This window comes from Oncorhynchus nerka, linkage group LG20 (genome assembly GCF_034236695.1).
Source record: "Oncorhynchus nerka isolate Pitt River linkage group LG20, Oner_Uvic_2.0, whole genome shotgun sequence".
Classification (NCBI taxonomy): domain Eukaryota; kingdom Metazoa; phylum Chordata; class Actinopteri; order Salmoniformes; family Salmonidae; genus Oncorhynchus; species Oncorhynchus nerka.
Window position 1 is genome coordinate 82,423,548 of NC_088415.1, and position 120,497 is coordinate 82,544,044.

At 43.1% G+C, this 120,497-nt stretch overlaps 3 protein-coding genes across 5 annotated transcripts in view; 2 read left to right on the top strand and 1 right to left on the bottom strand.

The window, feature by feature from the left end:
- LOC115103259 (small conductance calcium-activated potassium channel protein 2-like) overlaps positions 1-29,975 on the top strand; it is a 53,001-nt gene extending 23,026 nt beyond the window's left edge. For both annotated transcript variants that reach the window (XM_029624083.2, XM_065005873.1), the window contains exons 2-9: positions 1,590-2,039; positions 6,257-6,352; positions 6,938-7,356; positions 19,165-19,306; positions 19,568-19,678; positions 20,246-20,373; positions 23,391-23,460; positions 26,302-29,975. In XM_029624083.2, the coding sequence (XP_029479943.2) occupies positions 1,590-2,039; positions 6,257-6,352; positions 6,938-7,356; positions 19,165-19,306; positions 19,568-19,678; positions 20,246-20,373; positions 23,391-23,460; positions 26,302-26,607 (1,722 nt within the window). In that variant the 3' untranslated portion in view covers positions 26,608-29,975. The remainder of the gene's footprint in view (positions 1-1,589; positions 2,040-6,256; positions 6,353-6,937; positions 7,357-19,164; positions 19,307-19,567; positions 19,679-20,245; positions 20,374-23,390; positions 23,461-26,301) is intronic.
- Positions 29,976-33,213: 3,238 nt separating this feature from the next.
- On the top strand, positions 33,214-79,553 carry LOC115103260 (uncharacterized). The gene is made up of 13 exons (XM_029624085.2): positions 33,214-33,431; positions 36,345-37,544; positions 40,311-40,519; positions 40,703-40,874; positions 41,163-41,213; positions 41,536-41,649; positions 44,885-45,637; positions 46,021-46,182; positions 59,054-59,208; positions 62,918-63,148; positions 63,408-63,579; positions 77,693-77,734; positions 77,975-79,553. The coding sequence occupies exons 2-13, from the start codon at positions 36,423-36,425 to the stop codon at positions 78,095-78,097; spliced, it is 3,306 nt and encodes a 1,101-aa protein (XP_029479945.2). The 5' UTR covers positions 33,214-33,431; positions 36,345-36,422; the 3' UTR covers positions 78,098-79,553.
- Positions 78,936-102,198, bottom strand: LOC115103262 (nuclear receptor subfamily 2 group F member 6-like). 2 transcript variants are annotated; one of them, XM_029624091.2, is made up of 5 exons: positions 101,365-102,198; positions 100,285-101,066; positions 98,799-98,893; positions 89,708-90,283; positions 78,936-81,552 (listed from the first exon to the last, which is right to left on the bottom strand). In XM_029624091.2, the coding sequence occupies exons 2-5, from the start codon at positions 100,551-100,553 to the stop codon at positions 81,278-81,280; spliced, it is 1,215 nt and encodes a 404-aa protein (XP_029479951.1). In that variant the 5' UTR covers positions 100,554-101,066; positions 101,365-102,198; the 3' UTR covers positions 78,936-81,277. The 2 variants fall into 2 exon arrangements, with proteins under 2 accessions (XP_029479951.1, XP_029479949.1); XM_029624089.2 differs by having other exon boundaries at positions 89,708-90,286.
- Between the last annotated feature and the right edge of the window lie 18,299 nt (positions 102,199-120,497).

Below are 120,497 nucleotides of genomic sequence, written 5' to 3' on the forward strand. Positions count from 1 at the left end.
TGTCATTGTGTTTTATTTTCATGAAATAAAACACATGAATGGTAATTTTATCGGGGGAATTAATGATGACAAATAGCCATCGCTAGGGAACTGTGATCGTCCCACCTTTGTAAGCGAAAGGAGAGGTGCTAATATCAAATGAAGTTTAAGATCTTTCAAGCAACCTTTATTGGTGCTGCGTTTATAGTAGGAATGCGCCACTATCTGAGATGTGTTTCACAGAGAGGGTCTTAATGGCTCCGATCATGAAGCTAGGGGATTAGAACGCTGTGGTTCCCTCTAATCCTTAACCTTTAGTCTGGTCTGGTCCGGTCCGGTCCGGTCTGGTCCGGTCTGGTCCGGTCTGGTCCATGTCCGGTCTGGTCTGGTCTGGTCCGGTCTGGTCTGGCCCGGTCTGGTCCGGTCCGGTCTGGTCTGCGTCAGCAGATAGTGTCAGTGGGGCCGGACTTACTGTACTACATTTTCATTATGGGGAATCAGAGTTTATTTCCGAACACATTTAGAGGCATTAGGGAGCTCACTCAAGCCAAATGAAAGGCAGTGTTGTCAAACACCCCCCGTTATTTCAGAAAATGCACTGTTCCATGTGAAGTTTAACAAGCCATTATGATAATCTAAGTGAAGTCCCAGAAGAGCTGTGGAGATGCCACTGGAATGCACACTCAACTACCATTGTACATGCCTCTACACTTCCAAGGTCCGTGGAACTCCTCAGTTCCTCTGCTTTCCCACCAAATTAAATGTTCACCTCTCCTTGAACCTGCGCTGCAATACAATCACACTCTGGATCAAGGATTTACATTTGAGTCATTTAGCAGATGCTCTTATCCAGAGTGATTTACAGTAGTGTGAGTGCATATATTTTCATACTTTCTGTTATAGGTCCCCCATGGGAATCAAACCCACAATTCTGGAGTGGCAAATGTCATGCTTTACCAACTGAGCCACACGGGACGGCACAGAAAGGGCTGAGCAGGATCCCTCTTCAATTTAGATGCAGTTTTTGATACACAGAGAGGAGACGAAGACACATCTTTGAGTAAAGAATGTTCTTGTTTTCCCCTTGCAGAAACTCTTGATTCAGTTTTTCCTGCTTCTCTGATTATAGAAGCATCACTCACTCAGTCACTCCTTCTTTTTGGACACCCCATCTCTGGGCTCTGCAGGAAAGAGTGTTTCTTTAACAGGAAACAAGGTCACGCAACACATTAATCTTTCATGACTAAATTTGTGCTGCGCAAAGAGGACATTTTCTGCACTTTGTAGGGTCCACTATTAGTTATATGGCTTTATTTATACATTCATCTCCATTCATTATTCATGTGCTTTTGCCCTGCAGATGTGGATGCGCTTTTCTTGAGGGACAGCTGATATGAGTGCAATGTACAACAGAACACACAACACAGAGATTGCACTGATTTAGTGCAGGGCAGTGTTTCTGGTTCGTGCTTCTGGTTTGTGGACCGGCTCCGGTCCATGGGACATTAAGTCAAATTGAAGTTATAAAGGAAAGGTGCTCCTCCCATTCTCTGACACCAGAGTGATTGGTGTTTTGTTTCTCTAACAACCTCTTGTGTTTTTGTTGCCAGGCAACCACTGAGCAGAAGAAGCTGAGCCATGCTGGATCCAAGCCCTGCCTCTCCGAGAGCAGCGGCCGACTCCCTCAGATAGCCATGAACACCTGCAAGTACAATGGTGGCGTAGTGAGACCACTGGGCAGCCTGGCGTCGTCGCGGCGCAACCTAGCAGAGCTCGACTCGGAGACGCAGCCCCTCCAGACGTTGCACAGCTCCGGCCTGGAGGTGGTGGTATCAAAGGGCAACGGCGAGGACCCCAGCAAGGCGTCCAATGAGAGCCTGGTCAGGGATGGAAACGGTGCTCCTGTGAAGAAGAACAAGGACATTGGCTATAGGCTCGGCCACCGGAGGGCGCTCTTTGAGAAACGGAAGAGACTCAGTGACTACGCCCTCATCTTTGGAATGTTCGGGATCGTCGTCATGGTGACTGAGACTGAACTGTCCTGGGGAGTTTACGGCAAGGTAATTAGTGTGGGTGGTCTTTTTGTTTGTTGAATAACTCCAATGCTGAAATTCTCTGAGTCGCTATACACAATTTCCCCACTGTGGGGGAAAACACGAGGGAGTTCTCATAGACCAACAGCAAAAAAAGCCTCATGTTGCTTATGAATGCATTTCACACTACTTTTAAATTCTAATTGGATTGTAAGGCTCGTATGAATGTCCTGCTTAATATATTGTTTGTGTCATCCTCACAAATCAACTGCATTACACTTAAACACTTCAAATTCAACCAGTAAAATGTCAATGAACATTAGCATTCTAGCCAACTGCTGCATCCAAAAATAGGATCTTTGCAACAATCACAACCAAATGTAATCTTAGCAACTGTTCAAGCAATAATCAAAACAACATTGTAATGCTATGAGAGCTCCCCCAAAAATTATTTAGTTTTGAAGTTATTACTACGTAAATCTAGACTATGTTTAATGGCTGCAGATGGCAAACGGCAATTGTTTTCCCCCATACTTGTTTATGACGTGAATAACGACTCTGAGTATGCTATGTTTAGATAGGAAGTCATGTTAAACATGGTGAACACATGGTGAACTTCAGAGATATTTGTGTAAGTAGAATGACAATGTTTGCGATTAAAAAAATGTCAGAGCTTGGCCAAAGGACTGTTTTCACTAGGCTGCTGCTGGTATTTTGAGAGTCACTTTGAAGCCTGCCCTGCAGCCAAACACAACGCTGTCCAATCATTGAGCTGCTTCAAAGTGTCGGACATTATCTCCGACCAGCACGTGGGAGTGTCAGGACAACCCAACATGGCGGCAAGCTGTTGTCATTTCAGGGTCGCCACGACCTGGTCACGACTCCCTGACCGATCATTAGCTCCATCAACCAATCAATTTGGATTTGGGCAGTGCTTTCTGTACCAAACATTTGTCACAGTGCACTTAGGGAAAGGTTTGGCCCCAATGTTTACAAGACTGCACTGTTGGCTAGCGTCACCACATAGTCAATGCAACGAGCCAGCATTGATTGGCCTAAGTAATAGCTGGAACGGCTACTGAATTTTTTACAACTGCATGAGGTCAAGTAAGATTGAGCAGCAATGTTTTGGTTATGTCCAACCAATTCTACACATTTATTTGAATTGTTAAATTCAATATTGCATATACAGTGGGGCAAAAAAGTATTTAGTCAGCCACCAATTGTGCAAGTTCTCCCACTTAAAAAGATGAGAGAGGCCTGTAATTTTCATCATAGGTACAGATAAAATTAGAAAAAAAATCCAGAAAATCACATTGTAGGATTTTTAATGAATTTATTTGCAAATTATGGTGGAAAATAAGTATTTGGTCACCTACAAACAAGCAAGATTTCTGGCTCTCACAGACCTGTAACTTCTTCTTTAAGAGGCTCCTCTGTCCTCCACTCGTTACCTGTATTAATGGCACCTGTTTGAATTTGTTATCAGTATAAAAGACACATGTCCACAACCTCAAACAGTCACACTCCAAACTCCACTATGGCCAAGACCAAAGAGCTGTCAAAGGACACCAGAAACAAAATTGTAGACCTGCACCAGGCTGGGAAGACTGACTCTGCAATAGATAAGCAGCTTGGTTTGAAGAACTCAACTGTGGGAGCAATTATTAGGAAATGGAAGAGTTACAAGACCACTGATAATCTCCCTCGATCTGGGGCTCCACACAAGATCTCACCCCGTGGGGTCAAAATTATCACAAGAACGGTGAGCAAAAATCCCAGAACCACACGGGGGGACCTAGTGAATGACCTGCAGAGAGCTGGGACCAAAGTAACAAAGCCTACCATCAGTAACACACTACGCCGCCAGGGACTCAAATCCTGCAGTGCCAGACGTGTCCCCCTGCTTAAGCCAGTACATGTCCAGGCCCGTCTGAAGTTTGCTAGAGAGCATTTGGATGATCCAGAAGAAGATTGGGAGAATGTCATATGGTCAGATGAAACCAAAATATAACTTTTTGGTAAAAACTCAACTCGTCGTGTTTGGAGGACAAAGAATGCTGAGTTGCATCCAAAGAACACCATACCTACTGTGAAGCATGGGGGTGGAAACATCATGCTTTGGGGCTGTTTTTCTTTAAAGGGACCAGGACGACTGATCCGTGTAAAGGAAAGAATGAATGGGGCCATGTATCGTGAGATTTTGAGTGAAAACCTCCTTCCATCAGCAAGGGCATTGAAGATGAAATGTGGCTGGGTCTATCAGCATGACAATGATCCCAAACACACCGCCCGGGCAACGAAGGAGTGGCTTCGTAAGAAGCATTTCAAGGTCCTGGAGTGGCCTAGCCAGGCTCCAGATCTCAACCCCATAGAACATCTTTGGAGGGAGTTGAAAGTCCGTGTTGCCCAGCAACAGCCCCAAAACATCCCTGCTCTAGAGGATATCTGCATGGAGGAATGGGCCAAAATACCAGTGACAGTGTGTGAAAACCTTGTGAAGACTTACAGAATTGCCAACAAAGGGTATATAACAAAGTATTGAGATAAACTTTTGTTATTGACCAAATACTTATTTTCCACCATATTTTGCAAATAAATTCATTAAAAATCCTACAATGTGATTTTCTGGATTTTTTTTTTCTTCTCATTTTGTCTGTCATAGTTGAAGTGTACCTATGATGAAAATTACAGGCCTCTCTCATCTTTTTAAGTGGGAGAACTTGCACAATTGGTGGCTGACTAAATACTTTTTTGCCCCACTGTAGGTGTCTATAAGGTTTCTATTAACCAATTTTTGTAGTAAATGTAGATTAATTGTCGTGTTGGTCTGAGTTTAAATTGAACTGATCCCTGAGTGACACAGCAGTCCTACCATATAGAATGCGCTACAATAAGGACGAGTCATTTTTCATCTTGCATGTCACATCACATGGACATGTGAGTCAGTCAAGATTTTTCCCAACCCTTAAAGAGGTGTGGTGGGGGGTTGGTGTGTTAAAGGAAGTCAGCTTTTGGGGACTGAAAAAACCTTATACATCTGTCAGGTGGATTAATTGGTTTTACTCAATGTTATTTCACAGGGGACTTCTCAAAACAATTTCAGACATTATAGGGTCTTGAGTGGTGCCAGAGACCTGAGGGGCAAAGCAATCTAGTCGATTGCTAAAAATACATTCGCTAATTTTCTCCCCGCCTGTTACTATATATTGTGGCTGCATGATCAGTGTAATGGCTCATATTGTAATGCATGCTTACTTGACCCCACCCCAAGAGAGCATATCAATATCCATTTACAACGACTTGGTCGTCCGCAGGCCTTGACAACATAGCAATGGGCAGCTTTTACAATCGCCCCTGACGATTATTTACAATGATTCCTATTGTTGTTTTTGTCGCTGTTGTCAGGATTGTGATTACAACCCCCCCATCATTGTATAACATGTTTTACTCCCCACCATTATTACAGCTGATTCATCAAATCACTTTTTACCCACAGAGGGAAGTCTAGTAGTCCTTATTCCAAAGATCTATGACCCCTTTATAGGCGTTGCAGCTCTAGCGTCCAAACGATCAATTCATCACTTGCACCTCTCACGGTGGGTTGCTTCCTGCTAACGCTACTGTAGAAGATGCACAACATAACTGCTCGGTTTCTGCATCTAGGCTACTATTAGATTGAAAATACCTAGTGGTGGGTTTGATGTATAAATAGCTTGTGTACTGTTTAGAGCCAATGTTTGACCTTTACTTCCTGCTACTGTCATGATTTGAGACAACACTTTGTGGTGCTGTTGTTTTTAGTTCAAACCCCTTTCCTCAGCTCTCTCGTTTTAAGCTGATAATATGTGGTGTTTTCATTGTCAGTGTTCCTCTCCCTCCTACTAGCTACGTTCACTGCAGAGGGAAACCTTTTTGGAAGATAGATGGATTAATTTTGGTCTTGTTCGCTCCATCCATCAATATTTCTAAAATCCACATGTTTTACCCACCATGAAGACTGCCTAAATTATTTCACACAACAACAACGAAAATCTAAGTTGAAGATTTCTTCTATTAATGCTTTTACATGTACAGTTCTGAGGTGAAGCCCAGGTATGACCACTCCTCTGAAAGTCAACATAGGTTGCACATGCTATGTAATCGTCAATAAATATTCTTAATTTATTTTATATATTTATATTTCTCCTCAATATCACTGTATCTCTAAACTATATTTATTGTGTGTCTGTCTCTCACTACAGGAATCTTCGTACTCATTTGCACTGAAATGCCTTATCAGCCTTTCCACTGTTATATTGCTTGGTCTTATAATAATGTACCATGCCCGGGAAATCCAGGTGAGTCGAAATAATGCAACAATTTAGCAGGAAATAACATTTCATTGTTATAATTTATGGGCTGGTGTGGTGATTGCCTGAATTGCTTAAAAATTGAGTTTGATTATTGAGTGTGATGATGCCCGTTATTGATGATTTTTTTAAAAGTATTCAACATTTAAACAGGTCAACTCAATTGGGTATGTTAGATACTTTACAGTCCTAATTCAGCTGATTTATATTATGATATTTACAGAAAATGACTGAAATAACTGTTACTTTTTTTAAGGCTCTTTAAAATGTGAAGAGTGGCATCTATTAAAGCTGTAATCCACAGTAGTGAAACTGCCATGTCTGTTTGCAATATTAAAACAAAGAGGTTACTTCAAACAACCAACACTGTTTTTTTCTCTCTGACATCTTGAACATCATTACACACGAGATAGAACAGCAGAGTATGTACTACGGACTGTAAAATAAAGTATATAACTACAGTAAAATAAAGTATATAAAGACTGAAAGAGAAAGTTTATAACTACTGTAAAATAAAGTAGGTCAAGTCTGTAAAATAACGCATAACTAAGCTACTTTTTGCTTTTCCCGCAGCTGTTTATGGTGGACAATGGGGCAGACGACTGGAGGATAGCCATGACGTACGAGCGCATCTTCTTCATCGTGCTGGAGCTGCTGGTGTGCGCCATCCACCCCATCCCGGGCCATTACCGCTTCACGTGGACGGCGCGGATCGCCTTCACCTACACTCCGTCGACGGCCAACGCCGACGTGGACATCATCCTCTCCATCCCCATGTTCCTCAGGCTCTACCTGATCGGCCGCGTCATGCTGCTGCACAGCAAGCTCTTCACAGACGCCTCGTCACGCAGCATCGGCGCCCTCAACAAGATCAACTTCAACACGCGCTTCGTCATGAAGACGCTCATGACCATCTGCCCCGGCACCGTGCTGCTGGTCTTCAGCATCTCCTCCTGGATCATCGCCGCCTGGACGGTGCGAGTCTGCGAGAGGTAAACGGCTAGGGAGTTCCCTAAAGAGGGAAAAACCCAGCCAATCGCCACAGAAACGCACGCCCCCATCGTTGTGCACTGTGTGTGTCGGCACTCCCCCCTTCTCTCTCTCTCCCCCTTCCCCCCTTCTCCTTCTCTCCCTCCTTCCCCCTTCCTCCCTCCTTCTCTCTCTCCCTCCTTCCCCCTTCTCTCTCTCTCCCTTCTTCCCTCCCTCCTCTCTCTCTCCCTCCTTCCCCCTTCCCCCTTCTCTCTCTCTCCTTCTTCCCTCCCTCCTTCTCTCTCTCCCTCCTTCCCCCTTCTCTCTCTCCCTTCTTCCCTCCCTCCCTCCTTCTCTCTCTCTCTCCCTCCTTCCCCCTTCTCTCTCTCTCCCTTCTTCCCTCCCTCCTTCTCTCTCTCTCCCTCCTTCCCCCTTCTCTCTCTCTCCCTCCTTCCCTCCTTCTCTCTCTCTCCCTTCCCCCTTCTTCCCCCCTCCTCCTCTCCCCCCCTCTCTCTCTCTCACCTCTCTCACACTTTCTCTCTCCCTCCCCCACTTCTCTCTCTTTCCCCCTCCGTACCCCGTCTCTCTCCCTCCTTCTCTTCTCTCTCTTTCCCCCCATACCCCCTATCTCTCTCTCTCTCTCTCTCTCCCTCACTTCTCTCTCTCTCCCCCTCCGTACCCCCTTTCTCTCGCTCCCTCCCTCCCCACTTCTGTCTCTCTCCTTCCCCTTCTCTCTCTCTCTTTCATTCCCCCTTCTCTCTCTCATTCCTTCTCGCTTTTTGTTATCTGTGTCCAGTTGTGTTGTCGTGTTCTGTTCATGCTCACCAGCCCAAAGTAATGTCTTGATGTGTCGTACCCCCACACACACCACTGCCTGGGTAAAAAAAAAGGGGTTTCATTAGCTCAGCGATCACTCCACGAGTCCCTATTCCTTGTTTTAATGCTATTTTAGCAGCTTTTCCATAATTCATGAGTGTCTAATTGTTTGTTTGCTGAATGGTTTGTTTTGGTAATGCTGAGCAGCCCCAAGGATCCCCGTTCACATCAGGCTTTTTCTCAAGGGGGCGGTGGGGATTCTCACAGATCTCAGAGTAAAGGGAGGAGGCAGGGAAGAGTATGCTTTTTCAGACCAATTACAAGTTTATCATTACTTTGATGTTAAGTTGTCTTCTTTGGTGTGTAGGGGCTGAGGGAGGTGGGATGGGTTGACGTCAGCTCCTGTAATACTTCGTTATGACAAAAGGGCTGTAAAGTCAAAAAGTCAAACAGTCAAATCAGTCAACAGGAACGCTCGCTGCCAATCTTTCAGTCAGTCAGACGGTGAGTTGCTCTCTTACGTTTTGCTTGCTTTTTATTTCCTCCCTTTCCATCTCATACTTCCTTGCTCTCTTAACCCCTCACTAACCACTTCCCCCTGCACCCTGGAGCCACGTAAGGACCAGCAGAGAAAACAGTGTTTGACCTTTGGCTCCACCTCCACATGAAATGGAAAAGAAGTAGCGTGAGGTGCAACTCGAATCCAACTTCACCAAATAGTTTGTTGGCACACATTCAAAAGAACACTCTGTTCATCAAGCCTACAGGAATGAATAGTGTATTTCTGAAGGTACTTGCATAAAAACTTAAAGTGATACCGTCACAAGGATGGACACTGTTTTTTTTCCTGTCTTAGATTTAACCATGAAAGATACAGGTGTTGCCAAATACTGTGAAAAGCATGAATAGAACGTATGGATGATATTGTTGGTGTTGTGTCTGTCTGGTAATCTTTCAACATTACAAAGGAAGACCATAGAACCACAGGGAAATGTAACCAAGCTCTACAGTCGGATGTCCATGGTACTTGGACGCAACATGCGGCTGGAGTCAACACCATGAAATATCTAGAGTGGCTAATGGGGTCAGGATAGATGATATGCCCACCACACGCTCCGTGCCAAACTAGTCCGCAGCAGTGCATGCAATATAAGGCAGTCCAGTTATGGTTTCAATTTGAAAATAACATGTTTCCGTGTGTTTGGGTAAGTGTTTGTGTGTCGTGTGAGTGTGTGTGTGTGTGAGTGTCTATAATGTTATGTTGTACTTTCTATTTCCCCACTATGCTGCTCCATAGGGATACCATGTGAGTCCTCGCTCTCTAGCCGTGGAAAACCTATCATTTTGCACCGAGCTGGCGCCACTGCTGCCCTGAGTGGGTGAGGGATGGGGGTGGGATTGGGCGAGGGGCAGCCCCCCCCAAAAAAACTGCTATACTTTCCAAACAGAGTAAGGCAAAGGGGGACTAGGTATTCGCCCCTTAGTCGGCATGAATGTGGCACCCATCCTCAAAACCCCAAAAATATGTCAACAAAGAAAAATACATTCAGTGGCTAGGAGGCGAAACCTATGATTTGAGCAGCACTTTGAACCAAGCGTCTCTTTCTAAATTGTTTTGTGGTAGCAAAAAGGAGGAGGAGGAGGAGGAGGAAGGAGTTAAAATGTGTGCTAAAATGGAGCAGCTCCTTCAAGTCACCTTCACCAGCAAGCCTGAGGGCAATTGTCTTTTTTCATTCCTCTTCCTTATGTAATTGTTATAGATCCATAATGTGCCCACTCTTTTCAGCATCTACTTCCAAGATTTGCTGAGGAACAAAAGCTTTTTAGTCCTTTGTGTTCTCGCACATTACCATTCCATTATGAGTCTCCCCTCGAATAATTGATTGAATGATGTCGTAATCGTTAGGTATTCTACAGGCTTTTGTCACTTCTGCCAGCTGATTCAGTTTGCTCAAGACGTGGCAAAGGAATTTAATCTAAGATACATATTCATACAAAACATCCGTGCTTATTTGAGGAGAAAACAAATATCAAGTCATTTGTCTGGTACAAAGTCGTTAATGTGGATTTAAGCTCGATTTAGATTTTTTTTAACCAAATTTCTAACATTTAACCATATTATAATAACCCCATTAACCCGGAAGTGTTTCACGAAAGGCTCTTCAGCTAGGATGATGAATAGTGAGGGTGTTGCTATCCGTTCTAGCACAGTTTCCAAAATTGAGTCATGAGGAGTTTGTTTCTTCAAGGCAAATGCAGTGTCTCCAGTTTGAAGTTTCATAACATGGATTGAGTTCTCACCTGTGGTAAACAATGAAACAGCATGGTAGTCTTCATGTTTACTGCTCTCGATCCCATCACTCCAACACACTCACACTCAAAAAAAGAGGCGCTTGTTTTCCAAAGTGCTGTGCTTGAGTTTGGAAATGAATCTGCTGATGCACTGTTACATTGACCACGCTCCTGAGCCAAAGGGCAGAACGGTGTGAGATTGGACGAGCACGGAGTCTGTCTGGAATAGACGGGCGAATGAAAGACACATGGTCGGTGGAGGGGACAGGAGGGGTGGTTGGCTGAGTGGCGGAGTTGGCAGGAACCCTGATGGTACAGTAGAGGGAAGCAATGCTGGTCACTGCCCCCTTGATACAGCTCCAGAGCTCCTCTACTTTATTGAAGATCCTCAGTCTTTTGCCGTTCTTATCAAACACCTCCTCTTTTGCGTCATGATGCTTTGCAGATTTCCTACTACTGTACCCATCTAGCGTGGCATGCTTGCAGTTTTTCCTCATCCCCTCCCCCACTTATTTATCTTTCCTTATTCATAACCAGCAGGCCTAATCCAGTCAGAACTCAGATACACTTGCATGCCTTGCCTGTCCCCCCTCCGGTCCTATCTCCTCTCTCTAACTCTCTCTCTCGCTCTGAAACGAAACACTTTTTTTTTCGAGGTTACATGAGACAGTCGTTTCTCACCCTGGTCTTCCTGGGGAACTCTGGCCATGTAACAAGCTTTGGAAAGTTAAGAGACTTTCCCTCATCACAGATTAACAGGGTCGAGTTACTGGCCGGTTACTGACCGATATCATGTGTGTGTTGTTGTCACTTGACCGGAAGACACAGTGCACAGCTTCATGTAGAGCGGAATCCTAACCAGAGATACTTGTGCGCTTGAACTTTCACCACAACTAAAAGTTGTGTGTAAATCCCACATTAGTGTCTGTGTGAAAGGTCATGTGGACCTTCAAGCAGAGTTTGAGTTGTATCTTGTGTACCATTGGAGTATACCTCCACACTGTATTCTTCATGCCTGTTGATATTCCATACAGTAGTTATTACTGACAATGGACAAGCATGACCTAACAAAGTTCCGGAACACGATGATGTTGACGTTCATCAAAGAAAGCTTTTGAGGCTATAAGGCTAAACAAAAGAGTTTTAGCTTTGCTCTTAAGTCCACAATGGCTGTTTGAAGGTGATATCCTGTAGGGAAGTTCTGTGTTATGTCTTCTACCACCTGATACTTTTACTTGTGCTATTTTTGGTTGTGTTGGCTGTGCTACGGCTTGTATCGCTCGCGTCATATTGTGAGACTTTGTTTCAAATACACGTTATTACCATTTTGTTCAGTAAATGATAATGAAAAGATAGACTTTTATCTTGACTCGACATGTTTGCTAGAATCCATTTGGAGTGCTTGCTTTGCATTTTGGCTGGATGATGCGAGCACAATTAGGTCTGCAGTTTTTTTAATTAGGTCATCCCTAGTTGAGTTTAATACTATCTGTATGTTTACCGCCTCTGACACCCCCCCCCCCCTCTTACATTTCAACAAATTTGTCCCAAAATAATCTCTACCATTGCTCAAATTCTCATTTAAATCAAGGAGACTTGTTAAAATTCCTTTAATGTGCTACGATGAGTTTGCTTGATATGATGAGTTCCTGTAGAAAAGACTGTTGTTAGTACATGGACAAGCTAAGGCATATAAAAGTCCCCTTTTAATGTTCTTTCCACTGCAGTGGCTTATATTAGGAGCAGATGAGGCTGTCCAACAATTTGCCTGCTCAGGGTAATACTAATAAAAATACTGCTTGCTGCTCAATATACAGTATTGCGTTCTCAATAACTGGTTAAACCAGTTTTTCTAAATTGCAGGTTTAATCAGACTTGCATGCAGCATGCCATTCAAGGAACAAATAATCATTTATTTGGCAGTATTGTCTACTCCTATATACTGTTGTCTTTATAGGTAACAGTTATTGATATCTCTAACAATTCTTTCCAACCAATGTTTTTGGCAAATGTTTCTATGTTACTTTTTAGTACCACAACTGACAACAGGGTTTGGGAAGATTCAGAATACTCATGTCATTTTGATTTCATTCCTCAAATAGCTCAGGTCAGGATTTCCCAAATTCGGTCCTTCCCAAAATCTAAAGCTTAAGCTTCAACCTATAATATACAGCATAGACCAGGGTATTCAAATCTGTGTAGTGCTAGGGCAAAAAAACAAAACATGTACCCAGGGGGGCCCCAGGACCGAGTTTGGGAAGCCCTGGCTTAGAAGACACATTGTCAGGCATTGCCACTGTATGTCCCTGGGACAAACCATCTGTTTCTTGCATGAGCTCATCCACATACGGTGAGAGACGGAGATAAAGAATTCTAGGGGAGATGGCCAGGGTTAAAGACCAGATGACATGAAGAGATGGCCAGGGTTAAAGACCAGATGACATGAAGAGATGGCCAGGGTTAAAGACCAGATGACATGAAGAGATGGCCAGGGTTAAAGACCAGATGACATGAAGAGATGGCCAGGGTTAAAAGACCAGATGACATGAAGAGATGGCCAGGGTTAAAGACCAGATGACATGAAGAGATGGCCAGGGTTAAAGACCAGATGACATGAAGAGATGGCCAGGGTTAAAATACCAGATGACATGAAGAGATGGCCAGGGTTAAAGACCAGATGACATTAAGGGATGGCCAGGGTTAAAGACCAGATGACATTAAGGGATGGCCAGGGTTAAAGACCAGATGACATTAAGGGATGGCCAGGGTTAAAGACCAGATGACATGAAGGGATGGCCAGGGTTAAAGACCAGATGACATTAAGGGATGGCCAGGGTTAAAGACCAGATGACATTAAGGGATGGCCAGGGTTAAAGACCAGATGACATTAAGGGATGGCCAGGGTTAAAGACCAGATGACATTAAGGGATGGCCAGGGTTAAAGACCAGATGACATTAAGGGATGGCCAGGGTTAAAGACCAGATGACATGAAGAGATGGCCAGGGTTAAAGACCAGATGACATGAAGGGATGGCCAGGGTTAAAAGACCAGATGACATGAAGGGATGGCCAGGGTTAAAGACCAGATGACATTAAGGGATGGCCAGGGTTAAAGACCAGATGACATTAAGGGATGGCCAGGGTTAAAGACCAGATGACATTAAGGGATGGCCAGGGTTAAAGACCAGATGACATGAAGAGATGGCCAGGGTTAAAGACCAGATGACATTAAGGGATGGCCAGGGTTAAAGACCAGATGACATGAAGAGATGGCCAGGGTTAAAGACCAGATGACATTAAGGGATGGCCAGGGTTAAAGACCAGATGACATGAAGAGATGGCCAGGGTTAAAGACCAGATGACATGAAGAGATGGCCAGGGTTAAAGACCAGATGACATTAAGGGATGGCCAGGGTTAAAGACCAGATGACATTAAGGGATGGCCAGGGTTAAAAGACCAGATGACATGAAGGGATGGCCAGGGTTAAAGACCAGATGACATTAAGGGATGGCCAGGGTTAAAGACCAGATGACATGAAGAGATGGCCAGGGTTAAAGACCAGATGACATTAAGGGATGGCCAGGGTTAAAGACCAGATGACATGAAGAGATGGCCAGGGTTAAAGACCAGATGACATTAAGGGATGGCCAGGGTTAAAGACCAGATGACATTAAGGGATGGCCAGGGTTAAAGACCAGATGACATGAAGAGATGGCCAGGGTTAAAGACCAGATGACATTAAGGGATGGCCAGGGTTAAAGACCAGATGACATGAAGAGATGGCCAGGGTTAAAGACCAGATGACATGAAGAGATGGCCAGGGTTAAAGACCAGATGACATGAAGAGATGGCCAGGGTTAAAGACCAGATGACATGAAGAGATGGCCAGGGTTAAAGACCAGATGACATTAAGGGATGGCCAGGGTTAAAGACCAGATGACATGAAGAGATGGCCAGGGTTAAAGACCAGATGACATTAAGGGATGGCCAGGGTTAAAGACCAGATGACATTAAGGGATGGCCAGGGTTAAAGACCAGATGACATTAAGGGATGGCCAGGGTTAAAGACCAGATGACATTAAGGGATGGCCAGGGTTAAAGACCAGATGACATTAAGGGATGGCCAGGGTTAAAGACCAGATGACATTAAGGGATGGCCAGGGTTAAAGACCAGATGACATTAAGGGATGGCCAGGGTTAAAGACCAGATGACATTAAGGGATGGCCAGGGTTAAAGACCAGATGACATTAAGGGATGGCCAGGGTTAAAGACCAGATGACATTAAGAGATGGCCAGGGTTAAAGACCAGATGACATTAAGGGATGGCCAGGGTTAAAGACCAGATGACATTAAGGGATGGCCAGGGTTAAAGACCAGATGACATTAAGGGATGGCCAGGGTTAAAGACCAGATGACATTAAGGGATGGCCAGGGTTAAAGACCAGATGACATTAAGGGATGGCCAGGGTTAAAGACCAGATGACATTAAGGGATGGCCAGGGTTAAAGACCAGATGACATTAAGGGACTGCCAGGGTTTAATGAAGAGGAAAAAAGCATCACTGCATCCATTTTAACCAATTCCCATGACATTTTAGTCATTTAGCAAATGCTTTTATCCAGAGTGACTTACAGTAGTGAGTGCATATATTTCCATACTTTTTTTGTGCTGGTCCTCCATGGGAATCAAACCCACAACCTTGGCTTTGCAAGCGACATGCTCTATCAACTGAGTCACACAGGACGCACAGGGGTGAGTTGTGTACTTCAATACCACCCAGAATAGTGACTTGTTTATGATGTTGACATTCTTCAATGGTCTCTCTTGTGTTGGCTGATGCGGTAGATAGTTTGCAATGTGTCACCGGTTAGGTTGTTTTCAACACTGTGAATCAAGTGGTATTCCTGTAGTCTAACACACATTAAAGCCCTTTCTGGAAGGAGTCATTTAGGTCTAGAGCTCTCATCTGTGCATACTTGCAAATAGAGTTGCTGACAAAGTAAGGGAACACAGAGTTTTTTGAGGGAGTGATCTTACAAACAATGACATGTCTACAACACAAAGCCTACTTCTATGGGATGTTTTGCAAGGGTGGGAGACATTTTATTTCAGACAATTCCTCTGGTCTCACACTAGGTCGAAAGTGGTGCCAGCTCTTGTCCATGCTATGCCAACACTCTACACAGTATATTGAGAGCTTCAAAATGCCATCGACTGGCTCTGCATCCGTAGCTTCTAGTGCCCATATCACTGTAGTCTATGGACATTTGTCTGAGTCCTCTTCAAGATTCAAGAATTTGGGGGAAAACCTATCTACAGTTTTGTACGCATCTAAAAACAAAAATTCCACACCAAACCATTTCCAGTCATAAATGTAGAGTCACAATAAGAGTATTCTTAAAGCAAATACATGGTGATACAGGGAAACCATACACTGCAATGTTACACCATTGTGGAAATGGAAAACAAACCTCTAGCATTGTCGTGCTCTAATCGCTTTCACCAGCCTAGAATCATTTGGACACTACGGCACTTAAAGTACTCCTCCTACAAAGGCGTAATTGGTGCCGTCAAGAGCAACCATGCAATTTGAGATAGTTCCAGTGTGTAAACCAGATTTTTCCCCAACCCCCGATGAAGCCAGTGATTGAGTGGAACTCATCATGATACAATAAGCAATTAACACAACTGTAGAAGCAACTAACTTTCAGGACATATTTCACCTCTTTCTTTACAACTTAAGTTCACATGAATCACATGAATCAGAGGATAAAATAAGAAGCAGTGTAATATGTTGACAGAAACGACTTCCACCAGGTTCTGTCACAGAGTTAGTGATCTGGAATGACTCATGTATTTGCCTGGTTTAGTCACAGATTGTCTAAAATTAGCAAATGAGTCACTATAGTGTTGTCCCCCTTGCTCTAAGCCTTGTCAGAGAGGATGCTATTGAAGGCTAACAGTGCTGGATTCAGTGCGTATCGCAGAAGTATCACGTTATAGCTCGATTGAAATTTAAAGGCAATGTTCCCTCCCTCGTGGAGACTGCATTCATGGTAAACGCTGCATATGTCTGGCTTTACATTTACATTTTAACACACATTTTCCGCCATACTTCCACGATACGGATTGAATCCAGCCCTAACAATCCAGGTGAAAGAGAAGGGAAGTCAAAAACATTGAGCTTCTTAATGCGTTTTTACTGGTCTCCAGCGTACAGATAAGAGACTGGCTGTATAAATATTCAACCCCCATCCACTTGACAATATTGTGATATTTGTCAAGGATGGTTTTCACTTTGTCGTCGCTCTCTTTGCTCTCAATATACTGGCTTTTCAGCATGCAGGATGCAAACATCTTTTTAATGCCTGCATGGTATTGTATCGACGTGCTTTTTTGCATGCCATAGAGTCGCTTGAACCCACACTATTGACTCTGAGGAAAAAAGGATCATGTTTTTCCTGACATTGAGCATGAAAGCAGAGTTGACATAAAGGAAAAATACACTCAAAAACCATATTTCGGTATGTCTTTAATTAGTCCACTGTTGATACAGTCCCCAAATGTTTTGGATGTCAGCAGTCAAGTTTTAAGATATTGGACTTTCAAGAAGCAAAGTGTCACTGGTCACATCATATAATGTATTTTGGATCACCATGATTGGGGCGGCAGGGAGCCTAGTGATTAGAGCGTTGGACTTGTAACCCAAAGGTTGCAAGATCGAAGCCCCGAGCTGACAAGGTAAAACTCTGTCTTTCTGAACAAGGCAGTTAACCCACTGTTCCTAGGCTGTCATTGAAAATAAGAATTTGTTCTTAACTGACTTGCCTAGTTAAATAAAGGTTAAAAAAATAATTACGATATGGCTGGTGACACACTGTATATTGAGCTTCTTGAAAGTCTAGCATCTTGAAAACTTGACTGTTGCTATGCAAAACATTTTGCGACTGTATCATCAGTGGACTAAAGATAGAAATACCAAAAGATCGTTTTTGAATGGAGTTTTCTTTTAAGGACATCAGAGTTCAGCAACAACTGCTGAATGCACGGTTTGTTCCTTAATGAAAGTGATCTGTCTAGGAGGAGATTTTCAAGAATGTTCAAGAGTTCCAAACTTGGTTCATCTACCCCAGGTGTTACAAACTGTATTTCTGCATTGATTAGATGAAATTGTTCCGGCCATTTTTATTCCACATGCTGGGTCACTGCTGGATAATCAAGTCATTAGCATATTCCTAATTGTTTTAACAAGGATCCCTTTCGAAGAAAATCTCTGGGAGCAGAAATGTCATCCTCTTTATCCTTAATAGTCATCCTGTGTACTTTTGAGAGCTATTAGTAATCCTGCTGAACAATGCGCCTCAGTATTATGACTCCTCCTAGACAGCACCTTAGCCAATCAGGGATGTAGTATGTAAAGAAAGGTAGGGTTGGGCTGGATGGGTTAATTTTGGGACTTTATCCCACAATGCAAAGGGGACGGTAATGTCATCATCAATGTTGACATTTGAGGTGGTGTTTTTTTTATCTATCTGCTGTGGTTTTAGGGTTAGTGCTATCATGGATCCTTGGGATGTCCCTACCCTAAACACTAACCTTAACCATAACCCTTACTTAACCCTAACCTTAACCCTTACCTTAACCCCTTTAAATGTCAACTTCAATGGGGTGAAGTCAGTTGGGACGTCGCAAGGGTCCCGTTTAGACGTTGTGTTTTAAGGGGCATTGGCTATCGCATGGTTTTCTGCCATTTTCAGCAAACAGAATGATCAAATGAAGTGATACATTTTGAAGGGATGATGTTCATAACCAAACCTTTGTTGGGGTAGTTCAAACTCTTCACATTACAGATCCAAAGTAGTTTTTCCCCCATTGTGCTGTAAGAAATGAGAATTGACACTCTCCTTTCTTTAAACAAAATGATGTTGATGGTCAAATATATTTTCCTCTCTTGTAAGAGCAAATGCAAATGATTTGGGTGCATTGATTCAGAATCTGTTGGGGATGAGTGCTGATCAAAGTGGTTATAGTATTTTAGATTTCCAGTGATTAGTTTGGATTCAAATCCTGTAAGACTCAAACTTAAAAGATCAATTGCCTGCGGTTCTCATAACGCTTAAATGCATAGCTGCATAACTTAATGTATGTCACTTTCTTTATTCCAATCATCTTTCATAATATTTTAATTGCTATGCTAATGAGTAGGAGATGTATGTCTGGATTCATGTCTATTTTTAAACGCTTCTCAATTGATATCATCCATCGTCTCAAGTTGTTTAATAGACACTGATACATACAGTAAATGTTCAGTGTTTTGCTGTGGAGAATTCTCAAACCGCCATCAGCATTTAATTAGATTCTTTAAAAGGATTATTGAAATCAATTGTGTTTTCCCTTCCATATCATTTTAATTTGGCTACTCATTGAATGATTGAATGTGTATTTTAATTTACCACAGAGCATTGACTGAACAGCTACAGTATATTGGAATGTGACGACACAACTTCATAATGTTTCACCATGTTGTTTCCAACATGGATTGGGTGCTTTTTAGATGTGTAGTGCAGGCATGACAGAAGGTGAAACACTATGCACATGTCATTTCTTTCTTCTTCAACCACCTCTGTTAGTTCACGACCTCTCCAGCATGCTCAGGTTTCCTTTACAGTATCGGGTGTCACTGATGTGTATCTTCCTCTGTTTCTCTCTTCCTTACTTTAGGTATCATGACACACAGGAAGTGACCAGTAACTTCCTGGGAGCCATGTGGCTCATCTCTATTACCTTCCTCTCCATTGGCTACGGAGACATGGTACCTAATACGTACTGTGGGAAAGGCGTATGTCTGCTTACAGGGATCATGGTATGTTACTTGTCATTGGAAATTCCTTTTTTGTGTGTGTTTCATGCAGTATTGCATGACTAATAGACATATTATTCCCATGAAACAGCCATGTTTTAAATCTGGTATCTATTTCTTCAACTTGTTGCTTTATTTCAGAGCAGCTCAACATCTTGAAATGTTTCCCTCCAAGCAGTCACCTCACTATTAATACAATAATTCAACTCAAGTCACCCTTCACATTATTTCATTTCTGGGCCTGACTATGTTTCTGACCAATAGGGAGCTGGCTGTACTGCACTGGTGGTCGCCGTGGTAGCCAGGAAGTTGGAGTTGACCAAGGCTGAGAAGCATGTCCACAACTTCATGATGGACACACAACTCTGCAAACGAGTGAGTTACTCAAGCTCTCATTCTAGTGGCATCTTTGATCTTCCACCACTGAGCACTACTGTAAATGTCACATCCCTTACTGTACGGGAGGTTATATTACAATAATACAATAACTGTCATTTATGGTTCCTGATGGAACAGGGTAAAACAAATTCATGTCCCTGGTAAGAAGTTTTTTTCATCGGTTTACCTTTTTCAATTCAGTTTACCTTTCCCAATTCAGTTGACCTTTTTCAATTCAGTTGACCTTTTTCAATTCAGTTTACCTTTCTCAATTCAGTTTACCTTTCCCAATTCAGTTTACCTTTTTCAATTCAGTTTACCTTTTTCAATTCAGTTTACCTTTTTCAATTCAGTTTACCTTTTTCAATTCAGTTTACCTTTCTCAATTCAGTTTACCTTTCTCAATTCAGTTGACCTTTTTCAATTCAGTTTACCTTTCCCAATTCAGTTTACCTTTCTCAATTCCCTAAAAGTAAATCAACATAGAGTATTATGTTATGAATGTTGTTCGGGACGCCCTGCCTTTGCACGAGGGTTCACATGCGTTTCCTCATTGGTCGACAGGTAAAGAACACAGCTGCCAATGTACTCAGGGAAACATGGCTCATCTACAAACACACTAAGTTGGTCAAGAAGATCGATCACGCCAAGGTGCGGAAACACCAGCGCAAGTTTCTACAGGCCATCCATCAGTAAGTGTTGTTTCCCAAAGATCATGACTCCATCGTTAGCATGTCTGAAGCCTACGTGGACACATACAGTTGTTTTTACCACCTGTTGTTAAGTTGTTAAATACATGTTATTGTCTTTATTGCTCTTTGTTGTAGAGCTAGTAACAGTAGTAGTGGTTTTAGTTGTACTGCTAAAAGTATTTTTGTGTAGATGTGCATCAGTGGAGGCTGCTGGGGGGAGGACGGCTCATAATAATGGCTGGAATGGAGTCAATGGAATGGTATCAACCGCATGGAAACCACGTGATTGGATGTGTTTGATACCATTCCATTGACTCTATTCCAAACATTATTATGAGCCGTTCTCCCCTCAGCAGCCTCCACTCTTGTGTTTTCTTAACAGCACTCTCAGTCAGCGGCGTCACTGGTGGTCTTTGTTATAATGTCCTTCCTTTCCTACTCTCAGCCATTTCCTGTGACAATATTCTGTGTGTTTGGGTTAGTTAGATGTGTTATTTAGTTGTGTACTAAAACACTAACACGCACACACACTGGATACCGCACCTAACAAATGCTATGTACACACACACACACCCTGTAATGTAATGGTCCTCCTCCCCCTGCCCTTCCCCTCCTCAACCCTTACCCTGTGCTTACAGTGAGAAGTGTAATGGTTCACTTGTTTCGTGGATGTTGTGGGGTTTAAAACTTTGTACTGTGTTCTGTTTTTGTTTTGCTCTATCACTGCAGAGCTCAGAAGTAAGTTGAGTCTTCTATGTTCCTCCTGTTTCCTCGACATTCTCTCTCTCCATGTCTTCGTTTTGACATGCATGAAACTTCAAATGCTGGATGCCGGTTGTTTTGGTTTTCTTTCAATGTTCCATTTACCCCCATCCTCTGAATGGAATGACAAAAAGCATCAACATTACCACTGATGATGACATGGTAGTGGGGTGTCTGAAGAAAGTCAGAGGCATCTGGCAGTATGAGCTTGTTGGGGCTTGTTGGCTAGGCCGGAGTCCATTCATCAATGAAGTCACCATCTATGATGTTACCATGATTAATATAGAAACAATATGTAGGCTATATTAACCTGCATTGGCAGACCCATCCTTGCTCCTGATTTTGTGGTTAACACTTATCTCAAGGGTTTGAAAAGTCTGTTTTTGTTTTGAGGTATTTTCTTATTTTGTATTGCCATCAACACTCAGACATATCAGACACTCACAATAAAGAACACAACTGCAGTGGCCTAGTATCTTAACTCACCCTAGCAGGAAGTACCCTGGAAACCAGCTTTAGAGTCATTTTTGTACCCAACTCTGATGCCTTTCCTTCACAGACACTATATAGGAAAGAACGGGCCTTGCTGGTAGCCTCTAGTTAGATGAAGCTGAAAACAGAGCCTTTGCTGTGATGTCCTCATTTGCACATCAATGAATGTCCTTGCCTCAGAATTAGCACTTTGGGGAACTTTCTGCCTGCCTCAAGTCACCAGGATGTCGATCCATTTTTATTTATTTGTTATTTCACCTTTATTTAACCAGGTAGGCTAGTTGAGAACAAGTTCTCATTTACAAGATAAAGCAAAGCAGTTCGACACATAAAACAACACAGAGTTACACATGGAATAAACAAACATACAGTCAATAATACAGTAGGAAAAAAAGTATATAGACAGTGTGTGCAAATGAGGTAAGATAGGGGAGGTAAGGCAATAAAATAGGCCATAGTGGTGAGGTAATTATGATATAGCAATTAAACACTGGAGTGATAGATGTGATAGATGTGCAGAAGATGAATGTGCAAGTAGAGATACTGGGGTGCAAAGGAGCAAAATAAATAAATACAGTATGGGGATGAGGTAGTTGGATGGGCTATTTACAGATGGCCTATGTACAGGTGCAATGATCTGTGAGCTGTGATGTCATCACTGACGTCATTACTTTAAACCAATGCACAAATATCCTCCCAAGGTATTTAAATATTCATTGAAAGTGATAAAAACATTTTTTAACCTTTATTTACCTAATCCGATATAAGTAATCACTTTTCCAAGGGCGACCAGATCAAGAATGCAGATGCGGTGTTTAGGAAGTGTAGTACAGTACATAAATATCATAAATCAGTCATTTAAAGTACACTTTTTTCAGTGTTTTATCAACCAATGTCATAGAAAAGTGCCACTGGTATGGATACTGTAAGCCACATTCACAGGGTATGGCCCTTCCCTCACATACACCCTCCACACCATAAGTGCACATCACTCTCAAGTCACTGCAAGCTCACCCTATGACTGACGTTTCTCTGACGGCCTGCCACTGAGCTAGCTGTAAGGGTGTGACAGCTGGGAGCACACATAAAGGAATGTCACCTTTATGAAAGGCTATATTTTTGATAATATTTACATTTATTGTATTTTTTATTGGGGGGGGTATTTTGTTTGGACTTTTATTTGACTCATAGATTTTTTTTGCGTTTTTGCATGTATTGGTTTGGCGATGATCAGGATTGGGAATGCTTGTATATGCATGCAGGCTGCTCTCTCTCCTCAACGTCCTACCAGAGAGAGTTCTTCTGACAAACATGTGTTGCTCTTCCCCCCTCCACCTTGATGACCCACCCACACCCCACTACCACCCCCCTGCCTCTGCCTCCTATCCCCACTCTCTACCCTCTCCACCTCCCCTGCCTCCTATCCCCACTCTCTACACCCCCCTGCCTCCTATCCCCACTCTCTACTCTCTACCCCCCCGCCTCTGCCTCCTATCCCAACTCTCTACCCTCTTCACCCCCCTGCCTCTGCCTCCTATCCCCACTCTTTAACTTCTCCACCTCCCCTGCCTCCCCACTCTCTATCCCCACTCCACCCCTCCGCCTCTGCCTCCTACCCCCTCTCTACCCTCTTCACCCCCTGCCTGCCTCCTATCCCCACTTTCTACCCCCCCGCCTCTGCCTCCTATCCCCACTTTCTACCCCCCTGCCTCTGCCTCCTATCCCCACTCTCTACCCTCTTCACCCCCCCTGCCTCTGCCCAGACTGCGCAGTGTGAAGATGGAGCAGAGGAAACTCAATGATCAGGCCAACACGCTAGTAGACCTGGCTAAGGTAAGAAGACCCAGATATACAGGCCCCGATCCAGGCCACTGCCCTGGCTTATAAAGGCCATGCGGCAGGATTTTTCAAAGGTTTGCAGCTGGACGCCGGCCGCAGCATTGATGTGTGTGGCATTTGCACTCCAGGTTTCTATTTTAAAATGTTCAGAAGCTGGTGCTTTAATGTGTGTTTGCACTGCCAGACCCCCACCGGTCTCTCTTCACCTGCTGTTAAAGCAGTCTGTCTTGGCTAAGGGAATAGAGCATTGGATAGCCATGTAAATAACACCTAAACTCTTTGATGTTCGTTATTCACCTTCTCTGTAGTAGTCATTAGTAGCCTGTTCAGTTGAACAGACAGCAGGGCTTTGTTGGTCCGTGAAGTCGTTTGTAGATTATCCCCTAAGTTTGACTTGGCTAATGACAGATATATGATGATGAAAAATGACCAATTAGCTCAGAGAAATGCATTCTCTTGTTAACTTAATTGAGGGGCTAGAGCCCTGTGGTATTAGTCAGCATCCTGACAAGACATCCTTGATCCTGAATTGTCCTGCTATTATGACCGGTGGAATATAAGGAGGTAGAACACTTCCAAAACACAAACTGTATTATTGTGCAAACTGTTGGCCTTGGCACTTACATGCAATCACAGCACAAACGGCAGGGTAGCCTAGTGGTTAGAGCGTTGGACTAGTAACCGAAAGGTTGCAAGTTCAAATCCCGAGCTGACAAGGTATAAATCTGTCGTTCTGCCCCTGAACAGGCAGTTAACCCACTGTTCCTAGGCCGTCATTGAAAATAAGAATTTGTTCTAGTTAAATAAAGGTAAAATAAATCAAATAAAAACAAATAAGCACAATTTAGATAGCTGCCATTGCCAGTTAGCTAGCCAACTACCAATAGCCAGTAATGTTCGCTAGCTAGCTACAAGCCAACAAGGCTGTAACTTGAACTGTATGGACAGTTAGCGATGCACCGGCACAACAATATCTCCCACATTCTTCCACAAAGCACAGTTCATAGTCAACACTAAACTTTGGGAAACTGCCATGCTGCTAATGTATAATACATGCAATGAGTATTGCTAATCTAATGTTAACGTTAGCTAACGTAACTCCACACACTAGTCAACCTGGATTGCTTAGCTAGCTAACGTTACATCCCTTACCTTATGCCTTTATTCAGTACACTCCCTCCTCTGTCAATACAATTTTCATAATGTCATTATAATCTAAATTTGCACTGACTGACTAACACAGTGTCAAGTTTACTTTTCAATGTAGCTAGGGGGTGGGAGTGCACCCAAGTCAAACAACACCAACATACTGTAATTGCTTGCTTGCATGACCTTTGGGCAATCAAAAGAAAATGCCATGCTTGTTAACTTGGTTAGCTATGTGACTGTTTTCAACACATCAACTGTTTTAGACTTGTTTTCTTCTTTTTTTGTAACCAAGCAAGACAAATATACATTCAATCAGTACTGAGTGAATGAACAACAACAAAAAGCTTCCTGTCATCACCAGACTGTCCATTTAAATAGTGTCAAGATAATGCGCCATGACAGGGTTCGTAGAGTACGCGTTAACGTCACCGCCGTGGGATCTGAAGGTCCCGGCCCACGCACAGTGTTAGGTGGCTCTTATTAAAAGAGCATCGTATAACTGCGCACGTCTTGACAATAGTGTGTGAATACGGCCCGTAATTCAGGGCGTTGTGAGCATCTGCAGGAACATCTCCCCCTTGTGACACTTTTGATATTCTGGATTTCCCTTGATTGTCTATGCGATTTAAAATGTGGGTCAAAAGAAAAGGGAAACAAAACTATTATCTGAGTTTCTCGGGGGCGAAGCACACTGTCTACCGGTGTCCTAACTAGCTAGCTAGCTACCGGTGTTGCCCCCACCTCCCACCTGCTGTGGAATAGAGTCCTCCTAGCTAACTAGCTAGCACACAGTGGGGCAACAGGCTGGGGTGAAGTACACTGTCTACCGGTGTGTTAGCTAGCTACCCATCCCGCCTGCTGACTACCGGAGTCCTAGTTGGCTAGCTAACTAGCACCCAGTGTCCTTCTCTAATGTTTGCCAGAACACCTGCCTTCACTGTCATTAACAGAACTGCGGAAACAGTGTCGACAGTCGGGGGTGAAGGACACTGTCTACCGTTGTCCCTAAGTAGCTACCGGCATTGTCACCCCATCCTCTTCTGTGGAGTTTATCGGCGGTTAGCATCCAACATCATTTTTTATATTATCCATATTGACTTAAATGGGTTTCTGCTTTTTCGCTTCCCTCTGGAAAATCTGCTGCTAATATTAAATAAATAATCATAACTACATGATTTCTGTTGCCGTTTGTCATTATTGTGTATTTTTACTTTACTTCTATTGCTGTGTTATGCTGTATAATAATGTTGTATAATCACCTTCCATCACCTTAATTTATTTTGTGTTCAAAAGCTGTGGTGATATTGATAAGAAAAGATCCCTACCAATTCGTTTTTTCCCTAGTTGCTACCCCTTCTAAACCAGATAGTTATCTTTCCTGTCAACTCTCATATTGACATCAATAGATTCAGATTCCAGTTAGTTGTTTACTCTAGCATGATTTATTTATTCATTTGTTCATTATTATTACCTCTTAAGGGGTCATTTGCAACTGATATGAGTTCAAAGCTACCAGTCTAATATTCACCATATAGTGATAATGATACCATACAGAATTTACATGCATATGCTTTGAGAGCAATTTATGGCAAGTGTCAAACGACTACATTTCATATACACAATAAATACACTTAGCATATAACATAATAGATCCATCACCTCGTCTCTCTCCTCCTCCTCCTGCAGACCCAGAACGTGATGTATGACCTGGTATCGGAGCTGCAGGAGCGTAGCGAGGAACTGGACAAGCGGATCGGCATGCTAGAGGAAAAGCTGGACTCGGTGACGGGCAGCCTACAGGCTCTGCCCTGTCTCATCTCCCAAGCCATAAACCAGCAGCAGCAGGAATTCCTGGACGGCTTCCTACACCGCTTCCGGCCCACCTCACTGGGCTCAGAGCGCTCCGAACGTTCCGAACGTTCCTGGACCTCCACCGCCCGCCGGCGTCGCTCTCCCTCAACGGCGCCGCACACCTCCTCTGACAGCGGCTAACCCCCCCCCCTCAGAACCGCCCAAAACGACCCTAAACCGCACTACCCCCCGATGACAACCCATAACATTCCCCTAACCCCCTAAGCCACATCCAAAACCAACACCTCTATGACTGAACTTCCAGCGTGGGACTGAACTAGAAACTGCTCCAATGCAAACCATTAAAAACTTTGACACATCCACTAAACAACAACCTAAATGACTTAAACCGAGGCAAGTAGAGATATGGTTTATGTTTTAGCCATTGTATGGCTGTTCAAGTTAGCTTTTTTTTGTAAAAGCCCTTGTATAGTTAAACTGACTGAGTTTAGGGTTGCTGGGGTGAGAGCTGGCTATCACACCGGAGCGTCCTTAACCCAGTGAGGAGTGGGGGTGGGGGGGGATAGGGGTTGTGCGTCCGTCGAGGGTCTGCCTGGACTTGCCTGGCCTGGTCAGATCAGTCTACGGGGTCCGAGGAGGATAGATGACACCTTTGTCCACACGGAGGGACACATCAAACTGGTGGACTTCCCTTTTACAAGACAAGTGTCATGGTTTTTCCCCGTAAGCCAAGGTGACTGTTTAAGAGGGCCTCTGAAAGCTCTGACGTCAGTTCATTGTTGAATTTCACTTAAGGTGAGGGGGGGGGGGGTCACACAAAAGGAGAGCAAGGGGAATGCACATGACATTACTACTGAGTAGGAAAATGTACACGAATGCCAATTTCAAAGTTTGCGTTTCCTTGTTCTTACTAAGGGAAAGTTGAGAGCGACTATCTTTTTTAGTTACATATTGACATGTGATTTTTCAGTGCCTGAATGTACAAATAGTAGAGGGTTATTTAATTACTAATTTCAGAGCCAGTTTTTTACGATGTTAACACTGAATACAAGCATTGCATTCCTTTTTCAGATACATTCCTCTTCAAAAACTCATAGAAATTGTCTTAATGTAATGCATAACATTGCCTCCATTACACAATATCTCTTAATGTTTTGAAAATGTTTTTTTTTTTTTACTTATGCTAACCACTAAAAACGGAATAGGTCAGAAAGAGAGAGAGTGAGAGAGAGAAAGAAAGAGAGAATGTGTTTGAGGGAGAGAGTTCACAAAACTATGAAATGTAGTCTACCTTTTCCATATACTCTTACAAAAAAGGGTTTCAAAAGGGTTCTACAGCTGTCCCCATTGGATAACCCTTTTTGCTCCCAGGTAGAACCCTTTCCACAGAGGCTTCTACATGGAACCCAAAAGGGTTCTACCTGGGAGCAAAAAGGGTTTATCAAAGGGTTCTTCTATGGGGACAGCCAAAGAACCCTTTTAGGTTCTAGATAGCACTTTTTTTTCTAAGAGTGTACAAATCAGAGCTTCCAAAGGTATTCAGATAATGGCATGGCTTGAAGTCTGCTGTGAAACGGTGACCGGCACACAATACCGACTGAACTGAGAAACCAACCCTGTCCCTTGCATGGTTCTGTGCAAAAATGACGATGGAGCAAAACCTTTTGGATGGCTTGACATTTGGCATTTAGATTTATGTTACTTTTGTTGTTGTTACTTCGATTTCTTTCTTTGGCGGGGGACCTAGGATTTCTAGAGTTGAAAAGCTAGAGAGTTGCAGTAATGTGTTACAGTATAACAAATGCATTCCCTGTCTGAAATTGGCGTGAAGAAAAATCTCTCAAAAAAAAAAAATCCTGAAAGAATACAAATAAAGTACTTAGCTACTTGGATGGCTAGAGACAGTAAATTAGTTCACAGTACCACAAGGTGTCCAAATTACGTATTACCTTGACCTCCTCAAAAGGGTAATGGATCTCTCATTTAAGAAATTATAAGTGAACGTTATCAATCAAGAAAACAGCATTACGATATGACTTACGTAAGGAGAACAAACCTTATCAGAAAGTCAGTTAGACATGTTGTAGTCTGTCGTCCACCAAACAGTCGACCAAGTCTGTACCTGTAAGCATCCACTAGCGGTCAGGCTGTCCAGAGAGAGAGCTCTTGGTTTAATAACATGTTCAGCTTGCTGTGAAAGGGACTTAATCAAGCATGACTCTTCACTGCCCCTCTACACACTAACCATCCACTCCAACTGAGGGGTATCACTCCATTACGGTATAGTCAGGGGTGGACTGGGACCAGAAATTGTCTCTGCTATTTCTAACGCAACGGCCCTTGAGGCCCCCATTATAAGCCAGATAATTGTCATTTTGCACAAAAAACGAAGTTGGACAGGCCCACTGTGCTAAAAAATGGACCAGTCCACCTGGCAAGTCCGCCACTGCTTATAGTCTCTCTTTCAAATCAGCTTTTACACCTTTGAGTTGATTGGAGGGTTACTCGATTGTGCTCTCACCTGTTCCAGGCATACCAGCGTTAACCTCTTCATATGTTTCAGATTTAACTCCTTCATCTGTCATCACCAGAAAAAAAGCTCCATACCTAATTATATGTTTTACTATATTTTTGTTCCAACAAATATTTTGATGGAAAGAAAATTTGATCGAAAAATGGGTGTCCCTCTTCAGATTGCATTTAGTGCATGATACTTAGTATAGCACCAGTAAACAGACATCACAGGTGCTTGAATGTCCTCTCCAGAGAGTGGAGGTACTTCAGCTGGCAGAGAGGAAGCAAAGAAAGAGAGAGAGAGAGAGAGATTAGAGCCATACCTCATTTACTGACAGATGTCCGTTTTGCCCCATGGGGTTTAGAAGCAGCAAGAGTGGGTGTCCCGCGAATATGACCTCATTGTGGATGTCACAGAACAAATGGGACAAATGTAATAACGAAGGGGCAGATGCAGCGGGGCGCAACTTTCAGGACATTACAGAAATATAAATAGAAAAGTAATGTATAGAGAGGGTATTGCTCTCTGTATTTCACATTATGATAGAGAATGTCAGTTCTAGACATCATATTTCTTTATGACATGCCCCAGGGTTTTTCTAAACGTTAACTGCCCAAACATCATTCCAATAGCTGTTACAGCAAAATAGAGTCCTCGTTTTATGAAAATAGTCCTTGCCAAAAATGCCACAATTTTTCACAGAGAGAGAGGGAAATTCATATCAATATGCTGATAATATCTGGTGAGGAAAATAATCTGAATACAATCATTCTTACTTCTATCTAAAAGAACAGGTAAAGCTGGCATCTGATTGTGTTTAGACTAGATAAAACAGGATGAAAACTAAGTAATGTATACCATTGTTATGTGTACACTGCCACAGAATGCATTTGTAGTAGCGGAATAAACCAATTTTAATGGCTGGCATTCGGTGATGGTATGTTCTCTGTACGTGTTGTTATTTATTTTGCAGGTGACAGTTGTACCAAAAAGAGGAGAACGTCTGGTCATTAAATACTATCTTCAGCTATGATTTCGCTCTCCATTTTTTGTCATCAAGGGGATAGCTAATATTTTGACTTTAAGTACTGTAAATACATGTAGGTTAAACAAGTAGGTGCAACTGATCACCCTCACTTCCTCTGCAACCACACCTACAGCAGGGCCTACATACAGTACCTCAGATTCATTTTTGACTGTATAGATAGAATAAGGTATCATAACACAATTTCATGCGGTAAATGTAACTGGGTGTGATTTTGGCATCAGTTCTGAGTAATAATGGCATGTCTTGAAGTTTGCTGGGAGACGGTGACCGGCACACGATACCGACCGAATTGAGAAACCAACCCTGTCCCTTGCATGGTTCTGTGCAAAAATGACGATGGAGCAAAACCTTTTGGATGGCTTGACGATTTCAATTTAGATTTATATCACTTTAGTTTTTTGTTTTTTTTACTTCGATTTCTTTTTTATTAGGAACCTCCGTAAATCCTACTACAGTATTTTACAGTTTCCCCAACTTTTCATGAGCAATTTTGTTTTTGAGGGGAGCCTCCAGAAGCAGAGAAACTGGAACATACTGTTGCCAAGTGCTGACAGAGAGCCAGAATGGTCCCGTGTCGCGCCGCAGACAACTTGCGCTACTCCCGTGAATAAACACTGTGGAAGGGAACGTCCTGAAACATGATCACAAAGTCCTTATTGATAGAAACATAAACAAAGTGTTCTGGGGGACATCCGACATCTTAGGCCCAGCTCCAAGGTAAACTATGAGCTGTCGTCACAAATGCAAGGCTACGGGGCCACACCCATTAATGTACGGGCCCGGCTTAACGAGGCTATTTATGTCCACATGTATAAAATGATCCTTTCGACGCTAATTATACAGAGTGGCCAATGGGAGAAATTATGACACACCTCTTTTCCAATAAGTGTCACCCCTCTGTATGATGTAACCCTCACCGAGAACTTGGAGTGTGAAAAGGTCCCTATGGGATGTCAGCGCTGGCAGAGGGAGACATTTATTCAATTATGTTCCCACTGCCTCTCCCTGTCTGCCCCGGAGGTTACTACCAGCTGCAATATGCTAATGCTGCTCCAATCACTTTCGGCTAATGTGGTTGGGCATACACTTGGGGATATCAAAGAGGATAGGAATTGATCCACATTTTCAGCCTTTTTTTCAATGGACAGTGGTGAGGAGAAGAGGGAGGAGTATAGGGGCTTTCTGTGGAGATGTTTCTTGGAGAGAGCGTTTCCCATTTCTACATCCATCATCCTGCTCACCCGGAGAAGGTCTGAGGGAAACAGGATGAAATGTTACAAATTAGCTTGTCTGTCTGTGGCAGGCTGCTGTGGCTTCTCTGCTTAATTTAGCTGTGAAGAGAGAGACGCCCATTCAGGCACCCCGAGCCATGAGTCAGGACCTGATCCGTGAAGCAGTGTGTGCCTATGCGTGTGTGTTGGACATGTCCTCCATCTCACACGATCACTTCAACCAAGGCTATAAATTCAGATCTATGATCATATCTCACTTCTCGTTCAGAAAGCCTCGCATAAAATGTTTTCAATTTTGCAAATTGGTTTTCCGAACATGTCCATCTACGGTAATATCGAACACGGACATCACTAGGCAACACTCTGACATCCCATAATACATCAACCTCTTAAGTGATCAAAGTCACCGAAACCAATAAATGACATTTAATAAACAGGGAAGGTCACTTAGAATAAAAACAATATTTGTAAGGAAGAAACGTAACGTATTAAACAGATCAGATCGGCTGTCGTGCGGAAAAGAGTTCCCATCTGTTCATTCTCTATCTATGTTGCATTTCTATCTGCAGTGCTCTGGACATTGTTCTCAACTGAACAAGTGGCCTTCACCTTTCTCAAGAACACAACATCAACACAACAGCAGCTGAATAGAGGAATATTGTACAGTACACACTTCAGATGTCCTTGCCTTGATGTTTCTCCCCATATCAATGTGCACACATGTACAATACTGTTGACTGTGGAGGAAAAGCTAGCTGGATGACTAAACAACGTCATTGCACAGTGCACTCTCCTACCCACACTCGTGATCGTGCCAGTTGGAATGTTAGTGAGTTCCACAGAATTGAATTGCTCTAAGTGCAAAGTTGAGAGAAGACAGGAAGGATATCTTGATATCATTAGGTTTTGAAATCTTATTTCACACGGAAATGGTGTGGAATGTAACATAAACTTTTGTGAGTGGTGTAAGATTGAGTCAAATTGATTGACTGATGGCTGGATTGCTGCATCAAGTCAATACAGGTAACACTGTTTTGGCTAATGTTACAGTAGTGGCAGATTCTGATGAAAATACACACAAAGAGACAAGCATAAGGCACCAATGTCATACCTTACACTCTATAGCAGCTCTATATCAATGTAGGGAAGCGAGCTCTAGTTAGCTCAGTGTCAGCAGCTCCTAGATCATTCTAACCCTGGAGGGAAACACTTCACTACAGGTGAGGTGTTACTAGCTGCCGGTTTGATTCAGGCCCTGCATCGTTCCACTGAACCTGACGAAGCTGAGAGTCAGTAAAGACAGCCCTGTAATCCAGCCATGTCCAAAGCAGGTGGGGAGGAATCAGGCCCAAAGCCTTTTTATACATGACTGAGAAAACATGGTCATGAGAGGCAAGAACATCGCTGCTGGGGTTGTGCTCTCTGTGCAATCGGGGATAAGAGTGGGAATGAGAAATGGAGAAAGAAAGGGAGAGAGAGAGTGTGAGAGAGAGAGAGAGAGAGAGAGAGAGAGAGGGAAACCTAATAACTGGAGTATGCTGGCCTCTAGTGCCAAACTTAGGCTATGTTTATGGTTATGAGAATATAATTGAATTATAGATAATGAGATAAGCTATTTTGCAGATTTTAGATAGTGGTTGTAATATGATTAATAGGGTAGGATTGATATCAAACTGGAGAGGTGCCCCTGATGAATTCACAGAATAGATTTGGTATTACCGGAGATAACCTTTTTCAGAATAAACATAATTCTTTAATAGGGAAGTATTTTCTTTTCCAAAACACATTCAAAACACATGTTGAGGTAAATTACTATTCTCTTCCAAAACATTTTCAAAACACCTGTTGAGGTCAAATACACTCAGCGTCAGAGAAGTTTGAGCAGTGTTCTCTCAGAGTTGTCACTATCTAGGTTTTGTATGTAAATATGTATAGCCGTTCTCCCACAGAGATTAGCCTAGCGGTGCCAGCCACCTGGCAGCACCAACACAAGGGCTGGTCAGGTTTAATATTCAAGCTCTGCTTCCCTCTCAGCTCGACCGCCTGCGATAACACAGCTGAGTCACCTGAGAGGAGCTGGCTGGGCCTGCTGTAGGGGCAGCCATTTTGAGAACAGTTTCTGCAACACATCATTTTGAGAACCGTTTCTGCATCACAGTTGTGCTACTCAGAACTGGCCAGTGTGGAACTTGTCCTTAGCAACAACAAGGTAAGCTGCCTACATTTTAAAGGAAGTTTCTAACTTCCACATCACATATAAACCTGACTTTCCATGTAAAGAAAATTATAGAGGGATTTAATTCGGACTTTATTTGAAGTTATAGTTTGATAATTTGTGTAGACGTTAAGCTTACGTGTCAGTTTATTGTGAGCCAAAGGTAAGTTTTAAGCCTCTTTTGTCTTGTGAGTTGTAGCAGGTAGAAATGTAGAAATGCACAGTTTAAACCAGAAAGCAATTTTGTTTTCTCCTTTCTTGAGTTGGAAGCGAGGAGCTGGAAACAGCATGTTCCCGCTGAGAACCTGAACTGTTTCTGACATTGACTGCACAATGTGATAAATGAGTTTTCCTCAGACTCCTGTGAGGGAGAGGCTATTGTATGTGCTGCAAAGAAAAAGTGTTTCACAAACATTCCGACACAGTAATTTTCTTTCTCAAGATCAAACATTCTTGTGGAGCTCTATTTTTAGCTGACCTATAGTAACATATCTGTGCCACATCATTATAATAAAGGGGGGTAAGTAGAACATGATGTCATATAGGGAAAAATAAGAGATAAACTTTAACACCCATTTTCTTGCACTAACACTCACACTTTTTTCTACACTTTTGGCAAAGGGTTCAAAATGATTTTTCGGTTGGCCCCATAGTAGAACCCTTTTTGGTTCCAGGTAGAACTCTTTTGGGGTCCATGTAGAGCCATCTTTGTAAGGGGTTGTACATAGAACTCAAAAGGGTTCTACCTGGAATCAAAAAGGGTTCTTCAAAGAGTTCTCCTATAGTCCCAGTTAGTATTAAATAGAATGTTACAGCCCCGTCTGCCTGTGGGGAAAACAAGCTGTGGTTACCTAGGTTACCCCATTGGCTCACAGCAAAAACTTGACCTTTTTCAGACACTATTTTCTTGTGGTCTGCTTGTTTTAGTCAATTACAAAGCTACATTTAAGAAAAGTATGTCTAAAGATGACTTTTCAACATTGCCTGTTCTCGTGGATAAACAACATCTTTTAGGGGTTCCCTCATGACCCTTTTCATGATGGTGCTAGCAGCCAAGTGAGTGAGTGATAACTATCTACCAACTGGAACATTAAGCTAGCCAAGACCAACAACACAAACAAATTGACTACACAGTCAAGCAAACATGATTTAAAGTAATACTTAAGTAGTTTTGGGGGTATCTGTATTTTATTTTACTTTACTAATTATTGTCAGGATTCGAAGAGTGATGGGTGTGGAGTCAGGCGCAGAGAGCAGAGGATTCTGAAAAAAACGTTTATTCCAGAACAATCACAGCAAACAAAAGAGGGTAACTCAGAACACAGGCGTAAAACGCTCCAAAATGTACTACACCGGTACATACGCTGTACAGCGGAAAATGACAGAACACTCCTGAACCAAAAAAAACAGCAAACAAGCCCACACGAACACAGGCGGGCTAACTGAACTTAAATAACCCCAACCCAAAACCCCAAACAAGGAACAGGTGAAACCAATTAGACCAAACAAAACGAAAAGGGGAAAAGGGATCGGTAGCAGCTAGTAGACCGGTGACGACGACCGCCGAGCGCCACCCGAACGCCACCCGAACGGGAAGGGGAGCCACCTTCGGTGATAGTCGTGACAATTATATATTTTAAAATTTTTACTTCTCTACATTCTTAAAGAAAATAGTGTACTTTTTACTCCATACATTTTCCCTGACACCCAAAAGTACTCGTTACATTTTAAATGCTTAGCAGGACAGGAAAATTGTCCAACTCATACACTTATCAAGAGAATATTCATGGTCATCTCTACGGCCTCTGATCTGGCGGACTCACTAAACACAAATGCTTAGTTTGTAAATGATGTCTGAGTGTTGGACTGTGCACCTGGTTAGCCATAAATAAAATTAAAACAAAAATGGTGTCTTCTGGTTTGCTTAATATAAGGAATTTTAAATGATTTATACTTATACTTTTGATACTTAAATATATTTTAGCAATTACATTTACTTTTGAAACTTAAGTATATATTTTTAACTTTACTTATAGCAAGTAGTATTTTACTGGGTGACTTTTACTTCAGTCCTTTTCTATTAAGGTAACTTTACTTTTACTCAAGTATGACAATTGGGTACTTTTCCCACCACTGTATACAGTTGCAACTAGTGAGTGGAGTTACAAACAGACTATATATACTAAACAAGTTAAATGTCTTACCTGTGATGAAATGTTTTCCACACACATAGCTACGTGTAGCCTACTTGGACACTAGGTCCACACATTTACCACGCCGAATAGCCTGAAGCCACAGGGCTCTTCTCACAATATCTATTGCCCTATGTGGGAGCGTTGCGAACCGTAGGTCGAGATTTTTGACCTGGTTACATTGAACAACACAGCAGCTTTTCGGCACGTTTTGTTATTTCTGTATAACAAAAAATTGACAACTAAGTTGGCTCTTTTACAATGGCGGTCAATGGGAAATAATGTTTGTTTTCCCCATTTTTTGGTCGTGGTCGAGGGGAATTCCTTCTTAGTACATGAATATCGACTTGGACTATGGGGACACCTGAATAACTATTTTAGGTTCTAGATAGCACCTTTTTTTCGAAGAGTGTCGCACTGCTTTGCCGATAGCTACTTTATTGAGCAAAAATGTACTTACTAAGACTTTGATAGCTAGGTGAGACAACCACCTATCTTAAGATCAATGCACTAACTGTAAGTCGCTCTGGACAAGAGCATCTACAAAATGATTACAATGAAAATGTAAATATAGGATTAATTGGTCAAAATGTTAGTTAATATCAACAATTATTACAAGTGAAAAAATACACAGCATACATATTCAAAAATGCTAAATCCCTATTACAGTAGGCCTAAGCCTGTTTTGTTTTTTGTTCCTTTTTGATTCACACAGTTCCTCTACGACAAGAAAATTATCTTCATCTTTCATCAATGATTAAATAAGCCCACTTACTGTATATCAGCCCATAGCATGAAAAACTGGAGTAAGATATTCAAGAGCGGAGACCCTGAGAGTGTGGATGGGAACTCCTCTCCGAAGAGGCACTCCTCGAACAATGGCCCAGCAGAGCTAACACCTCAGAGAACCTTTGAGGATAACCTTTCACATGATGCAAACTCCACTGCCCACTCATCCATCACTCCTCCACATGTACAAGGAGAGGGTGATGGTGAGGACGAGGGGACCCTAAAGGGCAGGTTGAGAACCCTCCTCCTCCAATCATGGGGCAGTATTCTCCACAAATTGGGGAAAGGTGATGCAGACTCTGATCTGAGCTTCAATGGGGTTAAGATTGTGCCCAATGGGTCCAGGGTGAGTCCACCTGTCAGCCCAATAATAGAGAGGAGGTACTGGGACACTCAGGACTCACTGGGGACCTCCAGCAAGAGTTCCCGTAGGCCCTTGTTGAGGGACAGTCCCATAGACAACGACCAACTACATTATCTTCCAGAGGAATCAGAGTTGACCAGTATCCATCCAGCTGAGTACTATGCGGAGAAGGTGGAAGTCTACAAACTTAAGTACTCCTATATGAAATCCTGGCCTGGGTTACTAAGACTCCTGGCTGGGTTTGAACTTCTCTTTGGGGGTATGGTCCTTGCCTGTGTCTGTGCCTACATCTATAAGGACAGTGAGTGGTCGAACACCTATGGACTGTATAACAATAGTCATGGCACGTCGGGGAACTCTTATAATGGACCCATGACTCCATTCGTGATGGCGGTGGTTGGGGTGACGTGGATTGTAACCATCCTCCTACTGGTGATAGGGCTGACCATGTACTACCGTACCATTCTCCTGGACTCACCCTGGTGGCCGCTCACAGAAGGCATCATCAACGTCGCCCTGTTCCTCCTCTACATGGCGGCTGGTATCGTGTACCTGAATGACCTCAAACGTGGGGGGTTGTGTTACATGACCATTGGTATTAACCCCATAATGTCCAGCCTGTGTCGGGTTGACGGAGGACAGATGGCTGGCACGGCTTTCATCTTCATCAACATGCTGTTGTACCTCATCAGCTTCCTGGTGTGTCTGAAAATGTGGAGGCATGAGGCCACCCGCAGGGAGATGGAGTTCTTTGAGAGCCAGGTAGGTGGTTGACTAATGGCATTTCCGTTGCCCATTGGCAACAGAATGGGCAATAGAATGGCCACTCTTGAGAGGCACATTGGTTTAAGGCACTGCATCTCAGTGCTAGAGGTGTCACTACAGACCCTGGTTCGATTCCAGGCTGTATCACAACCATCCGTGATTGAGAGTTCCATAGGGCGGCGTACAATTGCCCCAGCATCGTCCTTTTTAGGGTTTGGCCGGGATAGGCCGTCATTGTAAATAAGAATTTGTTCATAATTAACTGACTGGCCTTGTTAAATAAAAAAATGTAATAAAAACAATTGCCATCTGGAAGTTGTTATGTGACTGGTGTCAGATCAAGCAGTTCTTAGTGGAATTAGTAAAAAAAATGCCATAGATCTCAAAACAACAGCAGAAGGAGTAGCCAAATAAGATTAGTTTTTCAATTGAAGACAACATTTAGAAAAATTATGATTCTCTACCATATGTGTTTCATCTCTGTAGGAAGACGAAATACATATGATTGATAAAGTTGAACAATATAGTTAAATATATACAGTACCAGTCAAAAGTTTAGACACACCTACTCATTCAAGGGTTTTTCTTTATTTGTACTATTTTCTACATTGTAGAATAGTAGTGAAGACATCAAAACTACAAAATAACATATATGGAATCATGTAGGAACCAAAATATATTTTAGATTATTCAAAGTAGCCACCCTTTTCCTTGATGACAGCTTTGCACACTCTTGGCATTCTCTCAACCAGCTTCACCTGGAATACTTTTCCAACAGTCTTCAAGAAGTTCCTACATATGCTGAGCACTTGTTGGCTGCTTTTCCTTCACTCTGTGGTCCAACTCATCCCAAACCATCTCAATTGGGTTGAGGTCAGGTGATTGTGGAGGCCAGGTCATCTGATGCAGCACTCCATCACTCTCCTTCTTGGTCAAATTGCCCTTACACAGCCTTGAGGTGTGTTTTGGGTCATTGTCCTGTTGAAAAACAAATGATAGTCCCACTGATCGCAAAACAGATGGGATGGTGTATCGCTGCAGAATGCTGTGGTAGCCATGCTGGTTAAGTGTGCCTATAATTCTAAAGAAATTACGACAGTGTCACCAGCAAAGCACCCACACACCATCACACCTCCTCCTCCATGCTTCACGGTGGGAACCACACATGTGGAGATCATCCATTCACCTACTCTGCATCTCACAAAGACATGGCGGTTGGAACAGAAAATCTCAAATTTGGACTCATCAGACCAAAGGACAGATTTCCACCAGTCTAATGTCCATTGCTCATGTTTCTTGGCCCAAGCAACTCTCTTTTTCTTATTGGTGTCCTTCAGTAGTTGTTTATTTGCAGCAATTCGACAATGAAGGCCTGATTCACGCAGTCTCCTCTGAACAGTTGATGTTGAGATGTGTCTGTTATTTGAACTCTGTGCAGCGCAATCTGAGGTGCAGTTAATTGCTGCTTTCTGAGGCTGGTAATTCTAAGGAACTTTTTTTTTTTTTTTTACCCTTATTTTACCAGTAAAGTTGACTGAGAACACATTCTCAATTACAGCAACAGCATGTGGAATAGTTACAGGGGAGAGGAGGGGGGGATGAATGAGCCAATTGAAAGCTGGGGATGATTAGGTGGCCATGATGGTATGAGGGCCAGATTGGAAATTTTGCCAGGACACCAGGGTTAACACCCCTACTCTTATGATAAGTGCCATGGGATCTTTAGTGACCACAGAGAGTCAGAACACCTGTTTAACGTCCCATCCGAAAGACAGCAATGTCCCCAATCACTGCCCTGGGGCATTGGAATATTTTATTTAGACCAGAGGAAAGGGTGCCTCCTACTGGCTCTCCAACACCACTGCCAGCAGTATCTGGTCTCCCATCCAGGGACCAACCAGAGACCAACCAGGACCAACCCTGCTTAGTTTCAGAAGCAAGCCAGCAGGGGGATACAGGGTGGTATGCTGCTTCTGGCTATCTTATCCTCTGCACCAGAGGTAACTCTGGGTCTTCCATTCCTGTGGCGGTCCTCATGAGAGCCAGTTCCATCATAGCGCTTGATGGTTTTTGCGACTGCACTTGAAGAAACTTTCAAAGTTCCTGAAATGTTCCGCATTGACTGACCTTCATGTCTTAAAGTAATGATGGATTGTCGTTTCTCTTTGCTTATTTGAGCTGTTCTTGCCACAATATGGACTTGGTATTTTACCAAATAGGGCTATCCTCTGTATACCACCCTTACCTTGTTACAACACAACTGATTGGCTCAAACGCATTAAGAAGGAAAGGAAGAAATTCCACAAATTAACTTTTAACAAGGCGCACTTGTTAATTGAAATGCATTCCTGGTGACTACTTCATGAAGCTGGTTGAGAGAATGCCAAGAGTGTGCAAAGCTGTCATCAAGGCAAAGGGTGGCTACTTTGACGAATCTCAAATATGAAACATATTTTGATTTGTTAAACACTTTTTTGCATACTACATGATTCCCTGTGTTATTTCATAGTTTTAACGTCTTCACTATTATTATACAATGTAGAAAATAGTAAAAAATAAAGGCAAACCCTGGAATGAGCAGGTGTGTCCAAACTTTTGACTGGTACTGTACATAACTTCACACAGTTGCAATCACCATATGAGGCAACATGAGGCAGTTTGTTTTTACCCTTTCATCACAGTGTACATATGTCATTGGATGATTTGGTATCTAATATACTTTGAGTTGTTGCATGATACATAATTCTTCAATTTTGGCTTCAGGAGCATCTGAGGTCCATCTCTGTTGCCCAGACCAAACCTCCTCATCCCCAGACCAAGAGGATTGTGTTTAAGGATGAGATGGACAGCTCAGTAAGGGCGACCAAACGCCTGCACATCACAGATTTCCATCAGGAGGAGCCAGGCAGCCGGAACAGAGCCAACCCCACAGGGTATGCCGAGAAGCCCAGAGTTGTCGCAGACTATATAATGTGAGTGAGAGGATTTGCCTAATATCCTGACACTGATTTTGGGTAAGGATGTGAGGCTCTCGTGCTGAGGTACACATGGAGCAACAGGAAGTGCTCATATTTGGTTAAATTGTACGAGGTGCAATAATGATATGTAATAAGACATTATCTAACATAGCCTTGTGTCTTACCCTATCCCTTCAGTAAATATCCAGAAATCTTCTCTATGGAAGAAAGGGAAAAATACAAAGCTGTTTTTAATGACCAGTATCAGGAGTACAAGGACCTTCACAAAGACATCAGTACCACCTTCATGAAGTTCAGAGAGCTGGATGCCATGATGGGCAAACTCCTCAAAGATGGCAATAGTCATGAGGTGAGTGATTTCATCTAACTCTGCAAATCTGGGCCTGAGCCTCGATGGTGTTTTCAATCTCACTATGATATGATATCCCTTTCCTTTTTTCTGGAAGTGTAACTACACTTGAACTCAATATATTTTTGTTATCTCATTGTCACTGTCACTGAGCGATGAGAGGTACAATCCATTCCATTCCATGCCCTGCACAAAGGCTTCCACTAAAAATAGCATGTGACATCTGCATAATATAATTTTTAAACATGACCAATTTAATTGTGTGTGTTTGTTCTGTCCATTATCTAGGAGCAGAAGAGAATCCAGCGGATTTTGAAGAAGTATGAGCAAAACAAAAGTGTATGTGGTGAATGGAGACCCCTAACAGTCCACTCACGCGTCCTCACTTACGCTGAAACAATTTCAAAAATCATTCAGCAGTCATTTTAACGTTCAACTGAGATGTAGTAGAATTGTTACTGTTGTGTAAACACCCAGGTAATATTTGCTTTTTCAATAAAGCTGCCCATTCATGTGAATAATATTGCTGCTACTTTGAAACGGGGCCTCTAGATTTCTCATTTAACACCGCTTACATTACAAAAAGAATCAGGCTGTGGAGAAAGATGCCAAGTGATGGAGCTACAGTCAACATGATGTGTGTTTATTTTTGACTTCACAGAACCCTGCCTTCCTGGAGAAGAAGGGACGCTGTGACTATCTGAAAGCTAAATTAGGCCACATCAAGAACAGGATCCGCAATTTCGACCAAGACAGCTTGGCAAAGGGTCGGACCTGAAGAAATAACACACAGAAGGAACAAAAGGACCATCATTATTCTGTTCCTGTCACGCCTTTGATTGTTTCCTTATTTAAGCACCATTTGTTTTTGTTGGTGTGTTGTTTATTTAGATTTCAGTAAATGTCTGTACAAATCAGTAACTGTGTGTTGTTCCATTATAGTCTACAACATGTTTTGTGATACTGTAAAGATTACTTGCCCAGAAATATTGTGAGTGAGTTTCAGTCGTGGAGTGAATGAACTCGTAAACCAACCCAGAGCGCAATTGTGTACCTTTGGACTTTTGTGGACAATGCTAACAGGGTCAATTCACATTTCATTGACTAGCATTGCATTTGCAGAGCTTTACATATACACTACATAACGTGGATAGTTTTTTGTATTTTCTTTATATGAATTGTTAAATATGAAACACTAACACAGTAATGACATATGCAATACTTCCGTTTTTTAAAGAATCCATAAGAATACAAAAAAACAAACATTTGTTTTAGTAACTTTTTTTATTTTTATGAAAATCTATTCCTGTCAAGAGTTTTGCAGGTAAGCCTATACAGCAGATGAACATTATTCCAGATGTGTTGTATCTCTCCTCCACCTTCATATTACTGATCTGGAAAAATGTGATAAGCGACATCCAGTTTAAGGTAGGCTCTCTCCCTCCAGTCTCCACATTTTGAAGGAGAGCGCAATTGTTTTTGAAAAGTCTACTGTGTTGAGACCATAGACTGGTTGAGATCCTTGCGCACCGCAATGCGCATTGGAGCAGCCAAGAGAACAGGCAAGTGCACACGTTTGAATAGTTTCAGGAGATGTAGCCTACATGCGTTAAAAAACTTCGAAAAGTAGGCCTATATTCGAAGTGATAATAGATGTAATGTTAAACTTTTTTTGTGCACAATGACCGTTTTTCAATAACATTAGCCTAAAGACGTTTCAGGTAAGTGAACGTTATCAGTTGGTACTACAATTATGTTTGACAGGCTGTGTTGGTGACACGGAATTTGGAATGTAATGTAATGACTCCATCTGATAAACCGTGGAAAATTAAAGTAGCACATAGGATACAATTCTTTGTTTTTTGTTTGTGTGCGCAGAAAAGCTGCTAAACGTTTAAGGGTTGCGTTGTTTTAGTCTTTCTCTTGTTGATTTATATTATTTCACCGTTATTTATACAGGTAAGTAAATTAAGAACAAATGGTTATTTATTTACAATGACGACCTGTCTAACACGTTAATAAACAACACATCAACAAACAACAATTACACTAGATATCTATTACACATCATTTACACAGTACATGAAAAGCAAACACAATCATGTAAAACGAACATCAGCCTGAATCGCTCTAGAGTAGGGATTGGCAATGTATATAGGCCCGCATATTCCCCCCCCCCAAAAAAAAACCACATTGTTTTTGTTTTGCAGAAATTGCACCTTGTGTATTCTACTATTCAACTCTCAAAATCTCAACTGTACAATACACAAGGTGCAATTTCGAATTGTTGATATGCATCAGCAGTTTATCTCTTGTTATGTCAGTCACTGACTGCACTTAATTAGCCTATGTCAGCTGACTTATATATTTTTTATTTATTCTTTATTTTGTACTTTTTACCACTTTTTCGTGATACCCAATTGGTAGTTACAGTCTTATCCCACCACTGAAATGGCGGCCCCCACATCCATCAGTAGTTGACCATCCCTGTCCTAAAGGCACCACATCTACCAACTTTAAGGCCTTTTGGAGATCATGCCACACAAGAGGCAAAATAAACTAGACCTTCATGTTTATATTTATAGGCCTGCGTGTTTTTTAGTTGGGCAAATATTCTTGTGCTTTTACGGTGGTGTGCAGGCCTATTTTTAGAATTGTATGCAAAAACATTTTTAAATTATTTTTCACCATTACTAATAATAATTTCATACAGGATATGGACTGTGGCCAATGACTATAGCAGTATCGTGTATTTTGTATGAATGAAGCCTTGAACTTGCTTGCTTTGATGCCTGTCAGCCTTTCATGAGTTCAGCTCTTGAATGATTTACTGTATCCTGCCTATCAGAGACCACAGATGTGTGTTCTAACTTCACTATCCTTTTCAGTTCCAGAAGTTCTCACAAGGATAGTCAAATAAGGAACATTTGACAAGTGGAGACATTTCACTGTCCCCAAAAGGAAAAATGCTATTTTAGGCGTAGGGGTTTGGTTTAGGGTTAGGGTTAGGATTAGGTTTAGGGTTAGGGGTTAGGTTTAGGGTTAGAATTAGGGTTAGGATTAGGTTTATGGTTAGGGTTAGAATTAGGGTTAGGAGTTAGGATTAGGGTTAGGAGTTAGGATTAGGTTTATGGTTCGGGGTTTGGTTTAGGGTTAGAATTAGGGTTAGGAGTTAGGATTAGGTTTATGGTTAGGGGTTAGGGTTAGAATTAGGGTTAGGAGTTAGGATTAGGTTTATGGTTAGGGGTTTGGGTTTAAGGTTAGGGTTAGAATTAGGGTTAGGAGTTAGGATTAGGTTTATGGTTAGGGGTTTGGGTTTAAGGTTAGGGTTAGAATTAGGGTTAGGAGTTAGGATTAGGTTTATGGTTAGGGGTTTGGGTTTAAGGTTAGGGTTAAGGTTAGGGAAAATAGTAGTTTGAATGGGAATAAATGTTTTGGTCCCCACTTGGATAGTAAAACCAACGTGTGTGTGTGTGTGTGTATGTCTAGACCTAAACATAGCTCAGGTTAGAGTGGTGACAGTCACATGTAACCGTGAGGGCATAGTCACTATCCTCATTACATGGCTTATATTGTACCCTCCCCTTGTATATTCATCACATGCGGACAGGACACATGACACCTGGACTGAAGCAGCTGAGAGGTAGAGAGCACAGTGGAAAACACCACGCATCACTGCACACACTGCTGCTGCTGGCTGTCTAAATTATTGAGGTCCACTGGGTTGAGTTGCAGTGGACTGATGAGTTGTGCTGTTCACTGAGAGAGAGGGAGTGTTGTTGGCAACAAAACGAATGAGAATACCGTCGGTTGGGCAAACACACAGAGAGAAGAGAGACACTCCAGATCTATCCAATGTGTCAGTCCAATGGGATGTAATAGCACTTGATGTCATTTGATATCATGATATCAATTATATAATTTGCGATAAGATGTGATTTGTTATGATAGTACATTAGTATGACATAATAAAATGTATGTCTTGTTTTGCAGGCCTCCCTTCTCTGTGAATCATGTATGAGCCGCGGCACTATGACAACCCACCCATCTATAGTCCTCCCTACACTGCTACCTCCAATGGATTCTACACCCACCGAAGTGTGCACTCCCCAAGGAGCAACTTTGACCCCTACCCTCCTCCCCCTGACTCATTCTATATGGAAGATAGGCCTCAACACTTCTACAAATGGTTCTCTGCTCCTGGGCTTGTCAAAACAATGGAAGGAGCAACAGTCATCTTGTGTTTCCTCATTTTTGCCTGTGTAGCCTCCACGTTGGTCTGGGACATGCACGGAGCAGGAATAGGAATGGGGGGCTATGGAACAGGGTCTATGGGGATTGGCAGTGGCACTGGTGGCTATTACGGAGGCAGCTATGGCTATTCCAGCTCCTACATGACCCCGTATTCGGCCAAGTCAGCCATGATATCCATGGCGGCCATTAACTTCCTGGTTTCTCTGGGATTCCTTGTGGGGAGTTTTTCTCGGTCGCCTGCTATGCGTGGTCGGAGGTTTTACCTGACAGTGTTAGTCTGTGACGTTGTCCTGGCGGTGCTGCAGGGCATCATTGACATTGTGTTTGTGATCGGTGTCAACCCCATGTCGCAGAGCTCTCAGAGCATGCTCTATAACCCCATGCTTATGATGTGCCAGAACATGCAGGGAAGCCCCAGTCTGAGTGGGAGTGTGGGAGCGGGGTTCCCTGGGGGTTTCCCCATGTACAACCAGTATCTCCAACACTACTGTTACATGGACCCTGAAGAGGTGGGTCAAAGCTTTACTTCAATGCCCTTCGTAATTATTGGAACAGTGAAGCATTTTTTCTTGTTATGGCTCTATACTCCAAAAGTTTGGATTTGAAATCAAACAAATGACTACAAGGTTAAAGTGCAGACTGAAGAAAAAATGCTTCACTGTCCCAATAATTACGGAGAGCACTGTACATCTTTACTTTATAAACCTTAACAGTTTACTACTACATAACATGCTATGAAATACTTTTGACCCCTTTTTGTTTTCTCAGTTGGATAGCTGTTGTAATAAATGGCAATCATTGTGGCTAATCATATATAGATACTCTTTCATTCACCTAAAGAAATTAATCATATGTAGTGATGAGGACACATCTAGTTTACCCTCCGTTTCAGGCTGTGGCATTGGTGCTTGGGTTCTTAGTAGTGGTGGCACTGTGTGTAGCTGCATACTACGCCTACAAAACCCGCAGTAAGATCTGGCGCCACGGCAAACCCAACATTATCTGGGACCGACCTCTGCTCAGACCACCTGAACGAAATGATGTACAGGACTGGGTAAGTGGAAAATTTGATTTCTTGCGGTACAAAAATGGGCAGAAATTCACTGCAGTAGTGCTATCCTACTCACGTTGGCCAAGAACATCCATAATGTGGTTGGTTACATCACAAACAGTTGACATGTTTGACCAAGTGCGTTACAATGAATTCCTTTGTGTCCCAACCTGTCACCTGGATAACTAGATCAATAGCAAAGCTCTCAAGAAAGTGGTTGGAAGAATAAACATTGCGTTGTGGTGTGGTGATATTTAAGCAATAAGGCCCGAGGAGTGGTTGTGTCGTGCCTATGAACAGCCCTTAGCCGTGGTATATTGGCTATATACCACAAACCCCCGAGGTGCCTTATTGCTATTATAAACTGGTTACCAACATAATTAGGTCAGTAAAAATAACGGTTTTGTCATACCTGTGGTATATGGTCTGATGTACCACGGCTGTCAACCAATCAGCATTCAGGGCTCAAACCACCCAGTTTATAAAAGCTCTCAACATAGTGGTCACAGATTATCCATTATATTGACCAAATACTCAAGTGGCCTCTCTAACAATGAAAACAAATGTCTTTAAAAATGGAAGGCAGTTGGGAGGAGGCAAGGTCAGGTTGGACCATTATAGCCAATGAGAGGGGGTAAACACCAGGCACAACACTAAAAATGAAGTGCTTTGTAACACTAAAACTAGTGGCAACTGAGCTGCTACCACCTTAAAGGAGATGAAACACTAACTTTGCTGGAGTATTGAAACACATGGTTCTGAGTGTATTGAGACAGATTTAAGGTGGACTGAAACATTCATCCTGAGGTGTTCTGAAACATGACGGTGTGATGTAACACCACACAATCAAGAGTTGTGCAACACCTTGCCAGAGATTGGGAGCGCTAACTAGAGCCCTGCACAGGCATGAATTTTACGGCTGAGTCCTACCCATGCCTTCAGACTCAACCCTACCCAGGCCCTCAGACTCAACCCTACCCAGGCCTTCAGACTCAACCCTACCCATGCCTTCAGACTCAACCCTACCCAGGCCTTCAGACTCAACCCTACCCAGGCCTTCAGACTCAACCCTACCCAGGCCTGATTGCTTCTGCCAAATTTAAGGCCCTGTCCGAAAACCTGAAATCCTCTTTGTCTGTCACTCTATCCCTCCCTGCGCGCAGGCAGCTCGCTCTGCATGCACTCTGCTCATGGCGGCTCTGTGTATACATAGCAATGGCTCCACTTGGGCTGCTCTGCCAGAGATATTAGAGAAAGGAGGAGATAGGAATCCCATTGGGCAATAAATGGAAGAATGTATAACGCCCAGCAGACCGTCGAACAATTGCGTTCACGTTGTCATAATCCCTTCTCAATGTTAGGGTATGAGTCGAGAAACATGCCTATTGTCCTTGAAAGTACCTTACTGTCACGATGCCAAAGCAAGACAGTATTACACATAGTAAGTTAATTATCTCACATCTTGGAAAATATTTGTAATGTTGTACTTTTTGTTGACGAAATTCATGCTAATGTTGGGTTTTTGAGCTAGCGCCCAATTGACTCTCATTCAAATGAAATTAAATCAAATCAAATGTAATTTATCACATGCGCCCAAATACTGTGAAATGCTTAGCTACGAGCCTTAACCATGCGCCCAAATACTGTGAGCTCTCCTATCCCAGAATGCTCCTTGCGGCCCATTGACGTAGCATGGGCAACGTACACAATGGGCGTTAATACAATTACAATGGAGTTTCCCATCTCCTCAAAAGTATTTCGGGCTCTGCTCAATGAAGGAAGAGACATGAGAGTCCAGTTAGCTGTTAGCTACTTTTGATCAGTCTAAACTCTAAACTCAAAGGAACATCTCTCCTGTTTTATATTTGACAAGGTCTAATCACTTCTGACACCATGATCTTAGTCAGATATGACTGTACTGCTCAGCAGAGTACGTGCAAATGGCTCAGCTTCAAAATGTTAGTGATAAATTTAGTGATACCCGAGCCCTGCCGTACCCTAGTTATTGAGGAAAAAACAGGCCCTACCCGGCCCTAACCCGATGTATAACGTTGGGGCGCCCGTTGGGCTCGGATCGTGTAGCAGAGCTCTAGTCCTAACCCGGGAAAGCTTGAAAAAACGATTATGGTCATTCGAGTCCTGTGTAGTGCAGAATTAAATCCCTTCTCTTTTGGCGTTGTTTCCTCTCTCTAAAGCTCCTAAACACTATGATGCTGTTTTGAATCCTGTCTAGTGCAGAATTAGATCCCTTCTTCTGGAGTTTCCAAGTACTGTAAATGGGAGTCACTCTTATTGTACACTGAGTATACAAACCATTAGGAACACCTGCCATTTCCATGACAGACTGTCCAGGGGAATCCAGGTGATATGACCCCTTAGTGACCCCTTAGTGATGTCACTTGTTAATCCTTCAGAGTCTATTGACACAAACGTCAATGTGTCAATCTCCATCAAAATCTGTCAGTTTTCGATAGAGATATCTTTTTTTTTCATGGGCTGCATTTCTATTCACCACATCTGCCTATGTCGGCCTTCCACATCTGCAGTGGATGGTGGCCAAGCTAAAGTGGTGTTTGTCAGACCATGAGAAATCCTGAAAATCGGACTTCTCACGAAAACGACTGTAGTGTCCGAACGTTTTGGCCTAAAACAGGGATCATCAACTGAAAATTGTCCACAACAAGCACAAACAGATATAATGTTTGACTAAAACAATAATTTCAAATCTTGCTCTCTAATTTCAAATCTTGCTCTCTCTATTATGTGTGAGAATACTTGGGAACAGATTTCTTCAATTAAAATCACTTTGAGCTGATTTCCTGGTGTTTTCACAGTCTTTTATGTCACAAAAAGTTTATTTATTATATTTTTTTGCTCAGAAAGATTGGTGTCTGAATAAGTTGGGGAACCCTGGCCTACAAACTTCTCCACTCTATGGAAAGGGGAGACTCTTACGAAAACAATGGTGCTCTCTGTTGTATCACAGGACTTGTCTGAATGGAACCCAGTGTCACAGGACTCGTCTGAATGTTTCCCATACAAACAAATGGATGTATGGAGGTCGTTTTGTGTCAACAAAAATAAGGGGTTAAATATGTGTCCACAAAAAAATAAAACATTTCTTGAGCTTTCTTATATCTCCTTGATATAGGACAGACACTTCAAAACCTTATTCCTTATGATTTATTTATTGACTGTCTGTTTTGGCATTTATGAATGTGTTATTCAGTCCATTTCTAGGAGCTAGTTGTAAAGGCCAAATTCAATCATTTCAAATTATTATTTTTATACCTAATGGGGTCCTAACATTCAAAATTGAATAGCTAAATGAACGATGGTATGACCATCTTAAAACAATTCCATATGTACTTTTAAAGGTTAAATCCACTTAAATCAGTATAGATGAAGGGGAGGAGAAAGGTTAAAGAATCATTTTTAAGATGAGACATGGATTGTGTATGTGTGCCATTCAGAGGGTGAACGGACAAAGGTAGTAGAATGGTAGTAGGTGCCAGGCACACCGGTTTGTGTTAAGAACTACAACGCTGCTGGTTTTTTCACGCAAGAGAACGACCGAAACAGTTCTGGCCTTAGTTCCTTTTTTATGTCTTTGTGTTAGGTTGGTCAGGGCGTGAGTTGGGGTGGGTAGTCTGTGTTCTTTTTTCTATGTTGTTATATTTCTATGTGTTTGGGCAAGTATGGTTCTCAATCAGATGCAGGTGTCGTTCGTTGTCTCTGATTGAGAATCATACTTAGGTAGCCTGTTTTCCCCATTTTGGTTGTGGGTGTTTAATTTCTGTTAAGTGTCTGTTCACCTGGCAGAACTGTTTCGTTTTCTCTTCGTTGTTATTTTGTGTAGTGTTCAGTTTTTCAAATTAAAATATGACGAACACTTACCACGCTGCATTTTGGTCCTCCTCTCCTTCCACCAACGAGAATCGTTACACTATGTTTAAAAAGGCTTCTAAAGTTTGTAATTTACACTTTAAAATGTCAGATTTGCCCTAATGAAAAATGTATCAAACTCAAAAAAAAAAAATTCTATTATAATCCACAAAATAATTCACATTTGCTGTTGCTGCAGGATTATTTTCCTGCTGTAGCAAACTGGCTCAAATTAAGATCATACACCCGTAGAGTCCATTCCCCGATGAAATGAGGACGTTCTGGAGGGCAAAAAGCACTTGTAAGAAAACTTCAGCCCAGGGCTCAATGCGATCCACGAGTCATCCATTATGCTAATGTCCTGGCCTGAGTCTTTAAATTCTGATGATAGTACATGGTATGGAAGGTTGTTTAGATTAATTGAGTCACAGTACAGTTGAGTTAGATGATATGATTGATAGTTGACAGTTCAGCTGGCATTAGTCTTTGATGCTGGTCTTGATTGGCCAGCCTGTGGGTAATATGTGTGAGTGTGTATATATATATATATATGTATATATATATATATAAATATATATATATATATGTGTGTGTGTGTGTGTGTGTGTGTGTGTGTGTGTGTGTGTGTGTGTGTGTGTGTGTGTGTGTGTGTGTGTGTATGATTTTCTGCAGGGAGACAGAAATAGCAAAAGAATACCGCTATGCTTCAGACTGGGGGAATTCTGAACACTACTACTAATAAAGGTGGAATTTCACCCAAAAACATTCTCCTTAGGCCCTATTCAGACTTGAGATGAGTTGATTTAACGTGCTCTTGGGACTTCAGTAAATGTTTTATTCAGTCCATGTTAAGCCCGAATCAGGCTCCATGTGATCAGTGTAACACAGGTGGTTCAGCACAACTGGTTGCCTAAGGCAGTGTTTTGACAAGCAGGGGACCTGGGTTCACATCCACTTTCTCACATGATTACCAGCGATGAAGGCTCACTTTATACATGTTATGTTACTTTTAGATGTGTGTATTGTTAGATATTACTGCACTATTGGAGCTAGGAACACAAGCATTTCGCTACACCCGCAGTAACATCTGCTAAATATGTGATTGCGACCAATAACATTTTATTTGACCTTGTTACTTCCGCTATAACTTACATAGCCCTAAACATGTTGATTGTATAATTATTTATAATCTTACAAAGTTCCCTGGCAACTGTAGCCTATAATCAGTGCCAAAGTCTACCATAGGAAAATTATTCAATTCCCAGTGTCTTCTTTAAATGTTTTATTAAAATATTGACAGAAAATTCTATCAAAATGTATAATCAATCAATATTTATGCTATAAGCCATTTGCAATTTAAAAATATATATATATATGAAATACAGTCTGCCAAAACATTTACATGCACTGAAACACCAACAATTGTTTTCAAAACACAAATATTCATACTGAAGAACCACTTTGGGTGGCTTCGAGTACTTGTTTTGAAATACAGTACATTTACAAAGTTTTCAGATGCCTTCACGTTTTCCACATATTGGTAGATCACAGCCTTATTCTAAAATTGATTAAATGGTCCCCCCCCCCCCCTCAACAATCTACACATAATAACGCATAATGACGAAGCAAAAGCAGGTTTAGATTTCTTTAGGAAATGTATCGAAATAAAAAATATGAAAAATTTGAAGTATTCAGACCCTTTACTCAGTACTTTGTTAAAGCACCTTTGGCTGCAATTACAGCCTCGAGTCTTCTTGGGTATGGTGCTACAAGCTTGACACACCTGTATTTGGGGAGTTTATCCCATTCTTCTCTGCAGATCCTCTCAAGCTCTGTCAGGTTGGATGGGGAGCGTCGCTGCACAGCTATTTTCAGGACTCTCCAGAGATGTTAGATCGGGTCCAAGTACGGGCTCTAGCTGGGCCACTCATTCAGAGACTTGTCCCAAAGCCACTCCTGCGTTGTCCTGGCTGTGTGTTTAGGGTCGTTGTCCTGTTGGAAGGTGAACCTTCGCCCCAGTCTGAGGTCCTGAGCACTCTGGAGCAGGTTTTCATCGAAGATCTGTTATTCGCTCTGTTCATCTTTCCTTTGATCCTGACTAGTCTCCCAGTCCCTGAGACTGAAAAACATCCCCACTGCATGATGCTGCCACCACCATGCTTCACCGTAGGGATGGTAACAGATTTTTTCCAGACGTGACGCTTGGCATTCAACGGGCTGTCATGTGTCTTTTAATGAGGAGTGGCTTCCGTCTGGCCACTCTACCAAAAAAAGCCTGATTAGTGGAGTGCTGCAGATATGGTTGACCCATCTCCACAGAGGTTCTCCCATCTCCACAGAGGAACTCTGGAGCTCTGTCAGAGTGACCATCAGGGTCCTGATCACCTCCCTGACCAAGTACCTTCTCCCCTGATTGCTCAGTTTGGCCGGGCAGCCAGCTCCAGGAAGAATCTTGTTGATTCCAAACTTCTTCCATTTAAGAATGATGGAGGCCAATGTGTTCTTGGGGACCTTCAATGCTGCAGAAATGTTTTGGTACTCTTCCCCAGATTTGTGCCTTGACACAATCCTGTCTCAGAGCTTTACGGACAATTCCTTCGACCTCATGGCTTGGTTTTTGCTCTGACATGCACTGTCAACTGTGGAACGTTATATAGACAGGTGTGTGCCTTTCCAAATCACGTCCAATCAATTGAATTTATAACAGATTTACCACAGGACTCCAATCAAGTTGTAGAACCAGCTCAAGGATGATCAATAGAAACAGAATGCACCTGCACTCAATTTCGAGTCTTATAGCAAAGGGTCTGAATATTTATGTAAATAAGGAATTTCTGTTTTTTTTATTTGTAATAGATTTGCTTTGTCTTTATGGGGTATTGTGTGTAGATTGGTGAAGAAAACAAATAATTTTATCCGTTTTAGAATAAGGCTGTAATGTAACAAAATGTGGAAAAAGTGAATGGGTTTACATTCAAACTGTCACACCCTGATCTGTTCCACCTGTCCCTGTGATTGTCTCCACCCCCTCCAGATGTCGCTTATTTTCCCTGGTGTATTTATCCCTGTGTTTCCTGTCTCTCTATGCCAGTTTGTCTTGTATGTCTTTCAAGTCAACCAGCGTGTTTTTCCATACTCCTGCTTCTATTCTCTTTTTGCTCGTCCTCCCGGTTTTGACCCTTTCCTGTTTTCTGGACTCCGTACCCGCCTGCCTGACCATTCTGCCTGCCTCGACATCGAGCCTGCCTACCACTCTGTACCTCCTGGACTCCGTACCCACCTGCCTGACCATTCTGCCTGCCTCGACATCGAGCCTGCCTACCACTCTGTATCTCCTGGACTCTGAACTGGTTTTGACCATTCTGCCTGCCTCGACATCGAGCCTGTCTGCCACGCTGTATCTCCTGGACTCCGTACCCACCTGCCTGACCATTCTGCCTGCCTCGACATCGAGCCTCCCTACCACTCTGTATCTCCTGGACTCTGAACTGGTTTTGACCATTCTGCCTGCCTCGACATCGAGCCTGTCTGCCACTCTGTATCTCCTGGACTCTAAACTGGTTTTGACCATTCTGCCTGCCTCGACATCGAGCCTGCCTACCACTCTGTATCTCCTGGACTCTGAACTGGCTTTGACCATTCTGCCTGCCTCGACATCGAGCCTGTCTGCCACTCTGTATCTCCTGGACTCTGAACTGGTTTTGACCATTCTGCCTGCCCCCCAATGAACAAACTCGAGCCTCACCACCTTCCGGAGACACCTGAAACCCCACTCTTTAAGGAATATCTCCTGGATTTAGATGCTCTGTTCCACTGAACTGGTTTTGACCATTCTGCCTGCCTCGACATCGAGCCTGTCTGCCACTCTGTATCTCCTGGACTCTAAACTGGTTTTGACCATTCTGCCTGCCTCGACATCGAGCCTGCCTACCACTCTGTATCTCCTGGACTCTGAACTGGCTTTGACCATTCTGCCTGCCTGTATCTCCTGGACTCTGAACTGGTTTTGACCATTCTGCCTGCCTCGACATCGAGCCTGTCTGCCACTCTGTATCTCCTGGACTCTGAACTGGTTTTGACCATTCTGCCTGCCTCGACATCGAGCCTGCCTACCACTCTATATCTCCTGGCCTGAACTGGTTTTGACCTTTTGCCTGAACTGGTTTTGACCTCTTGCCTACCCCTTTTGGATTAATTAATAAATATCAAAGACAAACCATCTGCCTCCCGTGTTTGCATCTGAGTCTCGCCTTGTGCCCTTATACAAACACCAGATCTCACCTTAGGTGCACTACTTTTCATGGTTTTACTGTACAATGATGGTGTTTTGAGTATTTCTATTTTAACAGTGAATGGTTTCCACTAGTTGCCACAAAGGGGTTTTTCTCTTTGTCGCTGTGGTAACTAACGATGACCAGGCACAACGCCAATATAAAGGTTTTTTTCTCAAAATTGCTGGGATGTTACGTGTACTACTTATATCAGGTCATTCGTAACAACCTAATCATTAAGACATTTCTATTTGATCAAATAAGCCATTCAATGTTTTGTTGACCAAATTCGACAATCTCTCATTGACCTCCATACAAAAACTCCACCTGCTAGAGAACACTGATTTGGGGCCCAGTTATCCGCTTTGTCACTTCCTCTCTGCTGTAGTTTATTTGAACATTACCACTTCTCACTGGCTGTCAGGTGCTTGTTTATAGCACACCTGGTTCACTCAGACTAATCATTAACCAGCCAGGTGATAACAGGCATTGTGAGGACCCATAAAAGGTAATGGGGTCCTATTATCACAACTGTGTATTTACTCAAAATGGTTTCGGGCCAATCCAGGCCCTGAGTTGTTTAAGCAGGTATATGGCACACATTGGCCATTTGGACATGTTTTTTTAGTTTATCACAAAAACAATTGCATTGAAAGAGCAATTAGACAGCTTGTAAAACATGAATCCAAAAAGAAATATGATTTAGCAAATATATTTGCATTCCCTTATTCAGAAATGATATTTCCTAGTGCAAACAATTCACTAAAATATTATAACCTCGTAATAGAGCATACAGTATTGGCTTCCTGTGAGGAGCTGGTTTCATACATGACCTGTCTGGGTCCCTGGAGAGTCCATTACGTTGAGTTATTATAGACAGTGAGAATATCAGTGCGATCAGAGCACTGATAGTGATAGGCTCTTCACTCTGGTACCCACATGTATAGCAGTAATTAATTTACTCCGTAGTAGCCCCACTTCCTCCATTTTCTCTGCTAGAATGTATTACATCTCGTGCTATAGATCTCAAACTGTTAGAAAATGTATTCGCAATCAATTATTCCACAGTGGCCTATATCTTATCCCAAGTATCTGGCAGCTTCTTGTGTAGTGCTAACCCGATGCACCCTCATTGCAATGAGCTGCTTGCCTTGCAGGGAAGCATATATAATGCAAATGTCATGTATAATGTATTAAAGCATTGAGTTGCCTTGGTGTTGCTGCAAACCTCTACAGTATACGCTTCTTAATCAGTCTGTCTGCAAGGCGCAATAGTATCGCTGAAAATGAGCTAATTTTTTTGTTCATTTTAGTTTTAAAAAATGAATTAGCCCCATATTGAAAGAACATTGTGGTTATATTAAAATAAACCATATTATTATTATTTTTAAATGACTACTACTTGCTGACTGTGCAGGGATTTCGCTAGACAGTGCCTTTGAGGTTATACACATATTCCAGCTGGGAACAATGATGACGGCAGCCCATCTGATCCATGTCACAGACTTCTAGTCTCCACAGACTGTTCAGTCTATCTGCTCCTAATGATGTTGTAGATCATTGCTGGAAGAGCTTGATGTTGGGTTATGCCATCCGAGGACAACTATGGTGTGTATTATGAATACATTTGCAGCCTTTATGAATGTATTAAAGGTTTTCTATGTAAGAGCCTTGACCATCGGCTGTTATGACTGCTCGTAACAATTCTTAGAAGGCACCGTCTATAATGCATGATACACTGGTGGTTCAAAAAAGTGTTCCCAGAAAGTCCTGTTGTATTTGTTAGCTAGTCTTTTTGGGGTTCACACAAAACGGATTCTTAATACACAAGAACAGCTCAAGGACAGAACTACATCAATTGAATAAACACTGCATTACCAAATGTATGTGGACACCTGCTCGTCAAAAATCTAATTCCAAAATTATGGGCATTAATATGGAGTTGGTCCCACCTTTGCTGCTATAACAGCCTCCACTCTTCTGGGAGGTCTTTCCCATAGATGTTGGAACATTGCTGCAGGGACTTGCTTCCATTCAGCCACAAGAGCATTAGTGATGTTGAGAGATCTCCCTTCACTGGAACTAAGGGGCATAGCCCGAACCATGAAAAACAGCCCTAGACCACTATTCCTTTTTCACCAACCTTTACAGTTGGTACTATGCATTTGGGCAGGTAGCATTCTACTGGCATCTGCCAAACCCAGATTTGTCCGTCGGACTGCCAGATGGTGAAGCGTGAGTCATCACTCTACATCACGTGTTTCTACAACGGTGCCACGTTGAATGTCACTGAGTGCTTCAGTAAAGCCATTCTACTGCCAATGTTTGTTTATTTTTTATTTTACCTTTATTTAACTAGGCAAGTCAGTTAAGAACAAATTCTTATTTTCAATGACGGCCTAGGAACAGTTGGTTAACTGCCTGTTCAGGGGCAGAACGACAGATTCGTACCTTGTCAGCTCGGGGGTTTGAACTTGCAACCTTCCGGTTACTAGTCCAACACTCTAACCACTAGGCTACGCTGCCGCCCCATGGTGGAGATTGCATGGCGGTGTGCTCATTTTTATACACCTGTCAGCAACTGGTGTGGCTGAAATAGCCTAATCAACTGATTTGAAAGGGTGTAAACATACTGCTGTATACAGTGCCTTGCGAAAGTATTCACCCCCTTAGCGTTTTTCCTATTTTGTTGCATTAAAACCTGTAATTTAAATTGATTTTTCTTTGGATTTCATGTAATGGACACACCCAAAATAGTCCAAATTGGTGAAGTGAAATGAAAAAAATGACTGTTTCAAAAAAATTGAAAAGTGGTACGTGCATATGTATTCACCCCCTTTGCTATGAAGCCCCTAAATAAGATCTGGTGCAACCAATTATCTTCAGAAGTCACATAATTAGTTAAATAAAGTTCACCTGTGTGCAATCTAAGTGTCACATGATCTGTCACATGATCTCAGTATATATACATCTGTTCTGAAAGGCCCCAGAGTCTGCAACACCACTAAGCAAGGGACACCACCAAGCAAGCGGCACTATGAAGACCAAGGAGCTCTCCAAACAGGTCAGGGAAAAAGTTGTGGAGAAGTACAGATCAGGGTTGTGTAGTTGAAAAGTCTAGGTGCAACAACAGCTCAGCCGTGAACTGGTAGGTCACACAAGCTCACAGAACGGGACCGCCTAGTGCTGAAGTGCGTAAAAATTGTCTGTCCTCAGTTGCAACACTCACTACCGACTTCCAAACTGCCCTGGAAGCAATGTCAGCACAATAATTATTCGTTGGAGGCTTCATGAAATGGGTTTCCATGGCAGAACAGTCGCACACAAGCCTAAGATCACCATACGCGATGCCAAGTGTCGTACATATCAGGGTTGGGTTATAAAAAAACATCAGAAACTTTGAACATCCCACGGAGTACCATAAAATCCATTATAACATTTTTTTAAGAATATGGCACCACAATAAACCTGCCAAGAGAGGGCCGCCCACCAAAACTCACGGACCAGGCAAGGAGGGCATTGATCAGAGAAACAACAAAGAGACCAAAGATAACCCAGAAGAAGCTGCAAAGCTTCACAGTGGAAATTGGAGTATCTGTCCATAGGACCACTTTAAGCCGTACACTCCACAGAGCTGGGCTTTATGGAAGAGTGGACAGAAAAAAAGCCATTGCTTAAAGAAAACATTGCATGTGGGATGTGGGAGACTCACCAAACATATGGAAGAAGGTACTCTCGTCAGATAAGACTAAAAGGTAGCTTTTTGGTCATCAAGGAAAACGCTATGTCTGGCACAAACCCAACACCTCTCATCACCCCGAGAACAACATCCACAGTGAAGCATGGTGGTGGCAGCGTCATGCTGTGGGGATGTTTTTCATTGGCAGGGACTGGGAAACTGGTCAGAATTGAAGGACTGATGGGTGGTGCTAAATACAGGGAAATACTTGAGGAAAACCTGTTTCAATCTTCCAGCGATTTGAGAGTGGGATGGAGGTTCACCTTCCAGCAGGACAATGACCCTAGGAATACTGCTGAAGGAACATTTGAGTGGTTTAAGGGGAAACATTTAAATGGCCTAGTCAAAGCCCAGAACTCAATCCAATTGAGAATCTGTGGTATGACTTTAAGATTGCAGTACACCAGTGGAACCCATCCAACTTGAAGGAGCTGGAGCAGTTTTGCCTTGAAGAATGGGCAAAATCCCAGTGGCTAGATGTTCCAAGCTTATAGAGACATACCCCAACAGACTTGCAGCTGTAATTGCTGCAAAAGGTGGATCTACAAAGTATTGACTTTGGGGGGTGAGGGTGAATAGTTATCCACGCTCAAGTTTTCGTTTTTTGTGTTATTTCTTGTTTGTTTCACAATAAAAAAATATTTTGCAACTTCAAAGTGGTAGGCATGTTGTGTAAATCAAATGATACAAACCCCCCAAAATCTATTTTAACTAGGTTGTAAGGCAACAAAATAGAACAAATGCCAAGGGGGGTGAATACTTTCGCAAGCCACTGTATATAGTGTAGGTAGTATAAGTGGTCTACAGGGTAAGACCGGTATAATTATGAGAATGTCAAGGACATTCTGGTTAAGATGCATGAGACTTTCTGGTTCATGGTGTTCGAGGCAGGACATAGCAAAACACCCTCAAAAGCACTATCATACCAATATCCATATGAAATATTTAGGCTAATAGCAATGTTGTTACATTGTTTCAGGTGGACTATGTTGCAGAGGGGCAGAGCACTCAGCGGGCCCCTACTGTGATCTTATCAGAGAAGACCGTCCCTGACCTCAGGACAGAGAACGGTGTTGTCTCAGACGGAGCCGGAACAGTCAGCATCTACAGTGAGGAGACCTACAATGGCAATGTGTGAGTCATAGGGTTTGATATTGTCTAAAAGTTTGGACATACCTACTCATTCAAGGGTTTTTCTTTATTTTTACTATTTTAGAATAATAGTGAAGACATAACTATAAAATAACACATGGAATCTTGTGGTGACCAAAAAAGTGTTGAACAAATTTAAATTAATTTGAGATTTTAGATACTTCAAAGTAGGCACCCTTTGCCTTGATGACAGCTTTGCACACGCTTGGCATTCTCTCAACCAGCTTCAGGAGGAATGCTTTTCCAACTGTCTTGAAGGAGTTCCCACAGATGCTGAGCACTTGTTGTCTGCTTTTACTTCACTCTGCGGTCCAACTCATCCCAAACTATCTCAATTGGGTTGAGGTCGGGTGATTGTGGAGGCTCGCTAATCTGATGCAGCACTCCGTCACTCTCCTTCTTGGTCAAATAGCCCTTACACAGCTTGGAGGTGTGTTTTGGTCATTGTCCTGTTGAAAAACCAGATGGGATGGCATATCGCTGCAGAATGCTGTGGTAGTCATGCTGGTTAAGTATGCCTTGAATTATAAATAAATCACAGACTGTCACCAGCAAAGCACCCCCACACCATCACACCTCCTCCTCCGTGCTTCATGGTGGGAACCACACATGCGTAGATCATCCGTTCACGTACTCTGCGTCTCACAAAGACACGGTGGTTGGAATCAAACATCTCAAATTTGGACTCATCAGACCAAAGGACAGATTTCCACCTGTCTAATGTCCATTGCTCGTGTTTCTTGGCCCAAGCAAGTCTCTTCTTATTATTGGTGTCCTTAAGTAGTGGTTTCTTTGCAGCAATTGGACAGTGAAGGCCTGATTCATGCAATCTCCTCTGAACATTTGATGCTGAGGTGTCGTTTACTTGAACTCTGTGAAGCATTTATTTGGGCTGCAATTTCTGAGGCTGGTAATTGTCATGCCCTGATCTGTTTCACCTGTCTTTGTGCTTGTCTCCACCCCCTCCAGGTGTCACCCATCTTCCCCATTATCCCCTGTGTATTTATACCTGTGTTCTCTGTTTATCTGTTGCCAGTTCGTTTTGTTTGTTGAACCTACCAGTATTTTGTTTCCCTGCTCCCACCTTTTTCTTGCTCCTGTTTACGAGTTTTCTGGTTGACCGTTCTGCCTGACCGTTCTGCCTGACCTGACCCTGCCTGCTGTCCTGTACCTTTACACCCATCTGCATCTTACACACAGTCTGCATCTGGGTCTTACCTTCAAGCGTGATAGTAACTCTAATGAACTTATCCTCTGCAGCAGAGGTAACTCTGGGTCATCCTTTCCTGTGGCGGTCCTCATGAGAGCCAGTTTCATCATAACCCTTGATGGTTTTTGTGACTGCACTTGAAGAAACTTTCAAAGTTCTTGAAATTTTCCGGATTGACTGACCTTCATGTCTTAAAGTAATGATGGACTGTCATTTCTCTTTGCTTATTTGAGCTGTTCTTGCCATAATATGGACTTGGTATTTTACCAAATAGGGCTGTCTTCTGTATACCACCCCTACCTTGTTACAACACAACTGATTGGCTCAAACGCATTAAGAAACAAACAAACTTTTAACAAGGCACACCTGTTAATTGAAATGCATTCCAGGTGACTACCTCATGAAGCTGGTTGAGAGAATGCCAAGAGTGTGCAAAGCTGTCATCAAGGCAAAGGGTGGCTACTTTGAAGAATCTCAAATATGAAATATATTTTGATTTGTTTAATGCTTTTTTGGTTACTACATGATTCCATATGTGTTATTTCATAGATTTGATGTATTCACTATTATTCCTCAATGTAGAAAATAGTAAAAAAATAAATAAAAACCCTTGAATGAGTAGGTGTGTCCAAACTTTTGACTGGTACTGTAAATGTAATAGTCCAGTCTAAGTAAATAGGCCAGTCTGAGAGGATTGTCTGGAGCCTTGACCCATAGTGAGTTCCCATAGTCTCTGCCTGGAGTGAATAATCTCGACCTAGAGTGAATAATCTCGACCTAGAGTGAATAGTCTCCACCTAGAGTGAATAGTCTCCACCTAGAGTGAATCGTCTCGACCTAGAGTGAATAGTCTCCACCTAGAGTGAATAGTCTCCACCTAGAGTGAATAGTCTCCACCTAGAGTGAATAGTCTCCACCTAGAGTGAATAGTCTTGATGTAGAGTGAATAGTCTCCACCTAGAGTGAATAGTCTTGATGTAGAGTGAATAGTCTCGACCTAGAGTGAATAGTCTTGACCTAGAGTGAATAGTCTCCACCTAGAGTGAATAGTCTTGATGTAGAGTGAATAGTCTCCACCTAGAGTGAATAGTATTGATGTAGAGTGAATAGTCTCCACCTAGAGTGAATAGTCTTGATGTAGAGTGAATAGTCTCCACCTAGAGTGAATAGTCTTGACCTAGAGTGAATAGTCTCCACCTAGAGTGAATAGTCTTGATGTAGAGTGAATAGTCTCCACCTAAAGTGAATAGTCTTGACCTAGAGTGAATAGTCTCGACCTATAGTGAATAGTCTCGACCTAGAGTGAATAGTCTTGACCTAGAGGTAATAGTCTCCACCTAGAGTGAATAGTCTTGATGTAGAGTGAATAGTCTTGACCTAGAGTGAATAGTCTCGACCTAGAGTGAATAGTCTCGATGTAGAGTGAATAGTCTTGATGTAGAGTGAATAGTCTTGACCTAGGCTGAATAGTCTTGGGGCTGTATTCAATCAGATCCGCTTTAGCCAACATCTGCATAGCGGTTGTTTTGGCGACGTTGGAGGTGGAACTGTGTTAGAGCTGTCAAATCTACAAGCGGCTCCTGGTATTATACCTAAAGTGGGCATTGCCATTGGCTGTACGGAGTGCATTAAGAGAAATCCCATGCAGCCTTGTTTACACGTTTGAGTACTGGAATGTGAGATATAATCTATACCTCGATTAGGCTAACAAAATCCTCATTATTTTCTTTAATTATTTTCAATTTTAGCGTAATTATGTCTATATAGCCTACACTTTCTCGTTCTGATCTTCTAACATGAGGGGGATGGGTGTGGCTTCGTGATCAAGAGCAGCTGCTCACTGATTTGATGACTTCAACGCAGTTCTGCGTTAATTATATATATTTTTTTACTTAACCTTTATTTAACTGGGCAAGTCAGTTTAGAACAAATTCTTATTTACAATAACGGCCTACCCTGGCCAAACCCTAACCTGGACGACGCTGGGCCAATTGTGTGCCGCTCTATGGGACTCCCAAACACGGCTGGTTGTGATACAGCCTGGAATCTAACCAGGGTCTGTAGTGACGCCTCTAGCACTGAGGTGCAGTGCATTAGACCACTGTGCCACTCGGGGCATCCGACACCACCATAACAATAAATAGTCACAGTATTGTTATTGGTAACAATAATATTACCAGAACCCTACTACTCACACTACTCACCCCCGGCTGTAAAGCCTGGTTAGACACAGGAAAATGATACAAAAATAGTTCATAACAGTTTGAAAATGATTAAATTATTTTTTATTAAAATTTGATTTTCTCTGCCTGCTGGTTATCAATTTGCCACCTTCAACTTCTGCTTTGCTGTCAATACAGATAAATGATTTTCCCAGTGTTCATGCAGTATTGACTGAATGGTCCAAAGAATAACACCATAATGTAATCATATAGTTATAAAGGTTAACTAGCTTTATTGACAGTTTGATATTATCTCCAGTTACTATGACAACACCAATGGGCGTGTGCCTGAGCCCCTGTACCGGCATACCAGGGTCAGCTCCAGCCCCTCTGTGGAGGCAGAGAGCCTGAAGAAGTACCCCATTCACAGGGAAAGGGAACGGGATCCTACCCCCCCTTCCCAGGAGGAGACCCAGTGTGAGACCGGCTACACCACTGGTGGGGATACTGGTAATGAACTGGACCAAGACCAAAGTGACCACATGCATAGGTGGGCTGTATTTGTTGAGAAGATGGATGGATGAATGGATGGAACGAGGGATGGCGTGATAGATTAAACATTAAAACAGACAGAATCCAACCGTTATCTGCTGTGTGTGCTGTGTCAGATATGCTAGTGGGAAAGCATCACAGAAAGCCATTTTGTTCCAAAGCTCTCTACATTCAAGAAAGCGTTCAATAAAATTGCAGCATTGATCTAAATGGAATGACCTGTGTCTCCTTTATTCCTGTGTAATGTGTCTCTTCAGCATGCACCCTGAGATAACATCAGACAGGCAACGGCGACAGTATAAGAAAGAGTTTGACTCCGACCTGGCGAGCTACAAAAGCCTGTGTGCCGAGATGGATGACATCAGTGAACAGATGCACAAGCTGAGCCGAGAGCTGGATACCCTGGAGGAGGGGACTGCGAAGCACCAGGTAAAGAAAACATATGCTGTTACATTTTCTGGCAAAAAAACAATATGGCTGTGTTTTCTTTACGGTATAATATTCTCCTGATATTTCCCTTTGAAATGTATAATTTTCAACTACATCGTTATTATCTCATCATTTAAGTTTAGCTAATTCATTGAAACAAGCACCATTACAGCACACACACACACACACACAAAAGCTGACTTTTAAAGAAATACATTTATAACTACTTTTGAGAACAAAATCAGATGAAGGGGAAGACTCGGCTCTCCCAGTAAAAGGAGTCAAGCATTCGATAATTTCACCTCAAATTTGTACTACTAAGGAGTAGGTGGTATTTTAACCTTTGCTCTTTAGCTGAATGAATCAGTTAAATGATACGCAAATAATAAAATAGGTTTAGTTGGAAATGCGGCGGCAACTAGCCTCGAGTTGGAAAAGGAATTTGTGTGTTGTTTGCCTCATCGTTGCGCATTAACTGACTTTAATGAATAACCCCCCTTTGAGCAGCAATGTTTGAGAGTTATCCTTTATATCTTAGGGAGTAGCTGATGAATAACCCCCCTTTGAGGAGTAATGTCTTTGAGAGTTATCCTTTATATCTTAGGGAGTAGCTGATGAATAACCCCCCTTTGAGCAGCAATGTTTGAGAGTTATCCTTTATATCTTAGGGAGTAGCTGATGAATAACCCCCCCTTTGAGCAGTAATGTTTTTGAGAGTTATCCTTTATATCTTAGGGAGTAGCTGATGAATAACCCCCCTTTGAGCAGTAATGTCTTTGAGAGTTATCCTTTATATCTTAGGGAGTAGCTGATGAATAACCCCCCTTTGAGCAGTAATGTTTGAGGGTTATCCTTTATATCTTAGGGAGTAGCTGATGAATAACCCCCCTTTGAGAAGTAATGTTTTGAGAGTTATCCTTTATATCTTAGGGAGTAGCTGATGAATAACCCCCCCTTTGAGCAGTAATGTCTTTGAGAGTTATCCTTTATATCTTAGGGAGTAGCTGATGAATAACCCCCCTTTGAGAAGTAATGTTTTGAGAGTTATCCTTTATATCTTAGGGAGTAGCTGATGAATAACCCCCCTTTGAGCAGTAATATCTTTGAGAGTTATCCTTTATATCTTAGGGAGTAGCTGATGAATAACCCCCATTTGAGCAGTAATGTTTTGAGAGTTATCCTTTATATCTTAGCAGGTAGCTGATGAATAACCCCCCCTTTGAGCAGTAATGTCTTTGAGAGTTATCCTTTATATCTTAGGGAGTAGCTGATGAATAACCCCCCTTTGAGCAGTAATGTCTTTGAGAGTTATACTTTATATCTTAGGGAGTAGCTGATGAATAGCCCCCCTTTGAGCAGTAATGTTTTGAGAGTTATCCTTTATATCTTAGGGAGTAGCTGACGAATAACCCCCCTTTGAGCAGCAATGTTTGAGAGTTATCCTTTATATCTTAGGGAGTAGCTGATGAATAACCCCCTTTGAGCAGTAATGTCTTTGAGAGTTATCCTTTATATCTTAGGGAGTAGCTGATGAATAACCCCCCTTTGAGCAGTAATGTCTTTGAGAGTTATCCTTTATATCTTAGGGAGTAGCTGATGAATAACCCCCCTTTGAGCAGTAATGTCTTTGAGAGTTATCCTTTATATCTTAGCAGGTAGCTGATGAATAACCCCCCCTTTGAGCAGTAATGTCTTTGAGAGTTATCCTTTATATCTTAGGGAGTAGCTGATGAATAGCCCCCCTTTGAGCAGTAATGTCTTTGAGAGTTATCCTTTATATCTTAGGGAGTAGCTGAGGAATAACCCCCCCCTTTGAGCAGCAATGTTTGAGAGTTATCCTTTATATCTTAGGGAGTAGCTGATGAATAACCCCCCTTTGAGCAGTAATGTTTTGAGAGTTATCATTTATATCTTAGGGTGTAGCTGATGAATAACCCCCCTTTGAGCAGCAATGTTTGAGAGTTATCCTTTATATCTTAGGGAGTAGCTGATGAATAACCCCCCTTTGAGCAGTAATGTATTTGAGAGTTATCCTTTATATCTTAGGGAGTAGCTGATGAATAACCCCCCTTTGAGCAGTAATGTCTTTGAGAGTTATCCTTTATATCTTAGGGAGTAGCTGATGAATAGCCCCCCTTTGAGCAGTAATGTTTTTGAGAGTTACCCTTTATATCTTAGGGAGTAGCTGATGAATAACCCCCCTTTGAGCAGTAATGTCTTTGAGAGTTATCCTTTATATCTTAGGGAGTAGCTGATGAATAACCCCCCTTTGAGCAGTAATGTCTTTGAGAGTTATCCTTTATATCTTAGGGAGTAGCTGATGAATAACCCCCCTTTGAGCAGTAATGTCTTTGAGAGTTATCCTTTATATCTTAGGGAGTAGCTGATGAATAACCCCCCTTTGAGCAGTAATGTTTGAGAGTTATCCTTTATATCTTAGGGAGTAGCTGATGAATAACCCCCCTTTGAGAAGTAATGTTTTGAGAGTTATCCTTTATATCTTAGGGAGTAGCTGATGAATAACCCCCCCTTTGAGCAGTAATGTCTTTGAGAGTTATCCTTTATATCTTAGGGAGTAGCTGATGAATAACCCCCCTTTGAGAAGTAATGTTTTGAGAGTTATCCTTTATATCTTAGGGAGTAGCTGATGAATAACCCCCCTTTGAGCAGTAATATCTTTGAGAGTTATCCTTTATACCTTAGGGAGTAGCTGATGAATAACCCCCCATTTGAGCAGTAATGTTTTGAGAGTTATCCTTTATATCTTAGCAGGTAGCTGATGAATAACCCCCCCTTTGAGCAGTAATGTCTTTGAGAGTTATCCTTTATATCTTAGGGAGTAGCTGATGAATAACCCCCCTTTGAGCAGTAATGTCTTTGAGAGTTATACTTTATATCTTAGGGAGTAGCTGATGAATAGCCCCCCTTTGAGCAGTAATGTCTTTGAGAGTTATCCTTTATATCTTAGGGAGTAGCTGAGGAATAACCCCCCCCTTTGAGCAGCAATGTTTGAGAGTTATCCTTTATATCTTAGGGAGTAGCTGATGAATAACCCCCCTTTGAGCAGTAATGTTTTGAGAGTTATCATTTATATCTTAGGGTGTAGCTGATGAATAACCCCCTTTGAGCAGCAATGTTTGAGAGTTATCCTTTATATCTTAGGGAGTAGCTGATGAATAACCCCCCTTTGAGCAGTAATGTTTTGAGAGTTATCCTTTATATCTTAGGGAGTAGCTGACGAATAACCCCCCTTTGAGCAGCAATGTTTGAGAGTTATCCTTTATATCTTAGGGAGTAGCTGATGAATAACCCACCTTTGAGCAGTAATGTCTTTGAGAGTTATCCTTTATATCTTAGGGAGTAGCTGATGAATAACCCCCTTTGAGCAGTAATGTCTTTGAGAGTTATCCTTTATATCTTAGGGAGTAGCTGATGAATAACCCCTTTGAGCAGTAATGTCTTTGAGAGTTATCCTTTATATCTTAGCAGGTAGCTGATGAATAACCCCCTTGAGCAGTAATGTCTTTGAGAGTTATCCTTTATATCTTAGGGAGTAGCTGATGAATAGCCCCCCTTTGAGCAGTAATGTCTTTGAGAGTTATCCTTTATATCTTAGGGAGTAGCTGAGGAATAACCCCCCCCTTTGAGCAGCAATGTTTGAGAGTTATCCTTTATATCTTAGGGAGTAGCTGATGAATATCCCCCCTTTGAGCAGTAATGTTTTGAGAGTTATCATTTATATCTTAGGGTGTAGCTGATGAATAACCCCCTTTGAGCAGCAATGTTTGAGAGTTATCCTTTATATCTTAGGGAGTAGCTGATGAATAACCCCCTTTGAGCAGTAATGTATTTGAGAGTTATCCTTTATATCTTAGGGAGTAGCTGATGAATAACCCCCTTTGAGCAGTAATGTCTTTGAGAGTTATCCTTTATATCTTAGGGAGTAGCTGATGAATAGCCCCCTTTGAGCAGTAATGTTTTGAGAGTTACCCTTTATATCTTAGGGAGTAGCTGATGAATAACCCCCTTTGAGCAGTAATGTCTTTGAGAGTTATCCTTTATATCTTAGGGAGTAGCTGATGAATAACCCCCTTTGAGCAGTAATGTTTTGAGAGTTATCCTTTATATCTTAGGGAGTAGCTGATGAATAACCCCCCTTTGAGCAGTAATGTCTTTGAGAGTTATCCTTTATATCTTAGGGAGTAGCTGATGAATAACCCCCCTTTGAGCAGTAATGTTTGAGAGTTATCCTTTATATCTTAGGGAGTAGCTGATGAATAACCCCCCTTTGAGAAGTAATGTTTTGAGAGTTATCCTTTATATCTTAGGGAGTAGCTGATGAATAACCCCCCCTTTGAGCAGTATTGTCTTTGAGAGTTATCCTTTATATCTTAGGGAGTAGCTGATGAATAACCCCCCTTTGAGAAGTAATGTTTTGAGAGTTATCCTTTATATCTTAGGGAGTAGCTGATGAATAACCCCCCTTTGAGCAGTAATATCTTTGAGAGTTATCCTTTATACCTTAGGGAGTAGCTGATGAATAACCCCCCATTTGAGCAGTAATGTTTTGAGAGTTATCCTTTATATCTTAGCAGGTAGCTGATGAATAACCCCCCCTTTGAGCAGTAATGTCTTTGAGAGTTATCCTTTATATCTTAGGGAGTAGCTGATGAATAACCCCCCTTTGAGCAGTAATGTCTTTGAGAGTTATACTTTATATCTTAGGGAGTAGCTGATGAATAGCCCCCCTTTGAGCAGTAATGTCTTTGAGAGTTATCCTTTATATCTTAGGGAGTAGCTGAGGAATAACCCCCCCTTTGAGCAGCAATGTTTGAGAGTTATCCTTTATATCTTAGGGAGTAGCTGATGAATAACCCCCCTTTGAGCAGTAATGTTTTGAGAGTTATCATTTATATCTTAGGGTGTAGCTGATGAATAACCCCCCTTTGAGCAGCAATGTTTGAGAGTTATCCTTTATATCTTAGGGAGTAGCTGATGAATAACCCCCCTTTGAGCAGTAATGTTTTGAGAGTTATCCTTTATATCTTAGGGAGTAGCTGACGAATAACCCCCCTTTGAGCAGCAATGTTTGAGAGTTATCCTTTATATCTTAGGGAGTAGCTGATGAATAACCCCCCTTTGAGCAGTAATGTCTTTGAGAGTTATCCTTTATATCTTAGGGAGTAGCTGATGAATAACCCCCCTTTGAGCAGTAATGTCTTTGAGAGTTATCCTTTATATCTTAGGGAGTAGCTGATGAATAACCCCCCTTTGAGCAGTAATGTCTTTGAGAGTTATCCTTTATATCTTAGCAGGTAGCTGATGAATAACCCCCCCTTTGAGCAGTAATGTCTTTGAGAGTTATCCTTTATATCTTAGGGAGTAGCTGATGAATAGCCCCCCTTTGAGCAGTAATGTCTTTGAGAGTTATCCTTTATATCTTAGGGAGTAGCTGAGAATAACCCCCCTTTGAGCAGCAATGTTTGAGAGTTATCCTTTATATCTTAGGGAGTAGCTGATGAATAACCCCCCTTTGAGCAGTAATGTTTTGAGAGTTATCATTTATATCTTAGGGTGTAGCTGATGAATAACCCCCCTTTGAGCAGCAATGTTTGAGAGTTATCCTTTATATCTTAGGGAGTAGCTGATGAATAACCCCCCTTTGAGCAGTAATGTATTTGAGAGTTATCCTTTATATCTTAGGGAGTAGCTGATGAATAACCCCCCTTTGAGCAGTAATGTCTTTGAGAGTTATCCTTTATATCTTAGGGAGTAGCTGATGAATAGCCCCCCTTTGAGCAGTAATGTTTTTGAGAGTTACCCTTTATATCTTAGGGAGTAGCTGATGAATAACCCCCCTTTGAGCAGTAATGTCTTTGAGAGTTATCCTTTATATCTTAGGGAGTAGCTGATGAATAACCCCCCTTTGAGCAGTAATGTCTTTGAGAGTTATCCTTTATATCTTAGGGAGTAGCTGATGAATAACCCCCCTTTGAGCAGTAATGTTTTGAGAGTTATCCTTTATATCTTAGGGAGTAGCTGACGAATAACCCCCCTTTGAGCAGCAATGTTTGAGAGTTATCCTTTATATCTTAGGGAGTAGCTGATGAATAACCCCCCTTTGAGCAGTAATGTCTTTGAGAGTTATCCTTTATATCTTAGGGAGTAGCTGATGAATAACCCCCCTTTGAGAAGTAATGTTTTGAGAGTTATCCTTTATATCTTAGGGAGTAGCTGATGAATAACCCCCCTTTGAGCAGTAATATCTTTGAGAGTTATCCTTTATATCTTAGGGAGTAGCTGATGAATAACCCCCCATTTGAGCAGTAATGTTTTGAGAGTTATCCTTTATATCTTAGCAGGTAGCTGATGAATAACCCCCCCTTTGAGCAGTAATGTCTTTGAGAGTTATCCTTTATATCTTAGGGAGTAGCTGATGAATAACCCCCCTTTGAGCAGTAATGTCTTTGAGAGTTATACTTTATATCTTAGGGAGTAGCTGATGAATAGCCCCCCTTTGAGCAGTAATGTCTTTGAGAGTTATCCTTTATATCTTAGGGAGTAGCTGAGAATAACCCCCCTTTGAGCAGCAATGTTTGAGAGTTATCCTTTATATCTTAGGGAGTAGCTGATGAATAACCCCCTTTGAGCAGTAATGTTTTGAGAGTTATCATTTATATCTTAGGGTGTAGCTGATGAATAACCCCCTTTGAGCAGCAATGTTTGAGAGTTATCCTTTATATCTTAGGGAGTAGCTGATGAATAACCCCCTTTGAGCAGTAATGTTTTGAGAGTTATCCTTTATATCTTAGGGAGTAGCTGACGAATAACCCCCTTTGAGCAGCAATGTTTGAGAGTTATCCTTTATATCTTAGGGAGTAGCTGATGAATAACCCCCTTTGAGCAGTAATGTCTTTGAGAGTTATCCTTTATATCTTAGGGAGTAGCTGATGAATAACCCCCTTTGAGCAGTAATGTCTTTGAGAGTTATCCTTTATATCTTAGGGAGTAGCTGATGAATAACCCCCTTTGAGCAGTAATGTCTTTGAGAGTTATCCTTTATATCTTAGGGAGTAGCTGATGAATAACCCCCTTTGAGCAGTAATGTCTTTGAGAGTTATCCTTTATATCTTAGGGAGTAGCTGATGAATAGCCCCCTTTGAGCAGTAATGTTTTTGAGAGTTATCCTTTATATCTTAGGGAGTAGCTGATGAATAACCCCCTTTGAGCAGTAATGTTTTGAGAGTTATCCTTTATATCTTAGGGAGTAGCTGATGAATAACCCCCTTTGAGCAGTAATGTCTTTGAGAGTTATCCTTTATATCTTAGGGAGTAGCTGATGAATAACCCCCCTTTGAGCAGTAATGTTTTGAGAGTTATCCTTTATATCTTAGGGAGTAGCTGATGAATAACCCCCCTTTGAGCAGCAATGTTTGAGAGTTATCCTTTATATCTTAGGGAGTAGCTGATGAATAACCCCCCTTTGAGCAGTAATGTCTTTGAGAGTTATCCTTTATATCTTAGGGAGTAGCTGATGAATAACCCCCCTTTGAGCAGTAATGTTTTGAGAGTTATCCTTTATATCTTAGGGAGTAGCTGATGAATAACCCCTTTGAGCAGCAATGTTTGAGAGTTATCCTTTATATCTTAGGGAGTAGCTGATGAATAACCCCCCTTTGAGCAGTAATGTCTTTGAGAGTTATCCTTTATATCTTAGGGAGTAGCTGATGAATAACCCCCCTTTGAGCAGTAATGTTTTGAGAGTTATCCTTTATATCTTAGGGAGTAGCTGATGAATAACCCCCCCATTTGAGCAGTAATGTTTTGAGAGTTATCCTTTATATCTTAGGGTGTAGCTGATGAATAACCCCCCTTTGAGCAGTAATGTCTTTGAGAGTTATCCTTTATATCTTAGGGAGTAGCTGATGAATAACCCCCCTTTGAGCAGTAATGTTTGAGAGTTATCCTTTATATCTTAGGGAGTAACTGATGAATAACCCCCCTTTGAGCAGTAATGTCTTTGAGAGTTATCCTTTATATCTTAGGGAGTAGCTGATGAATAACCCCCCTTTGAGCAGTAATGTCTTTGAGAGTTATCCTTTATATCTTAGAGAGTAGCTGATGAATAACCCCCCCTTTGAGCAGTAATGTTTTAGAGTTATCCTTTATATCTTAGGGAGTAGCTGATGAATAACCCCCCTTTGAGCAGTAATGTCTTTGAGAGTTATCCTTTATATCTTAGGGAGTAGCTGATGAATAACCCCCCTTTGAGCAGTAATGTTTGAGAGTTATCCTTTATATCTTAGGGAGTAGCTGATGAATAACCCCCCTTTGAGCAGTAATGTTTGAGAGTTATCCTTTATATCTTAGGGAGTAGCTGATGAATAACCCCTTGAGCAGTAATGTCTTTGAGAGTTATCCTTTATATCTTAGGGAGTAGCTGATGAATAACCCCCTTGAGCAGTAATGTTTGAGAGTTATCCTTTATATCTTAGGGAGTAGCTGATGAATAACCCCCCTTTGAGCAGTAATGTTTGAGAGTTATCCTTTATATCTTAGGGAGTAACTGATGAATAACCCCCCTTTGAGCAGTAATGTCTTTGAGAGTTATCCTTTATATCTTAGGGAGTAGCTGATGAATAACCCCCCTTTGAGCAGTAATGTCTTTGAGAGTTATCCTTTATATCTTAGAGAGTAGCTGATGAATAACCCCCCCTTTGAGCAGTAATGTTTTAGAGTTATCCTTTATATCTTAGGGAGTAGCTGATGAATAACCCCCCTTTGAGCAGTAATGTCTTTGAGAGTTATCCTTTATATCTTAGGGAGTAGCTGATGAATAACCCCTTTGAGCAGTAATGTTTGAGAGTTATCCTTTATATCTTAGGGAGTAGCTGATGAATAACCCCCTTTGAGCAGTAATGTTTGAATCCTTTATATCTTAGGGAGTAGCCGATTAACCCCCTTTGAGCAGTAATGTCTTTGAGAGTTATCCTTTATATCTTAGGGAGTAGCTGATGAATAACCCCCCTTTGAGCAGTAATGTTTGAGAGTTATCCTTTATATCTTAGGGAGTAGCTGATGAATAACCCCCCTTTGAGCAGTAATGTTTGAGAGTTATCCTTTATATCTTAGGGAGTAGCTGACAGCAGTAATGTTTGAATCCTTTATTCTTAGGGAGTAGCTGATGAATAACCCCTTTGAGAGTTATTATCTTTATATCTTAGGGAGTAGCTGATGAATAACCCCCTTGAGCAGTAATGTTTTGAGAGTTATCCTTTATATCTTAGGGAGTAGCTGATGAATAACCCCCCTTTGAGCAGTAATGTTTGAGAGTTATCCTTTATATCTTAGGGAGTAGCTGATGAATAACCCCCCTTTGAGCAGTAATGTTTGAGAGTTATCCTTTATATCTTAGGGAGTAGCTGATGAATAACCCCCCTTTGAGCAGTAATGTCTTTGAGAGTTATCCTTTATATCTTAGGGAGTAGCTGATGGATAACCCCCCTTTGAGCAGCAATGTTTGAGAGTTATCCTTTATATCTTAGGGAGTAGCCGATGAATAACCCCCCTTTGAGCAGTAATGTCTTTGAGAGTTATCCTTTATATCTTAGGGAGTAGCTGACGAATAACCCCCCTTTGAGCAGCAATGTTTGAGAGTTATCCTTTATATCTTAGGGAGTAGCCGATGAATAACCCCCCTTTGAGCAGTAATGTATTTGAGAGTTATCCTTTATATCTTAGGGAGTGGCTGATGAATAACCCCCCTTTGAGCAGTAATGTCTTTGAGAGTTATCCTTTATATCTTAGGGAGTAGCTGATGGATAACCCCCCTTTGAGCAGCAATGTTTGAGAGTTATCCTTTATATCTTAGGGAGTAGCTGATGAATAACCCCCCTTTGAGCAGTAATGTCTTTGAGAGTTATCCTTTATATCTTAGGGAGTAGCTGATGAATAACCCCCCTTTGAGCAGTAATGTCTTTGAGAGTTATCCTTTATATCTTAGGGAGTAGCTGATGAATAACCCCCCTTTGAGCAGTAATGTTTGAGAGTTATCCTTTATATCTTAGGGAGTAGCTGATGAATAACCCCCTTTGAGCAGTAATGTTTGAGAGTTATCCTTTATATCTTAGGGAGTAGCTGATGAATAACCCCTTTGAGCAGTAATGTTTGAGAGTTATCCTTTATATCTTAGGAGTAGCTGATGAATAACCCCCTTTGAGCAGTAATGTTTGAGAGTTATCCTTTATATCTTAGGGAGTAGCTTTGAGCAGTAATGTTTGAGAGTTATCCTTTATATCTTAGGGAGTAGCTGATGAATAACCCCCTTTGAGCAGTAATGTTTGAGAGTTATCCTTTATATCTTAGGGAGTAGATGAATAACCCCCTTTGAGCAGTAATGTCTTTGAGAGTTATCCTTATATCTTAGGGAGTAGCTGATGAATAACCCCTTTGAGCAGTAATGTCTTTGAGAGTTATCCTTTATATCTTAGAGAGTAGCTGATGAATAACCCCCCCTTTGAGCAGTAATGTTTTAGAGTTATCCTTTATATCTTAGGGAGTAGCTGATGAATAACCCCCCTTTGAGCAGTAATGTCTTTGAGAGTTATCCTTTATATCTTAGGGAGTAGCTGATGAATAACCCCCCTTTGAGCAGTAATGTCTTTGAGAGTTATCCTTTATATCTTAGGGAGTAGCTGATGAATAACCCCCCATTTGAGCAGTAATGTTTGAGAGTTATGCTTTATATCTTAGGGAGTAGCTGATGAATAACCCCCCTTTGAGCAGTAATGTTTGAGAGTTATCCTTTATATCTTAGGGAGTAGCCGATGAATAACCCCCCTTTGAGCAGTAATGTCTTTGAGAGTTATCCTTTATATCTTAGGGAGTAGCTGATGAATAACCCCCCTTTGAGCAGTAATGTTTGAGAGTTATCCTTTATATCTTAGGAGTAGCTGATGAATAACCCCCCTTTGAGCAGTAATGTTTGAGAGTTATCCTTTATATCTTAGGGAGTAGCTGACGAATAACCCCCCTTTGAGCAGTAATGTTTGAGAGTTATCCTTTATATCTTAGGGAGTAGCTGATGAATAACCCCCCTTTGAGCAGTAATGTCTTTGAGAGTTATCCTTTATATCTTAGGGAGTAGCTGATGAATAACCCCCCCTTTGAGCAGTAATGTCTTTGAGAGTTATCCTTTATATCTTAGCAGGTAGCTGATGAATAACCCCTCCTTTGAGCAGTAATGTTTGAGAGTTATCCTTTATATCTTAGGGAGTAGCTGATGAATAACCCCCCTTTGAGCAGTAATGTCTTTGAGAGTTATCCTTTATATCTTAGGGAGTAGCTGATGGATAACCCCCCTTTGAGCAGCAATGTTTGAGAGTTATCCTTTATATCTTAGGGAGTAGCCGATGAATAACCCCCCTTTGAGCAGTAATGTCTTTGAGAGTTATCCTTTATATCTTAGGGAGTAGCTGACGAATAACCCCCCTTTGAGCAGCAATGTTTGAGAGTTATCCTTTATATCTTAGGGAGTAGCTGAGGAATAACCCCCCCTTTGAGCAGTAATGTATTTGAGAGTTATCCTTTATATCTTAGGGAGTAGCTGATGAATAACCCCCCTTTGAGCAGTAATGTCTTTGAGAGTTATCCTTTATATCTTAGGGAGTAGCTGATGAATAACCCCCCTTTGAGCAGTAATGTCTTTGAGAGTTATCCTTTATATCTTAGGGAGTAGCTGATGAATAACCCCCCTTTGAGCAGTAATGTTTGAGAGTTATCCTTTATATCTTAGGGAGTGGCTGATGAATAACCCCCCTTTGAGCAGTAATGTTTGAGAGTTATCCTTTATATCTTAGGGAGTAGCTGATGAATAACCCCCCTTTGAGCAGTAATGTTTGAGAGTTATCCTTTATATCTTAGGGAGTAGCTGATGAATAACCCCCCTTTGAGCAGTAATGTTTGAGAGTTATCCTTTATATCTTAGGGAGTAGCTGATGAATAACCCCCCTTTGAGCAGTAATGTCTTTGAGAGTTATCCTTTATATCTTAGGGAGTAGCTGATGAATAACCCCCCTTTGAGCAGTAATGTTTGAGAGTTATCCTTTATATCTTAGGGAGTAGCTGATGAATAACCCCCTTTGAGCAGTAATGTCTTTGAGAGTTATCCTTTATATCTTAGGGAGTAGCTGATGAATAACCCCCCTTTGAGCAGTAATGTTTGAGAGTTATCCTTTATATCTTAGGGAGTAGCTGATGAATAAACCCCCTTTGAGCAGTAATGTCTTTGAGAGTTATCCTTTATATCTTAGTGAGTAGCTGATGAATAACCCCCCTTTGAGCAGTAATGTTTGAGAGTTATCCTTTGAGAGTTATCCTTTGAGCAGTAATGTCTTTGAGAGTTATCCTTTATATCTTAGTGAGTAGCTGATGAATAACCCCCCTTTGAGCAGTAATGTTTGAGAGTTATCCTTTATATCTTAGGGAGTAGCTGATGAATAACCCCCCTTTGAGCAGTAATGTTTGAGAGTTATCCTTTATATCTTAGGGAGTAGCTGATGAATAAACCCCCCTTTGAGCAGTAATGTCTTTGAGAGTTATCCTTTATATCTTAGTGAGTAGCTGATGAATAACCCCTTTTAATGTTTGAGAGTTATCCTTTATATCTTAGGGAGTAGCTGATGAATAAACCCCCCTTTGAGCAGTAATGTCTTTGAGAGTTATCCTTTATATCTTAGTGAGTAGCTGATGAATAACCCCCCTTTGAGCAGCAATGTTTGAGAGTTATCCTTTATATCTTAGGGAGTAGCTGAGGAATAACCCCCCCTTTGAGCAGTAATGTATTTGAGAGTTATCCTTTATATCTTAGGGAGTAGCTGATGAATAACCCCCCTTTGAGCAGTAATGTCTTTGAGAGTTATCCTTTATATCTTAGGGAGTAGCTGATGAATAACCCCCCTTTGAGCAGTAATGTCTTTGAGAGTTATCCTTTATATCTTAGGGAGTAGCTGATGAATAACCCCCCTTTGAGCAGTAATGTTTGAGAGTTATCCTTTATATCTTAGGGAGTAGCTGATGAATAACCCCCTTTGAGTAATGTTTGAGAATCCTTTATATCTTGAGAGTTATCCAGTAATGTTTGATATCTTAGGGAGTAGCGATGAATAACCCCCTTTGAGCAGTAATGTTTGAGAGTTATCCTTTATATCTTAGGGAGTAGCTGATGAATAACCCCCTTTGAGCAGTAATGTCTTGAGAGTTATCCTTTATATCTTAGGGAGTAGCTGATGAATAACCCCCTTTGAGCAGTAATGTTTGAATTATCCTTTATATCTTAGGGAGTAGCTGATGAATAACCCCCTTTGAGCAGTAATGTCTTTGAGAGTTATCCTTTATATCTTAGGGAGTAGCTGATGAATAACCCCTTTGAGCAGTAATGTTTGAGAGTTATCCTTTATATCTTAGGGAGTAGCTGATGAATAAACCCCCTTTGAGCAGTAATGTCTTTGAGAGTTATCCTTTATATCTTAGGGAGTAGCTGATGAATAACCCCCCTTTGAGCAGTAATGTTTGAGAGTTATCCTTTATATCTTAGGGAGTAGCTGATGAATAACCCCCCTTTGAGCAGTAATGTCTTTGAGAGTTATCCTTTATATCTTAGTGAGTAGCTGATGAATAACCCCCCTTTGAGCAGTAATGTTTGAGAGTTATCCTTTATATCTTAGGGAGTAGCTGATGAATAACCCCCCTTTGAGCAGTAATGTTTTGAGAGTTATCCTTTATATCTTAGGGAGTAGCTGATGAATAACCCCCCTTTGAGCAGTAATGTTTGAGAGTTATCCTTTATATCTTAGGGAGTAGCTGATGAATAACCCCCCTTTGAGCAGTAATGTTTGAGAGTTATCCTTTATATCTTAGGGAGTAGCTGATGAATAAACCCCCCTTTGAGCAGTAATGTCTTTGAGAGTTATCCTTTATATCTTAGGGAGTAGCTGATGAATAACCCCCCTTTGAGCAGTAATGTTTGAGAGTTATCCTTTATATCTTAGGGAGTAGCTGATGAATAACCCCCCCTTTGAGCAGTAATGTTTGAGAGTTATCCTTTATATCTTAGGGAGTAGCTGATGAATACAACCTTCTCAAGGGCCTGAAGCAGGTGAGTTATAATCGCTCAAGTTACTTTTCATCAATAATTCATCTCTATATGTCTCCTTTCTCCATTTCTTTTAGGAACAATTATTTCATTTTGGGAGATATTAACTTTATAATATGTCATTTATAAATATATTATCATTGAATATATTATATAATGTGTATTATGTAATGATATTTTTCACTGACTGTATCTTGACCACTTGATATATTATTGTAAATGCCTGATATCTAAGGTCTGTAGTGTGTTATTTCTCCTCTGCAGACAGCAGACTATCAAGCCAAGAAGCAGCGAAGCAAAGACCTGAGACAGAACCTATTCCACATCAAGCGCCTAGTGAAGAACTATGACAATGGCCTTTGTTGAAGCAGCCTGGGTCTGCTGTACCATCCACAACTACTCCATACAGCAGACGACATGGTACCAGACACCAACACATGCTCTTATGGGATAGTGTTTGATGGTGAACTTTGACTGATGCCGCTTCACACAGGTTCAAAAGGCAACAGTTGAATGGTTCTTTCTGGGAAAATGACTTACAATAAGTAGATTATGAGGTTGAAACAACCACATTGAACATGTATGTATGTAACCTTTGACTTGAGGTGAAGGTTTGTTGTAAGGGCATGATTGAGACATTTTCCTGATTCATTCTGTTACATTTTTACTATGGATTCTTATGCTTTGTAAGAGATGCAATATTCCTGTGTCATTTTTGTCTCTTTTGTTGTTTTATAAATGTTGTACTGATCTGTTCTTGTCTCTTTTGTCTGCTCTGTGTAACATTGCAAAAGTATGTTTTCACCGATTACTAACTACAAAAAAGTGTGCATTCTAATATTCTATCTTTAATGTATTTAATGAAGAATAACAACTTACATATTTTATAATGAAATATACAATTATTGTAGAATATTATGTCTTGCAATGTGATCATGCAATCATTAATTCCAGACATTTCTTTAAAGTGTTTACAATAGTTTTTCTTTGAAGAGAGTCTGATGCAAATTCAACAGGTTTGTTGATCAATTAGTCTTCCCATAGTTTATACATTGTTTTCAGACAATAAATGTAATGCATTGTATTACATATCTTAAGGGTGTACTTTACAGTAGTAATTTCTGAGTACAAAAATATTGCCCAGATCTAACTGACATTCTTATGGATGTAACTGACTAGGGAAAGAAACCACAGACTCACCATGTCATTTTGGCCTTTTAATAATGCTTTCATACACAAACAATTCCAAATCTAAAGAACTCAGCAACAACAGTAAAATATAGTAAAACATTAATAATAGTACATGTATCTTTTGTCATTTTTCTGGGTGATATGGTGGTTGAGTGAGTCAGTGGGTAAGGATATGCCACATCTTTTTGAAAGGCATGAGGTAATTCCTAGTCACCGATAGGCTATTGGACCTATTCTCAGTCTCTCACAGGTAGTGTGATGTTTTGGGATCGTAGCCTCCAAGCGCAGTCCCATTGCCATACAGCCATGACAATAAAGTCCCATATTACCTAAGTGTTGTACAGTTAGCTCCTAGGATGCATTGCTTTGTGTTGGGAACAGAATTGGCTCAGGAGTAGCCTCTTGTTCTGCACCAGTGTCATCTTCACCGCCATGGAGACACGTCTTTTTTAACACATCTCAAGGGATGGTAGAGGTATTTTTACATGAAATATTAAGGTTTTAAAAAAAGAACCTGTGTACTCATCATTAAAAAAAATAACTTTACTCTCCAATCCCATTTGGTAGAGATGAAATACCTCTTAAAACGTTTAACAGAGCAAAAACAACATTGTGACATGCAGCAAGACAACATGGCCTCTAAAAATTATACCATCAACACCATTTAAGCCTTTGGTTCCCTACATTTACAATATGTACACTTCGTATAGCTTGTAAAATAGGTTTTGATGTGATTTATTTTTAAAGTACCAACAGCATTTGCTCTTTGTTTTCAGTATGGTCATAGGTCATAGGTGAACCATTTGGCCACAACCTTTTTGATGACATACTTTTTTGTTTCAACAATCAGCCTGTCACTCATATCAGCTGCATTCGTCATCTGTTGTAGTTCAAATATCTGTCCTTATTGAAAAAACAGTGTTGATTGGAAAGAACATGTCCAGATGAATGATCTACTCTTACTGCAGTGTCCTAATTCATACTGAATATTGAAAAAGCAGTCATTGAAAAGAAGGCGATTTGTGGTGAACAACAATGACAGAGAGTTTGCCTTATGAAGAAATCAATTGTTAGCATTCTGTTGTCTTGTGCGGTATCAATCCATATTCATTTAACTGTGGCTTTTTAAAAGTTGCCCAATGCAACAATTAAGATTCCTATGAGTGATACATGGAAACAGTCACTGAGTCCATCTGTAAGTCTCTCCACTTCATCTGCCTGGCTGATCTACTAGTTCAAATATCAAATCTATAACCTCTTCAAGGACAATGATGTTTTTGGTGAAATTTCTGTGGACGATAAAGATTTTGGTGTAATATCTTGTTCCAGTTTCATTTCAACCTCCCCGTTTCCTCCTATCAAGTTTGTGTTCACATATCTGAAGGGATAGGAGTGAGACATATGGTGGAGGACCCTCTAAGTTAGGTGAAGGCCCTTCAGTGAGAGGCTTGTTTGTAGTCGGTCTATCGACATGTCTGTAGAAAGTTGTCGCAGTGACATCATGGGCATTCTATTGTCGTCCGACATCAAATTTGTCATTGTCGACAACGTCTTAACTTTAGCAAATTTGTATTAATTATTACAGGTAAATAAACTCTACAAGATTATTATTTACAAGGTAATTGAAAGCTAGCTAGCTAATTACAGAAAATAGCTTATGGTTGTGAGCATGACGAAATAAAAGCAGGGCATTCAACCAAAGAATTGTAGAACTTGTGCACTGTCTTGTTGCTGTCTCAGTCAGGTAACCATGACAACGGATTCTGCGACAGGGTCAACGTTGAACTTTAATGCGTCTCCGACAAGGAAACCAACAGCCTCAGCAACAGGTCTATAAACCCGAGTATAAATTAAATGTTGTTTTGACCAGAGACACTTGTCGCGTTCTATTTGTCTATAGACATGTTGTTAGACCAAGTATAAACCAGCCTTAAGGATCAGAATGGAACAGACTAATAGCTCCATAATACTGGTTTTCTACCAGAATTCCAATATCTGATGTAGACGTTGACAGTCATTGCACTGAAGGCAATGAGATGTGGAAAATGAGACAAGGTTCCAGTGACCTCTATTGGCAGGACAGTAATGTCTGTATGTAAGGTGTCACTATGGCATGCGGATGGCATGGCTGACTCAGGTCGCCATAACGGGGCACAGCAGGTGTGCTGGCACCAGTGTGCTGGCAATAGACCCAGCTGGCACTAGGCTGGTATGGAGAGCTCAGTTCATGGAGACAGTACAGTATATATGATGTCCAGCTGGCGCTAGCATAGGATCACACAGATGGATCATGATGATTCAGAGGAACCTGCGGTCCTTGTCGTCACTGCCCAGAAGGAGACCTAATTTTGGGGGTTACTGACCAGGGACGTAGGGCCAGCTGATGGAGCTTCCGGAGAGCTGCATGTCACGGATGAGCGTCTCAATGGGTGTCTTGCCCACCAGACGCATGAAGAAGAGCTGGGAGATGAGGTTGGCGGGCACGGCACGGAGGGCGGGCAGGCGAAGGAGCAGGCGGCCGAAGCGCTGCGGCTGACCTGGGTACTGCATCCGCTCGTATTCTGTCAGAGCCACCTGGGCCTTTTCCTGCAGAGACTCCACGTGGACCGGGTCTGTCAGCCCACACGCATCTGAGAGGGAAGGAGAGAATGACAGAGACTTGAGGTGAGTAGAGTGGGAGGGAGCAGTACTTAACTGAGGCGGGAACCTACATACAGAAATCTGTTTGGCACCAACAAATTTTAAAAACTCTGACCAAAAACTAAAAAAAGGTCAGGTTGTACCTCCTCTGTTCTCCTGTTTTCTACACATTGTTTAATCTGTATGTTTTGTTGATGTAGTCTTGATTTAGGCCATTTGAAGCTAAATAATGCACACAACGGTTGACATGTAAAAATGTTACACTCTTTGGGTAAGTGTGCAGTGCAGACCTTTCAATTACAATATCCACTACAACACATTTTGGCCTGTCATTATACTCTGCACTTGTACTGTCATGCCAGGAGAGGGCGCCACTCTCCTCAAATCTACCAGTACACTTGTGTTCAGGTTTTGTCATTTGACAAGCAGATGCTTTGGTATCCTTAGATAACACCAAGAGAAACACTGAGTGAACAAAACATTAGGATAATAATATTGAGTTGCACCCCATTTTGTCCTCAGAACAGCCTCAATTCATTTGGGCATGGACTACAGGGTGTCTTAAGCTTTCCGCAGGGATACTGGCCCCTCCAATGCTTCCCACAATTGTGTCAAGTTGGCTGGATGTCCTTTGGGTGGTAGACCATTTTTGATACAGTGTGAAAAACCCAGCAGCGGTGGGCCTGGAACCTACTACCATACCCCGTTTAAAGGCACTTCCATCTTTTGTCTAGTCCATTTACCCTCTGAATGACACACACACACAATCCATGTCTCAATTGTCTCAAGGCTTGAAAATCATTCTTTAACCTGTCTCCTCCCCTTCATCTAGACTGATTGAAGTGGATTTAACAAGTGACATCAATAAAGGATCATAGCTTTCACCTGGTTAGTCTATGCCATGGAAAGAGCAGGTGTTCCTAATGTTTTGTACACTCAGTGTATGTTTTCCCATTAGAAATGTTAAAGTCTCAGCATGTTAGTAAAAAAATAAGAAAAGTATTGATGTAGGGTTGCAAAGCTAAAGTAAATTTAACAAACTTTGGTAATTAACAGGTAATCTATGGTAATTTATACTTGAATAACTGTTACAAAAATGAATACTATACATGAATACATTTTGTATGTGTCAATTTTGTCCACGAGTTTCTAGTGGATAGACCATATGGTTCAAGAGAAAATAGCCTAATTAATGAAGAAAAATAAATCAACAATGGCATTATTTTTCAATTAACTGCAATAACGTTTCACAACCGTTTTCACAATTGGTACCAGTTTGGTAGCCGTGCAGACGTGACCCACAGCGCAGGGAGAGCTGTGACCAAACTGGTCTGGAAAGGAGGGAATTTAGGAATTCAATATTAGCTCTTGTAATATATTAGCACACTGAGGCAGGGATGAGGGTAGAAGAACAATCTTTATCAGAGGTCATGGGTCAAGTGCAATTACAGATGATCACATGTACTATCTAGTAATAGCGCCACCCTCAGCCATTCCAGGTACGCACATTTTCTTTACTCAAGGAGAGCTATGTAAGGATCGCCGTTGCTGTCTCATGCTTTTTTCAACAGGTTCTTCACAGTCTGAACTGCTGTCTCAGGCCGTTTGACTGTGGAAATATAGGCCTCGACATGACATGTTTCAAATCCCTGTTGGTAGAGAACCTTTCTTGACTCACCAACTGTCTTCCATTGTCGGAGCACAACATGTTCGGCAACCCATGCCGTGCGAAGATCGACTTTAGTGCTGTAATGATGTGTTTACTTGTTGTCCCACTGAGCTGGGAGATTCTGGGAATTTTGAGTAGTTATCCACAAATAGTAGATATTCTGTGTCGCTGTAATGGAAGAGGTCCACTGCAACTTTGGCCCAGCTCTCTCTGGGACTGGATGAGACATGAGTGGCTCTCTTGGTTGTTGTTTTTGTGTGAGTTGCAGACTGCACATTTTGTTACAACATCTTCAATCTGTTTAGACATGCCTGGACAGAACATCCTTGCTAGTTTCTTACATTTGATGACTCCCATGTGTGCTTCAGGAACTTCTTTCATTTTTTGAGGAACAACAAGTTTTGAACTTCTGAACAGCAGTCCATCTGAGTATGTCAAATTCCCTCTGAAGGTCCAGTAGTGCTGTATTTTCTTTGCAACTTTCCCCCTCTTGTCTGGCCATCCTTTTTTAAACTGTTTCTGTGACCAGTCTTAACTCTTCATCTTCTGCTGTTGCTGTTTTGAATTGCTGCAGTTTCTCTTCTGAAACAGGAAGTTGATGAGCGATGTAGTTAACATCCAGCTCACCATCCAGCAATTTCTTTATCTGTTCCTTCAGGTATGCTCGTCTCAGTGCATCTCCTTTCCTGGTTTGTCTGAATACCTCCCAAACGGCATATTGAACGTGCAGAGTCGGGAGCTCTCTTCATCCAGTTGGATTTGCCAGAATCCTTGGTTTGCATCAACTACTGAAAGTACCTTGGCGATAGGCATTTCAGCAACTACCTCTTCAATGGTACGTAAAGGATCTCTCTTGAAGGTTTTGTTTAGATCCTGTGTGTTCATGCATACCCGTACTGTTTACACATTCAGTAGGCTCAGTTTTCCTGACGACGACATCCATGTTATCCACGCGGTTCTGTGCTACAGGTACTTTTCCGGATGAGTTAACTAACCACTGGTGTAACTTCAGCGTCTATTTGTATGTGATGAACTCCCGGAACACATCCAGGTCTTGTGAATACATCTTCATATTCAAAATGTCCGTCTCTGTACTTTGTTCAAGCTTGAATATTCTCTGCATTAAGCCCATTTGCAGACAAGCTGATCTTCCAAGTATTGCAGGTGTATCTTGTTCTATCACTTGAAATTCCAGTTCAAACACTTTCTCTTTGTATTGACATTTGAGTGTATTCTTGCTTTTGTCTCCATCTGGTGGCCAGAATACGTCACTAGCTTGCAGTTGGATTTTTGCATGGAATTGCCCTTCACTTTCAGGGTTTTCAAGTCTCTCACAGACAGACGTTACACTCAGCTCCTGTATCCAGCTTAACAGTAAACTTATGGTTGTTTATTTACAGTGTTTCTGTTCACTGCTCTTTCTCAGAATTTTTCTCATTGATATTCACTAGCTGAGCAACAAATTGTACTTCACTCTGTTTCACTTCAATTGTCCCAATGAACATGACCTAATTTCATGCTGTCATCTCCGTGTAAATCCCGTGAAGGCTCCGGTTTTCTGTCTGTGTGCATGAGGAGCACATTTTGGCGTAATGGATTTTTTTCTGTGATTTGCTTTGCATATCTGACCTTATGCTGGACCCTTTTTTTGGTTCATATTTGTACCGTCAACGTGAGCATTGTCCGTGCAACCTCTCTTTATCTCGGAACCTTTCTCCAATTCTGTGTTTTCTTTTGCTCATGCACGTTAAGAACGGGCACCTCGACTTCGTCATGATGTATTTTCAGCTGGCTCACTTCACTAGCATGTAATCTGCCTCGCACTTGGCCATTTGTGATTCCACACACAATTCTGTCCCGGATCAGTGACTCTGTAAATTGTTGAAACTTTTTATTTTTTTAGATGAGTCAGTAAGCATCAATTGACTCAGTTTGTCCTTGCACTCTCGTGAAAAACATATGCCTCAGGTACGTCAGATTTGTTCTTGGTTCACAGTACTTTCGGAAAAGCGCTTTTAATACATCTACATCATCTTCAAAATCAAAGGTATTGTAATGAAACAGGCAGGGAGCAGGTCTCGAACCCTCGACCTTCTAGCCCGAAGTTACGACTCTTCCTCTTATAGGAACGCGCTCACTGGCCAAGCACACGCACTGTCGTGGATGCAAGGCCCGATCACTTCTGACACCAATGTAATGAAACAGCAGGGCGCAGGTCTTGAACCCTTGACCTTCTAGCCCGAAGTCCAGCGCACTATCAACTGTGCCCCAAAAGCATGCTCAGGCGGCAGAGTCAATATCCACACTTATAAACCCAGGGTCGTTACAGTATTGAATACCTTGATTGCATCATCTCTGGCTACGTGCAGGAATGTGGCACATTTCACTATTTCGGCTTTCTCTGAGATGCCACTGGCGATTATATAAAGGTTGAATTAATGGCTGGATCCACACGCTCCAATTTTCAGGTAGATTTCCCTCTAGGTTCAGAGTAGTTAGTGGTCTCATGTGTTCCATGTTTCAGAATGTTAGGCTTTCCTTTTAACACCCCTGAGTCAGGGATGATCTTTATCAGAGGTCATGAGTCAAGTGTAAGTACAGATGAGCACATCAAATCAAAGTTTATTTGTCAAATGCATCAAAAACAACAGGTGTAGACCTTACAGTGAAATGCTTACTTACAGGCTCTAACCAATGGTGCAAGAGGTTTAGATAAAGAAATAAAACAACAGTAAAAAGACATTTGAAAAAGAGTAGCAAGGCTATATACAGACACCGGTTAATCAGGCTTATTGAGGTAGTATGTACATGTAGGTATCGTTAAAGTGACTATGCATATATGATGAACAGAGAGTAGCAGCAGCGTAAAAGAGGGGTTGGGTGGGGGCACACAATGCAAATAGTCCGGGTAACCATTTGGTTACCTGTTCAGGAGTCTTATGGCTTGGGGGTAAAAACTGTTGAGAAGCCTTTTTGTCCTAGACTTGGCACTCCGGTACCGCTTGCCATGCGGTAGTAGAGAGAACAGTCTATGACTGGGGTGGCTGGGGTCTTTGATAATTTGTAGGGCCTTCCTCTGACATCGCCTGGTATAGATGTCCTGGATGGCAGGCAGCTTTGCCCCAGTGATGTACTGGGCCGTACACACTACCCTCTGAAGTGCCTTGTGGTCGGAGGCTCAGCAATTGCCGTACCAGGCAGTGATGCAACTGGTCAGGATGCTCTCGATGTTGCAGCTGTAGAACCTTTTGAGGATCTCAGGACCCATGCCAAATCTTTTTAGTTTCCTGAAGGGGAATAGGCTTTGTCGTGCCCTCTTCACGACTGTCTTGGTGTGTTTGGACCAATCTAGTTTGTTGTTGATGTGGACACCAAGGAATTTGAAGCTCTCAACCTGCTCCACTACAACCCCGTCGATGAGAATGGGGACGTGCTCGGTGCTCCTTTTCCTGTAGTCCACAATCATCTCCTTAGTCTTGGTTACGTTGAGGGATAGGTTGTTATTCTGGCACCACCCGGCCAGGTCTCTGACCTCCTCCCTATAGGCTGTCTCGTCATTGTCGGTGATCAGGCCTACCACTGTTGTGTCGTCAGCAAACTTAATGATGGTGTTGGAGTCGTGCCTGGCCATGCAGTCGTGGGTGAAAAGGGAGTACAGGAGGGGGGAGCTCCAGTGTTGAGGATCAGCTTGGCAGATGTGTTGCTACCTACCATCACCACCTGGGGGCGGCTCTTCAGGAAGTCCAGGATCCAGTTGCAGAGGGAGGTGTTTAGTCCCAGGTTCCTTAGCTTGGTGATGAGCTTTGAGGGTACTATGGTGTTGAACGCTGAGCTGTAGTCAATGAACAGCATTCTCACATAGGTGTTCCTTTTGTCCAGGTGGGAAAGGGCAGTGTGGAGTGCAATAGAGATTACATCATCTGTGGATCTGTTTGGGTGGTATGCAAATTGGAGTGGGTCTAGGGTTTATGGGATAATGATGTTGATGTGAGCCATTACCAGCCTTTCAAAGCACTTCATGGCTATGGACGTGAGTGCTACGGGCCTGTAGTCATTTAGGCAGGTTGCCTTTGTGTTCTTGGGCACAGGGACTATGGTGGTCTGCTTGAAGCATGTACTAATTAGTAACAGCGCCACCCTCCGACACCGCATGTTTTTTAATTGAACCTTTTATTTAACTAAGCGAGTCAGTTAAGAACAAATTGTTATTTACAATGATGGCCTACCCCAGCCAAACCCGGACACACTGGGTCAATTGTGCGCCGCCTTATGGGACTGCCAATCATGGCCGGTTGTGATACAGCCTGGAATCCAACCAGTGTCTGTAGTGACGCCTCTAGCACTGAGATGCAGTGCCTTAGACCGCTGCACCACTCAGGAGCCACATGTATATACATGACAGCTCCGAAGTTGTGCATCTGGTTTAATTGGTTCTCTTGATTGAGACCTCTCTCCTTGTTTGGATTTGAAAGTTATTTATTTTGGGTAAGATTGTACATACATTTTTAAATACAAAACATACACATACAAACGACAATATACAGACCCACACAAACCTCAGCTACATCACACCTGCCCAGACCCACATCTCCAGCTCCCACATCACACTCCGCCACATGGCCTCAAACGGCACCATGTTGTTTCTCTCAGTCTTCCAGCACTTTCAACATTTAGATAATAAAGCATTTGACCTTTCCATTGTGTTAAAGATGGAGGATTGGTTGATTTCCAGTTTAAGTATAAATTTTTTCAAGACGAGAAATTTATCGTCCAACCCATCTGGTACCTCACTGAACCCTCGCCATGTCTTGAAATATGCAGACAGACGGATTAAATGTACATTTACATTGTAATACTTCTGACAGCCAACTTTCCAATAGTTGATATATTTTTCTGAGATTGTCTGTTGGATAGGCTCTCTGTAAGGCTATGTATATCTTACCTATCATATGAGTAAAATATCTCAGTTGGTCAGTCCAAAAATGCTTTTGAATTCTGCCGTTGAAATAAATGTATTTCATACCAAGTCATTTACGGTTTCTATGCCGTTAGTTTTCATGGATTTAAGTCCAACGATTGTAATGGAAAGGGGCGGAGTTCGGGCCTGTGTGTGGCTGTACATGTGGGTGTTTGACTGAGAAAGACACAGAGGTGAGACAACCAGTAAAAACCACAGCCCCCTTAATTATCAACGCTTTGTGCCGACAACATCAAAGAGGAATATACTGTTTACTGTGTAATATACTGTTAGCCAGACTACCAATTTGGCGCCAAAACATTTACAACAAAGAGATATTGACATAAGTCAAATAAGTGTGTACAAATATATATAAAGGATATGTCATTCTGAAATCCTCATATTAAACACCAATGGTATTTATAAAGGTGATGGTTTATATTTTAGATAATGTTTTATCACTTTATTTTTGTTATTCTATTTTGTATTAGATATTATTTGATTATGTTATACATTTGACATGCGAAAAGGCCACACAGAGGGCCAGAAATCATTGCAGACAATAATCTGAATTTCTCAAAAGTCAACTCATTGTCATCTGATAATATTACAAAGAACTTTGAGCTTCCAGTAATATACCCTCCCCTTGCAACCCTATATGCAAGTCAAACGTCCCATCATGCAAATTAAATGTTTGAATATCTAAGTATGCACAGTAGCCAAAAGTCTCAACATGTAGTAGGCTGAAAAGTCAGGAATGTAGGCTGAAAAGTCAGGAATGTAGTAGGCTGAAAAGTCAGGAATGTAGGCTGAAAAGTCAGGAATGTAGGCTGAAAAGTCAGGAATGTAGGCTGAAAAGTCTGGAATGTAGTAGGCTGAAAAGTCAGGAATGTAGTAGGCTGAAAAGTCTGGAATGTAGTAGGCTGAAAAGTCAGGAATGTAGTAGGCTGAAAAGTCAGGAATGTAGTAGGCTGAAAAGTCAGGAATGTAGGCTGAAAAGTCAGGAATGTAGGCTGAAAAGTCAGGAATGTAGTAGGCTGAAATGTCAGGAATGTAGGCTGAAAAGTCAGGAATGTAGTAGGCTGAAAAGTCTGGAATGTAGTAGGGTGAAAAGTCTGGAATGTAGTAGGCTGAAAAGTCAGGAATGTAGTAGGCTGAAAAGTCTGGAATGTAGTAGGCTGAAAAGTCTGGAATGTAGTAGGCTGAAAAGTCAGGAATGTAGTAGGCTGAAAAGTCAGGAATGTAGTAGGCTGAAAAGTCAGGAATGTAGTAGGCTGAAAAGTCAGGAATGTAGTAGGCTGAAAAGTCAGGAATGTAGTAGGCTGAAAAGTCAGGAATGTAGTAGGCTGAAAAGTCAGGAATGTAGTAGGCTGAAAAGTCAGGAATGTAGGCTGAAAAGTCAGGAATGTAGGCTGAAAAGTCAGGAATGCATGTTGTAAAGTCTCAACGTGTCCCAAAAAAGTCTAAAACTAAATTCTCAATCCACATAGTGAGAATAAAAAAAAAGAAGATAACTCACCTGGTGAGAAGAGGACGATGGCCTTGAGGCAGCTGTACTCGGCCGAGTCCACCTGGAGCCGGGTCAACTTGTCCACCTGGTTCTGGAACACCCTCACCTGGTCCATGAAGGACACCACTCGCTCAGCTGACATGGGCGAGGAGTGGAAGCCTGCCGCAGCCAGCAGCGGGGCCATGTGGAGGGGCAGGGCGGACTGGGCTGCGTTCAGAATGAACAACTCGCTCCAACTCAACCTGAGCAGAGCCACCTGCTCTGACACGGGTAGCTCTGGGAAGTAGGGGATGTTCCTGGCCCACTCGATGGTGCTGAAGAGCAGTCTGGCTGCCAGCTCGCAGATGTTGTCGATGCCCATAACGGCCCCGCCCGCGCCGGTGGCCTGACCCTGTTGGTTGTACTGGTGGCCGTAGCGGCTGCTGGGGTAGGGCTCGGCACGCAGCAGCTGGGAGATGAGCTCCGACACGGGCTGCCCGCCGTTGTTGTTGTAAAACTCTGCCACTCCGACGCCGCTACCACCACCTACTGGGGTGCCCGTGGGGCTGAGGCTGGAGTGTGAGGGGGGGATACGTCCGCGCTGAACTGCTGGGGTGGGGATGGAGGCACAAAGGGGGAGGGGTATGGGTTGGGGTTGGAGTTAAGAAGATGCAGGGAGATGGGGAGGACGGAAGTGATTAGGATTTGGGGTGAAAAGTAGGGAGGGCAGGGGGGAGAAGTTGAAAATGAGTCAGGCATGCTCTCTCGCAGTAGGAGGTCTGGCAGATTATCAACAGACGGTCTTGACCAGATTAACACCATATAATTCCAGATTAAAGTGGCCACCATGGGGCACAGACAGATACCTAAACAACAATGGGCGAAACAGAGGACTCGCATTATTTGAGAATTCTCCAAGTGAATGTTAACTCAAGGAATAAAACAAAGACAGCAGAATTCTACATTAAAATATATTTTCCTCAAAGATGAATATTCCTCAGGAGGTGTTCATTTTTTACTATGCAAATATTTGTATTACCAAAAGTGGGATAAAAGATTACTCTGGCCTTTGTCTTCATATTTATTGCTCTTAGAAAGAAAATGAATTAATTTCCCCTCATTGTGAGGATGAGAGGGTGGCTGTATCTAATACTGCTATGATGCTTCCAGCCATAGTTCATCTATTAAATATTCCCAGCCATAGTTCATCAATTTAATGCTTCCAACCATAGTTAACCTATTAAATATTTCCAGCCATAGTTCATCTATTTAATGCTTCCAACCATAGTTAACCTATTAAATATTCCCAGCCATAGTTCATCTATTTAATGCTTCCAACCATAGTTAACCTATTAAATATTCCCAGCCATAGTTCATCTATTTAATGCTTCCAGCCATAGTTAACCTATTAAATATTCCCAGCCATAGTTCATCTATTTAATGCTTCCACCCATAGTTAACCTATTAAATATTCCCAGCCATAGGTCATCTATTTAATGCTTCCAGCCATAGTTAACCTATTAAATATTCCCAGCCATAGTTCATCTATTTAATGCTTCCAGCCATAGTTAACCTATTAAATATTCCCAGCCATAGTTCATCTATTTAATGCTTCCAGCCATAGTTAACCTATTAAATATTCCCAGCCATAGTTCATCTATTTAATGCTTCCAGCCATAGTTAACCTATTAAATATTCCCAGCCATAGTTCATCTATTTAATGCTTCCAGCCATAGTTAACCTATTAAATATTCCCAGCCATAGTTAATCTATTTAATGCTTCCAGCCATAGTTCATCTATTAAATATTCCCAGCCATAGTTCATCTATTTAATGCTTCCAGCCATAGTTAACCTATTAAATATTCCCAGCCATAGTTCATCTATTTAATGCTTCCAACCATAGTTAACCTATTAAATATTCCCAGCCATAGTTCATCTATTTAATGCTTCCAGCCATAGTTAACCTATTAAATATTCCCAGCCATAGTTCATCTATTTAATGCTTCCACCCATAGTTAACCTATTAAATATTCCCAGCCATAGGTCATCTATTTAATGCTTCCAGCCATAGTTAACCTATTAAATATTCCCAGCCATAGTTCATCTATTTAATGCTTCCAGCCATAGTTAACCTATTAAATATTCCCAGCCATAGTTCATCTATTTAATGCTTCCAGCCATAGTTAACCTATTAAATATTCCCAGCCATAGTTCATCTATTTAATGCTTCCAGCCATAGTTAACCTATTAAATATTCCCAGCCATAGTTCATCTATTTAATGCTTCCAGCCATAGTTAACCTATTAAATATTCCCAGCCATAGTTCATCTATTTAATGCTTCCAACCATAGTTAACCTATTAAATATTCCCAGCCATACTTCATCTATTTAATACTTCCAACCATAGTTAACCTATTAAATATTCCCAGCCATAGTTCATCTATTTAATGCTTCCAACCATAGTTAAGGTATTAAATGCTTCCAGCCATAGTTAAGGTATTTGATATTTCCAACTATAGTTGAAGTCAGAAGTTTACATACACTTAGGTTGGAGTCATTTAAAACTTGTTTTTCAACCACTCCACAACTTTCTTGTTAACAAACTATAGTTTTGGCAAGTCGGTTAGGATATCTACTTTGTGCATGGTAAGTAATTTTTCCAACAATTGTTTACAGACAGATTATTTCACTTATAATTCACTATCACAATTCTAGTGGGTCAGAAGTTTACATGCACTAAGTTGATTGTGCCTTTAAACAGATTGGAAATATGCAGAAAATTATGTCATGGCTTTAGAAGCTTCTGATGGGCTAATTGACATCATTTGAGTCAATTGGAGGTGTACCTGTGGATGTATTTCAAGGCCTACCTTCAAACTCAGTGCCTCTTTGCTTGACATCATGGGAAAATCAAAATAAATCAGCCAAGACCTCAGAAAATAAATTGTAGACCTCCACAAGTCTGGTTCATCCTTGGGAGCAATTTCCAAATGCCTGAAGGTACCACGTTCATCTGTACAAACAATAGTATGCAAGTACAAACACCATGGGACCACGCAGCCGTCAAACCGCTCAGGAAGGAGACGTCTTCTGTCTCCTAGAGATGAACGTACTTTGGTGTGAAAAGTGCAAATCAATCTCAGAACAACAGCAAAGGACCTTGTGAAGTTGCTGGAGGAAACAGGTACAAAAGTATCTACATCCACAGTAAAATGAGTCCTATATCGACATAACCTGAAAGGCCGCTCAGCAAGGAAGAAGCCACTGCTCCAAAAACGCCATAAAAAAGCCAGACTATGGTTTGCAACTGTACATGGGGACAAAGATCGTACTTTTTGGAGAAATGTCCTCTGGTCTGATGAAACAAAAATAGAACTGTTTGGCCATAATGACCATTGTTATGTTTGGAGGAAAAAGGGGGAGGCTTGCACGCCGAAGAACACCATCCCAACTGTGAAGCGCAGGGGTGGCAGCATCATGTTGTGGGGGTGCTTTGCTGCAGGAGGGACTGGTGCACTTCCCAAAAGGAAGGAAAATTAAGTCAAGGTATTGGAGTGGCCAACACAAAGCCCTGACCTCAATCCCATAGAAAATGTGTGGGCAGAACTGAAAAAGCGTGTGTGAGCAAGGAGGCCTACAAACCTGACTCAGTTACACCAGCTCTGCCAGGAGGAATGGGACAAAATTCACCCAACTTATTGTGGGAAGCTTGTGGAAGGCTACCCAAAACGTTTGACCCGAGTTAAACTATTTAAATTATTTGTCCTCTGTCCACCTGGCCGTGCTGCTGCTCCAGTTTCAACTGTTCTGCCTGCAGCTATGGAACCCTGACCTTTTCACCGGACGTGCTACCTGTCCCAGACCTGCTGTTTTCAACTCTCTAGAGACAGCAGGAGCTCTTAATGATCGACTATGAAAAGCCAACTGACATTTACTCCTGAGGTGCTGACTTGCTGCACCCTCGACAACTACTGTGATTATTATTATTTGACCATGCTGGTCATTTATGAACATTTGAACATCTTGGCAATGATCTGTTATAATCTCCACCCGGCACAGCCAGAAGAGGACTGGCCACCCCTCATAGCCTGGTTCCTCTCTAGGTTTCTTCCTAGGTTTTGGCCTTTCTAGGGAGTTTTTCCTAGCCACCGTGATTCTACACCTGCATTGCTTGCTGTTTGGGGTTTTAGGCTGGGTTTCTGTACAGCACTTTGAGATATCAGCTAATGTAAGAAGGGCTATATAAATAAATTTGATTTGATTTGAAAGGCAATGCTACCAAACACTAATTGAGTGTATGTAAACGTCTGACCCACTGGGAATGTGATGAAATAAATAAAAGCTGAAATAAATCATTCTCTACTATTATTCTGACATTTTGTACATGGATTAAATGTCAGGAGTTTTGAAACAGTGAGTTTAAATGTATTTGGCTAAGGTGTATGTAAACTTCCGACTTTAACTGTAGTTGACGTATTAAAGCCATTGGGTGAGTAATTTGACCTTGAAAGAGAGAGAGTCATCAATATTAGACTGAAGAGGCAGCATTCAGAGTTCCTCTAGTTTTCTGCAACCACCCAAATAAGTCATTGTGGGCTATACTCATTGTGGAACTTCGGGCTACAGCCTCTTTATCATACAATAATGCCTCACATCAATGGCATAGGAATACTATATTCTACTTAGGGCTTCAATAGGCTTACTGTGTAAGATGACATGGCAACCAGGGTAACGGTGCAACCACTACTATACAGATGGTATGTCATATTTATATGGAAAAACAACTAACCAACCACTGCATATACAGTGCTTCATCACCTGGGACTTCAGACTACAGTTGAGGTATAGACAGAGATGTGTGTGAAAGACTGGTGCACAGGGCCGCAGGTGGCTTGTTCCTTGTATCCTAGTCGCTCACGCAGGCACTAGATTAGATGACAAAGGACACGGCATGGAGCCTGCATGGATGGCAAGCCATGATACGGCCAGTGTAGTTGTATGTGACAACACTATGGGTCAATGTAATGTTTTTTAAAAATGACCATTTTAAAACAATCGTTTTTTTTAGAACATACATTTGGCTACGGATACAGTCTATTGACTGGAGTTCATGAACATCCATGTCAAAATAACCTGATATTCTGCATAGAATACATACAAATACAGATAAAGGAAGGTCCTACTGTATGGGGACAGGATAGGTATATAGCTAAAGGAAGGTCCTACTGTATGTGGACAGGATAAGTATATAGCTAAAGGAAGGTCCTACTGTATGTGGACAGGATAAGTATATAGATAAAGGAAGGTCCTACTGTATGTGGACAGGATAAGTATATAGCTAAAGGAAGGTCCTACTGTATGTGGACAGGATAAGTATATAGCTAAAGGAAGGTCCTACTGTATGGGGGCAGGATAGGTATATAGCTAAAGGAAGGTCCTACTGTATGTGGACAGGATAAGTATATAGCTAAAGGAAGGTCCTACTGTATGGGGACAGGATAGGTATATAGCTAAAGGAAGGTCCTACTGTATGTGGACAGGATAAGTATATAGCTAAAGGAAGGTCCTACTGTATGTGGACAGGATAAGTATATAGCTAAAGGAAGGTCCTACTGTATGTGGACAGGATAAGTATATAGCTAAAGGAAGGTCCTACTGTATGTGGACAGGATAAGTATATAGCTAAAGGAAGGTCCTACTGTATGTGGACAGGATAAGTATATAGATAAAGGAAGGTCCTACTGTATGTGGACAGGATAGGTATATAGATAAAGGAAGGTCCTACTGTATGTGGACAGGATAAGTATATAGCTAAAGGAAGGTCCTACTGTATGTGGACAGGATAAGTATATAGATAAAGGAAGGTCCTACTGTATGTGGACAGGATAAGTATATAGATAAAGGAAGGTCCTACTGTATGTGGACAGGATAAGTATATAGATAAAGGAAGGTCCTACTGTATGTGGACAGGATAAGTATATAGATAAAGGAAGGTCCTACTGTATGTGGACAGGATAAGTATATAGATAAAGGAAGGTCCTACTGTATGTGGACAGGATAAGTATATAGATAAAGGAAGGTCCTACTGTATGTGGACAGGATAAGTATATAGCTAAAGGAAGGTCCTACTGTATGTGGACAGGATAAGTATATAGCTAAAGGAAGGTCCTACTGTATGTGGACAGGATAAGTATATAGATAAAGGAAGGTCCTACTGTATGTGGACAGGATAAGTATATAGATAAAGGAAGGTCCTACTGTATGTGGACAGGATAAGTATATAGCTAAAGGAAGGTCCTACTGTATGTGGACAGGATAAGTATATAGCTAAAGGAAGGTCCTACTGTATGTGGACAGGATAAGTATATAGATAAAGGAAGGTCCTACTGTATGTGGACAGGATAAGTATATAGCTAAAGGAAGGTCCTACTGTATGTGGACAGGATAAGTATATAGCTAAAAGAAGGTCCTACTGTATGGGGACAGGATAAGTATATAGCTAAAGGAAGGTCCTACTGTATGTGGACAGGATAAGTATATAGCTAAAGGAAGGTCCTACTGTATGTGGACAGGATAAGTATATAGCTAAAGGAAGGTCCTACTGTATGTGGACAGGATAAGTATATAGATAAAGGAAGGTCCTACTGTATGTGGACAGGATAAGTATATAGCTAAAAGAAGGTCCTACTGTATGTGGACAGGATAGGTATATAGCTAAAGGAAGGTCCTACTGTATGTGGACAGGATAAGTATATAGCTAAAGGAAGGTCCTACTGTATGTGGACAGGATAAGTATATAGATAAAGGAAGGTCCTACTGTATGTGGACAGGATAAGTATATAGCTAAAGGAAGGTCCTACTGTATGTGGACAGGATAAGTATATAGCTAAAGGAAGGTCCTACTGTATGTGGACAGGATAAGTATATAGCTAAAGGAAGGTCCTACTGTATGTGGACAGGATAAGTATATAGCTAAAGGAAGGTCCTACTGTATGTGGACAGGATAGGTATATAGCTAAAGGAAGGTCCTACTGTATGTGGACATGATAAGTATATAGCTAAAGGAAGGTCCTACTGTATGTGGACAGGATAAGTATATAGCTAAAAGAAGGTCCTACTGTATGTGGACAGGATAAGTATATAGCTAAAGGAAGGTCCTACTGTATGTGGACAGGATAAGTATATAGCTAAAGGAAGGTCCTACTGTATGTGGACAGGATAAGTATATAGCTAAAGGAAGGTCCTACTGTATGTGGACAGGATAAGTATATAGCTAAAGGAAGGTCCTACTGTATGTGGACAGGATAAGTATATAGCTAAAGGAAGGTCCTACTGTATGTGGACAGGATAAGTATATAGCTAAAGGAAGGTCCTACTGTATGTGGACAGGATAAGTATATAGCTAAAGGAAGGTCCTACTGTATGTGGACAGGATAAGTATATAGCTAAAGGAAGGTCCTACTGTATGTGGACAGGATAAGTATATAGCTAAAGGAAGGTCCTACTGTATGTGGACAGGATAAGTATATAGCTAAAAGAAGGTCCTACTGTATGTGGACAGGATAAGTATATAGCTAAAGGAAGGTCCTACTGTATGTGGACAGGATAAGTATATAGCTAAAGGAAGGTCCTACTGTATGTGGACAGGATAAGTATATAGCTAAAGGAAGGTCCTACTGTATGTGGACAGGATAAGTATATAGCTAAAGGAAGGTCCTACTGTATGTGGACAGGATAAGTATATAGCTAAAGGAAGGTCCTACTGTATGTGGACAGGATAAGTATATAGCTAAAGGAAGGTCCTACTGTATGTGGACAGGATAAGTATATAGCTAAAGGAAGGTCCTACTGTATGTGGACAGGATAAGTATATAGCTAAAGGAAGGTCCTACTGTATGTGGACAGGATAAGTATATAGCTAAAGGAAGGTCCTACTGTATGGGGACAGGATAAGTATATAGCTAAAGGAAGGTCCTACTGTATGTGGACAGGATAAGTATATAGCTAAAGGAAGGTCCTACTGTATGTGGACAGGATAGGTATATAGCTAAAGGAAGGTCCTACTGTATGTGGACAGGATAAGTATATAGCTAAAGGAAGGTCCTACTGTATGTGGACAGGATAAGTAATATAGCTAAAAGAAGGTCCTACTGTATGTGGACAGGATAGGTATATAGCTAAAGGAAGGTCCTACTGTATGTGGACAGGATTGGTATATAGCTAAAGGAAGGTCCTACTGTATGTGGACAGGATAAGTATATAGCTAAAGGAAGGTCCTACTGTATGTGGACAGGATAAGTAATATAGCTAAAAGAAGGTCCTACTGTATGTGGACAGGATAAGTATATAGCTAAAGGAAGGTCCTACTGTATGTGGACAGGATAAGTATATAGCTAAAAGAAGGTCCTACTGTATGTGGACAGGATAAGTATATAGCTAAAGGAAGGTCCTACTGTATGTGGACAGGATAAGTATATAGCTAAAGGAAGGTCCTACTGTATGTGGACAGGATAAGTATATAGCTAAAGGAAGGTCCTACTGTATGTGGACAGGATAAGTATATAGCTAAAGGAAGGTCCTACTGTATGTGGACAGGATAAGTATATAGCTAAAGGAAGGTCCTACTGTATGTGGACAGGATAAGTATATAGCTAAAGGAAGGTCCTACTGTATGTGGACAGGATAAGTATATAGCTAAAGGAAGGTCCTACTGTATGTGGACAGGATAAGTATATAGCTAAAGGAAGGTCCTACTGTATGTGGACAGGATAAGTATATAGCTAAAAGAAGGTCCTACTGTATGTGGACAGGATAAGTATATAGCTAAAGGAAGGTCCTACTGTATGTGGACAGGATAAGTATATAGCTAAAGGAAGGTCCTACTGTATGTGGACAGGATAAGTATATAGCTAAAGGAAGGTCCTACTGTATGTGGACAGGATAAGTATATAGCTAAAGGAAGGTCCTACTGTATGTGGACAGGATAAGTATATAGCTAAAGGAAGGTCCTACTGTATGTGGACAGGATAAGTATATAGCTAAAGGAAGGTCCTACTGTATGTGGACAGGATAAGTATATAGCTAAAGGAAGGTCCTACTGTATGTGGACAGGATAAGTACCTTCTTTGCGCATGCCAACGCGAAAGCACTTCTCAAGGCGGCAGTACTGGCACTGGTTGCGGTGATGTTGGTCGATCTGGCACTCTCGATTCGACCTGAAATATAGATCATAACATGTTTTGCCAATCCACACAGCAATGATAATGACATTTAGCTTTGCTGAGACTTGTTACAGCTACAAACTCTTGGCAAAATCTATAGTAGTGTATGTCTACTGCTATCACTTTATTGGAGAAAGGTCACCTTAATATGATAGAAAACATTTGCAGGCAGTTGTGAGTTACCAGACTGCATGGTTGCATAACGTATCTAGAGGGTAGATGTAGAAAGTTGAAGCATAAAACAAAATAAGCTTCTATTTAAATATATTATAGGTATCTGCTGGTTTACAGAATCAGATTATATAAGTGTGTATGGCCCAATCACTGTCTTTCCTTAGATGATCCATGGCATTAATATTGTATCATGCTCATGGATTTTTTTAATATGGGCAGAGTGGCTGATGTAGGGATGACTAGACCACAGTGGGGAAACTCAATTATCTCACTTCGAGGATAGTTTTGTACAAGAAATGTATGCATTTGTATGACATCTTCTTGGACATGGAGGAAACAATGTAAATCAATAAATATCACACTGCAATACAATACAAAATATCACAATACAGAGTTGAACAATACAATGAAATACAATAGCGGTGTCTGTTCAACCCCATATTGTTTTCGACTAATAATATTGACAATCAAGACGTCTGCCAGTAAGCAATGATGGAGTGTCATTATTACTATTACTACTAATAATAATTATTACTACTAATAATATTACTATTATTAAGTCAGCTATTCTCTTCAGATACCTTTTATATTGTGAAAGGCACACAGTTAAAGAACAATTCCACTCAAAAACAATGTTTTGGTTTAACAAAATGCACTGTTAATACAGTCGCAAAATGTTTTGCAGACAAGTTGTCAAGATACTGGACTTTCAAGAAGCAAAGTGTCACCGGCCACATCATGGTGATGATGCACAATGCATTATATGACACTTTGCGTCTTGAAAGTCCAGCATCTTGAACACATGACTGTTGACATGCAAAACTTTTGGGGACTGTATCAACAGTGGACTAATTAAAGAAATACAGAAAGATATTTTTTGTGTGTATTTTTCCTTTAAGTGAGTGATGAGTCACATCCAGTAAACACACTGCTGTCGGGATTGTAACAGCTCTGCACAGAGTCAACTATGTATTAATGCATGACTCACTCTAGCTATTTGCATCCATTTGCCTGTACAGATGGGATAATGATAACAGACAAACTAAGGAATCAGAAATAAAGGCATTTCATAAAAATGACCCAGACGGGTGTTACAGTTTGGTGGAGGAAGAGGTGAATTCCAACGTTACAGTGTAAATAGCTTATTATAATTATCCATCAATTTTGAGAATCCATCACATCATCATCACAATTATCCCATTGAGTCTCACCTGCAGGTATAGTTGAGGTTGCGGCGGATGCTCCTCTTGAAGAAGCTCTTGCAGCCCTCGCAGGTGAACACACCATAGTGCTTCCCGCTGGACTTGTCCCCACACACCACACAGTCCACCACACACGCCTTGTCCTCGTCCCCGACCTCCATGTCGCTGCCCCCGGCCTGGGGCGAACCGTCCTCCTCCTCTCCCCTCAGATAGCCCTTCTCCCCCAGCCCGTTGGTGCCCCCGTTGGGGTCTCCCCAGCCCCCACTCACCATGGCCATTGCTTGGTTAGCAGACCACAGAAGGAATGAGAGACAGCCAACAATTTTGTTTGCTGCTGTCTAAACTTTTTGATTTCCTTTGTGAACTCTCTGTTCAAGAGTTCAAGATTTGGATTTTCTCTGCCTTTTCATAAAATATTATCTTTTGGCTTTTTGGTCCTCAAAGTGGGTCAGAAACTAAATAGTCAAAGGTAGAAAATTACCCACACCCTCTTTTAATGTAGAGTATAAATGGGTGTAAAAATTGTATGGTGTAGAATGTTTGTTCCAAAAAACCCACTAGAGCTGTTTTGTCTCCTCCCCTTCCACTATGACCTGGAAATTGTTTCGCTTTTCACTCTAGAAACTTTTGTTTTTCCCCATGCCAAGTTTTCTTCTTTCTCCTTATTGAATTATTCACTCTTTTTGTGTTTTTTGTTATGTATTTATTTGGCCCCAAATCCTTCGACGGCTGTCTTTTAGAGGAGCTTGCTGTTCAGTCGAATGGTTTACACTTCAGCCAAGACACAGAACCTTTCACAGGAAACAATTAATCAAACACACATTTTCAAAAAGAGACCAAAACACAACCCATTCACTCGCACTTTGCACATGATTACAGAGGGAAATCCTCTCTCGATTCTCTCTCTAGCAACAATAATGGCTGAAAAAGGACCGCGCTAGCCCTTGAGCAGTGGCCACCCCTCGTAAAACTGTCATTCAGTTTACCTTCATTATAGTGTATGTGGAGTCCTGCTGCCTTTCTGCAATATCTTACTTATATCCTGGCATTAGAGAGAAATAATACAAAAGCCTTGTATTGTATGCTTACCGTTGCAAGTTTTTTCATATAATATGTCAACGTCTTCTTTTAGCTAGATCACCCTTACAGCCATGGAGAGGGAGGGCACAGACAGAGTGAGGCAAGAGACAGATTTTCCAGCAATCCTCTGAGCACCACCAACATTCTGGTTGACAAAACGAGCCCTTCCAGGTCACCACTAGCAAAACAACTTGATGTTTCACAGCACACTGTATGGCTATATCCTCAAGGCACACAAAGAACTACTATCAAGTCTTAGCCGTGGCTACGGTCTACCCCCTCTGTTTTACAAAATCAACCAGTCTTTCTGGCTCTCTTTAAAATGGTCTTCAACTCAAGGAAGTGCCCTCTCTTCCTTGTTTGTTGTTCCAGAGGGAGGCAAGAGACAGGCTGTAGCAATATCCTCTGTGGTAGTGGCTAGACCAGTCTCTGTTTCAGTCCCTCCAAAAATAGACTGCACAGATTAGGTTAGAAATCCTAAAAGCGTCCTTTCCACCCTTCAGAAGTCAGAGAAACTGCTTTCTAAGCATCCGTGTTAGCCTCTCCCTCCAGTCTTTTGTCAGTGCTTGCCCACCGAGCATTAACGACTTGCGGCCTAGCCCTGTGCTCCGACCGTGTGGGTGCTTCCCGTGGCTGAGGCAGGCGAGGGGGAAGGGATGTGGCTTTCTCTCCTCAGAGTCCACAAAATTGAATTGAGATTTAAAAAGAAGACTAGGCTCTTGACAGATTGGCTTTTGTAAGAAACCACACAGACCGTCCTCTCTCTCTGTGTCTATGGGTTTCTCCCTCCGTTTTCCTCAGCCTGTGTGTGTGTGTGTGTGTGTGAGCTAGCAGAGCAAGAGAGAGAGAGGGAGGGAGTGTGCAGGGAGGGGGATGGGGGCATGTGTGTGCTCAGGGATTTGACACTGCTATTCAAGCCCTGTGGTTGCCATGGCACCAGCTGCCTTATATGGACATTGAAGTCAAAGAGCAAAGAGTGGGCTGTGGGGCTTATCACACACAGAGAAAAAGAATGTGGAGGTTCGCTCTCCTCGGAGAGAGGCATGACCCCAAGGCCTGACTCTAAGCACACGGCCAGAGCTACCCCCGACCATGGCAAACAACTCAAAGCCCTCCAGGAAATACACAAGACATGGTTCTGTCTCAGCTCCCAACACATTGGGTGGGCTTTCTATGGCAAATTGTCAAGTTACTTGTTTATTTACTCTGTTCCCACAGACAAGTTATGCAATAGACTACTTGAAATTGTAACATTTCACACCTGAATCCCTCCTATAATGTCAATAACAAAGCACAGATTACTCTACAACCTTTGACCTCAGTAATATGAAGTAGGCCTACACATGTTTTCTCGGTGTAATGCATTAACCCTGCAAATCATAGCCTGCACTTTGATCTTATCTCCTGGCCAATGAATAGACAGCTTAAGACCCACCTCATTGTGCTAAAAGAAAACGCCACGTTTTGGTCATCACCATTTCACAAAGGTCCTCTATCCCCTTTCTTTGTGGAGCACATGGTGATTCATGTCCGAGGTTAACCCCAAAGGTCACGCAGACTTACTCACCCTTGTCTCGCTGAGCCCAGGGTCATCCTAGATCAGGGTTCCCCAACTGGAGCCCGTAATTACGTTCCAGGACCCCGACCATTCACTCAAGAAACAAATCAGCCTGCGTCTGAATCTAGTAGATTTTCCCTGTCCTAAACTGTTGGTCTTTGTGGGTCTGCCTCTCCAGGATGGTCTAGTTGATGATCCCTGTCCTAAACTGTTGGTCTTTGTGGGTCTGCCTCTCCGGGATGGTCTAGGTGATGATGCCTGTCCTAAACTGTTGGTCTTTGTGGGTCTGCCTCTCCAGGATGGTCTAGTTGATGATCCCTGTCCTAAACTGTTGGTCTTTGTGGGTCTGCCTCTCCAGGATGGTCTAGTAGATGATGCCTGTCCTAAACTGTTGGTCTTTGTGGGTCTGCCTCTCCAGGATGGTCTAGGTGATGATGCCTGTCCTAAACTGTTAGTCTTTGTGGGTCTGCCTCTCCAGGATGGTCTAGTTGATGATGCCTGTCCTAAACTGTTAGTCTTTGTGAGTCTGCCTCTCCAGGATGAGTCTTTGTGGGTCTGCCTCTCCAGGATGTTCTAGTAGATGATGCCTGTCCTAAACTGTTAGTCTTTGTGGGTCTGCCTCTCCGGGATGGTCTAGTAGATGATGCCTGTCCTAAACTGTTAGTCTTTGTGGGTCTGCCTCTCCGGGATGGTCTAGTAGATGATGCCTGTCCTAAACTGTTAGTCTTTGTGGGTCTGCCTCTCCGGGATGGTCTAGTAGATGATGCCTGTCCTAAACTGTTAGTCTTTGTGGGTCTGCCTCTCCGGGATGGTCTAGTTGATGATGCCTGTCCTAAACTGTTAGTCTTTGTGGGTCTGCCTCTCCGGTGGTCTGCCTGTCCTAAACTGTTAGTCTTTGTGGATGGGATGGTCTAGTAGATGATGCCTGTCCTAAACTGTTAGTCTTTGTGGGTCTGCCTCTCCGGGATGGTCTAGTAGATGATGCCTGTCCTAAACTGTTAGTCTTTGTGGGTCTGCCTCTCCGGGATGGTCTAGTAGATGATGCCTGTCCTAAACTGTTAGTCTTTGTGGGTCTGCCTCTCCGGGATGGTCTAGTAGATGATGCCTGTCTAAACTCTCCGGGATGGTCTAGTAGATGATGCCTGTCCTAAACTGTTAGTCTTTGTGGGTCTGCCTCTCCGGGATGGTCTAGTAGATGATGCCTGTCCTAAACTGTTAGTCTTTGTGGGTCTGCCTCTCCGGGATGGTCTAGTAGATGATGCCTGTCCTAAACTGTTAGTCTTTGTGGGTCTGCCTCTCCGGGATGGTCTAGTAGATGATGCCTGTCCTAAACTGTTAGTCTTTGTGGGTCTGCCTCTCCGGGATGGTCTAGTAGATGATGCCTGTCCTAAACTGTTAGTCTTTGTGGGTCTGCCTCTCCGGGATGGTCTAGTAGATGATGCCTGTCCTAAACTGTTAGTCTTTGTGGGTCTGCCTCTCCGGGATGGTCTAGTAGATGATGCCTGTCCTAAACTGTTAGTCTTTGTGGGTCTGCCTCTCCGGGATGGTCTAGTAGATGATGCCTGTCCTAAACTGTTAGTCTTTGTGGGTCTGCCTCTCCGGGATGGTCTAGTAGATGATGCCTGTCCTAAACTGTTAGTCTTTGTGGGTCTGCCTCTCCGGGATGGTCTAGTAGATGATGCCTGTCCTAAACTGTTAGTCTTTGTGGGTCTGCCTCTCCGGGATGGTCTAGTAGATGATGCCTGTCCTAAACTGTTAGTCTTTGTGGGTCTGCCTCTCCGGGATGGTCTAGTAGATGATGCCTGTCCTAAACTGTTGCCTGTCCTAAACTGTTAGTCTTTGTGGGTCTGCCTCTCCGGGATGGTCTAGTAGATGATGCCTGTCCTAAACTGTTAGTCTTTGTGGGTCTGCCTCTCCGGGATGGTCTAGTAGATGATGCCTGTCCTAAACTGTTAGTCTTTGTGGGTCTGCCTCTCCGGGATGGTCTAGTAGATGATGCCTGTCCTAAACTGTTAGTCTTTGTGGGTCTGCCTCTCCGGGATGGTCTAGTAGATGATGCCTGTCCTAAACTGTTAGTCTTTGTGGGTCTGCCTCTCCGGGATGGTCTAGTAGATGATGCCTGTCCTAAACTGTTAGTCTTTGTGGGTCTGCCTCTCGGGATGGTCTAGTAGATGATGCCTGTCCTAAACTGTTAGTCTTTGTGGGTCTGCCTCTCCGGGATGGTCTAGTAGATGATGCCTGTCCTAAACTGTTAGTCTTTGTGGGTCTGCCTCTCCGGATGGTCTAGTAGATGATGCCTGTCCTAAACTGTTAGTCTTTGTGGGTCTGCCTCTCCGGGATGGTCTAGTAGATGATGCCTGTCCTAAACTGTTAGTCTTTGTGGGTCTGCCTCTCCGGGATGGTCTAGTAGATGATGCCTGTCCTAAACTGTTAGTCTTTGTGGGTCTGCCTCTCCGGGATGGTCTAGTAGATGATGCCTGTCCTAAACTGTTAGTCTTTGTGGGTCTGCCTCTCCGGGATGGTCTAGTAGATGATGCCTGTCCTAAACTGTTAGTCTTTGTGGGTCTGCCTCTCCGGGATGGTCTAGTAGATGATGCCTGTCCTAAACTGTTAGTCTTTGTGGGTCTGCCTCTCCGGGATGGTCTAGTAGATGATGCCTGTCCTAAACTAAACTTTGTGGGTCTGCCTCTTGGTGTAGATGATGCCTGCCTAAACTGTTAGTCTTTGTGGGTCTGCCTCTCCGGGATGGTCTAGTAGATGATGCCTGTCCTAAACTGTTCTGTCTTTGTGGGTCTGCCTCTCTGCCTCTCCGGGATGGTCTAGTAGATGATGCCTGTCCTAAACTGTTAGTCTTTGTGGGTCTGCCTCTCCGGGATGGTCTAGTAGATGATGCCTGTCCTAAACTGTTAGTCTTTGTGGGTCTGCCTCTCCGGGATGGTCTAGTAGATGATGCCTGTCCTAAACTGTTAGTCTTTGTGGGTCTGCCTCTCCGGGATGGTCTAGTAGATGATGCCTATCCTAAACTGTTAGTCTTTGTGGGTCTGCCTCTCCGGGATGGTCTAGTAGATGATGCCTGTCCTAAACTGTTAGTCTTTGTGGGTCTGCCTCTCCGGGATGGTCTAGTAGATGATGCCTGTCCTAAACTGTTAGTCTTTGTGGGTCTGCCTCTCCGGGATGGTCTAGTAGATGATGCCTGTCCTAAACTGTTAGTCTTTGTGGGTCTGCCTCTCCGGGATGGTCTAGTAGATGATGCCTGTCCTAAACTGTTAGTCTTTGTGGGTCTGCCTCTCCGGGATGGTCTAGTAGATGATGCCTATCCTAAACTGTTAGTCTTTGTGGGTCTGCCTCTCCGGGATGGTCTAGTATGATGCCTGTCCTAGATAAAGAAACAAAGGCAGGGAGAAGAAAACCAATCCTGGCTAAAAATGCAGAGAAACGTCATGAATCTATGATACATTTTTAACTGACACAGAAAGACGTTGTACCTACAAAAGTGTAACTAACACCAACTTATCTTTTTCTTTGTCTAGATCTAGAACATACAGATAATTCTAAGAAATTCCTGAGCCCAAACCCTTCCCTTTGGCTGTGTGTGTGTGTATGTGTGGAAAGTGTAGCATTGTCCTGGTCACTGTGTGTCTAATGGGTCATCAGAGGTGTATGTTAATCTGAATGAAAGTCCCATTAAAGGAGACTGTTGATTGCCTGTTGATTGGCACCTCCATTGATGGTCAAGATTAGCCAAATAATGGCTTCTTGTGTGTGGGAGTGGCTGTGTGTGTGTGTTGTGTGTGTGTGTGTGTGTGTGTGTGTGTGTGTGTGTGAGTGGCTTTGTGTGTGCGTGTGTGGGGGGCTGTGTGAGTGGGAGGGTGGGAGTGGCTGTGTGAGTGTGGGAGTGACTGTGTGTGTGTGTGTGTGTGTGTGTGTGTGTGTGTGTGTGTGTGTGTGTGTGTGTGTGTGTGTGTGTGTGTGTGTGTGTGTGTGTGTGGGAGTGACTGTGTGTGTGTGTTGGGGGAGTGGCTGTGTGTGTGGGAGTGACTATGTGTGTGTGTGTGGGGGGCGGTGTGTGTGGGAGTGAGTATGTGTGTGTGGGAGTGACTGTGTGCTTGTGTGTGTGGGGGGGGTTGCGGTGTGTATGGGAGTGACCGTGTGTGTGTGGGAGTGACTGTGTGTGTGTGGGAGTGACTGTGTGCATGTGTTGGGGGATTGGCTGTGTGTGTGTGGGGGAGTGACTGTGTGTGTGTGTTGGGGGAGTGGCTGTGTGTGTGTGGGAGTGACTGTATGTGTGTGTGTGGGAGGGGGGAGTGGCTGTGTATGGGAGTGACTGTGTGTGTGTGTTGGGGGAGTGGCTGTGTGTGTGTGTTTGTGTGTGTGTGTGTGTGTGTGTGTGTGTGTGTAGGAGTGGCTTTGTGTGTGCGTGTGTGTGTGTGGGGGGGGGCTGTGTGAGTGGGAGTGTGGGAGTGGCTGTGTGAGTGTGGGAGTGACTGTGTGTGTGTGTGTGGGAGTGACTGTGTGCTTGTGTGTGTGTGTGGGGGGGGTTGTGGTGTGTATGGGAGTGACCGTGTGTGTGTGGGAGTGACTGTGTGTGTGTGTGTTGGGGAGTGGCTGTGTGTGTGTGGGAGTGACTGTATGTGTGTGTGTGGGGGGGGAGTGGCTGTGCATGGGAGTGACTGTGTGTGTGTGTTGGGGAGTGGCTGTGTGTGTGTGTTTGTGTGTGTGTGTGTGTGTGTGTGTGTGTAGGAGTGGCTTTGTGTGTGCGTGTGTGTGTGGGGGCGGGGCTGTGTGAGTGGGAGTGTGGGATTGGCTGTGTGTGTGGGAGTGACTGTGTGTGTGTGTGTGGGGGTGACTGTGTGTGTGTGTTGGGGGGAGTGGCTGTGTGTGTGGGAGTGACTATGTGTGTGTGGGGGTGACTGTGTGTGTGTGGGAGTGACTGTGTGCTTGTGTTGGGGGATTGGCTGTGTGTGTGTGGGGAGTGACTGTGTGTGTGTGTGTTGGGGGAGTGGCTGTGTGTGTGTGGGAGTGACTGTATGTGTGTGTGTGGGGGGGAGTGGCTGTGCATGGGAGTGACTGTGTGTGTGTGTTGGGGAGTGGCTGTGTGTGTGTGTTTGTGTGTGTGTGTGTGTGTGTGTGTGTGTGTGTAGGAGTGGCTTTGTGTGTGCGTGTGTGTGTGGGGGGCGGGGCTGTGTGAGTGGGAGTGTGGGATTGGCTGTGTGAGTGTGGGAGTGACTGTGTGTGTGTGTGTGTGGGAGTGACTGTGTGTGTGTGTTGGGGGAGTGGCTGTGTGTGTGGGAGTGACTATGTGTGTGTGGGGGTGACTGTGTGTGTGTGGGAGTGACTGTGTGCTTGTGTTGGGGGATTGGCTGTGTGTGTGTGGGGAGTGACTGTGTGTGTGTGTGTTGGGGGAGTGGCTGTGTGTGTGTGGGAGTGACTGTATGTGTGTGTGTGGGAGGGGGATTGGCTGTGTATGGGAGTGACTGTGTGTGTGTGTTGGGGAGTGGCTGTGTGTGTGTGTTTGTGTGTGTGTGTGTGTAGGAGTGGCTTTGTGTGTGCGTGTGTGTGTGGGGGGGGATGTGTGAGTGGGAGTGTGGGAGTGGCTGTGTGAGTGTGGGAGTGACTGTGTGTGTGTGTGTGTGGGAGTGACTGTGTGCTTGTGTGTGTGTGTGGGGGGGTTGCGGTGTGTATGGGAGTGACCGTGTGTGTGTGGGAGTGACTGTGTGTGTGTGTGTTGGGGGAGTGGCGGTGTGTGTGTGGGAGTGACTGTATGTGTGTGTGGGAGGGGGGGAGTGGCTGTGCATGGGAGTGACTGTGTGTGTGTGTTGGGGGAGTGGCTGCGTGTGTGTGTTTGTGTGTGTGTGTGTGTGTGTGTAGGAGTGGCTTTGTGTGTGCGTGTGTGTGGGGGGCTGTGTGAGTGGGAGTGTGGGATTGGCTGTGTGAGTGTGGGAGTGACTGTGTGTGTGTGTGTGTGGGAGTGACTGTGTGTGTGTGTTGGGGGAGTGGCTGTGTGTGTGGGAGTGACTATGTGTGTGTGTGTGGGGGGGGCGGTGTGTGTGGGAGTGACTATGTGTGTGTGGGAGTGACTGTGTGCTTGTGTGTGTGTGTGGGGGGGTTGCGGTGTGTATGGGAGTGACCGTGTGTGTGTGGGAGTGACTGTGTGTGTGTGGAGTGACTGTGTGCTTGTGTTGGGGGATTGGCTGTGTGTGTGTGGGAGTGACTGTGTGTGTGTGTGTTGGGGGAGTGGCTGTGTGTGTGTGTGGGAGTGACTGTATGTGTGTGTGGGGGGGGGAGTGGCTGTGCATGGGAGTGACTGTGTGTGTGTGTTGGGGGAGTGGCTGTGTGTGTGTGGGAGTGACTGTGTGTGTGTGTGGGGGGAGTGGCTGTGTGTGTGTTTGGGGAGTGGCTGTGTGTGTGTGGGGGGAGTGGCTGTGCATGGGACTGACTGTGTGTGTGTGTTGGGGGAAGTGGCTGTGTGTGTGTGGGAGTGACTTTGTGTGTGTGTTGGGGAGTGGCTGTGTGTGTGTGTTGGGGGAGTGGCTGTGTGTGTGGGGGGGGGTGGCTGGGCATGGGAGTGACTGTGGCTGTGTGTGTGTGGGAATGGCTGTGTGTGTGTGGGAGTGACTGTGTGTGTGTGTGTGTGTGTGTGTGTGTGTGTGGGTGTGACTGTGTGCTTGTGTGTGTGTGTGTGTGGGGGGTTGCGGTGTGTATGGGAGTGACCGTGTGTGTGTGGGAGTGACTGTGTGTGTGTGTGTTGGGGGGAGTGGCTGTGTGTGTGTGGGAGTGACTGTATGTGTGTGTGTGAGGGGGAGTGGCTGTGCATGGGAGTGACTGTGTGTGTGTGTTGGGGGAGTGGCTGTGTGTGTGTTTTGTGTGTGTGTGTGTGTGTGTGTAGGAGTGGCTTTGTGTGTGCGTGTGTGTGTGGGGGGGCTGTGTGAGTGGGAGTGTGGGATTGGCTGTGTGAGTGTGGGAGTGACTCTGTGTGTGTGTGTGGGGAGTGACTATGTGTGTATGGGAGTGACTGTGTGTGTGTGGGAGTGACTGTGTGCTTGTGTTGGGGGATTGGCTGTGTGTGTGTGGGGAGTGACTGTGTGTGTGTGTGTTGGGGGAGTGGCTGTGTGTGTGTGGGAGTGACTGTATGTGTGTGTGTGGGAGGGGAGTGGCTGTGTATGGGAGTGACTGTGTGTGTGTGTTGGGGGAGTGGCTGTGTGTGTGTGTTTGTGTGTGTGTGTGTGTGTGTGTGTAGGAGTGGCTTTGTGTGTGCGTGTGTGTGTGTGGGGGGCTGTGTGAGTGGGAGTGTGGGAGTGGCTGTGTGAGTGTGGGAGTGACTGTGTGTGTGTGTGTGTGGGAGTGACTGTGTGCTTGTGTGTGTTGGGGGGAGTGGCTGTGTGTGTGGGAGTGACTATGTGTGTGTGTGTGTGGGGGCGGTGTGTGTGGGAGTGACTATGTGTGTGTGGGAGTGACTGTGTGCTTGTGTGTGTGTGTGTGTGGGGGGTTGTGTGTATGGGTGTGTATGGGAGTGACTGTGTGTGTGTGGGGGAGTGACTGTGTGTGTGTGTGTGTGGGGGAGTGGCTGTGTGTGCGTGTGGGAGTGACTGTATGTGTGTGTGTGGGAGGGGTGTGAGTGACTGTGTGTGTGTGTTGGGGGAGTGGCTGCGTGTGTGTTTGTGTGTGTGTGTGTGTGTGACTATGTGTGTGGCTTTGTGTGTGCGTGTGTGTGGGGGGTGCTGTGTGTGTGGGAGTGTGGGATTGGCTGTGTGTAGTGTGGAGTGACTGTGTGTGTGTGACTGTGTGTGGGAGTGACTGTGTGTGTGTGTTGGGGGAGTGGCTGTGTGTGTGGGAGTGACTATGTGTGTGTGTGTGGGGGGGCGGTGTGTGGGAGTGACTATGTGTGTGTGGGGAGTGACTGTGTGCTTGTGTGTGTGTGTGTGTGTGTGGGGGGTTGCGGTGTGTATGGGAGTGACCGTGTGTGTGTGGGAGTGACTGTGTGTGTGTGGGAGTGACTGTGTGCTTGTGTTGGGGGATTGGCTGTGTGTGTGTGGGAGTGACTGTGTGTGTGTGTGTGGGGGAGTGGCTGTGTGTGTGTGTGGGAGTGACTGTGTGTGTGTGTGTGGGAGGGGGGGGAGTGGCTGTGCATGGGAGTGACTGTGTGTGTGTGTGGGGGAGTGGCTGTGTGCGTGTGGGAGTGACTGTGTGTGTGTGTTGGGGAGTGGCTGTGTGTGTGTGTGTGGGGGGAGTGGCTGTGTGTGTGGGGGGAGTGGCTGTGCATGGGAGTGACTGTGGCTGTGTGTGTGTGGGAATGGCTGTGTGTGTGTGGGAGTGACTGTGTGTGTGTGTGTGTGTGTGTGTGTGTGTGTGTGTGTGTGTGTGTGTGTGTGTGTGTGTGTGTGTGTGTGTGTGTGTTGAGGTGGCTTTGTGTGTGCGTGTGTGGGGGGGGGTGTGTGGGTGGGAGTGTGTGGAGTGGCTGTGTGAGTGGCTGTGTGGGAGTGACTGTGTGTGTGTGTTGGGGGAGTGGCTGTGTGTGTGGGAGTGACTATGTGTGTGTGTGTGTGGGGGGTGTGTGTGGGAGTGACTATGTGTGTGTGGGAGTGACTGTGTGCTTGTGTGTGTGTGTGTGTGTGTTGGGGGAGTGGCTGTGTGTGTGTGGGAGTAGCTGTGTGTGGGGGGGGGTGGCTGTGCATGGGAGTGACTGTGTGTGTGTGTTGGGGGGGGTGCCGTGTGTATGGGAGTGACCGTGTGTGTGTGGGAGTGACTGTGTGCTTGTGTTGGGGGATTGGCTGTGTGTGTGTGGGAGTGACTGTGTGTGTGTGTGTTGGGGGGGAGTGGCTGTGTGTGTGTGGAAGTGACTGTGTGTGTGTGTGTGGTGTGGGTGTGTGGCTGTGCATGGGAGTGACTGTGTGTGTGTGTTGGGGGAGTGGCTGTGTGTGTGTGGGTGTGACTGTGTGTGTGTGTGGGGGAGTGGCTGTGTGTGTGTGGGAGTGACTGTGTGTGTGGGGGGAGTGGCTGTGCATGGGAGTGACTGTGTGTGTGTGTTGGGGGAGTGGCTGTGTGTGTGTGGGAGTGGCTGTGTGTGTGTGGGAGTGACTGTGTGCTTGTGTTGGGGGATTGGCTGTGTGTGTGGGGAGTGACTGTGTGTGTGTGTGTGGGGGAGTGGCTGTGTGTGTGTGTGGTGAGTGACTGTGTGTGTGTGTGTGTTGAGGGGGGAGTGGCTGTGTGTGGGAGTGACTGTGTGTGTGTGTGGGGGGAGTGGCTGTGTGCGTGTGGGAGTGACTGTGTGTGTGTGTTGGGTGACTGTGGCTGTGTGTGTGTGTGTGGGGGGTGGCTGTGTGTGTGGGGGTGACCGTGGCTGTGTGGGAGTGACTGTGTGTGTGTGTGTTGGGGGAATGGCTGTGTGTGTGACTGTATGGTGTGTGTGTGACTGTGTGTGTGTGTGGGGGAGTGGCTGTGTGTGTGTGTGTGTGTGTGTGTGTAGGAGTGGCTTTGTGTGTGCGTGTGTGTGGGGGGCTGTGTGAGTGGGAGTGTGGGATTGGCTGTGTGAGTGTGGGAGTGACTGTGTGTGTGTGTGTGGGGGTGACTGTGGTGTGTTTGGGGAGTGGCTGTGTGTGTGGGAGTGACTATGTGTGTGTGTGTGTGGGGGGGCGGTGTGTGTGGGAGTGACTATGTGTGTGTGGGAGTGACTGTGTGCTTGTGTGTGTGTGTGTGTGTGTGGGGGGAGTGGCTGTGTGTGTGGGGAGTAGTGTGTGTGGGAGTGACTGTGTGTGTGTGTGGAGGACTGGGTGCTTGTGTGTATGGGAGTGACTGTGTGTGTGTGGGAGTGACTGTGTGTGTGTTGGGGGGATTGGCTGTGTGTGTGTGGGAGTGACTGTGTGTGTGTGTGTTGGGTGACTGTGTGTGTGTTGTGGCTGTGTGTGTGGGAGTGACTGTGTGTGTGTGTTGGGGGAGTGGCTGTGTGTGTGGGAGGGCTGTGGCTGTGCATGGGAGTGACTGTGTGTGTGTGTGGGGGAATGGCTGTGTGTGTGTGGGAGTGACTGTGTGTGTGTGTTGGGGGAGTGGCTGTGTGTGTGTGGTGTGTGACTGTGTGTGTGGGGGTGTGTGTGTGTAGGAGTGGCTGTGTGGGTGTGACTGTGTGTGTGTGGCTGTGTGGTGGGAGTGACTGGTGTGTGTGTTGGAGTGTGTGTGTGTGGGAGTGGCTGTGTGTGTGTGGGAGTGACTGTGTGTGTGTGTGTGGGAGTGGCTGTGTGTGTGTGGGAGTGACTGTGTGTGTGTGGGAGTGGCTGTGCATGGGAGTGACTGTGTGTGTGTGTGTGGGGGAGGGCTGTGTGTGTGTGGGGGGTGACCGTGTGTGTGTGGGAGTGACTGTGTGCTTGTGTTGGGGGATTGGCTGTGTGTGTGTGGGAGTGACTGTGTGTGTGTGTGTGGGGGGCTGTGTGTGGGAGTGACTGTGTGTGTGTGTGGGGGAGTGGCTGTGTGTGTGTGACTGTGTGTGTGTGTTGGGGAGTGGCTGTGTGTGTGTGGGAGTGACTGTGTGTGTGTGTTGTGGCTGTGTGTGTGGGTGACTGTGTGAGGGGGTGGCTGTGCATGGGAGTGACTGTGTGTGTGTGTTGGGGGGAGTGGCTGTGTGTGTGTGTGTGTGTGTGGTGGGAGTGACTGTGTGTGTGTGTTGGGGGAGTGGCTGTGTGTGTGTGGGAGTGACTGTGTGTGTGGGGGGGAGTGGCTGTGCATGGGAGTGACTGTGTGTGTGTGTTGGGGGAGTGGTGTGTGTGTGTGGGAGTGGCCGTGTGTGTGTGGGAGTGACTGTGTGCTTGTGTTGGGGGATTGGCTGTGTGTGTGTGGGAGTGACTGTATGTGTGTGTGTGGGGAGGGGAGTGACTGTGTGTGTGTGTTGGGGAGTGGCTGCGTGTGTGTGTTTGTGTGTGTGTGTGTGTGTGTGTAGGAGTGGCTTTGTGTGTGCGTGTGTGTGGGGGGGCTGTGTGAGTGGGAGTGTGGGATTGGCTGTGTGAGTGTGGGAGTGACTGTGTGTGTGTGTGTGTGTGGGGAGTGACTGTGTGTGTGTGTTGGGGGAGTGGCTGTGTGTGTGGGAGTGACTATGTGTGTGTGTGTGGGGGGCGGTGTGTGTGGGAGTGACTATGTGTGTGTGGGAGTGACTGTGTGCTTGTGTGTGTGTGTGTGTGTGTGGGGGGGGGTTGCGGTGTGTATGGGAGTGACCGTGTGTGTGTGGGAGTGACTGTGTGTGTGTGGGAGTGACTGTGTGCTTGTGTTGGGGGATTGGCTGTGTGTGTGTGGGAGTGACTGTGTGTGTGTGTGTTGGGGGAGTGGCTGTGTGTGTGTGTGGGAGTGACTGTATGTGTGTGTGTGGGAGGGGGGAGTGGCTGTGCATGGGAGTGACTGTGTGTGTGTTGGGGGGAGTGGCTGTGTGCGTGTGGGAGTGACTGTGTGTGTGTGTTGGGGGAGTGGCTGTGTGTGTGTGTTGGGGGAGTGGCTGTGTGTGTGGGGGAGTGGCTGTGCATGGGAGTGACTGTGGCTGTGTGTGTGTGGGAATGGCTGTGTGTGTGTGGGAGTGACTGTGTGTGTGTGTGTGTGTGTGTGTGTGTGTGTGTGTGTGTGTGTGTGTGTGTGTGTGTGTGTGTGTGTGTGTGTGTGTGTGTGTGTGTGTGTGTAGGAGTGGCTTTGTGTGTGCGTGTGTGGGGGGCTGTGTGAGTGGGAGTGTGGGAGTGGCTGTGTGAGTGTGGGAGTGACTGTGTGTGTGTGTTGGGGGAGTGGCTGTGTGTGTGGGAGTGACTATGTGTGTGTGTGTGTGGGGGGGGGGCGGTGTGTGTGGGAGTGACTATGTGTGTGTGGGAGTGACTGTGTGCTTGTGTGTGTGTGTGTGTGTTGGGGGGAGTGGCTGTGTGTGTGGGAGTAGCTGTGCATGGGAGTGACTGTGTGTGTGTGTGTGGGGGTGTGCGGTGTGTATGGGAGTGACCGTGTGTGTGTGGGAGTGACTGTGTGCTTGTGTTGGGGGATTGGCTGTGTGTGTGTGGGAGTGACTGTGTGTGTGTGTGTTGGGGGAGTGGCTGTGTGTGTGTGAAGTGACTGTATGTGTGTGTGTGGAGGGGGGTGGCTGTGCATGGGAGTGACTGTGTGTGTGTGTTGGGGGAGTGGCTGTGTGTGTGTGGGAGTGACTGTGTGTGTGTGTTGGGGGGAGTGGCTGTGTGTGTGTGGGAGTGACTGTGTGTGTGGGGGGGGAGTGGCTGTGCATGGGAGTGACTGTGTGTGTGTGTGTTGTTGGGGGAGTGGCTGTGTGTGTGTGGGAGTGGCTGTGTGTGTGTGGGAGTGACTGTGTGTGTGTGTTGGGGGAGTGGCTGTGTGTGTGTGGAGTGACTGTGTGTGTGGGGGGAGTGGCTGTGCATGGGAGTGACTGTGTGTGTGTGTTGGGGGAGTGGCTGTGTGTGTGTGGGAGTGGCCGTGTGTGTGGGAGTGACTGTGTGCTTGTGTTGGGGGATTGGCTGTGTGTGTGTGGGAGTGACTGTGTGTGTGTGTGTTGGGGGAGTGGCTGTGTGTGTGTGGAAGTGACTGTATGTGTGTGTGTGGGGAGGGGGTGGCTGTGCATGGGAGTGACTGTGTGTGTGTGTGTTGGGGAGTGGCTGTGTGTGTGTGGGAGTGACTGTGTGTGTGTGTTGGGGGAGTGGCTGTGTGTGTGTGGGAGTGACTGTGTGTGTGGGGGGGGAGTGGCTGTGCATGGGAGTGACTGTGTGTGTGTGTTGGGGGAGTGGCTGTGTGTGTGGGGAGTGGCTGTGTGTGTGTGGGAGTGACTGTGTGTGTGTGTTGGGGGAGTGGCTGTGTGTGTGTGGGAGTGACTGTGTGTGTGTGTTGGGGGGAGTGGCTGTGTGTGTGTGGGAGTGACTGTGTGTGTGTGGGGGGGGAAGATATTGAAACTGTTGACCTTCCTTTTCTTCCACAACATTTTCATGACCAATCCTTTTGAGCCGAGTTACATACATTACATACATAATTACATACATAATTACACACATACATACATTACATAAATAATTACATACATAATTACACACATACATACATTACATAAATAATTACATACATACATTACATAAATAATTACACATAATTACACACATACATACATACATAAATATAATTACATACATAATTACATAAATAATTACATACATACACACATACATACATTACATAAATAATTACATACATAATTACACACATACATACATTACATAAATAATTACATACATAATTACACACAGACATACATTACATAAATAATTACATACATAATTACACACATACATACATTACATAAATAATTACATACATAATTACACACATACATACATTACATAAATAATTACATACATAATTACACACATACATACATTACATAAATAATTACATACATAATTACACACATACATACATTACATACATAAATTGCGTTATGAAATAACAATCATTTCTTAAAATCCGACATTAGCGTTACATTAGCTAAAGTCTGTTAAACTACTCCTGGCTTCAACCGCCACAGCAGCAGCAGTTTGCCAAGCTAAATGACTACTAATTAACATGCTGCTACCATAGCAAGGGCTCTGTACATTCCTGAGAGTCTACTTGTTCAACCGTCACGCCAATTTAGGCCCCTCACTTCAACCTCCCTCTATTATAGCTCCTGTAGATCAAACCGATGATGCAGTTACTGTTTGGCATGCCTCTGACGTCTGATTTAGTATAACACCATTTGTGTGTATCTGTTTAATGCTCACATGCTTTGTGTGTGCCTCTGCGTGTGTGTGCATTGAGGGTGTGAGTCTATTGAGGGTGGGGTGCCTTGGTCTTTGAACCGCCAATCAGAAACATGGTTACTCTCTGCAAGCGGTCCAGTAAGGCAAGACTGCAAATGACACACACACACACACGCACACGCACTCGCATGCACTTGCAAGCAAGCATGCGCGCGCACGCACACACACACACACACACACGCACGCACGCACGCACGCACGCACGCATGCACACACACACACACACACACACACACACACACACACACACACACACACACACACAGTGGTAGTAGTATGGCATAATTACATACTACAAGGCTTTCCAACTAAGTGTAACCTGATACTGATACTAGTTCCTGATACTAGATACTAGTTTAACAGATACATCCCCTAAAGGACATCAATTACATCTCTGTCATTTGAGATCCAGATTCCATTTCGGCCTCATTCCATTACTGCAGGTCCAACCAGCCGACTGATCCTTGGCTGATGACAGAGGATAGAACTGGACAGTTTCCTTCCAGAAATAGTTTGCTCCATTTTTTGTGAGGCTCTATTTTGTTTTGACATGATGAACCCTCCACACAAAATGTGTTGTTGTTGTTGTTGTGGGTTATGTGGGTGCTGGGTACTCCAACAACAAACCAGGACACCCCTGTAAACATTAGAAATCGCAACACTGGTCCAGCCTAAGGCACTCCCAATAGTCAATGTGTTATTCGAACCCTGGGTGTTGATGAATGTGTACTCAAGCTTAGCGGCATATGGAAAGTAGCCTAGGTTTTCAACACAAACTGATAATGGACGTTTACACGAGGGGGACATTTCATCGCGCTCCAATGACTGTCAAACTGTTTGACCTGCAGGGACAGCTTCTCTCCGAGACCGGCATCACCTTTGACCCCACAGGAATGGGCAAGCCTGGTAATAAAAACAAAGCCCTTTGTCCGAGTCAAAGGAAAACATCTGCTGGACTGAGGAGGGATTAAGGTCGGGGATTCATCAGTCTTTTTTTCCACAGAAGACCCTCTGATGAGAGTTGAGGTGTTTGGAGGAAACCAATCCTTACATTACAAAGTTCTCAATCCCATGGTTTAAATGGCATGGTTTGAAATATGCATAACAGAGGAGGCTGGTGGGATGAGACATAGGAGGATGAGCTCATCGTAAAGACTGGAATGAAATCAATGGAAACACATGGAAACCCCACGGTTGACTCGGTTCCATTTATTCCAGCCGTCCTACTATAGCTCATCCCACCAGCCTCCTCTGATGCATACAGTATTCAAAATACCTCTCACTCCCTATGAATACAGGAGTCTTATTTTTATCTTTATTTAACTAGGCAAGTCAGTTAAGAACAAATTCTTATTTTCAATGACGGCCTAGGAACAGTGGGTTAACTGCCTGTTCAGGGGCAGAACGACAGATTTGTAGCTTGTCAGCTCGGGGGTTTGAACTTGCAACCTTCCGGTTCCTAGTCCAATGCTCCTAGTCCAACGCTTTAACCACTAGGCTACCCTGCTGCCTCACAAACCATCTACTGTCAAATCCTTTTTAATCCTTGTCACATGAAGATAAATATTGAAAATAAATTATAGATCGGACATAAACATTACACAACAAGTTGGAAATCGCAAAGTGGTTTGGAAGGAATCAGTGACAGTGGCTGTTTGGTCCCAAATCTGGGATTAAGGGGCTCTTTTCCAAGTTTAAAATGATAACATTTAACATTGGCCATGATGTCAATGAAGCATGATTTGTGCCACGCTCAAAAAAATTGTTAACTTGGAGAACCGCCGAGCCACCTTCCTGTTCAAGTGAGCCGAGCACAACAATGTGAGTCCAAAAATGTATTGTATGCTGCTTTGTAAATGTTGTAATATGCCAGGGAGATGTGTATACTGTAGCTAAGAAAGTAATACTAAGTGTATGTTGTGTAATAAGATGTTAGTAGCCCATGTGTCTCATCCTAATGATTTGGTCTATTTTCCCCTCTTAATTTCGCCTACTGCTCTGACGTAGTGGTGCATATGTAGCCTATAACCTGTTTTAGAGAAATGTAATCATTGAATATTGTAAGACCTTTCATTGTCTGCTTATATGCCCCCTTTATTTATCCTACGGTTCTGACTTGGTGTACAGGGAGAGCACTGGAAGAATGGCCCATGTTCTGAATTCTGTTGCTGTACATTTCACAAGTGCTTAACAAATAGTTATAAACACTAACGTTACGTCCGTCCTAGCTCGCTCATTGTCTTAATCGAAATTACGGATTGCCTCTTATCCGCTTGTTGTCCCCTTATGCCATAGTTTGGACATCTCAATTTTCATTGGAAACCATATTTGTTTAAGCAAGTCAGGCATAACAGTTGTGTTTTTTTAAAGGCAGTAAATGAGGTGCTTCGCTGCCAGACAAGGTTCTGCTGATAGCCAGGTGTAGCAGTGGTAAGATGGGTAAGGTGGGACAGCTTTATGTAGGCCCTAACAGTTTGGAGGCACCGTTTGTCACCTCTATAGTGCAACTAACGTATTGATTAGTGTTGTGTTGTGTAGTGGCTTTGCTGGAATGCATTTCACTTCTTTTTGCCCCATCAAGATTTACATGTTACAATCTTTTAAAGAGGAGAATCACACCATCATTTGTGTAATTCAGTGTGGAGAAAACTTTCTGAGTTTACTAGGTAACGAGAACACAGTAACTCAAGCTACATTTATTGTTTGTCTACATTTTTTATGTTTTGAGGGCAAGTTCTGGTAAATAATGCACTGCTGTAGAAAATCTAAGTGGTTCAAGCCATGATTAATTAAAGACAAATAATCTGATCTAAACAAGCCCAACCATGAATAAGTAAATGCAACCTTTTTACTGGGACGTTCTGTGATGTTTTTCCACCTTGACGGAATACCATCTTTATATATATCCTTCAAATTTGTTGATATTTACTTATTTCTTCTCCAAGAAGCCCGTTCATTCCATCCTTCCATGACACATCCATTTCTAAAATTCTCTCTGATGTTCCATTGATTGGAGGGAAAATTGGTAGCAGGAGTTGCAGTTAACACTAGGTGGCAGTATGTGTTATGGACATAAATAAAGTTACATTCTAATTCAATAACAATCCATGTTAATGATCCTGCCTTGTAGACTCTGCCTCTGAGATCTGAAAGTGTTAGATATGGTGGAAACTAAAAGTAGTATATTGTTCTGTGATATTCCTAAACGGCCGTCTTCAAGATTACAGTGAAGGAGTTGATAGGTTTCTAGGAGGTAGACACACTCAGGGAAACGTTTAAATACATAATGTTCCAACACCTTGTCCCCAAAAATATCAGCTGTTTATATAAATACCAGTTGTTTATGCTCCAGATAAACAGCCCATTTCATTCTCAATATTCAACATTTTGTGTGTACTTCTGTGTTTGTCCCTGATTTCCTGCTTTTGTTCCCATGCTTTATCTGTGATCTGTCCCAATGGTAACAACTCAGATGAGATGGCCAATTCCTTGGTGAATTATTGCTTCCTCTGAAGACAGGGTTGGCACGGCAACAATGGCTGGCAGGCAGGACAAGTTCTGGCTTTCATTCTGCTGCTGTGTTTGGGGTGTCCTGAGAGACTGACTGTCAGCTGCCCACGTCAGCAAGTTGGGTTGAGACGCAGAGCATCAAAGGGTCGCTGGCTCCGATACTTAATGAGAATGTCTGTGGAACAACATGTGCTATGGTCCTGACACTTCTGGTGCCGTGCACCGGAAACCATGTTCATAATGCCGTAAAACAGTTGTTGTTTTTTCTT

What these genes read in the sequence shown, in the direction of transcription:
- LOC115103262 (XM_029624089.2), bottom strand. Translation starts at nt 100,553, where the DNA reads ATGGCCATGGTGAGTGGGGGCTGGGGAGACCCCAACGGGGGCACCAAC. An exon ending in AACCTCAACTATACCTGCAG is followed by an intron (nt 98,894 to 100,284) that starts GTGAGACTCAAT and finishes TCTATATTTCAG; the next exon opens with GTCGAATCGAGAGTGCCAGA. An exon ending in CGTTGGCATGCGCAAAGAAG is followed by an intron (nt 90,287 to 98,798) that starts GTACTTATCCTG and finishes TCCCCACCCCAG; the next exon opens with CAGTTCAGCGCGGACGTATC.
- LOC115103260 (XM_029624085.2), top strand. Translation starts at nt 36,423, where the DNA reads ATGAAAAACTGGAGTAAGATATTCAAGAGCGGAGACCCTGAGAGTGTG. An exon ending in CAAAGTGACCACATGCATAG is followed by an intron (nt 63,149 to 63,407) that starts GTGGGCTGTATT and finishes GTGTCTCTTCAG; the next exon opens with CATGCACCCTGAGATAACAT. An exon ending in TTCTCAAGGGCCTGAAGCAG is followed by an intron (nt 77,735 to 77,974) that starts GTGAGTTATAAT and finishes TAAGGTCTGTAG; the next exon opens with TGTGTTATTTCTCCTCTGCA.